The sequence below is a fragment of the Kogia breviceps genome, chromosome 9 (genome assembly GCF_026419965.1).
Source record: "Kogia breviceps isolate mKogBre1 chromosome 9, mKogBre1 haplotype 1, whole genome shotgun sequence".
Lineage (NCBI taxonomy): Eukaryota > Metazoa > Chordata > Mammalia > Artiodactyla > Physeteridae > Kogia > Kogia breviceps.
In genome coordinates, this window is record NC_081318.1 from 46,257,433 (window position 1) to 46,364,535 (window position 107,103).

The following is a 107,103-nucleotide window of genomic DNA, read 5'->3' on the forward strand; positions in this document are numbered from 1 at the left end:
AAAGAGTTCTTAGACTGAATACCAAAAGCATGATCCATACAAGGAAAAACTGATAAACTAGGGAGCATCAAAATTTTAAATGTTTGGGCTTCCCTGGTGGCACAGTGGTTGAGAATCCGCCTGCCGATGCAGGGGACACGGGTTCGTGCCCCGGTCTGGGAAGATCCCACATGCTACGGAGCGGCTGGGCCTGTGAGCCATGGCCGCTGAGCCCGCGCGTCCGGAGCCTGTGCTCTGCAGCAGGAGAGGCCACAACAGTGAGAGGCCCACGTACTACAAAAAAAAAAAAAAATTTTAAATGTTTGTTCTGTGAAAGATCCTATTAAGAGAATGAAAAGAGAAGCTTGGAGTGGGACAAAATATTTGCAAATCACATATCTAACAAAGGGCTATTATCTACAATACATAAAGAACTTTCAAAACTCAACAGTAAAAAAGCAAACAATCCAATTAATAAATGAATGAGACAGAGACATTCCACCCAAGAGGAGACACAGGTGGCACGTAAAAAGATGTTCAACATCATTAGCAAATTAAAACTATAATGATACACTACACACCTATCAGAATGGCTAAAATAAAACATCGTGACAGCACCAAATGCTGATGAAGGTGTTGCGAAACTGGATCACTTAGACATTGCTGTTGGGAATGTAAATGGTCCAGCCACTGTGGAAAAGAGTTTGGCTATTTCTTAAACTAAACATGCAACCACCACATGACCTATCAGTTGCACTCCTGGGCATTTATCCCAGGGAAATGAAAACTTATGTTCACATATAAACCTGTAGTTTAATGTCTATGGCAGCTTTAGTCATAATAGCCAAAAACGGAAAATAATCCAAATGTTGTTCAACATGTGAATGGTTAAACTGTGGTATTACCACAGGGATATACTACTACAGGGAAGTACTACTCAGTAATAAAAAAGAAAGAACTGTTGATACATACAATGCCCTAGAGGAATCTCCAGAGAATTATGCTGAGTGGAAAAAACAATCCCCAAACAAGATCACAAAATCCCAATGCATACCATGTGCTTCCATTTATATAACGTTCTTGAAATGACATATAGAAATGGGGAACAGATTAGTGATTGTCAGGGGTTAAGGAAGGAGTGATATGATATAACAGGGCAACATGAGGGATCATTGTAGTGGTGGAAATGTTCTGTATTTTGACTGTATCAATGCCTACAGCCTGGTTCTGCAAGATTTTACCATGAAGGGAAATTGGGTTAAGGGTATAAGGGTCTCTGCATTATTTCTTTCAGCTGCATGTGAATTTACAATTATCCCAAATAAAAAGTTTAATTAAAAACAAAAATAACCATGTATGAATTTTTTAAGTGATGGAATCAGCAGAGAATAGGAGACTATTAAAAATGACCAAGAAAATTAGAAATAGAACCAAAACACTCTTAGAAAATATATTATTGTTGAAATTAAGAACTTAAATGGATGGTGTATTGGTTTCCTGTTGCTGCTGTAATGAGTTACCACAAATTTAGTGGCTTAAAACCACACAAATTTATTATCTTACGGTTCTGGAGGTCAGTAGTCTAAAGTGAGTCTCACTGGGCTAAAATCAAAGTGTTAGCAGGACTGCATTACTTCTGGAGACTCTACTGGAGAAACCATTTCCTTGCTTTTTCCAGCTTCTAGAAGCCACCCTCATTTCTTGGCTCATAGCCCCATTCCTCCATCTTCGAAACCAGCAACATCAGGCCAAATCCTTCTCAGGCTACTATCTCTTTAGTTCTCCTTCTTCTGCCTCCCTGTTCCATTTATAAGAACCCTTGTGATTACATCGGGCCCATACCAATAGTCCATGATTGTCTTCCCATCTCAAGGTCAGCTGATTTGCACCCTTAATTCCACCAGCTACTTTAATTCTCCTTTGTCATATTCACAGGTTCCAGGTGTAGGGACTATTCCGCCTAACACAGATGGGTAACACAGTGGGGTTCGAATAGCCACAAAATAATTGATTAATGGAAAGACAACTGAAGAAGTTGTTCAGAATGCAGCCAGAGAAACAGGATATGGAAAATATGAGAGTTTAAAAGATATGGAAGATAAAATCCAGAATCCTAGAGAAAAGAAAAATTTTGTCATTTTTCTACCAGAGTTTCATGTAGGGGTATAAACTGGAGGAATTGGTATCTTTAGCATCTCTATATTGGGGCTTACAAGTTTGTACAAGGTAGCCCATCAAGTTTATGTTTGCAAAGTTTCACTTTTGAGTTAGGAGCAAACTTTTCTCAGAAGGCAGCCTTTGATGGTAATCTAAATATTCATGAGCATATGTGGTCATATGATTGAATGTACTTTAGTGTGAATGTGACAACTTATTTATAGGATCGTTATGCCTTATGTAGATTCTCCATTTAAAACGTTTAAAAAAACATTTTATTGGGAAAGGTATTAGCATGTTAAAAACTCCCTTACAGGTCTTCACAGCATAATGTATAGACTATAAAATGTACACTGCTAAGAAGAGATTTGAGGACATGAAGAAAAGCTTACATTTTAAAAAGTATAAATCGAAGTATATGCTCTATTGTAAAAGGTTTGATGATTTTGAGCTAGTTTTCACCAGGGAGCACGTGTCACGTTTTAACGCGAGTTTCACCCGAGAGCACGTGTAACGTTTTAACAGGCGTTTCACCATCTTGCTCAGGTGCTGCTGCCTCCGGTTGGCTCTTTTAGGGGGACGGGCCTAGGCTCGCGGAGGCAGAGATCGAGTTGGCGTCTGCTTCGCAATGTGTCACCCCTGCGCGAGCTCTCAGGCCTGCCCGCTCGGCCTAAGCGGTGGCCTGGCGGCTCTGCTGGGGCAGGGACCGCCCCTCCCGGCTGCCCCGGGCCACTTTCTGCACGCCGCCTCTCCCGGCTTCCCGCGCCCGGTCCGGGTGAGCGGCCGCCCCGCCGACCTCGACTCGCTCGCCCGGGCCCGGCCTCGGCTTCTCCGCGCAGGCCGCGGAGGCTCGGGGCGCGGCCACAGGGGCGCGGCCTTCGCTGCGGTCGGGCCAGTTCCCGTTCCCGGCCGGTGCGGCGGCTGCTCCCTCCCTGGCCGTGGTGAAGCTGTGGTCGCCGCGCGCTCCCGGCCCGGCATCCGCCAGTCTCAGTGTTCCCGCTCGCGCCCTCCCGGCGCATCAGGCTCTCGCTCCCTGCGAGGTCTCCACACCTGGTGACCAAGTAAGTCCTAGCGACGGGGGTGGGTGGCGCGGGGCACAAGTTTTCTGGGGTCCTGGGCGCTGCGAGGGAGGAGGAGCAGGGAGGCGTCATCCTGCGAGCGGACGGGATTCAAAGCTGCTCTAGAAGAGCCCCGGGTGGAGCAAGGCGGAGGAACCCGGGAGTTTGTGGCATGCCACGAAAGTTCAGGGGGATGAACTTCAGGGGATGAAGTTCAGGGGAATCGTTTATCCCATGGTGGTCCAGGCAGAGCTTCTCAATCCTGCCTGTACCTTAGAATCACCTGGGGCGTTTGTAAAATTCAGATGCCCAGGCTGGATCTATCAGAATCCCTGGGGGTGGGACCCAGGCCTCTGTATCCCCAGCTGATTCCACTGTGCGTTCAGCATTGAGCAACAATGACCAAAGTATGGCTGCCAAGAGAAGGTGGAAAGGCCGGCAGGGGCCTTGATGGAGTACAGCCTGCAGATGGATCCGGCTGCTCCCAATGTCTTGCGTGACCCTGGGGAGGGGGCAGTGGACCTCCCTCCAGCTTCCTGAAACGCAAAGAAGGGAAATGAGACAAGGCTTGGCACGGTGGCCTGAACAGTGTGTTCAGAACAGATATGCAGCCTCAGATATGCACAGAGTCTTTTGGCATATTGTGAAAAACAGGATTGCCAGATCACGATGCCCCCTTAGTTCTGCTTTCTGGGAAATGCCTCCATTGTTGGCATTTAAAAATAAGTTGCGGGAAGCCAGTAAACCCATGGCCTTGACAACTACTGGGTTTTCTGCTTTAAGGATGAAGCCAGCTGTGTTTGTCCCAGGGTCGGGTTTGTCCCTCCTAAAAGCCCCCTATCTGAGATTTCCCACATTCAGGGAATAGTAACTCTACCTTGGATATTAGGAGTGCACAGGATTTATCCTGTTCTCACCCTGGGGACAGATAGCTCTAATCTCAGCAAGTGGGGCCACTGGACGAGACATAGACTTTTACTGCAGATAAGAAAGGTGGATTTAAAACAAACGACAGGGCTTCCCTGGTGGCGCAGTGGTTGAGAATCCGCCTGCCGATGCAGGAGACACGGGTTCGTGCCCCGGTGCGGGAAGATCCCACATGCCGCGGAGCAACTAAGCCCGTGAGCCATGGCCGCTAGGCCTGTGCGTCCGGAGCCTGTGCTCCGCAACGGGAGAGCCCACAACAGTGAGAGGCCCGCATACCGCAAAAAAATAAATAAATAAATAAAACAAAAATAAAACAAACGACAGCCTAGGAGAAGAGGGGGCTTCCAAAGGGTCTAAAAAGAGTAGATTGTGTTTTTGTGTAATGAAGAAATTTAAGTTCAAGCTTTGCAGCCCATCAAACCTGGGCCCCAATTCAGATTCTGTCACTTCTGTGATGCGTGACCATGGGCATGTTATATGTGATCTCTCTGAACCCCTGTTTTCTTTCTCGTAAAATGGGGATAAAAATAGTAGCTCTGGGGCTTCCCTGGTGGCGCAGTGGTTGAGAGTCCGCCTGCTGATGCAGGGTACATGGGTTCGTGCCCCGGTCTGGGAAGATCCCACATGTCGCAGAGCGGCTGGGCCAGTGAGCCATGGCCGCTGAGCCTGCGCGTCCGGAGCCTGTGCTCCGCAACGGGAGAGGCCACAGCAGTGAGAGGCCCGCGTAGCGCAAAAAATAAATAAATAAAAAATAGTAGCTCTGTCCTGAGGTTAAATGAGGTAGGGTGTATCAAACGCCTGGCACGGCGGGTGGCACATGGTAGCTGCTCCATCAGTGGCAGTTATTAGCCACTGCAGTGGTGATTTGTGTTCAACAATTGTTTATTTAGTACAGCCACGGTGAGGGAGAGTGGCCAGTATTTGCTCCATTCCCCTGTTCTTCTCCTGCCCTGATCAGGGGAGGGCTTTGTAGCTCCTTCCCCCTTGGGCACTGTGTACTTTGCAGCCTGGAATTTCAGGCCACCACCCTCTCCCCCAACAGGGCTTATTAATGGCTCTGGAATACAGTTTTACTCCATGCGATAGGAATGAATTTCTTGGCAAAAGAAAGTGGTCCTTAATCTTGAGACTTCCTCCACCCCACTGCCCCATATATCAAAAAATGGGCTCCCCCAAAGGTGGACTGTTTACAGGGTCTCAGAATTGACATGGGCACACACAGATGACTTTCCTTTTGGCAGCATCCTCAGGCCGTGCCCCGGTTGTACCTGTTTTGCTACTGACTCTTGGCCTAGAGACAGTGAATCCTTCCTAGATGATCAAGAAATCAGGAATTTGGAGAAGGGAGGAGCCACATCCTACAATTGTCAGGGGGTATCCCAGCTGCACCTTTCACATTGGTCCCACTCTGTGTGTCATTTGATCACTTTGATAGTAACAGCAGCACTGTTTATTTTATTTTATTTTATTTTTATTTTATTTTTTTTTATTTTTGCAGTATGCGGGCCTCTCACTGTTGTGGCCTCTCCCGTTGCGGAGCACAGGCTCCGGACGCGCAGGCCTAGCGGCCATGGCTCATGGGCTTAGTTGCTCCACGGCATGTGGGATCTTCCCGGACCAGGGCACGAACCCGTGTCTCCTGCATCGGCAGGCGGATTCTCAACCACTGTGCCACCAGGGAAGCCCTATTTTAGATTAGACGTTAGAAATACTATAGGGCTTCCCTGGTGGCGCAGTGGTTGAGAGTCTGCCTGCCGATGCAGGGGACGCGGGTTCATGCCCTGGTCCGGGAAGATCCCACGTGCCGCGGAGCGGCTGGGCCCGTGAGCCACGGCCGCTGAGCCTGCGTGTCCGGAGCCTGTGCTCCGCAGCGGAAGAGGCCACAACAGTGAGAGGCCCGCATACCGCAAAAACAAAAAAACAAACAAACAAACAAAAAACTATAAACAGTGATGTAATGTAGGTCTAGAGATCAAGTGTTTTTTTTTTTTTTTTTACAGTGCTATCACTAACTTGCCTAATGAGAATATCAAATTCTTGTCTCTTTTTTACCCAAAGAAAAGAGTTCAATGTTTATTCGATATTTAAGACATAAACCTAGGATTTGAGGTTTATATTACCAGTTCCTTCTACAATTCTTCATTTTTGGGGGTTTGAGGCAAGGTGAAATTTAAAAAGGTAAAGTTTATGCTTGTGCTGAATTTTTGTCATGCAGAAGCTGTAGGTATTTTGCAGGTTTCTGGAAGTCCTGTTTCCTTTTATCTTCTGGGCAAAGTCAGTTGAGTTTCATACAAAGGGCTTCCTTTCATCCATCTATAGGGTCCAGAGTTGTTTTGAGGGAAACTCTTTGGTGCATCAAACGCTCAGTGACAGCAAGTGTTTTTTCCAAACTTGACTCTTGTAGTAAGAGGAGACTAATCATTGCCATATCAATTAATTGATGGTTTTTACTCAGTGCTAGGAAGTTTGTCAAAGCAAGACATTCTGGCTTGAATTCTTCTTTTTGTATTTTATCGAGAAACTGCCACAGACCAAACTGGGCAGAGATTTTGTTGCCGAGTTGGCCAAGGCAAGCTCACCACCATCCCCCCTCCCCTTCACCATCCTCCCACCCTCTGGAGCTGAGCCAGTGAGGCCCGGGATGCTGTTACTCTGAGGGGATCTTACCTTGACCCTCAGAAGGGGCACAGTGCCCTAACAAGGGGTCTGCCTCTATAGAACTGTAACCGAAAGTGGGGTCCAACCGCTTGCCATTCAAAAGCCATTAAAGAGGTCAGGTTGGTGGAAAGGAAAGTTTGCTTTATTTTGGGTGCCGGCTACCGGGGGAGAGGGTGGACGCCTGTCCAAAGGCCGACTCCACCCACTGACAGTCAGTGGGCAAGAGCTTTTATAGATGGAGGTAGGGGGCTACATGCAGAAACTGCGCAGTCAGCTCTGACAGGCATCTTGAAATTGGTCACGTGGTGGTCTGACCGGTGTCATCTTGGTTGTTTTAGGTACAGTTAGTCTTCAGTTGCAGGGTCGGTTTGTTCTCATTTCTTTGAGGCCAATTCACAGACTTGTGGCAGCTTATGTCGTGGCTACAGTAAGATCACCATGTAGTTAACTTCTTTCACCAGGTGGGCATTTCAGTATCTACAAGACAGCTCACAGGAGATGGCTCAGAATATTATCTACAGCCCTTGAGGAGGAACTAAAGATCCTTAATCATGCTTAATGACTAAACTACTATTATTTAGTCTTGTTGGACTGTTTTCCTTTGTTTCTGCATTTTTTTCACTTCTTTGATTAAACCAATTCTTTAGCTGAAGTTTTTCCACAGACAAAAGTCAGGCAGAGGACGTGGTAGGGTCCTGCTCCGATTCAGAACCAGCAAGGCAATTTTGTGTTATATTATACTTCATTAAAATCATTTAGAGTACTCTCTAGTAAACTGTCACTTTGGTATTTTTTGGCTGAGTAGTCATTTTCCTTTAAAGAAAACTATAGTTTTCTATGGAACTAATGAATAGGTCAGCATGAGGGTCCAGGTAATTTGCAAAGCACCAGATCAGCACCAGCTTTTGGTAGGTTAATATTTTAATTAATTAATTAATTTATTTATTTTTACTTTTGGCTGTGTTGGGTCTTCGTTGCTGCACGTGGGCTTTCTCTAGTTGCGGCAAGCGGGGGCTACTCTTCGTTGTGGTGTGTGGGCTTCTCATTGCAGTGGCTTCTCCTATTGCAGAGCATGGGCTTAGGAACATGGGCTTCAGTAGTTGTGGCCCTCAGGTTCAGTAGTTGTGGCTCGCGGGCTCTAGAGCGCAAGTTCAGGCTCAGTAGTTGTGGCACACGGGCTTAGCTGCTCCACGGAATGTGGGATCTTCCCGCTCCAGGGCTTGAACCTGTGTCCCCTGTTTTGGCAGACAAATTCTTAACCACTGCACCACCAGGGAAGCCCCTCATGTTTTATTAAAATATCAACCTGGGCCTCCCTTCTAGAAGGAACTTGGTGGAAAGCTAGGCTTTTCTTTGGGAATATCCTAACTCCTTGTGATTCAGGACAGCAGGCCCCTTCATGGAGAGGGCCATTCCTGGACTCCACTTAACAAGGCCAGTGTTTTACATTTAATATGAATTCAGGCATGTTGATGATTTCAAGTGGAGTTACTAGATCTATAACAAATATTAGGCAGGACTTAAATGGAAGAGACCATGGGCTTTGGTGTCAGCTCTGGGATCAAGCCCCTGCTTTGTTCCTTAACTAACTGTGTGACCTCAGCCAAGATAGTTAACCTCTCCAACCCTGTGTCCTCCTCTGTATGAAATAGTTATAGTAATTCTTGCTTTACAGAGTGGTTTTGAGTATTTGATGAGATTGTTGCTGTGAAGTGCTCAGCATACCACCTGGCTTTCAGGAAATGGTAATTATGATGATTGGGTTCAAGTGCTGGTCTTGCCATCTCCTAGTTGTGTGGCTTTGAATAAGCTACTTAACCCTCATGAGCCTCTGTTTTTCTATCTGTAAAAAGGGTATAACTATCGATGCAAAAGGTTTGGCTTGAGGCTTCTTCTTTTTTTTTTTTTTTGCAGTACGCGGGCCTCCCACTTTTGTGGCCTCTCCCGTTGCGGAGCACAGGCTCCGGACGCGCAGGCTCAGCGGCCATGGCTCACGGGCCCAGCCGCTCCGCGGCACGTGGGATCTTCCCGGACCAGGGCACGAACCCGCGTCCCCTGCATCGGCAGGCAGACTCTCAACCACTGCGCCACCAGGGAATCCCTGGCTTGAGGCTTTGATGAAATGAAATAAAGATGCGTCTGATAGCAAACACTTACATAGATTTACAATGTACAACACTGGTCAAAGGGCTTTTGGTTTTTGTTTTGTTTTGGCTTTTTAGCTCACTTAGTCTTCCCAACAACCCTATACTGTAGTTATTGTTTCTCCTATTTTACAGATGAGACAGTTGAGCGTCAATGAGATTATGTAACCAGCCCAAAGTTAACAGATTGTTAGTGCTGTACCCAGGATTTGAAGCAGAAATCCAGGTTCTAACCCCTGAACGGGACTCAGTGAGTGTCCGTCCCTCTCTGCCCACCTCCCCACCCCTATGCTTTCCTCCTGGAATTGACCCATAGATGTGCTTGTGCTCTTTGTAGAGCTGTCCTTCTGGATACAAGGCCCTTCCAAAGAACTGCCTGCCTCTGCCTGCTTATGGAATGACCATGGGAACACCCGCACACTGATTTATAACCTTTAAACCTCAACCATTGCTTACACTGGATGACCTAATATCCACTCGGGGGGGTGGTGGTGATACTGGTATTGACCGACATTATTAGAGTGGATTATGATGTTTATTTTTGGGTAAATGTCATCTCAGTGCACTGAGATTGTTAGCTTGGGTGTAATGAAACACAGGCAGACATTCTGTGTTTCTAAACATATTCTAAAGCATTCACCCAGACAGGTGTGCTGGATGTTTGAGAAAACAGAAACCAGGCCTGGAATTTCCCAGGATGGGACTCAGGTTGATATGACAGTATTTAAATACACCTCATTGAAAATGCAGTGGTCTGTTCCAAGTACATACTACCTTTTTAAGAAAATCCATACTCCTCTCCCTTCTTTACACCCCAGTAGGTTTTATGTCTTTTGGAGCTCTGGCAATCTTCCAAGAGGCCTGGGCCAGTGGAACTCAGAGCCCAGAAAAGGGAATTCTCCATTAAGTGAATTGTGGATGCTTTAGCATTTCTGATAATGAGCTGGCAATTGTTTTTCTGGCTTTCCCATGGGTATGAAGTGCTTTGCTTGCTCCCCAGCCTGGTGTTGAAAGCTGTTAGAGAGCATTTGTAGTTCCTGGTTCCTCCTGGCTCTTTGGGGCTTCAATTCTTCAACACACTGATTCAACAAATATTATCAGAGACCTTGCTGGTGCCAGGAATCTCCCAAGTTTTGGGGATACAGCAAGGAGTGAATCCAGGGGCTCAGCACCTGGCCAAATGGAATTTGCTGGCTACTGGAAGAGGAAGGGGTGGTGCACAGAAATACATAGTTATAAATGGGTTAAGTGCTGTGAGTGAAAATAACAGTACGTATGTCATGAGACAGATTATCAGAGCTGTACTAGGATTAGGGGAGTCTGGGAGCTGCTTCTCCAAGAATGAGCCTTTTCAACTAGTTCTTGGGGATGAGGAAGGGTTAAAGCATGCCAGATGCAGGGAACAGCATGTTTGAAGGCTCAGAGGTGGAAAGAACAGGGTGTATTGAGGAAGTTACAGTGAGGAAGGCCAAGCAGAGCCTCCTGGGCTGGGAAGGATTTGGAAATTTATTGCAAAGGACAGTGGGAGGCTTTGAGGAGTTCCCACCGCTGCCTTTTCTCAATGTTAGTAATCTACAAGAAAAAGATAATTAACAACCCCTACTTATTAAGCTTTATAAACCTTGACTTAACGTGAGACAATTATGGAGGCAGAAATTATGGTTTTCAATTTCTAATGAAGGAGCTGAAGCTCAGAGCAGAGAAAAGATGGCAGAACCAGGACACGGAGCCTGGTCTGCCTTGCCCACAGCACCAGCTCCGTGGTTTTCGGGAGCGGATGTGTGTAAGTGCGTGCGGGCCAGCAAGGCGCCAGCATCCTTCAGCAGGAGCCTCGGTGGGTGCACACAGGTGGAGTCCAGTCCTTCCTGGCTCCTTGGAAGCAGGAACACAAGGGCCCAAAGAGCAGAGGCAGGCTGGCAGCGTGCGTGTCAGAGTCTGCGGATAAAAATTCTGGGAACCCACTGGCCAAGGGAAGGGGCTTTGGACAGTTTTTCATGCTTGTCTGTTTTTCTCTGGCTTTAGCCCCAAAGCCCTGAAAGAGGTGCTTTCCCCACTTTGTTCATCTACCAGGGAATTTGCATCCACTTTAAAAACCAGGGTGTTTAGAAAAAAAAACTCTTTGTTTGGACTTTCGGATCACAGGAGAAGCCTCTTGCTGTGGAACGTCTGCATTACCCCCTTTCTCCTCACTCCTGTGAAGCTGTCGTGAGGTCACAGAGTGAGAGGCCTGGCAGGTCAGGTGTATCTTGGCTGGCGGGGAGGGCCTGCTCCCTAAGATAGGCCCTCGCTGGGTGGGGCCCCAGGGCATGCCGCCTCTGGGAAGAACTTGGCATCTTCTCAGTCTCTCGATGGTCCTCAGGAGTCCCCTCCTACACATCCTAGGTACCATCTGGCCGAGCTCCAGGTAGGTTTGTGTCCCAGACAATAAAAGTCTCCTGCTAAGCATTTTGGCCAGCGGATCAGCCAAGTGTTTATTTGTTCAAGGCCAGGTCTCAATTCAAGCCTCTGCGGTGACTAAAGTATTTTGTTCTTGTAAATTGCCTTTCATTTGAGAAGCTCCAGACACTTTCTGTGTCCGTCCTCAATGCCACCTCCAGACGTCCTCTGGCTTCCGAACCTGCCCCTTCTGTAGAACTTTCTTCTTCGTAAGCACTTAAACTCTTAAATAGAGTTCCAGATCAGGGTTTCTGATTCAAGGCTCTGTTGTCTTCTGTTGGCTCTTTTTATTAAGGTATTTTTCTTCACTGGGCCCTCAGAGATGAATACCAGGGTGTCTTTGGAACTTTGTTTTTCAAAGCCTGGGTAACACCGGGAAAATGTCAGACAACAATTGTATATCAGCCCCATGAGGCACAATGGAGGACATTGATTATGTACCAAGAGAATGTATAGACTATGCTCTGCAAATTGAGAGCTGGGCTTTGGTTCAACTTTTCAAGGCAGCTGTTAACAGAAAAGTCTTAGAACAATAGAAAATATTGGTGCCTGCAAATCTGAATTTATCTACTAGTGAACTTGGCCAATGACACTCCCTATGTGAGCCCGTGAATTCTGGAAATCCACATATTCGTTCAGTGAGCATTAATGAAGCTCCCGTTATAAGCAGTGTGCTGTGCTAGATTCACTCATTCAACATTTTTTAATCTAGCATCCTCTCTGTGCTGGGGATACGGGGACTAACCAGATGGACACCATCCCTCATAGGCAAATGCTGGGCCTCAGAGATGAACCAGACAGAAGCTGCAGCCTACACCACCCTCTCCTTGGTCATGATAAATGCTTGCAGTACGACCAGTGCGTGCTAAGTGTCACCTAAGTATTAACTCATTGAATCCTCACACCGATCCTAGGAAGTAGGTGCTGTTGTTATCTGCATGTTATAGATAAGAAAGCTGAAGCACAGAAGGGTGGTGTATTTCTCCAAATCACACAGCTGGTGACTGGAACCAGGTAGCCTGGTTTTAGAGTCTTGGCCCTTCACTGCCACTGTCTATTGATGTGGAGAAAGAGTTCAGGAGAAGAGGAAAGTGAACTACCACATCCTGTGAGAGTGGTGGGGTTAAGGTACCGTGGGAATGCCCAGTGGGGAGAGAGGGACTGAGGGGAGGAACATGGTGAGGTGGGGCCCCTGCCCATCTGACAGGAGCCAGTCCCTGCTGGAGGGATGGCTGAGACTCAGCTGCTGCGGGGGCTACCCTAACCAGAAGTAAATAAAAGAGCATTTGCCTCAGTGCCAAGAGACCTGGGACCCAGCTCTAGTTGATCCAGACAAGTCTTGGCCTTGCCTAGGGCCTCAGTTTCCTCATCTCTAAAATGGGGGTGTTGGACCGTGCTCTGTTCCACTTCAGAAGTCCGCGGTTCCAGCCAAGAAGGGAGGGGCTGGCTCTGCGCACTCTCTGAACGGGGTTTCTTGACCAGAGGAGACACTGGGCTCCGAGGATGTGGAGTCAGACATTTTGAGTTCCCAGAAGGCCTGAAAGCATATCTGCGTTCCGTCAGCCTCCATCCCTGAGTGCTCACATCCTGTCTGCATTCCTGCGCTTGTAGTAGGCGAGGTGGCAGAGTCTGTATCTGGAGTTCAAACTATGTGGTGCTTTCGCAAGAGAAAAAAAGGAGACGGAGAGAGGGAGAGAGAGGAGATATTGAGAGGACAGACTGCCTTTTCGATCTGCTTTGAAATTCTGAGGGATTATGTGCTTTCAGATACTTGAAGTAAATGAATGTTAATGGAACTTAAAAGCTTCAAATGACTGTGGCCTCATCCGCCTGCTAAATTTTTTCCGGAGGGGGCTGTTAGTAGTTTTCTGGTATGGCAGAGGCATACAGGACTGGGCTTGTTTTCCAGGTTAAGAAATTGAAACCAAAACAAGAAAAATGAATAACCACCCCCTCCCAAACCCCAAAACCTGAGAGAGACAGGGTTCCATGAAGACCCATTAAAGAATGGCAAATTGAGTTTGTCTAGTTTCTGAAGCCTGGAAGCAAAATTGAGCTGATGTTTTGTGGCTTACGCAGCAGGGAGAGTAGGACCCTGTTTGAGGTGACCCATTGTGTGTGATCTCTGTGCAGTTCTATCAATATTGTATAAAACGTGCGTGGTCTTAGCTTCCTGTTCAATTGCTGATGGGAGGTGTTGGTCCACCCCCCTCACTGTTGGGCAACTTGAAGCAGGGTGGAGGCTTCCTGTCCACGTGATCAATGTCAGCAAACACAGTATAATTGTCTTCCTCACTGTAAGACTGGGCTGAGGAGGCCGTGAGTCCTCTTCACCAAAATGAACCTTATTCCAGAGAGAAGTCATTTCCTCGAGGAGCAGCCAGATGTGTTCGACGACGTATGTGTTCAGGTTGCGCAGGGGTTTATGATCAGGTTGGCAGAGCCTATTTTTGTTGGCATTTTGCAACCTGAGGAATGTCATCCCTGAGGTAGGCAGGTACCTATTTGAGGTAGGCAGGGAGGGATGGCTTTATTTTACATTACCTTAAATCTAAATTCAGTAAGTAAATAGCAATGATCAATTCCTATTGTCCAGGACTGAGGTAGACAGAATGTTTTAGAAGTCCATATCGTGCGTGGCAGATGTGGCTCTGCCAGAGATGGTATTTGCTGGATAGACTTTAGCCATAGGATGTGGTTTTAGCAGAAGGGAAGGGAGAATCTAAAATGGTTTCCTTGGTAACAGTACCCACTTAGGTGGGGAGGAGATAGTGGGTGGAAAGTGTGAGGTACCTTTGGCATCATGCATCAGAGTGAAAACATCACTCGAGGTCAGAACGTTACACAGAAGGCAGTTGAGCCCATATTATTTGAAAGTGTTCAGAAGCTTGCGTTACATGAAAGGAAATACAAGACAAAGGAAATGAAGAGACCTTTGGGAATTATGGAGCATTTTTTCAGTGTGGTATTGCCAAAGCTCCTAAGGTTTTAAAAAAAAGTCTACTTGGGGCTTCCCTGGTGGCGCAGTGGTTGAGAGTCCGCCTGCCGATGCAGGGGACACGGGTTCGTGCCCCGGTCCGGGAGGATCCCGCGTGCCGCGGAGCGGCTGGGCCCATGAGCCATGGCCGCTGAGCCTGCGCGTCCGGAACCTGTGCTCCGCAACGGGAGAGGCCACAACAGTGAGAGGCCTGCGTACAGAAAAAAAAAAAAAAAAAAGTCTACTTGAAAGTCAGTTCTATTGACTCTTTTGCTCCATTCCGTTTTTGTAGGGCTTGATTTTTCACCTTATATCCCTTATTTCAAACCAGGTTTAGTGGCAATACCATGAGTTGACAGACTCCTACTAAACTGAAGACAAAATAAAACTGTTCCCACCCACACACCCATCAGCTTGACTATGATATTTCACCAAATCAGGAGGAGTGTTCCATTTATTGACAGGCGCACAGAAAGAGTCATACCATTTCATCAGAGTTTGTTTGATTTTAATGGATTGTCGTTTAGTTTAATGGGGACTGAGCGTTTTTTCCTAGGAGGGTGAGCTGAAACTCAAAGTTCCCTGACTGAGAATGTTGCATTGAGCTGCCTCAAGGTTTCCTAAGATGCCCTGATGAATAAAAAGGCTTATTTAAAGTTTAAGTAACTTTGAGTATATGTTCTTCTTATAAAAAATTAAAACAGTATGAATAAAAGTACTATACCAGTCCTGGTGCCCTTCCTTCCCTGTCTGGAAGTAATCTCTCTTCTCATAAAGTATGTCTTCTTCCGGATATTTTTCTTTGCATCTACGTTCATAGATGTATACTTGTAGAAAATGTATACTGTTTTGCGCGTCTGTAGGGCAGACAATATGGGCAAATTATATGTGGTGTTACACTGTTTCCAAAACTTGCATTTTTCAAATGACGATATGTCTTGAAGATCTTTCTGTCGGTACATGGAGCTCCACCACATTCTTTTTCATCACTGATCATGTCTCTTTAGCTTGTATGGTTCCTACTGGGTGATTCTGATAGAAGTGGTGGTGGTGGTGGGCTGGGCTGAGGTTCTGATGTGGGACAAGAAGCTGGGTGCAGTAATGTGGTGGGGACCTAGGACCACAACGAGCAGACTTGGCCACCTCAGTACAAATGATGAGAATGTGTGGCTTACCCTTGTGCCTTTTTTTTCCCCCTTTAAATAAATTAGCATTTTCTTGTATAGATTACTTCTAAGTCTGAGGTAGGTAGGAAATGAGGCTTCATTTTAATTTAACTCTTAATTCTAAAGTCGGTTTTACAGTATCTGGAAAAAAAGATTGTAGTGGCTGTATCTTTACAGTGAGTAGTCCTTTCATGTCATGAGTCTCTGTCCTGTAGAAACTGCTGTCGTGTGAAGGCAGTGAGAGGCTGTGGCAAGCATTCCAGCCCTCCTGCTCTGCCTTCCACTGGCTGTCTGGCCTTTGACAGCTCATTTCACCCCTCTGGGTCTCAGTTTCTTAATGTGCTAAATGTTTTTCTTGTCCAGTGTTATAGTATCCGTCAGGCTAGGCTAGGTTGTGCTGCAGTAACAGATAATTCCAAAATCTCAGCAGCTCAAACAACAAAGGTTTGTTTCTTGTTCACACTCTGTGCCCATCACAAGTTAGCGAGGTGGATGGAGCGGCTACCAGCTAGAATGTTGCTGGTCCTAGTGCCAGAGGAAAAGGAGAGTCGCATGCTGACGAGTGATGCACCAATGCTGAGTAACTCGCTCTACTGATGCTCACATGTCATGAGTCAAAGCAGGTAACTTCAGTAACATGTAATCCTACCTGGTACCTGGGAGGAGAATCCAAACTATGTGATGAGCAGCATGCTTTTCTCACGATGTTGTTTGTCAAGAAAGGGTTGGGAAAGTCTGTGAAAACTGTCCTGTGGTCAGTAAAGTCATATCCCAGAAGCTAATCCTTTCTGTATATGTAAGATCATCAACCTTTTCCTGGGGCCTCCAAGGTTCCAGAGAACAGCATGCTGTATGGGGATCACATTTTCAGAAATGACCAGAGCTGGGGGAGGGAGCAGTCAGGAAGGGATCAGAGGCTGATGGCCCTGAGCCAGATTCCATAGCACCTGGACACCAGCAAGGCTGGCCTTGATTTTGCTTATGTTTGTATTTGTTTCCAGCCTGTACGAAGAAAAAGTCGGCAGCAGAAATGCTTGTAGAATGTCCTGAGTACATGGAGCTCATTGTTTAAAGAACTCTGGGCTGTCACCCTACGTTAGCATTTTCCACACTGTTAAAGAATGTTTTAAGGACCAAGGCTGAGATCTGTTAGGAATCTTATCGCTGGTATTGCAATGCCGATTTGCAGAAAGCTGTGTCGTTTATTTTGAAATATATATATATGTGTGTGTGTGTATATATATAAAAGAGTGAATGATGACTCCCAACAATTGGGTGTGTAAGAAAAGAATGCAATCACAAGGCCAGTGAGGATGTTGGGAAATGATTTTCTTGAGGTTTCTGTTCTCCATCTAGCTTCCACACCCCCTTCAGTTGGGATGGAGGCCAAATTATCTGCTCAACCTGGGAGTCAACATTCATATCCACTCTGTGGGCAGGGTGACCTCTGCAACCTCTGTGCTTGGGCTCCGCTGGATGATTTTGCACAGAACAAAGCTGCTGCTGAATGGACGTGTTTGCCAGTAACTTCAGGGAACATTGAGGTGATTTCTGTTTGGGGTTTATTCTAATGATGCATGGGATGGAAAGGCACACCTGGGTGGCTGTGGAGACCATGGTGCTGAGCAGTGGGCAGTCTTTAGCCCTTAGCTTGTGTGCTGTGAGTTATCAGGGCTCGGCATCTCTCTCTGGGTGTCTCGGATCCAAACCCTCTAAGAGATAGAGGCTCTCTCCGCTTCTCTCTGACACCTTTTACTACAGAGGGCTCCAGCGGGGCCAAGGAAGCCTTTGGGGGAGCTACAGACAGCCTTGGCTCTCTGTGATCATTTCTCAGTCACTCTTATAGTCCCTTGTTCTGTGTCCATCCGCCCGGCTGTGTTGTAACCTCTGTGGGTGTTGGGACCTGCTTACCCTCCGTGTGCCTCAGTTTCCTCATTGTAAATGGGTGGTAACAGTGACCTCTGCCAGAGAACAGAGAAGGTTATGCAAGGTGATAATTAGTATTCACTGTATGCCAGCCCTGGTCTAGGCACTTCGTGACCATGAACTCAACCCTACAGCAACACTTGGAGGTAGGGACTGTCAGAGACTTGGAGGAGACTGAGGCACAGAGAGGACAGCTGACTTGCCGATGAGCCAGTGGAGTCACGTCTGAACTCAGCCCGCTGGCTCCAGAGACCGCTTTGAATCGTTATGTTATCCGGCCTCCTGCAGTGAGTGGAAGGTGTTAGGTCAACACTGGGCCCCCAGTGAAGCGCTCACTCAGTTTTAGCAGTGACTGTCAGGGCTCTGCTGGGGCCCCGAGCAGCACAGGCTTGATACTGGGTTTCCAGGGAAGGATGCCCGAAGCTCTGGATCCCAGAGCATCCTGACCCCTGCCTACCCACTGAAGCCCTTCTTCAGGCCTGTCCGTGTCCACGGATAGCATGCCGTTGTGTGCCTGGCAGCTGGTGGAGGCTGCAGAGCATGGTGTCCAGATTTGCCCTGGCAGTTCAGGCAGGCAGGGCCAAACCGAGAAAGGGGGCTACCATTTGGCATCAATTTTTTTTTTTTTTTTGCGGTACGCGGGCATCTCACTGTTGTGGCCTCTCCCGTTGCGGAGCACAGGCTCCGGACGCGCAGGCTCACCGGCCATGGCTCACGGGTCCAGCCGCTCCGCGGTATGTGGGATCTTCCCGGACCGGGGCATGAACCCGCGCCCCCTGCATCGGCAGGCAGACTCTCAACCACTGCGCCACCAGGGAAGCCCTTGGCATCAATTTTGATCCTCTGTTTGGCACATGGAATTTCTCAGGAACGAGGCTTTAAAGCAGCAAAGAGTGGCAGGTGGTTCTTACTCTATAAAATAAAAACCAGGGAAAGCAAAGCATCTGTCAGAAACCAGCTACTGCAGCTCAAAAGAGGGCCTTCGCGGTTACAAAGAAACATGAGATAATGGTAGAGGTACACCACATACATATAGTGTGATGCCAAACGTGCAAAAAAGATCAGTATAGGTATAACATCGTAGAGAAAAGCAGAAAGGGAAAATACTCCAAAATGTTAACAGTGGGTGATGGGTGAGTTTTGTTTCTCTCAACTTTTTTTTTTGCATTTCCAAATTTTCCACAGTGAGCAGGTGGAAATGCACAATATAAATAATATGACTTAAGTTTTTGTTTTCCTGTTCTAATACATGCATATAAGGCTATATATTTCTGACTTTTTAAATTGTATCCCACAAATTTTGTATGTTGTAATTTCATTATTATGCAATTCAAAATCTTTTCTAATTTCCACTTTTATTTCTTCTTTGACCTATGGTTTGGGGATTTTTCTAGGTATTTTAAAATTTTTTATTTCTAGCTTTATTCCACTGTGGTCAGAGAACATTTTCTGAGTGATTTCAGTTCTTTAAAATTTGTTAAGAACTTGCTTTGTGGCCCAGTATATTGGTCAACTTTATAGACACTCCACATGCACTCTAAATGCTGGGCGTTCTGTTGCTGTTGGCTTCAGTGTTCTATAGATGTCAGTCTAGACATTTTGTTCACATTCTCCATATTCTTTCACTTTTTGCTCTATTCTTTCAGTTATTCTGAGAAATGTATTACAGTCCCTCACTGTTTGAAAATCCTCACTGATTGTGGGTTTATATATTCCTCCTTAGTATGTTTGTCAATTTTTGCTTTATATATTTTGAAAATAAGTTACTACGTGCATACAAACTAATGTTTCTGTAACAACCTTTAAAAGTAATTATCATTATGAAATGTTCCTTTACCTCTAATAACATTTCTTTCCTTAAATTCTACTTTAATTTTAATATAGCTCTACCAGCTCCCTTTTGGTTAGTTTATACCTAGTATATCATGTCCCACTTGGGGGAATGAGTAAGTGAATGAATTAATTAAACCCTGTCATTTTATTTAAGGTGTATCTTTTTTTTGTGTGTGTGTGGGGGTACGCTGTGCCTCTCACTGTTGTGGCCTCTCCTGTTGCGGAGCACAGGCTCTGGACGCGCAGGCTCAGCGGCCATGGCTCACGGGCCCAGCTGCCCCACTGCATGTGGGACCTTCCCAGACCGGGGCATGAACCCGTGTCCCCTGCATCGGCAGGCGGACTCTCAACCACTGCGCCACCAGGGAAGCCCAAGGTGTATCTTTTAAAGCAGCATATAGTTTTTTTCTCAAGTCTGCCAACCTGTGTTGTATAATTGGTATATTTAGTCCATTTATATTTAATTGAATTACTAACATTTGGATTTATATATGTTGTCTAGTTTTTATTAGTCTCACCACTTTTGCATTCTGTTTTCCCCTCTCCCTGCCTTCTTTTAGAGTTAAGCATATTTATTATTACATTACTTCCTTCTATTGTCTTGTATTCTCTTACTATTTTTATTAATAGCAATTTTAGAGATTAAGACCTGGATCCTTGAATTATTACTATCTAATATAAAGTAATACTTTTGCCTATTACCAGAAAATGCTTTGAATTTAGAACACTTTAACTCCATTTACTCCCTTCCACCTTTTTGTGTTATTACTGTTTAAATATTTTTGTTTTTTTAGTTGAGGTATAGTTGATGTACAACATTATGTTTCTTGTGTACAACATAGTGATTCATGATTTTTAAAGGTTATATTCCATTTATATTATAAGATATTGGCCATATTCCCTGTGTTACACTATATATACTTGTAGCTTATTTATTTTATACATAATAGTTTGTACCTTTTAATCCCCTACCCCTATCTTGCCCCTCTCCTTTTCCTCTCTCCCTGCTGATAACCAATAGTTTGTTCTCTATATCTGTGAGTCTGTTTCTTTTTTGTTAAATTTACTAATTTGTTCTATTTTTTAGATTCCACATATAAGTTGTATTATACATTGTCTTTCTCTGTCTGACTTATTTCACTTGGCACAATACCCTGCAAGTCCATCTGTGTTGCTGCAAATGGCAAAATTTCATTCTTTTTTATGGCTGAGTAGTATTCCTCTGTGTGTGTGTGTGTGTGTGTGTGTGTGTGTGTGTGTGTATCTCACAACTTTATCCATTCATCTGTTGATGGATACTTATGTTGCTTCATATCTTGCCAATTGTAAACAATGCTGCTATGCACATTGGGGTGCATGTATCTTTTTTTAAAAAATTTTATTTATTTATTTATTTTTGGCTGTATGGGGCCTTTGTTTCTGTGCGTGGGCTTTCTCTAGTTGCGGCAAGCAGGGGCCACTCTTCATCGCGGTGCACAGGCCTCTCACTATCTCGGCCTCTCGTTGCGGAGCACAGGCTCTAGACGCGCGGGCTCAGTAGTTGTGGCTCACGGTCCCAGTTGCTCTGTGGCATGTGGGATCTTCCCACACCAGGGCTTGAACCCGTGTCCCCTGCATTGGCAGGCAGATTCACAACCACTGCGCCACCAGGAAAGCCCCATGTATCTTTTTGAATTATTGTTTTCATGGGTTTTTTCCCGAATAAATACCCAGGAGTGGAATTACTGGGTCGTATGGTAGTTTTATTTTTAGTTTTCTGAGAAACCTCCATACTGTTTTTCATAGTGGCTGCACCAGTTTACACTCCCACCAACAGTGTACAAGGGTTCCATTTCAGCACATCCTTGCCAACATTTGTTATTTGTGTTCTTTGTGATGATAGCCATTCTGACACGTGTGAGGTGATATCTCTTTGAGGTTTTAATTTTCATTTCTCTGATGATTAATGATGTTGAGCATCTTTTCACATGCCTGTTGGCCATCTGTATGTCTTCATTGGAATGTCTTTTCAAGTCTTCTGCTCATTTTTTAAATGGGTGGTTTGGAGTATTTTGTTTTTGTTTTCTTTTTTTTGGCTGCACTGTATGGCTTGTGGGATCTTAGTTCCCTGACCAGGGATCAAACCCATACCTTCTGCAGTGGAAGCGTGGGGTCTTAACCAGGGGACACCAGGGAGGTCTAGGTTGTTTGGGTTTTGTTGTTGCGTTGTATAAGCTGTTTATATATTTTGAATATTAACACCTCATCTGTTATATCATTTGTAAATGTTTTCTCCAATTCAGTAAGGTGTCTTTTTGTTTTGTTGATGGTTTCTTTTGCTGTGCAAAAGCTTTTAAGTTTAATTATGTCCTATTTGTTTGTTTATGCTTTTATTTCCTTTGCTTTAGGAGACAGATTCAAAAAAATATTGCTATGATTTATGTCAAAGAGTATTCCATCTATGTTTTCTCCTAGGAGTTTTATGGTTTCTGGTCTTACATTTAGGTCTTTAATCCATTTTGAGTTTATATTTGTATATGGTGTTAGAGAATGTTCTAATTTTATTCTTTTATGTGTGGCTGTCCAGTTTTCCCAGCACTACTTATTGAAGAGACTGTCTTTTCTCCATTGTATATTCTTGCCTCCTGTGTCATAAAATAATTGACCATAAGTGTGTGGGTTTATTTCTAGGCTCTCTATTCTGTTCCATTGATCTATGTGCCTTTTTGTGCCAGTACCATACTCTTGATTACTGTAGCTTTGTTGTATAGTCTGAAGTCAGGAAACATGATTCCTTCTGTTCTTATTCAAGATTGTTTTGGCTATTCAAGATCTTTTGTTTTTCCATACAAATTTTAGAATTGAGTGTTCTAGTTCCATGAAATATGGCATCGATATTTTTCTTTTTTTAATTGAAGTATAGGTGATTTACAATATTGTGTTAATTACTGCTGTACAGCAAAGTGATTCAGTTATACGTATATATACATTCTTAATATTCTTTTCCATTATGGGTTATCATAGGATATCAAATATGGTTCTCTGTGCTATATAGTAGGACCTTGTTGTTTATCCATTCTATATATAAAAGCTTACATCTGCTAGTCCCAAATTCCCAATCCATCCCTATCCCCCCACTTGGCAACTACCAGTCTGTTCTTTATGTCATTGATTCTGTTTGTTTCATAGATAGGTTCATTTGTGTCATATTTTAGATTCCACATATAAGTGAATTCATATGGTATTTGTCTTTCTTTTTCTCCCTTCACTTAGTTTGATAATCTCTAGTTGCATCGATGTTGCTGCAAATGGCATTATTTCATTCTTTTTTATGGCTCAGTAGTATTCCATTGCATATATATACCGCATCTTCTTTATCCATTCATCTGTCAATGGACATTTAGGTTGTTTCCCTGTCTTGGCTATTGTGAATAGTACTGCTATGAACATAGGGGTGCATGTATCTTTTTGAATTATAGTTTTGTCTGGACATATGTCCAGAAGTGGGATTGCTGGATCATATGGTAGTTCTATTTTTAGTTTTCTGAGGAATCTCCATACTGTTTTCCACAGTGGCTGCACCAACTTACATTCCCACCAACAGAGTAGGAGGGTTCCCTTTTCTCCACACCTTCTTCAGCAGTAGACTTTTGATGATGGCCATTCTGACCAGTGTGGGGAGGTAGCTCATTGTGGTTTTGATTTGCATTTCTCTAATAATTAGCAATGTTGAGCATCTTTTCATGTGCCTATTGGTCATCTGTATTTCTTCTTCGGAGAAATGTCTCTTTAGGTCTTCTGCCCATTTTTTGATTGGGTTGTTTGTTTTTGTTGTTGTATGAGCTGTTTGTATGTTTTGGAAACTAAGCTCTTGTCTGTCGCATCGTTTGCAAATATTTTCTCCCATTCTATAGGTTGTCTTTTCATTTTTTTTTTTTAGTAAATTTATTTCATGTATTTATTTTTGGCTGCATTGGGTCTTTGTTGCTGCGCGTGGGCTTTTCTCTAGTTGCGGTGAGTGGGGGCTACTCTTCATTGCAGTGCGTGGACTTCTTATTGAGGTGGCTTCTCTTGTTGTGGAGCATGGGCTCTAGGCACGTGGGCTCAGTAGTTGTGGCGTGCAGGCTCAGTAGTTGTGGCACATGGGCATAGTTGCTCTGTGGCATGTGGGATCTTCCCGGACCAGGGCTCAAAACGTGTGTCCCCTGCATTGGCAGGCAGATTCTCAACCACTGTGCCACCAGGGAAGCCCTGTCTTTTCTTTTTGTTTATGGTTTCCTTTGCTGTGCAAAAGCTTGTAAGTTTGATTAGGTCCCATTTGTTTATTTTTGTTTTTATTTCTATTGCCTTGGGACACTGACCTAAGAAAACATTGGTACAGTCTATGTTAGAGAATGTTTTGCCTATGTTTTCTGCTAGGAGTTTTATGGTATCATGTCTTATGTTTAAGTCTTTAAGCCATTTTGAGTTTACTTTTGTGTATGGTGAGAGGTTGTGTTCTAAATTCCTTGAGTTACGTGCGGCTGTCCAATTTCCCAACACCACTTGCCGAAGAGACCATCTTTTTCCCATTGTATATGCTTGCCTCCTTTGTCAAAGGTTAATGTCTAAGGTTAATTGACCATAGGTGTTTGGGTTTATTTCTGGACTCTGTTCTGTTCCATGGATCCATATGTCTGTTTTTGTGCCAATACTATGCTTTTTTTGGTTACTATAGCTTTGTTGTATTGTCTGAAGTCTCGGATGTTTATGCCTTCTGCTTTGTTCTTTTGTTTCAGGATTGCTTTGGCAATTTTGGGTCTTTTATGGTTCCATATGAATTTTAGGATTATTTGTTCTAGTTCTGCGAAAAATGTCATGGGTAATTTGATACGGACTGCATTAAATCTGTAGATTGCTTTGGGTAGTATGGCCATTTTAACAATATTCTTCCAATCCAAGAGCATGGAATATCTTTTTCATTTCTTTGAATCATCTTGAATTTCCTTTATTAATGTTTTATAGTTCTCAGCATATGTCTTCCTCCTTGGTGAGGTTTATTCCTAAATAATTTATTTTTGGAGTTGCAATTTTAAAAGATATTGCTTTTTTACATTCCCTTTCTGATATTTCATTATTGGTGTAAAGAAATGCAACCGATTTCCATATGTTAATCTTGTATCCTGCTACCTTGCTGAATTCGTTTATCAGTCCTAGTAGTTTTTGTGTGGAGTCTTTAGGGTTTTGTATATATGGTATCATATCATCTACATATAATGACAGTTTTACCTCTTCCCTTCCAATCTGGATACGTTTTATTTCTTTTTTCTGTATGATTGATGTAGCTAGGACTTCCAATACTATGTTGAATAGAAGAGGTGACAGTGGGTATCCTTGTCTTCTTCCAGATTTTGGTGGGAAAGTTTTCAGCTTTTCATCATTTATACTGGCTGTGGATTTGTCATGAATAGCTTTTACTATCTTGAGGTATGTTCCCTTTATACCCACTTTGGTAAGAGTTTTTTTCCTGAGTGGATGTTGGATTTTGTCAAATGCTTTTTCTGCATGTATTGAGATGAGCATGTGGTTTTTGCCTTTTCCTTTTGTTTATGTGGTGTATCATATTGATTGATTTGCATACATTGAACCATCCTTGTGAACTTGGGATGAATCCCACTTGGTCGTGGTATTTGATTTTTTTTTTTTTATGTGTGGTTGGATTCAGTTTGCTAATATTTTGTTGAGAATTTTTGCATCTATATTCTTCAGAGATATTGACCTGTAATTTTCTGTTTTGCTGGTATCTTTGTCTGGTTTTGGTATCCCAGGGTGATGGTGGCTTCATAGAATATCCTTGGGAGTATTCCCTCCTCTTCAGTTTTTTGGAAGAGTTTGAGAAGGATTGGTGTAAGTTCTTCTTTGTATATTTGCTAGAATTCACCTGTGAAGCCATCTGGTCCTGGACTTTTGTTTGTAGGGAGTTTTAAAATTTCAGATTGTGTTTACTTCTAGTGATTGGTCTCTTCAAATTATCTGTTTCTTCTTGATTAAATTTTGGTGGGCTGTATGTTTCTAGAAACTTGTTCATTTCTTCTGGGTTGTTGAATTTGTTGGCATATAACTGTTCATAATATTCCCTTATGGTTTTTTGTATTTCTTTGGTATCAGTTGTTATGTCTCTTTTTCTTATTTTGTTTATTTGGGTTCTCTATCTTTTCTTCTTGGTGAGCCTGGCCAGAGGTTTGTCAATCTTGTTTATCCTTTCAAAGAACCAGCTCTTGGTTTTATTGTTTTTTAATCTCTATTTTATTTTCCTCTCTAATCTTTATCATTTCCTTCCTTCTGCTGACTTTAGGTTTTGTTTGCTCTTGTTTTTTAAATTCTTTTAAGTGGTAGGTTAGGTTGTTTATTGTAGATTTTTCTTATTTTTTAAGAAAGGCCTGTATCACTATGAACTTCTCTCTAAGAACTGCTTTTGCTGCATCCCATAGATTTTGTATGGTTGTATTTTCATTGTCATTTGTCTCAAGGTATTTTAAAATTTCCTCTTTCATTTCATTGTTGACCCATTGGTTGTTTAGTGCCATGTTGTTTAGTCTCCATGTAATCATTTATTTTTTCTCATTTCTTTTTCTGTGGTTAATTTCTAGTTTCATGCCATTGTGGTCAGAAAAGATGCTTGAGATAATTTCTATACTCTTAAAATGTTGAGGCTTGTTTCGAGCCCTAGTATGTGGTCAGCCCTAGAGAATATTCCATGAGCACTTGAAAAGAATGTATTCTGTTTTTTTGGAGGTATGTCCTGAAAATATCAATTAAGTCTAACTGTTCTATTGTATCATTTAGGATCTCTGTTGCCTTATTGACTCTCTGTCTGGAAGACCTGTCCATTGATGTGGGTGGGGTGTTAAAGTCTCCTACTATTATTGTATTCCCGTCAATTTCTCCCATTATGTCTGTTAGTATTTATTTTATGCATTTGGGTGCTCCTATATTAGGTGCATATATGTTGACAAATGTAAAATCCTCTTCTTGCATTGATCCTTTTATCATTATATAGTGTCCTTCTTTATCTTTCTTTATAGCCTTTGTTTTAAAGTCTATTTAGTCTCATGAGTATTGTGATCCCCACCTTTTCATGATATATCTTTTTCCACCCCCTCACTTTCAATCTATGTGTGTCCTTTGCCCTAAAGTGCATCTCTTGTAGGCAGCATATTTTAGGCTCTTATGTTTTTATCCAATCTGCCACTCTGTGTCTTTTGATTGGAGCATTTAGTCCATTGACATTTGAGGTAATTATTGATAGATATGTATTTATTGCCATTTTTAAACCTTGTTTTCCCATTGATTTTATATGTTATCTTTGTCCCTTTTTCTTTTTGTTTTTCCTTTTGGGGTTTGATGACTTTATTTTGTATTATACTTACATTCTCTTCTTTTTGGCTTTTGTGAATCTATTGTATGTTTTTGATGTGTGGTTACCCTGTTTTTCAAGTATGTTAACCTATTCCTATATCTACTTGCCTTAGACTGGTAGTCATATAGGCTCAAACACATTCTAGGAAAAAAAAAATCTACATTTTCTTACTCCCCTCCCCCACATTTTATGGTTTTGATGTCCTCTTTTACAGCTTCATTCTTGTCCTTTTGCTGTTCATTGTTGTTATCATCACTTTCACAGAAACTTTTTAATCTGTACTGGCTTATTTAAGTGATTTATTTTCCAATTGTGATTTTTTTCTTTCCTATAGGTTCATACTTTTTTTCTTTCTAGAGAAGACCTTTCAATATATCCTTTAGAATACGTTCAGTATTGCTGTATTCTGTTAGTTTTTGCTTGTCTGAGAAATTCTTTATCTCTCCTTCTATTCTAAATGATAATATTGCTGGGTAGAGTATCCTAGGTGGCAGATTTTTCCCTTTTAGTATTTTGAATATATCTTGCCACTCCCTTCTGGCCTGCAGTGTTTCTGTAGAGAAATCAGCTGATAGCCTTATGGGCATTACCTTGTAATTAACTCTTTGTTTTTTCTTGCTGCCTTTAGAATCCTCTCTTTACCTTTTGCCATTTTTATTATGTCTTGGTGTAGGTCTGTTTGGGTTTATCTTGTTTGGGACCCTCTGTGCTTCCTGTACCTGGATATGTTTCGAAAGTTTTCAGCCATAATTCTTCAGATACATTTTCGATCCCCTTTTCTCTTTCTTCTCCTTTTGGAATCCCTATTATGTGTATGTTTTATATTATCCCATAGGTCTCTTATATTGCTTTCATTGTTTTAATTTGGCTTTCTGTCTGATATCCTGATTGGGTGATTTCCATTATCCTGTCTTCCAGGTCACTTATTTGTTTTTCTGCATTATTCATTCTGCTATTCTATGCTATTCTGCTATTCTATGCCTTTAGCTCAGCTTTTGTCTCTGCAAATGAATTTTCTTTTTTGGCCACGCTGTGCGGCTTGTGGGATCCCAGTTCCCACAGGGATTGAACCAGCCCTCAGCAGTGAAAGTGCCAAGCCCTAACCACTGGGATGCCAGGGAATTCCCTGCAAATGAGTTTTATATTTTTTGGTTCCTCTTTATAGTTTCTAGTTCCTTTTTACAGTACTCTGCATTTCCGTTGATAGTGTTTCTTAATTCCTTCAGTATTTTCATTATCTCCTTTTTGAAATCAGTGTCTACTAGTCTGGAGAGGTGTGCTTCACTGCTTGTTCTTTCAGGGGAATGCTGTTGGTCTTTTACCTGGGAGTGGTTCCTCAGCTTCATTTTACTTATTTCTCTTACTCTGTGAGTTTAGGAGAAACGATTATCTGGTGTGGTCTTGGAAAGCTGTTTATATGTGGGGGTGTCCCTGTGTAATTTGTGTGGGTTAATATATTTGGTGTCAGGACTGTTTTTAGTATGGATGCCTGTCACTTCTTTCTTCAGTGTGTGTTGGTTGTTCTCCCCTTGATAAGGGGTGTGCAGGTGTTGTGGCTGGTGCCCAGCCCTGGGGTTCTTGGCAGTGGTGGCGGCTCAGGTGCACCCCCAGAGCACATGATGGGGACAAAGGTGGTGGCTCATGACCACTCCTGGGGTCCAGGAGGGAGGCGACAGTGGTTCCCAACCACTCCTGGAGTCTGCAAAGGGGTGGTGGTGGCTCACGACTGCTTCTGCAGCCTGGGCAGGCAGTGTTCTGCCCTCTGTGAGCATGTGCACGGGGTAAAAGGCTACAGTCTGGGTCCTGCCCCTCCCCTCATGCACTCCCCAAACAGTGGTGACTGGTCTCTAAGTTGGCTCAAACTTCCTCCGTGTACACCCCCAGCCATGGTTGCACTGGATTCCAGCCCCCTGAGGCCATCTTCACACGGTGAACCCAGTGCTCTCCCCAGTTCTGATCTCTGAAGCCCAAATTCCAGCACCCAGCCCCCGCCTGTACTGGCGGATACATGTCTCAGGCTGGGAAGCGCAGGGCAGTGTAGGGTGGCAGCACTGACCATCTGTGCAGTTCTCCCTCTGCTCTGGCTGCTGCAAACCAGCAGCACTCTCCTACAAGGCTCTGAAGCTCCCTTTCTGTCCCAGCAGCTCTCCCCACTGGTGAGGGGGCTTCCCAGGGTGCAGGGACCTTTCCTCTTTCACAGCTTCCTCCCAGGAGCACAGGTGCTGTCATGAGACCTTTCTTGATTTTTATCTTTTCTATTTCCTACCTGGTTACATAGAAATTTTCTTGCCCTTTCAGCAATCTGAGGTATTCTGTCAGTATTCAGTAGACATTCTGTGAGAATCATTCCACAGGTAGATGTATTTTTGATGTATTTGTGGGAGAAGGTGAGCTTCATATCCTACTACTCTGCCATCTTGATCCTATGCTCTGCCATTGGTATTCTGATAGGGATTGCATTGAATCTGTAGATTGCCTTGGGTAGTATGGTCATTTTTAACAATAATAATTCTCCCAATTCATGACCATGGAATACCTTTTTTTTTTTTTTTTTAAGACATTCACTTAAAAAATTTTTATTTATTTATTTATTTTTGGCTGCGTTGGGTCTTCATTGTTGTGTGTGCGCTTTCTCTAGTTGCAGCGAGCGGGGGCTACCCTTCGTTGCAGTGCACAGGCTTCTCATTGTGATGGCTTCTCTTGTTGCAGAGCACGGGCTCTAGGCGCGTAGGCTTCAGTAGTTATGGCACATGGGCTCAGTAGTTGTGGCTTGTGGGCTCTAGACCTCAGGCTCAGTAGTTGTGGCACATGGGCTTAGTTGCTCTGTGGCATGTGGGATCTTCCTGGACCAGGGCTTGAACCCATGTCCCCTGCATTGGCAGACAGATTCTTAAGCACTGTGCCACCAGGGAAGCCCCAACCATGGTATATCTGTATGTTTGTATCATCTTCAGTCTTTTAAATCAGTGTCCTATGGTTTTCCGAGTACCGGTCTTTTACCTCCTTAGGTAGGTTTATTCCTAGGTATTTTATTCTTTTTCATGCAGTGCTAAATGGGATTGTTTCCTTAACTTCTCTTTCTGTTAGTTTGTTATTAGTGTATAGAAATGCAACAGATTTCTGTATTTTAATTTTGTATGCTGCAACTTTACTGAGTTCATTGATGAGCTCTAGTAGTTTTTTGGTGGCATCTTTAGGATGTTCTATGTATAGTCATGTCATCTGCAAGCAGTGACCGTTTTACTTCTTTCCCAATTTGGATACCTTTTATTTCTTTTTCTAGTCTGATTGCTGTCTCTAGGACTTCAATACTATGTTGTATAAAAGTGGCAGGAGTTGGTATCCTTGTCTTCTTCCTAATCTTAGTGTAAATGCTTTCAGATTTTCACCATTGAGTATGATGTTAGCTGTGGACTTGTCATATATGGCCTTTATTATGTTGAAGTATGTTCCCTCTCTGCCCTCTTTCTGGAGAGTTTTTATTGTAAACAATATTGAATTTTGTCAAAAGCTTTTTCTGAGTCTGTTGAGATGATCATATGGTTTTTATTCTTCAATTTGTTAATATGGTGTAGCACATTGATTGATTTGCAGATATTGAAAAATCCTTGCATCCCTGGGATAAATCCCACTTGATCATGGTGTATGATTTTTTTAAGAGTTGTTGGATATGATTTGTTAATATTTTGTTGAGGATTTTTGTGTCTGTTAATCGGTGATATTGGCCTGTAACTTTCTTTTGTGTGATATCTTTGTCTGGTTTTGCTATCAGGGTGATGCTGGCCTTGTAGAGTGAGTTCAGAAGCATTCCTTCCTATGTAATATTTTGGAATAGTTTGAGTATAGGTGTTAACTTTTCTTTAAATGCTTGGTACAATGCACCTGTGAAGCCATCTGGTCCTGGACTTTTGTTGGAGTATTTTTTTAAAATTACTGATTCAATTTCATTATTGGCAATTGGTCTGTTCATATTTTCTATTCCTGGTTCAGTCTTGGGAGATGGCACATTTCTAGGAATTTGTCCATTTTTTTCTAGATTACCCATTTTATTAGCATATAGTTCTCAGTATTCCCTTATGATCCTTTGTATCTCTGTTGTGTTGGTTGTAATTTCTTTTTCATTCCTGATTGTATTGATTGGGCCTCTCTCTCTCTCTGTCTTTTTCGATGAGTCTGGCTAAAGGTTTATTAGTTTCGTTTATCTTTTCAAAGAGCCAGCTCTAAGTTTCATTGATCTTTTCTGTTGTTCTTTTAGTCTCTATTTCATTTATTTCTGCGCTAACCTTTATGATTTCTTTCCTTCTACTAACTTCAGATTTTGTTTGTTCTTTATTTAGCTCCCTGAGGTATAAAGTTAGGTTGTTTATTTGAGATTTTTCTTGTTTCCTGAGGTAAGCTTGTATCGCTATAAACTTCTCTCTTAGTACTGTTTTTGCTGTGTCCCATAGATTTTTGGATCATTGTGTTTTTGTTTTCATTTGTCACCAAGTATTTTTGGATTTCCTCTTTGATTACTTTGGTGATCCACTGGTTGTGTAGTAGCATATTGTTTAGCCTCCAAGTGTTTGTGGGTTTTGCAGTTTTTTTCTTGTAGTTGATTTCTAGTCTCATAGCATTGTGGTGGGAAAAGATGCTTGATATGATTTCAGTCTTCTTAAATTTACTGGTTTTTTTTGTGGCCTCACATGTGATCTGTCCTGGAGAATGTTCCATGTGTACTTGAAAAGTATTCTTCTGCTTTTGGATGGAATGCCCTATATATATCTATTAAGTCCACCTGGTTTAATATGCCATTTAATGCCAGTGTTTTCTTATTGGTTTTCTGTCTGGATGACCTGTCCATTGATGTAAGTGGGGCGTTAAAAGTCCCCTACTATTATTGTGCTATTCTCAGTTTCTCCCTTTATGTCTTTTAATATTTACTTTATGTGTTTATGTGCTCCTATGTTGGGTGTATATATATTTACAATTGTTATATTGTCTTGGATTGATTCCTTGATCATTAGGTAATGTCCTTCTTTGTCTCTTATAACAGTCTTTATTTTTATTATTATTATTTTTTGCGGTACGTGGGCCTCTCACCTCTGTGGCACCTTCTGTTGCGGAGCACAGGCTCCGGACGTGCAGGCTCAGCGGCCATGGCTCATGGGCCCAGCTGCTCCGCAGCATGTGGGATCTTCCTGGACCGGGGCACAAACCCGTGTCCCCTGCATTGGCAGGCGGACTCTCAACCACTGCACCACCAGGGAAGCCCAACAGTCTTTATTTTAAAGTCTATTTTGTCTGATATAAGTATTGCTACCTTGGCTTTCTTTTGCCTTCCATTTGCATGGAATACCCTTTTCCATCCCCTCACTTTCATTCTGTGTGTGTCTCTAGATCTGAAGTGAGTCTCTTGTAGGCAACATATATAGGGGTGTTTTTTTGTTTCCATTCAGCCACTCTGTGTCTTGATTGGAGCATTTGTTCCATTTACATTTAAAGTAATTTTTGATATTGTGTTCTTATTGCCACTCTGTTAATTGGGGATTGTATTTTAGGTCATTTTGTTCATTTCTTCTTTTGTTCTCTTGTGATTTGAAGACTATCTTTAGTATTGTTTGGATTCCTTTTTCTTTTTAGTGTGTATATCTAATTTAGATTTTTGTTTTGTGGTTACTGTGAGGTTTATATATAGCAATCTATATATATACATGATTGTTTTAAGTTGCTGATCTCTTAACAAATTCACTTTAACAACCCTGTGTTTGTACTCTCCTCCCCTCATGATTACTGTTTTGGATATCATGTTTTACATTTAATTGTTCTGTGTATCCCTTAACTGCTTATGGTTGATATAAGCAATTTTACTACTTTTGTCTTTTAACCTTCCTACTAGTTTTGTGTGTGGATGATTTCCTACCTTTACTATATGTTTGTCTTGTTTTTTTCTTTAATAGATCTTTATTGGAGTATAATTGCTTCACAATACTGTGTTAGTTTCTGTTGCACAACAAAGCAAATCAGCCATATGCATACACATGTCCCCATATCCCCTCCCTTTTGAGCCTCCCTCCCATCCTCCCTATCCCACCGCTCTAGGTCATCGGTAAAGCACTGAGCCAATCTCCCTGTGCTATGCTGCTACTTCCCACCAGCCAACTATTTTACATTCAGTAGTGTATATATTGTCAATGCTACTCTCACTTCACCCCAGCTTCACCCTCCCACCCCATATCCTCAAGTCCATTCTCTATGTCTGCCTCTTTATTCCTGCCCTGCAACTACGTTCATCAGTACCATTTTTTTTAGATTCCATATATATGCGTTAGCATATGGTATTTGTTTCTCTCTTTCTGACTTACTTCTTTGTATGACAGACTCTAGGTCCATCCACCTCACTACAAATAACTCAATTTCATTTCTTTTTATGGCTGAGTTTTATTCCATTGTATACATGTGCCAGATCTTCTTTATCCATTCGTCTGTCGATGGACATTTAGGTTGGTTCTATGTCCTGGCTACTGTAAATAGTGCTGCAATGAACATTGTGGTACGTGACTCTTATTTTTTTTTTGCAGTACTCGAGCCTCTCACTGTTGTGGCCTCTCCCGTTGTGGAGCACAGGCTCCGGACGCACCTGCTCAGTGGCCATGGCTCACGGGCCCAACCGCTCCGCAGCATGTGGGACCTTCCCGGACTGGGGCACGAACCCGTGTCCCCTGCATCGGCAGGCGGACTCTCAACCACTGCGCCACCAGGGAAGCCCCATGTCTCTTTTTGAATTTTGCTTTTCTCAGGGTGTATGCCCAGTAGTGGGATTGCTAGTTCATACAGTAGTTCTATTTTTGGTTTTTTAAGGAACCTCCATACTGTTTTCCATAGTGGTTTTATCAATTTACATTCCCATCAACAGTGCAGGAGGGTTCCCTTTTCACCACACCTTTCCAGCATTTATTGTTTCTAGATTTTTTGATAATGGCCATTCTGACCGGTGTGAGGTGATAAGGCATTGTACTTTTGATTTGCATATCTCTAATAATTAGTGATGTTGAGCATCTTTTCATGTATATGTTGGTCTTTACTGATGAGATTTTTTTTCCTTTCATGATTTTCTTGTTGCTAATTGTGTCCTTTTCATTTTTGCTTAGGGCAGTTCCTTTAACATTTCTTGTTAAGCTGGATTGGAGGTGCTGAACTCTTTTAAAAGCTTTTGCTTGTCTGTAAAGCTTTTGATCTCCCCATGAAATCTGAATGAGAGTCTTTCTGGGTAGAGTATTCTTGGTTGTAGGTTTTCCCCTTTCATCACTTTATATTGTGCAACTCTCTTCTGCCCTGCAGAGTTTCTGCTGAAAAGTCAGCTGATAGCCTTATGGGAGTTCCCTTTTACATAACATGTTGCTTTTCCATTGCTGTTTTTAATATTCTCTCATTATCTTTAATTTTGCCATTTTAATTACAGTGCATGTTGGTGTATTCACCTTTGGGTTGATCCTGTTTGGGACTCTGTACTTCCTGGACATGGATGTCTGTTTCCTTTCCTAGGTTAGGGAAGTTTTCAATTAGTATGCCTTCAATTATGTTCTCAGCCCCTTTCTCTCTCCCTTCTCCTTTTGGGACCCCTATAATGCAAATATGTTGTGTTTGATATTTTCCCAGAGGTCTCTTAAAACGGTCCTCATTTTTTTTCATTCTTTTTTCTCTCTAGCATCAGTGATTTCCTCTACTGTCTTCCAGCTTGCTGATCCATTCCTCTGTATTGTTTAGTCTATTGTTGGTTCTTCTAGTTTATTTTTTGTTTGTTATTCTTCATGTCTGTTTGGTTGTTCTTTAGATTTTCTAACTCTTCGTTAAAAGCTTCTAACTTCTAATTCTGTGCATCCGTTCTTCCGAGTTCTTTGATCATCTTTATGATCATTACCTTGAACTCATTCTCAGGTAGATTGCCTATGTCCACTTCACTTAGTTCTTTTTCTGGGGTTTTATCTGTAAAAAAAATGTTTTTAAATTTTATTTATTCATTTATTTAATTTTTGGCTGCATTGGGTCTTCGCTGCTGCACGCGGGGCTTTCTCTAGTTGCAGTGAGTGGGGGCTACTCTTTGTTGTGGGGCGCAGCCTTCTCATTGTGGTGGCTTCTCCTGTTGCAGAGCACAGGCTCTAGGCGTGTGGGCTTCAGTAGTTGTGGCTCGCAGGCTCTAGAGCGCAGGCTCAGTAGTTGTGGCACACGGGCTTAGTTGCTCCACGGCATGTGGGATCTTCCCGGACCAGGGCTCGAACCTGTGTCCCATGCATTGGCAGCCGGATTCTTAACCACTGCACCACCAGGGAAGCTCCCTGGGGTTTTATCTTGATTCTTCATTTGGAACATGTTATTCTGCTGCCTCATTTTGCCTAAGTTGCTGTTTTGTTTTTTATTTATGTGTCTGGTAGGTTGGTTACATTTCCCAGCCTTGAAGAATAAGCCTTTTGTAGACAACCTATGCATCTCAGGACACTTCCCTTTCCTCACCAGAACTATATGCTCTAAGGCTTCCCACATGAGGGCTGCGTGGATCTTTCTGTTGTGGTGGGCTGACTATGTGTACGGTCTGGTAAGCTTGGTTGGCCCTTGGTCTCTTTGGTTGCCATTTCCTGCCTTGTGCAGAGGCTGTTGGCTGCTGGTTTGTGGGACTGGGTCATGAGGTGGCTGACTGCAGAACTCCAGGGGACTATACTAGTGCTGGGTTACTGGTGGGTTGAGTCAGGGTCCAGGAGACCCTGGGGGCTGTTGCTCACCCACTGGTGGGTGAAGCCAGGTCCTGGGGCTAGTACTGGCCTACTGGTAGGCAGAGCTGGGTCCTGGGGTCTGGTTGCAGAGCCCAAGGGTCCCAGAGCATGTGTCAGACCACTGGTGGGTGGGGCCAGTTCCTGACAAAGCTGGCTGCAGGACCTGGGGTGTCTGGAAGCTTGTGTTGTCCTGCTAGTGGGAGGGTCCTGGGCACAACTGGTCCGAGGGTAGGGTATGGGCAACTAGTGAATGGGGAGGTCTGCAGACTGCAGGACAGTGGTTTTCTTGCAACTGCTGTCTGCCCCCTGGTGGGTGGGGCTGGTGCCCTGGGGATTCTGGTGCTGGTTCCTGACCACTGTTGGGTGGAGCTGGGTCCCAGGGTCTCTGGCTGGAGGGTCCTGGTGGTCTTGGTTCTAGTGCCTGTGTACTGGTGCGTGGAGCCGGGTCCTGGGTCCTCTGGTGGGCAGGGCTGTGTCCAGAGGCAGCTGTGGATCAAAGGGTCTTAAAGCAGCCTCTCTGTTGGTGGGTGGGGATGTGTCCATGCCCTGTTAGTTGCTTGGCCTGAGGTGTCCCAGCACTGGTGCCCCAAGTGGGGCTGGGGCCTGGGGCTAATAAGCTAGAGGGAGGATTCCAAAATGGTGCTTGGCCAGCACCAGTGTCCACATGGTAGAAAGAGCTCCCCAAAATGGGTTTTGCCAGTTTCTATGTCCCCACGGTGAGCTGTAGTTGCCTCCTGCCTCTCCAGGAGACTCGCTAGGAATAGCAGGTAGGTTTGAACCAGCCTCCAGTCAAGTTACTGCTTCTGCCCTGGGTTCCAGAGGATGTGAGATTTTATATCTGTCCTTTCAGTATGAAGTCTCTATTTCCCCCAGCCCTCTGGGACTCTCGGAAGTAAGCCCCACTGAACTTCAAAGCCAGATGTTCTGGGTGCTCATCTTCCTGGTGCAGGACCCCTGGGCTGGGAGCCTGACATGCGGCTTGGACCTCTCACTCCTTTGGAAGAACCTGTGCGGTCATAATTATTCTGCTGTTTGTGGATTGCCCAGCTAGGGATATGGGACTTGACTATATGGCAGCTCTGCCCCTCCTCCCTACCTCTCTGTGCTTCCTTTTTTATATCTTTAGTTGTATAAGAAATTTTCTGGCAGGTTCCAGTCATTTTCATCAATGGTTGTTCTGCAAATAGTTGTGATTTTGGTGTACCATAGGAGGAGGTGAGCTCAGGGTCTTTCTAGTCTGCCATCTTGCAAGTCTCCCTTGTTTAAATGTTAATTCTACATATATTTTAGACCCCACAAGATAGTAATGTTTTGTTCAGTCAATATACATTTATACTTACCCACATATTAAAACTTTCTGTTGCTCTCATTTTGTTTTAGTTTGGGATCATTTTTCTTCTACCTAAAAAACTCTTCAGTACTTATTTTAATGCAGCTATGCTGGCCACAATGTCTCTCAGTTTTTGTTTACCTGGAAATGTATTCTGCCTTTACATAATACTTCAGTGAAGTTTTTTTTTTTCCATACAGTAACATTCAGAGATTTTATGTGTACAAGTTGATGACTTTTGACAAATCATATGTATATATATGTGTATGTGTGTATGCATAATATACATAATACACATATGTTGTGTATGCATGTACCACACTTACACATGTGATATGCATATATACACATATTTATGCACAGTGATACATATATTCACGTGACATATGCAAGATAAAGAACATTTCTATCACCCCAGCAATTTCTCTTATTCCTCTATGCAGTCAAGTTCTCCTTTACTCCTATCCCCCTACCCAGGAAACCACTGCTCTGATCTAGATCAGATTTCTAGAATCATATGAATGGAATCATATACTACATGCTTTTTTTGCGGTACACGGGCCTCCCACTGCTGTGGCCTCTCCCGCTGCGGAGCACAGGCTCCGGACGCGCAGGCTCAGCGGCCACGGCTCACGGGCCCAGCCCCTCCGCGGCATGCGGGATCCTCCCGGACCGGGGCACAAACCCGTATCCCCTGCATCGGCAGGTGGACTTTCAACCACTGTGCCACCAGGGAAGCCCTATATGCTTTTTTGAGTCTTGTTTCTCTCAGCATAACATCTTTGATACTCATTCATATCATATTAGTATTTCATTAATATTTATTTTAAAATTTATTTTAAATTATTTTTGGCTGTGTTGGGTCATTGTTGCTGCATGCGGGCTTTCTCTAGTTGTGGCGAGCCGGGGTTACTCTTCCTTGCGGTGCGTGGGCTTCTCATTGCGGTGGCTTCTCGTTGTGGAGCACGGGCTCTAGGCACACGGGCTTCAGTAGTTGTGGCACGTGGGCTCAGTAGTTGTGGCACATGGCCTTAGTTGCTCTGCGGCATGTGGAATCTTCCCGGATCAGGGCTCGAGCCTGTGTCCCCTGCATTGGCAGGTGGATTCTTAAGCACTGTGCCACCAGGAAGTCTCTCATATTTACTTTTGAATAGCACTCTACTGTATGAATGCACCCCGATCTGCTGATCCACCCACCTGTAGTTGCCCTCTCTGGGAACAACAAGCTACCTTATCAGAGCTGGCAGTGGAAGCCCCTTGTTTAAAAAAAAAAAAAAAAAAAAAAATTGTCCAAACCTCTGAACCGTTTCAGAAGGCAGAGTTCTAGAATGAGAAGTTACTAAATCGAAACTTTTCACAGGCTTCTTGATAAATACGTCAGATGGCTTTCTGGAAGTTTTCCATCAGTTTACATTCCCAGTGTGAAAGTTCCTGTCTCACCATGCGATCAATAGCATTTTTGTATCTTATTTTCTGATATTTTCAAGCATGCAAAATTGAATCTAATCACTGAAAGGAATTTCTCTTCATTCTAAACCACTAGGTCCTATACTTATTTTCTCCCTGAGTTTACAGAATTATCAGTGACCTTACTTCTTTAACCCCCATCTCACTGACTTTCTGAGAAACTAATCTGAAAAGCCAATTCAGAGTCGTTTCTGGCATCAGTATTTCTGGTAAACAGATGCCCATGAACTGAGTTTCTCTGCAGCATTCCATGATGTTGATTTGGTCTACCCTTGGATTCTGTTTACCAGGGCAGGATCAGCTTTCTTTGTTTCCTTTCCCATCATCCATGCCTTGTTAAGTTCCTGCTGAATTGAGCAAACTCTGAAAATCTGATTAAATCTCAAACCAGAGCTCTGGATGTTACAAAACAACAGCCTCCTTGCCAGCTGGCTGACATGTAATTCATTGCTTTGGTTAGGTGGCCATAGATCAGGGTATTTTCCTTAAGTTTCTGCCTCTGATGGTAAGAGGTAGTGATGTCTGTGGGTGATACTACGGGAAAGGGCCGGGAAGACACGTCACTGGTCTTGTGGGAATCACAGGCTTGGAAGAGGCAGAAGCCAGGAGTGAAATGGGACTCACAGTGAGGAAGGATGAGGATTGGGAGCAAAGGAGTGAAGGCCATTGTGTAACACCCATTCCAAGCCTTGGTAAGAATGAAGCCATAGGACGGAAAAACCCTGAATCACCAAGGGGGAAGGCAATTCCCTTGCCAGTTCTCTCAGATTTACCATGATCTCAGAGAGAAAGTCTCAGTCTTGTGCTACTGTGTCTTTAATACCTCTCAAATGCTTCTAAGAGAAAACAGGCCTCAGACCAAGAACCTCTCCAGGCAACACTGTTGAGCTGGAGTACAATAGCATGGTTTTGTTTCTAGCGAATTTATTTTTGTATTACTTTCTATTTATTGCAAATGATTTTTTTGTTTTCAATGGTAATATAAATTTTCCTTTAAAATTAGTCTGAGTTGTAAAGTCAAGTCAATTTAAAGTAAAAAGTTAAGCAAATAACTTTGCTTATGGGACTCATTTATGGCCAAAATAGTGACTATGGTGCCTGAATGACTGAGATTTGGAAAACACTGTCCCAAAGGAAGAAGGTAAAGAGAGTACTCTGAGATCCTACAGCTCTGGATTTAAAAATTATTCTTTCTCCAATTTCATTCATTCATTCATTCATTCATTTATTTGTTCACCATTCAGCACAAGTGGGTTTTTTTTTTAATATAAATTTATTTATTTACTTATTTTTGGCTGTGTTGGGTCTTCATTGCTGTGCGTGGGCTTTCTCTAGTTGCCGCGAGCGGGGGCTGCTCTTCGTTGCAGCACGCAGGCTTCTCATTGCGTTGGCTTCTCTTGTTGCGGAGCACGGGCTCTAGGCACGCGGGCTTCAGTAGTTGTGGCTCGCAGGCTCAGTAGTTGTGGCGCATAGGCTGAGTTGCTCCACGGCATGTGGGATCTTCCCGGACCAGGGCTCAAACCCGTGTCCCCTGCATTGGCAGGCAGATTCTTAACCACTGCGCCACCAGGGAAGCCCTAAGAGTGTTTTCAAAGAAACTTTTCTCTCTTTTTTTTTCTTTTTGACTTTGCAGATTGCAGAAAGAAATTTGAAATTGAAGATTTAAAGAGAGAATGTTGTTTTAAAATATTCTCACTTTCTTCAAAGAACACATGACAAAAACTTAGAAAGGTATTCTTAACCAGGAATTTAAATATACATTTAACATTATCAACTGGTATCCCTTAAGGGAACTAATTTTCTAAAGCTATGGATTCTTAAGTGGGTCATAGAATTGACAACAATAGAAAAAGCTGAATTAGAGTCAAATCAATCAGCATACTTTTAGTGCAGTAGTAGCTAATCACTCATTTTCATCCCTTTAAATTCCATTTGGTAAGACTCTCTTGCCTTTCTGTTGTTTATTTTTTTTTATTTATTTATTTTTGGCTGCGTTGGGTCTCCGTTGCTGCACGCAGGCTTTTCTCTAGTTGTGGCGAGCGGGCTTCTCATTACGGTGGTTTCTCCTGTTGCGGAGCATGGGCTCTAGGCGTTCGGGCTTCAGTAGTTGTGGCACACAGCCTCAGTAGTTGTGGCACATGGGCCCTGGAGCACGCAGGCTTTAGTAGTTGTGGTGCATGGGCTCAGTAGTTGTGGCTCGTGGGCTCTAGAGCGCAGGCTCAGTATTTGTGGTGCACGGGCTTAGTTGCTCCGCAGCATGTGGGATCTTCCCTGACCAGGGCTTGAACCCATGTCCCCTGCATTGGCCAGTGGATTCTTAACCACTGCGCCACCAGGGAAGTCCCTTTCTGTTGTTTAGAATGTTAGAATGTACTGTCTTTTGCTCAATCAGTCAGGTTATGAAAGGAAGGTTACTGTGTGGGGTCGCACTGAGAATCTCTATAAGGCTTGCATTTGGCAACTTGATAGGTAAAAGAAGAAAAAATGCAAGTGTGTCAAAGATCAGGAGACTAGTATGTGACTTGGTGGAAAAAAATGTGAGAACCACTAGACCTGAATGTTAACATATGTGGGCTCATGAAACATACATGTTTAGAGGTCTATGAATTTTTTTTTTGAGTTCTACAAAAAAACATTAAACTCTCTCTCTAGAGTGTGTGCATTTTAGACAGAGGACTAAGTGGCCAGTTCAAGGCCTTTCTACTTCCAAGCGTGTGATCCATTTATATCCACAGGATGACTGGAGAATTAAGTGGCTGAGAGATCTTAGTCTAAAAGAAAGAAATGGGTACAATTCTGGGGTAGTGCAGAGAAACTCAAGGTATTTTTTTAATACCCAAATAAAAGAGCTTGGGCCCCTGTCCCTACCGAGACAGGAAGTTCAGCATATGCATGAGGTTTTCAAGGATTTCCAGGGAGACATTGTCTCCTGGTCATCTATTCCTTGGAATTGTCAACTCTCCCTCTCATCTTCCTTCTGTCCTCCTTCACTCCATAATGGCCATTGCTGCTCCTTCATTCCCTAAGGTGCTTGTATGTAGCCCACTTGGCTGGAGATATAAGGAGAGCTGGGGCAGGGGTGTGGGGAGAGCTCCGGTGCAGGCAGTAATGACTGACACATCGCTGTCCCCAGGCTCCCGGGCTCTGGCTACCACAGGAGACTTCATGCCAGCTCACTCTCTCCCACCAACCTCATAGTTCCTCTGCTCCCAATTCTGGGTGCTGTCCCCTCATGGGGCATGTGGAAACTTCTAATTCCAGTTACCTAATTTGGAAAATATACCTTTGCACCCCTATCCCAATCTAGGACTGAGACACACTAAAATATAATAATTAAGTTTTGCTAAACAATAGTGTTGTCTACCTCTGGTCATCTACCCTAGTGTACAAGCAGGAGCAATTAAATTATGATTTTTACTTGATTACGTCTCAGATCAATGTCTTAAGTATGACTCCTTCCTGTTCTAAATAGAGAAATTGCAGGACCGAAGAAAAGGGGAGGGCTCTTTGCCATGGCTTTGGTTTTGTTGGTGACTTCCTTTGTTTCTTCAGGGTTTGCGCTGAGAGGCTGGCCTTGTATCCCGATTGCCCTTCTGCCAGGAAGGCACATGCAGCCAAAAATGAATTTGGGAGAAGCAGCCACTTGCTCCTGTAACCATGGAAAAGCAGGGCCGCAGTGAGATGGAAATAATCCCGCCAGAGTCTCACTCCTACATCAAATTGTTGAAAGTCAACCGGGAGCATCTGGTCACTCACGTCCGCAACACTCAGTGTCTGCTGGACAACTTGCTACAGAATGACTACTTCTCCGCCGAAGACGTGGAGATCGTGTGTGCCTGCCCCACGCAGCCCGACAAGGTGCTGGTGACAGGGGTGCCAGCCTTGGTGGCCAGACAGGGCTTCTCCCCGCTGACCTGGGTGAAGAGCTTTGGGAGTTCGGTACATTGGGTGGAATTTCCTGTCGGGGCTACCTACCACGCAGAAATGCTCGAGTTACCAGCTTATCCCGCAATCACGCGTTTTCACTTCCGTGTTCCTGAAACACAGCGAACTCTTCTGACCTCTCCATTCTCCTTGCTGTGCGTATTGGTTCTCAAACAACTTGTTTTCCAGTTCACTTTAAATGAGTGAATTCTTTAAAAAGAAAACGAGCATGAAACACTAGCAATGCCGCCCATTCCGTGCCCTTAAACTCTGGAGAGCTGCTCACTGCTGGGAACGGCTCTGAGAATTCCTCCGCTTGAGGAACCGGCTGCATCCCAGCCTGGGTCCACGGCAAAGACTCTTCCACACTCCACTGTGGGAAGTCTTCACAGCCCTTAGTTTCACTTTAGCTTTGTGTCATCTTCTGAAAAAATAGAATGGCAAGATGAAAACCTTCTTGGGGAGAGGAGTGACAGAATTCATTTGTAACATGAGCCTGTTGGGCTTGGAAGAGACCAGAAGGGTTTCTGGGAAAAGCACAGTAGAACACTGGGGTGGTTTTTTCCCCTGAATTTTTAATAAGACAAAAAGCTTTTGTAAGGTACACCTCACACGGGGGTCTGCTGTCCCCTCGCAGTGTGGCCCAGCGCCCATCTCATTATGCCTAATGGGTGACTTTCTCCCCCTCAGCACTCATTCCCAGAGAGCAATAGCGGTAGCTTAAGAGAGAAAAGGAGAAAAGAAGGGAAAGGGAAATTCCAGGGGATCGCTCGGCTCTAGTTGTGAGTCTGACCCTTTTATTTTTAGGCTCCTGGAAGCCTCTGGTTTCCTAGAGCTGTGAGGTTTGTTTCTTGCTCAGGTGGTCCATTTTACAGATCCTGGGCATTTGGCGTGTAACATCTCATACCAGCTGGGTGGACCGTCAAGCTCGAGGCTGTAGTAAGAGCTCAGAGCCCTGCATGGGAGCCTCTCCAGGCTCCCGGGGGGGAGGGGCAGACACCCCTAGTGCTGGCTCACACCTTACTGCTTGTGCCATGCTAGGTCCGCAAAATTCTGGACCTGGTGCAGAGCAAGGGCGAGGAGGTGTCCGAGTTCTTCCTCTATGTGCTACAGCGACTCACAGACGCTTACGTGGACCTCAGGCCTTGGCTGTCGGAGATCAGCTTCTCCCCTTCCCAGCTCATTCAGAGCAAAGCTGTTGTCAACACGGATCCAGGTATGAGCCAGCCCCCGGGGAGACCGCAGCCACCAAGCAAGCAAGGCCCCCGGGGATTGAAAATGCTATCTGTGTGGGTCCATCAGGAGATAAAGGCGGGGTCCACCTTGACCAGCCCTGCCTTCCACCTCAGGCAGCAGGCTCGGCTGCTGTGTTCCTTTTAGAAAGGAGAGCTGGTCCCTGTCACCCTAGTGCAGCCCAGGGAACTGTGACTGAACTGACCACAGATAGCTGGTCTGATTTATGTAGGGAGCCATGGAAGTGTAGGAATGACCTCTGTTCTGACCTCTTTCTGACTTCCTTTTCTGACATATCTAGACATTTTAGTGGTTGTACAAATTCAAGTTTGCATTTTTTTTCCTTCTTGAAGATCTTTCCAAATTTGATTCCAGGCAAAGAATTCTTCTATCACCCCTGACTGCCAGTCCTTATTTCCAAAGCACCATGGGTCCCCTTTAGTTAAATGATTCGTTCAACAGGTATTTATGATGTACTCAGCATGTGCCAGGGCTGGGTGTGCTGGATGCCAGGGGTACAGTAGGGAGCAGACCCAGCTATGGTTCCTGCCCTCAGGGACCTCAGAGGTTGATGCAGGAGACTGGCAGTAAATAATGACACAAATGTGTAATTGCAAATGGTGATAAGGACAACAGCAGTTCAAGGTGCTGAGAGAGCACCACACTGGGACCACAGTCTGGTCTGGGGACCAGGCAATCATCTCTCCGTGCCTGTGGTCTCTCCACTTCCAGACAGCTGTTGGCAGCATACCAGCACAGAGCTTCCAAACTCTGAGTTTTCAAGAATCCAGTTTGGGGCTTCCCTGGTGGCGCAGTGGTTGAGAGTCCGCCTGCCGATGCAGGGGACACGGGTTCGTGCCCCGGTCCAGGAGGATCCCACATGCCGCGGAGCAGCTGGGCCCATGAGCCATGGCCGCTAAGCCTGAGCGTCCGGAGCCTGTGCTCCGCGACGGGAGAGGCCACAACAGTGAGAGGCCCGCGTACTGAAAAGGGAAAGAAAAAAAAAAAAGAATCCAGTTTGACCTTGAAAACAGAAACAAAGGACAATGTCCCAGAGTGTCAGGTGTGTATTTAGTGGAAAGCAGACCAAGAGACAGAGTGTCAGGGACAAGCTCTTGGTTCTGCAGTTACCAGCGAGCTACTGCTAGCTTCTTACTGTTCCTGCCCACCTCACTTTGTTACCTTCCCCAAGAGAAAGGGCAAATAGTCCTGTGATGAAGAGTTCTTGCAGAAGACTTCTCCACTGGCTCCTTTACCCAGCTACTGTAACAGCTTTGAAAGTATAATTCACTCTACAAGAAGCCAGATGTGCAAGACTACATATTGTATGAATCCATTTATATGAATGTCCAGAAAAGGCAAATTTATAGAAACGGAAAGCAGATCAGCAGTTTCCTAGGGCCAGGGGTGGGGCAGAGATTGTCTGCAAATTGCACTTATGAGGCACTTATGATGGAGAGTGTACCCCTGGATTTTAGTGATGTTTGCGTTAACTCTGTAAATTTACTAAAAATCATTGACAACAATACCTGTTGTAAAACTGGTGAATTTATAGTCTGTAAATCTTGCCTGACTAAAACTGTAAAAAAATAGAACTCACTTCACAAATTTTAAGCTGACAACCAAGTGGGACTAAGTTGATGGGAAAGGGTTGTAGATGAATCTGGAACTGTGCAAGTGTGTCCAATTTTTGTTAATTATCATTAAGACCCAAAAACTATTTAAAAAGAATTTTGGAACACCCTTTTTTTTTTGTCTGGAGTAAGCTCATCTTGTAGCTCGTTTCTGCTGAGAGCATGACACTTACGTCAGTATGTTACCCCATGTCAGCATATTAACCCATGTACTTCCCGCGTGGGGCATGTGCCGAGCATCAGTGATCCCCAGGCCTCAGCTTTGGAACCAGGGCCGCTGTCCCCTGTGTAGGGTAAGGAGGCTGGTTTTCACTTTAGTTTTGCTCACTCAGTTATGGTGAGGCACAGCCCCTTTGTAGTCCATATTAACGTCAACTGTTGTATCTTATCGCAAGAAGTTTTGGCATTAGGTTTCATGAGACTATTTGTTGTTTTAAGAGCAGTGTCATAAGCACAAGAAAGCTTAGGGCGATTTCTTCCTCAACGATACAAGTTTCAGTGGGGACTGGCTTGTGCTGTTTGAGCAGGACCCTGGGGTTGGGCTGGGGCAGCAGGGCCATGTGGCCTGGCCGTCGGATTTGAGGGGGCTTCAGTTTTTAGATGGAGTTCAGTGACAACTTGCGCAGAGGAGTAGGGAGCCTGTCTCTGACACTGGTCCCAGTCGAATTCTGTACCCGTTGGCTGGCCAAATCTGAGGTCACACAAGAGGGGTGGAGGCCCAAGGGCCGCACGCAGATCCTGGAGCGCTGGCTCTTTGTATTTGAGGAGTCCTCGCACTTAGCCTGAGTGTCCAGGCTGCGGGTTTGTTTTCCTGTGTGCTTGCTCCTCCGCCCGAGACCTCCCTATTTGGTGCCCTTTCCACCTGTGTCTCTCTCTCCCCATCTACTTCCATCTCTCACCTGGCGCCACTCTCCCTGCAGTGAGCAGATACAGCCAGAAGCTGCGACAGCAACTGGGCCGCGACTCCAAGTTCATCCTGTGCTACGCCCAGAAGGAGGAGCTGCTGCTGGAGGAGATGTACACGGACACCGTCGTGGAACTGGTCGACTTCGGCAACGAGAGCCTGGGCAGCCTGGGTAGCCTGGCCTGCCTCCTGGACCCCGTCACGGGCGTCCTCAACGAGCAGGGCGAGACCATCTTCATCTCTGGCGACGCGGGTGTGGGCAAGTCCATGCTGCTGCAGCGGCTGCAGAGCCTCTGGGCCGCGGGCCAGCTGGACGCTGAGCTCAGGTTCTTCTTCCACTTCCGCTGCCGCACCTTCAGCTGCTTCAAGGAGAGCGCCTCGCTGTGCCTGCGGGACCTGCTCTTCAAGCACTACTGCTACCCCGAGCAGGACCCCGAGGAGGTGTTCGCCTTCCTGCTGCGCTTCCCGCACACGGCCCTCTTCACCTTCGACGGCCTGGACGAGCTCCACTCGGACTTTGACCTGAGCAGCGAGCCCGACACCTCCTCCCCCTGGGAGCCCGCCCACCCCCTGGTCCTGCTGGCCAACCTCCTCAGCGGGAAGCTGCTCAAGGGGGCGCGCAAGCTGCTCACGGCCCGCACGGGCGTCGAGATCCCGCGGCATCTCCTCTGGAAGAAGGTGCTCCTGCGCGGCTTCTCCCCCAGCCACCTGCGCGCCTACGCTGGGAGGATGTTCCCCGAGCGCTCCGTGCGCCAGCGCCTGCTGGATCAGCTGGAAGCCAACGCCAACCTCTTCAGCCTGTGCGCCGTGCCCCTCTTCTGCTGGATCATCTTCCGGTGCTTCCAGCACTTCTACGACACCTTCGACGGCTTCCTGCAGCTGCCCGACCGCACGGTGACGCTCACCGACGTCTTCCTGCTGGTCACCGAGGTCCACCTGAACAGGACGCAGCCCACCAGCCTGATGCAGCGGAACACGCGGAGCCAGACGGAGACCTTCCGCGCCAGCCGGGGCACCCTGCGCTCGCTGGGCCAGGTGGCTCACCGGGGCATGGAGAAGAGCTTCTTTGTCTTCAGCCAGGAGGAGGTGCAGGCGTCCGAGGTGCAGGAAGGGGGCCTGCAGCTGGGTTTCCTGCGGGCCGTGCCGGAACTGGGCCTCGGAGGGGGGGAACAGCAGTCCTATGAGTTTTTCCACCTCACCCTCCAGGCCTTCTTTGCTGCCTTTTTTCTGGTGGTGGACGACAAGGTGGGCACTCGGGAGCTGCTCCGCTTCTTCCAGGAGTGGACTCCTCACGGGGAGGCAGCAGCTGCGTCCTGCTATCCCCACTTCCTACCCATCCAGTGCCTGGGGGGCCGCGGCCTGGCCCGGGAAGACCCCTTTAAGAACAAGGATCACTTTCATTTCACCAACCTCTTCCTGTGCGGACTGCTGTCCAAAGGCAAACAGGAACTCCTGCGGCACCTGGTGCCTGCCACCGCCCTGCGGAGAAAGCGCAGGGCCCTGTGGGCTTACCTGTTCGCCAGCCTGCGCTCTTACCTGAAGCACCTGCCCCGAGTTCACTCTGGGAGCTTCAGCCAGGTGCAGGCCATGCCCACCTTCATCTGGATGCTGCGCTGCATCTACGAGACGCAGAGCGAGAAGGTGGGGCAGCTGGCGGCCAGGGGCATCTGCGCCAACTACCTCAAGCTGACCTTCTGCAACGCCTGCTCGGCCGACTGCAGCGCCCTCTCCTTCGTCCTGCACCACTTCCCCAAGCAGCTGGCGCTCGACCTGGACAACAACAACCTCAACGACTATGGTGTGCGGGAACTGCAGCCCTGCTTCAGCCGCCTCACCGTCATCAGGTGAGACCTCCGGGTTCCGGGAGCAGCCGGCGGGGCCGGGGCTCAGGGGACACCGGGACTAGCACTGTGGAGCGGCATCTCCTGGAACTCATGACCGGGGGTCTAGGAACATCCGGAGCTTCTCTGTCTCAGGGTGGCAGAGGGTAACGAGCAGAGCTTCGAAGTCAGGTGGACCTGGATGGGCCCCAGCTGGGTGTCCTTGAGCCAAGTTGCTTAACCTCTTTGAACTGCAGCGTCCTCATCTGGAAAAAGGAGATTCCCATATCCTAACAATTACAGTAATAACAATCAGCATTTATTGAGAATGGGTGAAGTGCATTAAAAATATCACCTGGTTTAATCCTTTTAACGATGCTATCGGGTAGGTACCGTTATCATCTCCATTTCGGCAAACGAGGAAGCAGAGGCACAGAGAAGTTAAGTGGCTCAAGGTCACACAGGTGGGCCATGGTGGAGCCAGAATCGTAAAGAACCTTTTGAGATTCATGTGAGGCTCAGAGATAGCCCGTGAAATGTTTCTGGCACGTGAAAGCTTGATGATGGCAGAAGAAGCAGACTTTGTGCTTATTGGCGTTAGTTAACTTCCACGAAAAAAGTGGGCAGCCCTGAGCTGCCAGGGGATCTCAGTTAAAGAATGCTGACTCTTGATTAGTTTCCTGTTTGATGGTTTAGAGGAAAGAAAAGCCAGTCTCCTTTCTTCTATTAGCATTTTCTGTATTAAATACACCTTGTAAATCCCTATGGGGGTTTCAGTTCTCCACTACTTGGCTCATGCATTTCTGAAGAGCAGGTGGGATTTGGAACTGATTCCAGGTACCTGTTACACAAGCGCCAGAGCATACATTGTGGGGGGATGGGTGGGATGTAGGGAGCCCAAACCTGCCCTGGCCTGGGCATTGGAAAGCCTGGAATCTATTCTCTGAGCTCTCAGCCAGCGACTCTCTGTAGCCTCAGACAGCCTCACACTCAGTGCCTCCCTGTGACCATTTCATAAGATGGAAGCTCTGCACCAGTATGGTGGTCCCCAGGTTTGCCTCCAAACCAGTACAAGGGAAGGCAGGAAGAAATGGGCAACCCTAAGCAAGCGTTTTGAGCTCCCTGAGGGCATCAGTGAGGATTCGTTTTGGCTGTTAGAGAAAACTCACAATACTGGTGACTTAGATAAGTTACAGACTTGTCTCTCATGCAAAAATCTAAAGGAGGGCAGTTCCGGGCCGCTGTGAGGTCTCCATGACCATCAAGAGCCCAGGCTCTCTTCTGCTTACTGCTCTGCTGTCCTCGGTACCTGACTACTATATCTTGGCCTAAAATGGCTGCTCACGGTCCAGCCATTCAGTTGACACTCTAGTCACCAGGAAGAAGGAAGGGCAAAGGACACACCCCATTCTTTTTTTTAAAATTAATTTTATGGTGGTACAGTTGATTTACAGTGTTGTGTTAATTTCTGCTGTGCAGCAAAGTGATTCAGTTATACATACATATTCTTTTTCATATTCTTTTCCATTATGGTTTATCACAGGATATTGACTATAGTTCCTTGTGCTATACAGTAGGACCTTGTTGTTTATCCATTCTATATATAATAGTTTGCATCTGTTAATCCCAAACTCCCAGTCCATCCCTACCTTCCCCACCCTTGGCAGCCACAAGTCTGTTCTCTATGTCTGTGAGTCTGTTTCTGTTTCGTAGATAAGTTCATTTCTGTCATATTTTAGATTCCACATATAAGTGATGTTATATGGTATCTGAGTTTCTCTTTCTTACTTCACTTAGTATCACAATCTCTAGGTCCATCCACATTGCTGCAAATGGCGTTATTTCATTCTTCTCTATGGCTGAGTAGTATTCCATTGTGTATATGTACCACATTTTTTTTTATATTGGAGTATAGTTAACAATGTTAGTTTCAGGTGTACAGCAAAGTGATTCAGTTATATATATACATGTGTCTATTTTTTTCAAATTCTTTCCCCATTTAGGTTATTACAGCATATTGAGCAGAGTTCCCTGTGCTATACAGGAGGTCCTTGTTTGTTATCTGTTTTAAATATGGTAGTGTGTATATGTCAATCCCAAACTCCCAATTCCCAGGTCTGTTTCTCTTTTGTAAGTAAGTTCATTTGTATGTTTTTATTTAGATTCTGCATGGAAGTGATATCATATGATATTTGTCTTTCTCTTTCTGACTTACTTCACTTAGTACGATAATCTCTAGGTTCATCCATGTTGCTGCAAATGGCATTATTTTATTTTTTATGGCTGAGTAGTATTCCATTGTATATATGTACCACATCTTCTTTATCTGTTCATCTGTTGATGGACATTTATGCTGTTTCCATGTCTTGACTATTGTGACTAGTGCTGCTGTGAACATAGGGGCACATGTATCTTTTTGAGTTATAGTTTAGGACACACCCCATTCTTTTAAGAAGACTTCTCAGCTATTGCTAATGAGACTTCTGCTTAGATCTCACTGGGCAGAACCTAAGCACATGTGGCCAGCTAAAACAATGAGGGATTCTCTTTCTAAGTACCCATAGATATTGGGATTGACTAGTTGGCTCTGCCACCCTGGGATAGCCATGCAATGTATGTACACACTGTGCCCCAGCACCAAGGTGGTTACCGTGAGTGGAGGGGTTCAGAATGTCTGATGTGATCGTTGTGATTGGCCTAAAAATGAAGCTTTTACCTCTTCAGCCTTTTACTTATCACAGAGGACAGTGTGTAATAAGTGGCCCAGTTTGGCCCACGGCTTGTGTTTAGAGATAAAGTTTTATTGGAATACAGTCACACTCATATATTTATATATGGGCTGCTTCACTCTGCAGAGCTGAGTGGTTGCAATGGAGACCAGATGGCCTGCAGAGCTTAAAAATTTGTTATCTGACCCTTTACAGAAAAAAATTGCTGAGCTCTGGTCTGTTCCTTCACCCACCCCTGACCCTCGCCTCATCCCTCACGCTCCTCCATCTCTGAGCCTTACTCTGTCCCTCAGACTCACCTAAATAAAGGGGTGGAGAATTGAGAAGATCAGGGTAGTTTGTAGAGAGTACTTGGTAGTAAAAAAAAAAAAAAAAAAAAAAAAAAATTGTTTTGCATTTTAGCCAAATCAAAATATCCTGCTAGTATAGGGCTTTCAAAGAGCAATCCCAGTACATGCTGGGCCTTGTCCAGGAGATATCCATCATCCTGAGGCCCTCTTTTCCTGCTCCCTCTTGAAGCCTGGCCTGCTGAAGCAGCATGTGCATTAAAGAGGAGTGGGAGAGGGTGGACCTCTCACACTCTCCCTGACCTGCCTCATCCAGCAGTTTCTCCCTTGCCATTGAACTTCCCGCACAGAACCACAGTTCAGGAGCTGTCCCCCTCGATTGACCTTTTCAGGTGGCAAGTCAGGTTTCACACGTGTATTTCCAGATGGAAAGGCTCTTGGCATTTTGGGTGGCACAGTTCTCTTGGGGACTGTCCTGCCTTTGGCAGGACCCCTAACATTTCTGACCGCGCTTGCAAGATGGTGGAGCGTCCACTCCCCCAGCCTTACGACCACTAAATGCAGCTCTACACATTTCCAAATCCCACAGCCCCCCGCTGTGCAGTGAGAGCCACATTGACACACAGGCCACTGGCAAATGCAGGATATCAGAGGTGGCTGTCCACACGTGTGCTTCAGGTGTCCCTCGTTGCCCTTGTGTTGAATCAGGGCTGTGCTGTAGCCTTGCCAATGGACTGGTTCTCATGGGTCTCTCAGCCCCGTGAAGACCAGGCTCTGTAGGGGGGCCGTGTGACTGGCTGCTATGGCCATTCTCTCGGGGGGACATCTATAGCTGGGAAGATTCCAGGACCTATAGACTTCTGGATCCTTGTGGAATTAATGCTCTTTCACAGTGAGTAGCCGCTCCGATTTTTAACTTCCTTTGCTGTTTTTTTCAGACTCAGTGTGAACCAGATCACCGACAGTGGGGTGAAGGTGCTATGTGAAGAGCTGACCAAATACAAAATTCTGACATTTTTAGGGTATGTATTTCTCAAGAACGCTGCGACAGCTATATAGTAAGAATACAGAGCAGCAGGAAGTTGCCATTCCTATGGATCACTGGATGGTCGAGACTGATGGCCCCAGGGTACCAGGAAGAGCACTGAACTGGAAGCGAGGAGTCCTGGGTCCTGCTTTTGGCTTGGCTAGCAGCCCACTCTTTGAGCAAGTCAGGAAATCTCACTGAGCCTCAGCCTTCTCACCCCCCTTATATAATTGGGATCCTGATAAAGTCAAATAGTTTTACAGGTGGTGATTGAGCGTTGTAATGACAGAATTCCTGGGGATATGTTTTAGTGACCTGAGAATACTGTTTGTGTGGTAGATTTCACTATGGCGGGTCCATGATCTGTCATCCAGAACCCTTGGGGCAAGACACGAATCAGAAATTAGTGCCCATGCTACCTAGCAGTGACATGACCAGTGAGATCTAGGGCCGTACCCCATCTTCAGATATTTTAACATTTCTGCAGCAAAAGGTATAAACGTTCAAACTAGCTGGGGTAAAGACCATGAACAGCTCCACATCAGTTGCCAGAATAGTTACGAAGAAGTTTGGGTTTTCAGAGCCTTTGGGGTTTTGGAGTTTGACAGGAGAGACTGGGGGCCACAGCCCCGCCAGCCCCACGGCTGCTGTTGACTCTCTGAGCTGGAGCCAGCCCGTCAGCTTCCTTGGGCCTCAGTTTTCTCAGCTGTCAGATGAGGACACTGAAGGCCTGAATCCCTGGTTGCCTTTTGGCTCTGGAGTTCTGCGTGACTGTGGAACACCGGAAACCTGTCTGCTTACCACTTTCAACTCCTGTCTGCCTTACTGTTGAATTGGTGTCAAGTGGTAAAGTGACGAAAAGGTAGACACTGAGTTGGTTCTAATGCTTAGAAACTTTTATCCCTCAAGTTGCCAATCATGGTCTTAATCTGAAAATGCCCCTCAACTGCCATTTATCGAGCACTTACCTGCAAGGGCTTGGGATGATCTCATACAGTCCTCATGACAACACTGCGAGGGTGGCGTGATTCTTACCCCTGTATTACACATGGAGAAACCGAGGCACAGAGAAGCTCGGTACCTTGCCCCAGGTCACAATGCTAGGGAAAGTGGCAGAGTTGGCCTTGAACCCAGCCTGAGACCCCACAGCCCCAAACTCGGGCCTCCACATGCCCTTCCTTTCTCCTTTTGACCTAGACTTTATAAATCAGCAGACAGCACCCACTCACTTTAAAAAAATGGGGTCCTAAATTCTCACGGCCATGCTTTCTCTCAAAGCTTATACAACAACCAAATCACCGATGTCGGAGCCAGGTACATCGCCAGAATCCTGGATGAGTGCACGGGCCTCACGCACCTGAAGTAAGTAGCGTGGGCACAGCGAGTGGGGTCTTCAGTAGCTTCTCTTGGTCACCCCTCATTGTTCAAGCAAAGAAGAAATGGCACCCTAGAGCTGCCTTCTGCTTGCCCCAGGGCCAAATCGGGTCAAATCAGGACACCTGTGTGTAGAAGGTGAGCTGTGGGTGAGGCTCGGTGCTTGGAAGGGCCCCCTACCATGGGTTCGGGGAGAGTGTGGCATTTTGATTTCATTAACTCCTAACGGGAAGAAAGGCCGCAACTATCACCCTTTCCGGAGATTGGTTTCCCCTGAGGAAGTCCCTCATTGTCTTAGTCCATTCTGGCTTCTGTAACGAAATACCATAAAACATAAATCTCTGGTGCATATAAACACCAGAGATTTATTTCTGACAGTTCCGGAGGCTGGGGAATCTAGGATCAAGGCGCCAGCAGATTAGGTGCCTGGTGAGGGCCCAATTCCTTGCTCTTAGATGGTGCCTTCTCACTGTGTCCTCACGTGGTGGTGGAAAAAGGGGAAAGGGAGCTTTCCTGGACTTCACTCATAAGTCACTAATCCCATTTGTGAGGGCTGTGATGAGTGACTTTATCACTTCCCAAAGGTTCCACCTCCTAGCACCATCACTTAGGGGTTAGGATTTCAACACATGGATTCTGGTAGGGGTTGGGGGAGACAAACCTTCAGGCCATAACACTGCAGATGAGAGCCTGATCCCTGGCTGTGTCACAGGAATATCCTGCCAAAGGTGTCAGAGCACCAGCCTTGGAGGAGCCTGGTGATGGTAACCTACCTCTTGACCATTTGCAGTTGAAGTGGGAACCTTCTGGTCTGCTGATGGAAACGAGTGATATTCGGAGGTCATTTAAAGAACCTCTGGGGGAACTTGGGTCCCTGACTCTCTGTGGAGATTGTGACCACCTGGAGAGGAATCCCGACTGGCTTTCCTCAGGGCTTCGGGCCCCTCCCTGAGAGGACGCCCAGGGATGGCTGCTGTGGGTCCCAGGAGAAAGACCACCCCTCCTAGGAGGGGCCAGAGGGGCTCTGTGCCAAGGACGAGGGTGGCTGATGCTGGAGTCCCCTCACAGCTGTAGCTGACGTGTGCACGACTCTCTCTGCAGACTGGGAAAAAACAAAATAACAAGCGAAGGAGGAAAGTGTCTCGCCCTGGCTGTGAAGAACAGCAAATCCATCTTTGAAGTTGGGTGAGTAGAGACGGATGCACACGGGTGTGCGTATACAGCCTGCTCTGTGTACAGGAGTGCCTGCTGGTCTTTTCGTACATCCATCTAGCCGAAGGACCGCTGGTGCAAGCTGTGGGGCAGAGGCTGCAGAGAGCCTCCATCACAGGTGCCCTGGTGGCTGGGCCTCACTGGCTCCTGTGTGGGAAGTCCCAGGATTGACTGCTACTTGAATCGCATGGACTTTATTTAATTCATGCAAAAGGCAGTACTTATCACCGCCAGCAAATGGAGGGAGCTAGCAAATGGAGTTTTAGCCCTATGTGGTAAATTTCCTCAGGCAGGTGTGCTTCATTTTAAGATTATATAGTCTCTGGAGGTTTTTAAAAAATTTTTATTTTATATTGGAGTATAGTTGATTAATAACGTTGTGTTACTTTCAGATGTAGAGCAAAGTGATTCAGGTATACATGTATCTATTCTTTTTCAAATTCTTTTCCCATTTAGGTTATTACCACATACTGAGCAGACTTCCTTGTGCTATACAGGAGGTCCTTATTAGCAGACTTCCTTGTGCTTTACAGTAGGTCCTTATTAGTTATCTATTTAAACATAGTAGTGTGTATTTGTCAATCCCACACTCCCCATTTATCCCTCCCCTGCCCCCCACCTTTCTCCTTTGGTAACTGTAAGTTTGTTTTCTAAGTCTGTGAGTCTGTTTCTATTTTGTAAATAAGTTCACTTGTATCAGTTTTTTTTTTTTAGATTCTGCATGTGATATCATATGATATTTGTCTTTCTCTGATTTACTTCACTTAGTATGATAATCTCCAGGTCCATCCATGTTGCTGCAAATGGCATTATTTCATCCCTTTTAATGGCTGAGTAATATTCCACTGTATATATGTACCACATCTTCTTTATCCATTCTTCTGTCTTTGGACATTTAGGTTGCTTCTATTTCTTGGCTATTGTAAATAGTGCTGCAGTGAACATTAGGGTGCATGTATCCTTTCGAATTATGGTTTTCTCTGGATATATGCCCAGGAGTGGGGTTGCTGGATCATATGGTAGCTCTATTTTTAATTTTTTTAAGGAACCTCCGTACTGTTCTCCACAGCGGCTGTACCAGTTTACATTGCCATCAACAGTGTAGGAGGGTTCCCTTTTCTCCACACCTTCATCATTTATTGTTTGTAGACTTTTTTTTTTTTTTTTTTTTTTGTGGTACACGGGCCTCTCACTGCTGTGGCCTCTCCCATTGCAGAGCACAGGCTCCGGACGTGCAGGCTCAGCAGCCACGGCTCACGGGCCCAGCCACTCCATGGCATGTGGGATCTTCCTGGACCAGGGCACGAACCCGTGTCCCCTGCATCGGCAGGTGGACTCTCAACCACTGTGCCACCAGGGAAGCCCTGTTTGTAGACATTTTGATGATGGCCATTCTGACTGGTGTGAGGTGACATCTCATTGCAGTTTTGATTTGCATTTCTCTAATAATTAGTGATGTTGGGTATCTTTTCATGTGCCTCTTGGCCATGTGTTTGTCTTCTTTGGAGAAATGTCTGTTTAGGTCTTCTGCCCATTTTTTGATTGAGTTGTCTGTTTTTTTGATATTGAGCTGCATGCGCCATTTGTAGATTTTGGAGATTAATCTCTTGTCAGTTGCATCGTTTGTAAATATTTTCTCCCATTCTGTGGGTTGTCTTTTTGTTTATAGTTTCCTTTGCTGTGCAAAAGCTTTTGAGTTTAATTAGGTCCCATTTGGGTTTCTTTTTGTTTTCATTTCCATTACTCTAGGAGATGGGTAGAAGAAAATATTAATGTGATTTATGTCAAAGAATGGTCTTCCTGTGTTTTCCTCTAAGAGTTTTATAGCACCAGGTCTTACATTTAGGTCTTTAATCCATTTTGAGTTTATTTTTGTGTATGGGGTTTAAAGAATGTTCTAATTTCATTCTTTTACATATAGCTGTCCAGTTTTTCCAGCACCATTTATTGAAGAGACTGTCTTTCCCCCATTGTATAGTCATGCCTTCTTTGTCGTAGATTAATTGACCATAGGAGCATGGGTTTCTGGGCTTTCTATCCTGTTCCATTGATCTATATTTCTGTTTTTGTGCCAGTACCATACTGTTTTGATGGCTGTAGCTTTGTAGTATAGTGTGAAGTCAGGGAGCCTAATTCCCCCAGCTCCGTTTTTCTTAAGATTGCTTTGGCTAGTCAGGGTCTTTTGTGTTTCCATACAGATTTTAAGATTTTTTGTTCTAGTTCTGTGAAAAATGCCATTGGTAATTTGATGAGGATTGCACTGAATCTGTAGATTGCCTTGGCTACCCAAGTCGTTTTGACAATATTGATTCTTCCAATCCAAGAACATGGTATATCTTTCCATCTGTTTGTGTCATCTTTGATTTCTTTCATCAGCATCTTATAGTTTTCAGAGTACAGGTCTTTTGTCTTCTTAGGTAGGTTTATTCCTTGGTATTTTATTCTTTTTGATGCGATGAGAAACGGGATTGTTTCTTGAATTTCTCTTTCTGATCTTTCATTGTTAGTGTACAGAAATGCAACCAATTCCTGTGTATTAATTTTGTAACCTGCAACTTTACCAAATTCATTGATGAGCTCTAGTAGTTTTCTGGTAGAATCCTTAGGATTTTCTGTGTATAGTATCATATCATCTGCAAACAGTGACAGTTTAACTTCTTTTCCAATTTGGATTCCTTTTATTTATGTTTTTCTTCTCTGATTGCCATAGCTAGGACTTCCAAAACTATGTTGAATAAAAGTGGTGAGAGTGGACATCCTTGTCTTGTTCCTGATCTTAGAGGAAATGCTTTCAGCTTTTCACTGTTGACCATGATGTTAGCTGTAGGTTTGTCATATAGGGCCTTTATTATGTTGAGGTATGTTCCCTCTATGCCCACTTTCTGGAGAGTTTTTATCATAAATTGGTGTTGAATTTTGTCAAAAGCTGTTCCTGCATCTATTGAGATGATCATATGGTTTTTATTCTTCAGTTTGTTGATGTGGTGTATCACACAGATTGATTTGTGGATATTGAAAAAGCCTTGCATCCCTGGGATAAATCCCACTTGATCATGGTGTATGATCCTTTTAATGTATTGCTAGTATTTTGTTGAGGATTTTTGCATCTATGTTCATCAGTGATACTGGACTATAATTTTCTTTTTTGTGTGGTAATTTTGTCTGGTTTTGGTATCAGGGTGATGGTGCCCTCATAGAATGAGTTTGGGAGTTTTCCTCCCTCTGCAATTTTTTGGAAGAGTTTGAGAAGGATAGGTGTTAGCTTTTCCCTAAATGTTTGGTAGAATTCTCCTGTGAAGCCACCAGGTCCTGGCCTTTTGTTTGTTGGGAGTTTTAAAAATCACAGTTTCAATTTCAGTGCTTGCGATTGGTCTGTTCATATGTTCTATTTCTTCCTGGTTTGGTCTAGGGAGATTGTACGTTTTTCTAAGAATTTGTCCAATTCTTCCAGGCTGTCCATTTTATTTGCATATAGTTGCTTGTAGTAGTCTCTTATGATCCTTTGTATTTCTGTGGTGTTTGTTGTAACTTTTCCTTTTTCATTTCTAATTTTATTGATTGGAGTCCTCACCCTTTTTTCTTGATGAGTCTGGCTTAAAGGTTTATCAATTTTATCTTTTCAAAGAACCAGCTTTTAGTTTCATTGATCTTTACTACTGTTTTGTTTCTATTTCATTTGTTTCTGTGCTGATCTTTATGATTTCTTTTCTGCTACTAACTTTAGGTTTTGTTTGTTCTTCTGTCTCTGTGCTTTAGGTGTAAGGTTAGGTTGTTTATTTGAGATTTTTCTTGTTTCCTGAGGTAAGATTGTATAGCTATAAACTTCCCTCTTAGAACTGCTTTTGCTGCATTCCATAGGTTTTGGATTGTTGTGCTTTTCATTTTTTAAAATTTCCTCTTTGATTTCTTCAGCGATCCACTGGTTGTTTAGTAGGATATTGTTTAGCCTCCATGTGTTTGTGTTTTTTAGTTTTTTTCTTGTAGTTGATTTCTAATCTCATAGCATTGTGGTCGGAAAAGACGCTTGATATGATTTCACTTTTCTTAAATTTACCAAGGCTCACTTTGTGGCCCAGCATGTGGTCAGTCCTAGAGAATGTTCCATTTGCACTTGAACAATGTGTATTCTGCTGCTTTTGGATGGAATGCTCTATAAATATCAAGTAAGTCCAATAGGTCTAATGTGTCATTTAAGGCTTGTGTTTCTTTACTGATTTTCTGTCTGGATGATCTGTCCATTGATGAAAGTGGTGGGGTGTTAAAGTCCTCCACCATTACTGTGTTACTGTTGATATCTCCCTTTATGGCTGTTAGTATTTGCCTTATATATTGAGGTGCTCCTATGTTGGATGCATATATATTTACAGTTGTTATATCTTCTTCTTGGATTGATCCTGTGATCATTATGTATTGTCCTTCTTTGTCTCTTGTAATAGTCTTTTTTTTTAATAGTCTTTATTTTAAAGTCTATTTTGTCTGATATGAGTATTGCTACTCCAGCTTTCTTTTGATTTCCATTTGCATAGAATACCTTCTTCCATCCCCTCAGTTTCAGTCTGTGTGGGTCCCTAGGTCTGAAGTGGACCTGTTGTAGACAGCATATATACGGGTCTTGTTTTTGTATCCATTCAGCCAATCTGTGTCTTTTGGTTGGTGCATTTAATCCATTTACATTCAAGGTAATTATCAATATGTATGTTCCTATTGCCATTTTCTTAATCATTTTGGGTTTGTTTTTGAAGGTCTTTTTTCTTCCCTTCCTCTTTTATTCTCTTCTCTTGTGATTTGATGACTATCTTTAGAGTTGTGTTCAGGTTGCTTTTTCTTTTGTGTGTGTGTATCTATTGTAGTTTTTGGGTTTGCTGTTCCCATGAGGTTTTTCTGTATTTTTAAATTTTAAAATTTTATTTATTTATTTTAATACAGCAGGTTCTTCCCCCCCCCCACCTCAACAGACATTTGATTGCCAGTTAACTTTATTTATTGGGAATATACATATCAAGTATATAAAACTGAGTTTAACAAGCAATTACAAGGGAAATACTTTGTACAACTACCACCCAAATCAGTAACCCCCAAAACCCCAAATATGCACACCCCCTTTACAACTTCACTGTCATCTTTGTCTGTAGGCAGCATCTAGTTGGGTTTTGCCTTTTTATCTAAACTGACGGTCTCTTTTTAATTGGTATGTTTAGATTATTCACATTTAATGTGATTATTGATTGGATTAAAATCTGCCACTTTTCCAGCTCTTTTCTGTTTGGTCCAAACTTTTCTTTGTTTCTTTTTTCTTCTTTTTCTTGCATTAATGGGGATTTTTTTTTAATGGTTCCATTTTATTTCCACTATCGATTTATTACTTATACCTCTAAAATTTTAGGTCTTCTGCCCATTTTTGGATTGCATTGTTTCTTTAATATTGAGCTTCATGAGCTGTTTATTTATTTTGGAGATTAATCCTTTGTCCGTTGATTCATTTGCAAATATTTTCTCCCATTCTGAGGGTTGTCTTTTCATCTTGTTTATGGTTTCCTTTGCTGTGCAAAACCTTTTAAGCTTCATTAGGTCCCATTTGTTTTTATTTCCATTACTCTAGGAGGTGGATCAAAAAAGATCTTGCTGTGTCTTTTACATGTAGCTGTCCAGTTTTCCCAGCACCACTTATTGAAGAGACTGTCTTTTCTCCATTGTATATCTTTGCCTCCTTTGTCATAGATTAGTTGACCATAGGTGCATGGGTTTATCTCTGGGCTTTCTATCTTGTTCCATTGATCTATGTTTCTGTTTTTGTTCCAGTACCATACTGTCTTGATTACTGTAGCTTTGTAATATAATCTGAAGTCAGGGAGTCTGATTCCTCCAGCTCCGTTTTTTCCCCTCAAGACTGCTTTGGCTATTTGGGGTCTTTTGTGTCTCCATACAAATGTTAAGATGATTTGTTCTAGTTCTGTAAAAAATGCCATTGGTAATTTAATAGGGATTGCATTGAATCTGTAGATTGCTTTGGATAGTATAGTCATTTTCACAATATTGATTCTTCCAATCCAAGAACAAGGTATATCTCTCCATCTGTTGGTATCATGTTTAATTTCTTTCATCAGTGTCTTATAGTTTTCCGCATACAGGTCTTTTGTCTCCCTAGGTAGGTTTATTCCTAGTATACAGCAGGTTCTTATTAGTCATCAATTTTATACACATCAGTGTATACATGTCAATCCCAATCACCCAATTCATCACACCACAACCACCACCCCCCGCCACTTTCCCCCCTTGGTGTCCATGCATTTGTTCTCTACATCTGTGTCTCTATTTCTGCCTCCCATGAGGTTTTGATATGGCAGTCTATATATGTACAAGGTTGTTTTTAAGTTGCTCGTTTCTTTCCCACCTAGAGGAGTTCCTTTCACATTTGTTGCCAAGTTGGTCTGGTGGTACTAAACTCTCTTAGCTTTTACTTGTCTGTAAAGCTTTTGATTAATCTGAATGAGATCCTTGCCAGGTTGAGTAATGTTCGCTGTAGGTTCTTCCCTTTCATCACTTTAAATATATCATGTCACTCCCTTCTGGCCTGAAGAGTTTCTGGTTAGAAATCAGCTGACACCCTTATGGGAGTTCCCTTGTATGTTGTCATTTTTCCCTTGTTGCTTTTAATATTTTTTATTTCTTTAATTTTTGTGAATTTGATTACTATGTGTCTTGGGGTGTTCCTCCTTGGGTTTATCCTGTCTGGGACTCTCTGCGCCTCCTGGACTTGGGTGACTGTTTCTTTTCCCACGTTAGGGAAGTTTTCAGCTATTATCTCTTCACATATTTTCTCAGGTCCTTTCTCTCTTCTCCTTCTGGGACCCCTATAATGCAAATGTTGGTGCATTTAATGTAGTCCCAGAGGTCTTTTAAGACTGTTTTCATTACTTTTCATTCTTTTTTCTTTATTCTGTTCCATGGCAGTGAGTGCCACCATTCTGGCTTCCAGCTCACTTATCTGTTCTTCTGCCTCACTTATCCCACTATTGATTCCTTCTACTGTATTTTTTATTTGTTATTTTATTGTTTGTCTGTTTGTTCTTTAGTTCTTCTAGGTCTTTGTTAAACATTTCCTGTATCTTCTCAATCTGTGCCTCCATTCTTTTTCTGAGATCTTGGATCATCTTTCTTATCATTACTCTAAATTCTTTCCTGGGTAGATTGCCTATCTCCACTTCACTTAGTTGTTCTTCTGAGGTTTTATCTTGTTCCTTCATCTGGGAAATATTCCTCTGCTGTCTCATTTTGTCCAACTTTCTGTGATTGCAGTTTCCGTTCCACAGTCTGCAGGGTTGTAGTTCTTGTTGCTTCTGCTGTCTGCCCCCTGGTGGATGAGGCTGGTCTAAGAGGCTTGTGCAGGCTTCCTGGTGGGAGGGACTGGTTCCTGCCCACTGGTGGGTGGAGCTGGGTCTTGTCGCTCTGATGCACAGGGCTGTGTCAGGGGGTGTGCTCAGCGGGCAGTTGTGTGGTCAGGAAAATTTTAAGCAGCCTGTCTGCTGATGGGCGGGGCTGTGTTCCCACTTGGTTGTCCTGTGGTGACCCAGCACTGGAGCCTACATGCTATTGGGTGGGGCCAGGTGTTGGTGAAAATATGGTAGCCCCCAGGAGGGCTCACACCAATGAGTACTCCCAAGAACTACCGCCACCAGTGTCTTTGTCCCCACAGTGAGCTACAGCCGCCCCCTGCCCTTGCAGGAAACCCTCCAACACCAGCATATAGGTCTGACCTAGGCTCTTAGGAGAGGCCACTGCTTTTTTCCCCTGGGTCCTGGTGTGCACAAGACCTTGTGTGTGCCCTCCAAGAGTGGAGTTTTTGTTTCCCCCAGTCCTGTGGAATTCCTGTGATCAAATCCCACTGGCCTTCAAAGGCAAATTCTCTGGGGCTCTTCCTCCTTCCATTGCCAGACCCCTAGGCTGGGGAGCCTAGAACTTTCACTCCTGTGGGAGAACTTCTGTGATAGTTTTCCAGTTTGTGGGTTGCCCACTTGGTGGGTATGGGATTTGATTTTATCATGATTGCACCCCTCAAACTGTCTCGTTGTGGGTTCTTCTTTGTCTTTGGATGTAGGACATCTTGTTTGGTAGGTTCCAGCATTTTTTCATCAATGGTTGTTCATCATTTAGTTGTAATTTTGGTGTTTTCGTAAAAAGAGGTGAGCTCACATCCTTCTACTCTGCCACCTTGTCTCTGGAGGCTTTTTTAATTCAATTTTTTATTGAAAATACACATAACATAAAAGTTACCATCTTAACCTTTTAAGTATACAGTTCAGTGGCCATTAAGTATATTCATATAGTTGTGCAACCATCACCATCATCCATCTCCAGAACTTTATCTTGCAAAAAACAGAAACTCATTCTCCCCTCCCCTCCCCTCAGCCCTGGCAACCACCTTTCTATAGTATCCTCTGTTCCTGTGAATTTGACTACTGTAGGGAGTCATATAAGTGGAGTCATACAGTATTTGTCTTCTTTTGTGACTGGCTTACTTTACTTAGCATGATGTCCTCAAGGTTTATCCATGTTGTAGCATGTGTCAGATTTTCCTTCCTTTTTAAGGCAGTGTAATAGACCATTCTATATATATATACCACAGTTGTTTATCCATTCATCTGTCAATGGACACTTGGATTGTTTCTACCTTTTAGCTCTTGTGAAGAATGCTGCTGTGTACATGGGTGTACATATATCTCTTTGAGACCCTCCTTTAAATCCTTTTGGGTATATACCCAGAAGTGGAATTGCTGGATCACATTGTAATTCTATTTTTAATTTTTTGAGGAACCACCATATTGTTTTGTGCAGCAGCTATACCATTTTACATTCTACTAACAATGCACAGGGGTTCCAATTTCTCCACATCTTTACCAACAACTTGTTATTTTCTGGTGTTTTGATAGTAACCATCCATATGGGTGTGAGGTGATATTTCATTATGGTTTTGATTCAGGAGAGTATAGCTTTTCATAGAGTTATAATTTCTTCTCTGATTCTAAAAGAAACAGATAATTTTATTTGTAAACTATGAAAAATATGAACAGTATAATGGAGATCATCTTCTCAGAAATAATTATTGTCAACACTTGAGGTCAGGTAAGCTTTCTTGCTCTCATGCAGTGTATGTTCTCTCTATACTATTTTTTAAAATATGGTAGATGTCAAACTATCTGTACAGAATTTTATTCTACCTTTTTTCACTTAATCTCATGTCATGAGTAATTTTCCACTTTATTAAAAGTTTGATACCGTGCAGTTGTATCTAGTACATACACTTTTTATGCAAAATGCTGAAAACTCTCATTCTGGGGTTTTAGAAGCCATACCAGCAGGGATATCAGCAGGCCACTTGCCTGGTGAGAGCATGTAGCTGAGGCAGCCCCAGTTCTGTGGTGGGCCTGGCAGACTTGCTTTCTGTAGACAGTGACCCTCAGCCTTTTAGGAATAGCTGACTCTTTTTATAGGCTCAGCACTGTTTGGAGTGCTTCGCATATATTAACTCACTTAATCCTCACAACAACTCTATGAGGAAATGCTCTTCTTATTCCTGCTTTATAGATGAGGAGACTAAGACCTCAGAGACTACGCATTACCCAAGCACGCCCAGGTGGTGGGGGGCAGGGCCAGGATGGGAGCCCAACGTCTTACCATGCAGACCCTCGATTTAGCCAGATCCTCTAAGGCTTTCTACTGTCGGGGAGAGAATACGGCTCGTCATTGCACCTCCCCACCAAAACTGCAGCAATCTGAACAGCATGGTTTGGTCACCTCCTCTTTACATACCAGGGAAATGGCTGATAAGTTTTCTCAGTGTGCTTTCTGATCTTTGCTTCATGCAAGACCGACTATGTCTTCAAGAATGTCCGGCACCCCTGCACAGGGTCAAATGGATATTGGGAGTCTGGCACCGCTACAGGCCTTCCTTTCAAGCTGCCACCGACCTGTATATCCTGCGGGTGATATTTCAGGGATAGTTGTGAGCTTAGGCTCTGACCGACAGCTCTCCAAAAGCTCAGGGGTGAGACTTGGTTTCTAATTGTGCAGCTGTCTGATTTGACTTCTGTTCACAAGCCTTCTACTGCTTTTTTTCCTCCCGAGCAGCTCACTAAGGGGCTGGTGGGAGGGATTCATCTCCAGGCCACAGCTCCTGGGATGGAGCAGAAACATCTGCCTGTCGGGTATACACGCCATGGCCATGAGCAGAAAATAAGGGATGAGCATGAGGTAACTTTCCCTGTCTTGCCTCTGCCCTCAGGATGTGGGGCAATCAGATCGGTGATGAAGGAGCGAGGGCCTTCGCAGAGGCTCTGAGGAACCACCCGAGCTTGACTAACTTGAGGTAACTGCTGCCTTCTGGTACCTGCTGTCTTCAGGGCCAACCCGGTCACTCTGTGTTCCTCTTGTCTTACCAGAGGAGGAGCCAGGGGAAAGAGGGTGGTTGGCATTCCTAACAGGGAAGGTATTTGTGCGTGTGGTTTTTCTTTTTCTTTTTGAAAACGTTTTTATCGACATAGAAGAGGCATACAGTTAAGTATATTATGCTTAAGTTTTCAGCTCCGTGATGTGACATGTGCACACACCAGTCAGATAAAGACTAGACACTGCCAGCCCCTGTGCAGTCTTCCCGTGCCCCTTGGGGGTTGGGGAGGAATTCTTCAGTCCAGATGAAACTGAAAGAGACACTGGGCTGCAGATTCCTGCCCCTTCCTCATTTCTCGGGATGGTGCTAGGACAAGAGGGGACCCTTCACCTCTGTAAACAGACTTGGTCCTCCCTGGCCCTCCTTTAGGCCTCTGGCCAAATCTCTGAGACTCGGGGGTCTCCTGGTTGCCCATGTCCTTCCTGTCACTGACAAAGGGTTTCATAGGGTGGGGGCAGTAGCCGAGTTCCTTCCTTACAAGAACAGAGGAAACTTCTCCAGGCCTCACTGACAGGCGCCTGTAAGGTGTCAGCCTCCGAAGCAGAGCTCATCAGGCCTCCTCAGCCCGTGTGACCAGGTCTTGCCATGTTCCATTTCCTGTCTGGCCTCTCCTCGAGCAGTCTGGTGATTGTCCTCGTCCTGGGCTCTGGAGCAGCAAAGGCTGAGTGGCTGCTTGTGAGGCCGGCACTTAAGGTTTCCTGCCTCAAGTCAGCCCAGGCAGGAACCACCTCCAGGTGGAGTCTTGCCAGCTGTTTTAGCTGCTGAAACCAAAGCCAAATGTATACGTGTTTTTTAATAACCTACCCCAATTGTTTTTCCTTCCTAGTCTTGCATTCAATGGCATTTCTACAGAAGGAGGAAAGAGCCTCGCGTGGGCCCTGCAGCAGAATGCGTCTCTGAGAATATTCTGGTAATAACCAGAGTCATTTTGAACGGTTGGGTCTCGGGGAGTTTTCCAAAGACTGTGCACAGCCCGGAATCTTAACTGAAAGACTGCCTCTCCATTGTAAAGGCTCTAGGCCTTTCCTCAAAGGAAGGTTTATAATTTCATTTCCTCCTAGAGAAGAAAATAGCCATTCCCAGAAGCACAAACAAGTACAGAATGGGTGGAAATGGGTCCCAGGAACATGAGTTTGAGATCTTAGCCTTCTTTGCCCACCCTAGGCCTCAGGAAAACCAGGAGGCTAGCTATTCTGTCAGGGTATCCTCGGAACACCCTCAGATATGCCTTGAGGAGTCCAACTTTCATGCACTTGTCTCAAAGTTTTCTCCCTTCTTCCTCCTAATCTGCCCCCCACCCACCCTGGGTAGCCTCCTCTGTCCCCAGGTAGTCACATCAGGACTTGGCCTTCATGCTTCAGCTCACCGGTCACGGGAAGCCCACAGCCCTCGCGCCCTCTCTGCACTCCAGGGCCACTAGTTAACTGTATGTTACCTTCTGAAAGTGATGCTTTTTTTCTTTCTTTCGGTTGTTCCTTTTTTTGGTCATTTACCGTATTTTTATTTATTTACTTGCCTGTAGCACAAATAGCTTCCAGGAAAGGAAGTTATATTACATGTCTCTGTATCCTCCTCATGAGATATGGGCTAAATTAGTTAATGAAAATGTCATCATTATGAGAATTCAGATACTGGCCAGTAAGTGCATTTTTCTTTTCCCCTCAAAAAATCTTTAAAAGATTTTGAAAAGTAATACATGCTTTTTTGAAAAAAATATAAGACACTGAAGTTGGGAAAGTAGGAAGTGAAAGAACCTCCTCCCTCATGCTTTCTAAATATAATCTTTTATTTATAGCATTTGAATGTATATTCAAATAAATATCACTTTTCTTATGAAACTGAATAGCATTTAGCAAGTGACTAAAAAAAAATATCTCAACCAGATATTGTACATATTTGACATGTTCTTTTATGTCAGGGTTTCTCAATCTCAACACTGTTGACATTTTGGTCCAAATAATTCTGTGAGAGGCTGTCCTGTGCATTGTAAGATGTTTAGCAGAATCCCTGGCCTCTACCCATTAGATACCAATCGTAACCCCTAATTATGACAGTCGAAATTGTCTCCAGACATTGGCAAGTGTCCCCTGGAGGGGAAGTCACCCCAGTTGAGAACCACAGGTCTACGTGGATAATAATGTCAATCCCCCAAATCTCTTGAGTACCCACTGTACATCACACATTGTTCTCAGCCTTTTCCATGTATTAACTCATTCTCACAACTGTGTTATGAGGGCTGTACCATTACTGTTCACATTTGCTGGTGAGAAAACTCAGGCCCAGAGAAGTTCAACCACGTGCTGTGGTCGCCCTGCTAGTAAGCCATTGGCAGCCGGCATGTCTGGCTCAGAGCATCTTGAGCCCCATGCTTTTCTGCCTCTTTCTTCATCCTACCTCATTCTCTCTAAAGGTTGCACAGTGTCCCTTGAATGTACACTCACAATGTATTTTGCTGGCTGCCTCTACTGATACTGAAATTTGTTCACATCTTACATTATGACTGAAAAGACTGCAACCAATACTGCATGTATAGAACCTGTGTGTAATGTCTTTGCACGCCATAAGGTGGATTTCTAGACGTCGAATTGTTGGCCCAAAGTGAAACACATTTAAAATGTGGATAGACACTACCAAATTGCCCTTCAAGGAATGATTTTTAAAATGTTCTTTATATTCCTTTCTCCTTCCTTATTTATTCTTTCATCCACTGGCACAACAGGGTTTAATCCTCTTTACAACCAGGAGCTTCTAGCTCTCTCTGCTTTATCCAGACCACTTCCTGCTTTTATGAACAACGGAGAGACTTCCTGAACTTTCAGTCACAGAACTCGGGTCCTTCATAACTGGCTTTGGAGCAAAGTGATGAACACATTTTAACACGCAGTTGGCAGGTCTTCATCTGACTGAGTTTAGTAACACACTGTCGTGGTGTTCAAGGGATCTTATCGACTGGAGGAGACCTGAGAAGCAGGCACTGGCCCCTTGCTTTCTGTGGGCCCGTCTTCTGAGAGATCTGAGGGCTCAGCAAGGATGGGGAGGGAGTATGGGCTCCCCCCGCAGCAGCAGGGCTAAGAAGTAGGAGCTTGGACGAAGGGTTTGCACTAGAAATGAACCTCCATTTATTGTCTGCGGGGCTCAGAGGCTGGCTTGGAGCCTGGCTGTTTGCTGGGTTCTCAGCAAGTGATTAGCAGCATAAGCTGGAGACGCGGGGGCTGGGATCCTGCTTCTGCGAACTCAGTGGAGAGTGGGTGCCAGGTAGGGCTGCCCTGTGTCGACACTTCCTTTCTTTTCCAGGCTCACCAAAAATGAACTTGATGATGAAGTGGCAGAGAGCTTGGCAGAGATGTTGAAAGTCAACCAGACGTTGAAACATTTATGGTAATTCAGATTTCAACACTGTGCTTTTTAAAAAAATATATTTTTTGAGATTCACATATCATAAAGTCACGCTTTTGAAGTGTACAGTTCAGTGGGTTTTAGCATATTTATAAGGTTGTGCAACCATCACCACTATCGAATTCTAGAATATTTTACAAAACTACCTACCTCCCCTACCTGCCAGAAACCTGTATACGTTAAGTAATCACTCCCCATCCTTCTCCTCCCTTAGTCCCTGGCACCTGCTAATCTACTTCCAGTCTCTATGGATTTGCCTGTTCTGGGCATTTCATAGAAATACAGTCATACAATATATGACCTTTTGTTTCTGTGTTATTTCACTAGTGTAAGTTTTCAAGGTTCATCTACATTGTAGCATATATCAGTACTCCATTGCTTTTTATGGCTGAATAGATATTCCATTGTATGCACAGTCCATGTTTTGTTTGTCCATTCTTCAGTTGGTGGACGTTTGGGTTGTTTCTACTTTATGTCTATTATGAATAATGCTACTGTGAACATTCACGCACGTGTTTGTATGTGAACATATGTTTTCATTTCTCTTGGCTATATACTTAGGAATAGAATTGCTGGGTCATATGGTCACTCTTTAAATGCCAAACTGTCTTTCAAAGTGGTTGTGCTATTTACATTTCCACCAGTCATGTATGAAGGTCCCCATTTCTCCACGTCCTCACCAGCACTTGCTATTGTCTATCTTTTTGGGTAATGCCATCCTAGTGGGTGTGAAGTGGTATCTCATCATGGTTTTTTTTTTTTTTAACATCTTTATTGGAGTATAATTGCTTTACAATGGTGTGTTAGTTTCTGCTTTACAGCAAAGTGAATGAGTTATACATATACATATATCCCCGTATCTCCTCCCTCTTGTGTCTCCCTCATCATGGTTTTGATCTGCATTTTCCTGACTGCTAACAGTGTTGGATGTCTTTTCATGTGCATATTGGCCATTTGTGTATCTTCTTTAGAAAACTGTCTCCACATCCTTTGTCCATTTGTAAATTGGGTTATATGCCTTTTTATTGCTGAGTTGTTAGAGTTCTTTATATATTCTGGGTGCTAGACATTTACTAGATACACGATTTGCAAATATTTCATCTCTTTCTGTGAGGTTTTTCACTTTCTTGAGAGTGACCTTTGAAGCACCAAAGTATTTAATTTTGATAAAGTCCTATTTATCTATTTTTTGTTTAGTTGCTTATGCTTTAGGCATCTTAGGAAGAAATCATTGGCTAATCCAAGGTCACAAAGATTTCCTTTAAGTGTTATAGTTTTGCTCTTACATTTAGGTCTTTGATCCCCTTGGAGTTCATTTCTGTGTATGGTATGAGGTGTTAGGGGTCCAGCTTCATTTTACTGCATGTAGATATCCAGTTGTCCCACCACCGGGTGTTGAAGTCTTTCCATTTTGAATGGTCCCGACACTTTTGTCAAAAATCAGTTGACCATACACGTGTGAGTTTATTTCTGGACCTTCTATTCTAGTTCATCGAGCCATATGTTTATCATCATGCCAAGACCACACTGTCCTGATTATTGTGACTTTGTAATAAGTTTTGAAACCAGGAAATGTGAGTCTTCCAACTTTGTTCTTTCTCAATATTGTTTTGACTATTCTGGGTCCCTGGCATTTCCATGGGAATTTTAGATCACCATGTCACTTTCTGTAAAAACAAAAAAAACCAGAGTGTGCTATTTTTACATCTGTTTTTTTTTGTTTTATTCCTTTTCTTTCTGACCTGTAGACTTTCTTTTATGCCCTTCCCTAGGTGTCAGGCCAGCCCCTCCACGAGAACAGAGCTAGAACAGGGCTAGAGAGTGAGTCTTAGCTCTTTGTGCCAGCACAGACTACACTGGCTGCAGTGAAGGTAGCCAGTGGGCATATGTGCCTGAGCACTGCCAGGCTTTTTACTTCTCCTCCTACCCAGCCTCTTGCCAGGTCTAGGCTTCAGGCAGCTCACCCTCCCCCCAGCAAGGTGTAGGTGGTGCCAGTGGTTGCACCCGTGGAAGGGGTGATTAGGAAACAGCAGAATTTAACTGAATGCAGAACTCAGTACCCACTTCGAGGTTCTATTTTTGCTCCTTTTGCAAAAATGTCCAAGTCACACTGTGGTTGGTGCTTACCAGAAGGTCTCACCTCTGCCACTCAGCCCAGGGGGCCCCAGTCTTTGAGAGGTGTGGCAGGGATCCCTGGGTCCTGGCTGCAGCACAGTCACCGAGTCCTGTGTGCTTGGGCAGGAATTGTGACAAGAGCTGCTTCCCCTGGGCGCCATGGTAGAAATGATGAGAACTAGTTCATACACATCCTCCTATTGAAACCTCACACACCCAGGGTAGTGGGGTTCTCTTATAGTTATTCCCATTTTATAGATCAGGCAGCTGAGGAATAGAAAGCTTAAGTTTATTTCTTCAAGGATCTGCAGCTGAGAAGTGGGGAGTGGGTGTATGTATATGAGGAGAGATTTTAACCACCATGCTATACTGCCTCCTTAAGGGACTGGCTTAATTTCTATAATCTCATTAGTCACAGTAAGATACGTCATTATCTTCCTGGTGCACAGCTACCTTCTTGGATCAGTGCTCAGAATGTCTGAAGGTCAAGTTCAGTAGTAGCCTTATGCTACAAATAGCTGGGGGGGGGTGAGGAGTGACCCTGTGATGAAGCACAGACATATCACTGACTTGTGCTGCTCTTTCCTGGGTGGGTTAGAAGCATGGCTTCCCAGGGGAACAATTTGGGAATTGCCCGGGCTTCCCGGCTATATCTGAAATCTTTGCTTCATTGGAATCAATGCCACCCAACATAATGGGGTACACTCTTAGAGGCCCCATTACTGATGCTTTTCCACTGGGACCCACGAGTAGCAGCAGAACTGTTCTTCCTCCCTCCCTCTCAGATGTTGGAGAGGACACGGTACCATCTTGGAAGCCTTTGTTTCCCCCAAAGAAGAGAAGGTCCAGCTCTTTAAAAAAAATACTTAACTTTAAAAACGGCCTTGTCTTTCTCCAGCCATCTGGAAGGAGACATCATACTGCCTGTTCCCCAGATGTGTTCCTTAGAATTTGTTGTTCAGACTGGTAGTCTCCAAACATTTTTGATTGGGCACCCCTGCAGTGAAAAATGTCAAGCACACATGCATACATATAGGTTCATGTATTAAATTACCTACATATGAATATACAGATATATTATGCTCACTATAAAAATACACAGAAAAGTTAAACATTTAAAAAATTTTTACTTAAGTATAGTTGATTTACAGTGTTGTATTTAATTTCTGCTGTACAGGAAAGTAACTCAGTTATACATATATATATTCTTTTCCATTATGGTTTATCACAGGATTTTGAATACAGTCCCCTGTGCTATACAGTAGGACCTTGTTGTTTACCTATATATAATAATTTGCATCTGCTAATCCCAGACTCCCAAACCTTCCCTCCCCCTTGGCAACCACTAGTCGGTTCTATTTGTGAGTCTGTTTTTCGTAGATGTGTTCCTTTGTGTCGTATTTCAGATTTCACATATAAGTGATATCATATGGTATTTGTCTATCTCTTAATGACTTAATTTGCTTAGTATGATAATGTCTAGGTCCATCCATGTTGCTGCAAATGGCATGATTTCATTCTTTTTTATGGCTAATAATCCATTGTATATATATATATACCATATCTTCTTTATCCATTCATCTGTTGATGGACATTTAGGTTGCTTCCATGTCTTGGCTATTGTAAATAGTGCTGCTGTGAATACTGGGGTGCACATATCCTTTTGAATTATGGTTTTCTCTGGATATATGCCCAGGAGTGGGATTGCTGGATCATATGGTAGCTCTGTTTTTAGTTTTTTAAGGAATCTCCATACTGTTCTCCATAGTGGCTGTACTAATTTACATTCCCACCGACAGTGTAGGAGGGTTCCCTTTTCTCCACACCCTCTCCAGCGTTTATTGTTTGTAGACATTTTGATGATGGTCATTCTGACTGGTGTGAGGTGATACCTCATTGTTGTTTTAATTTGCATTTCTCTAATTATTAGCGATGATGAGCATCTTTTCATGTGCCTATTGGCCATCTGTATGTCTTTATTTGGAGAAATGTCTATTTAGGTCTTCTGCCCGTCAGAAAAGTTAAACACTTTTAAAGCATGTTCTTTATTCTCATGGATCTGATCGACACAATCTCAGCAAGATTGAAAGTTAAGGGGACTCAGTTCTTCCCCTGACCCTGTCTCTTATCCCATCATATCCTTCCCAATCCCTAATGAAGTGGGCATATTTAATCCAGTATTACTTGACACAAAAGATATATTCTTCTTTCAGGCTTATCCAGAACCAGATTACAGCCAAGGGGATCGCCCAGTTGGCAGATGCATTACAGAAGAACACTGGCATAATGGAGATTTGGTAAGACCGAGCTACCACTTGTAATGATAACAACAACGATTACTTCCTCAGCACCATTTACTATGTGCCATGCACAATGCAGGGCAATGTCCATTTATTTCCTGTCTTTCCAACAATCTGTAATGTAGGTATTATTGTCTCCATTTCACAGATGTAGAAACTGAGGCTCAGACCAAGGTCACACCTAAGAGGAGAAGCTGGAATTCAGCCCAGACTACGACTCCATAGTCAGGGCTCTCCTCCTCAGCCCCCCTTGTCCTGCCTACTGTCCTGGGTTGCACGGGGGCAGACAGACTGGGAAAGGAATTCCCACTGAAAGTTAATCACTCTGGGACTCATGAGCCTGAGCGATGGCCATGCTGGCCCAGAGTTTGAAGCATGTTCTTTTCCTTCTCTGGGCTTCCAGGCTGTATTTGAGCTGACTGTACTCTTTTTTCACTTCCTGTTTCTGTTATGCTAGCAGAAGGAAGGCATGGGGTCTGCTTTGCTGCAATGTTGAGCCCCATTTCATTTCTTGTGCCTCCTACAGGACACACAGCCCCGAGGTAGGACTGGGCCTGTAGCATATTCGGGGGTGGGGGAGTGTGTGTGTCCCATTAGTGACAATGGTTACACCACTGGGTTAAGTGCTAGGGAAACAGCAGTTAACTGGACAGAAAGGTCCCTGACTGCCTCAGAGTACTGATGTAACCGAGCTGAGAACAGAGGGCCCTGTGTCCCTGAATCCAGACCCCCAGGTGCTCTGGAATTTGCTGTCTACCCCAGGCCTGGCCTGAGACAGCCCAGCAGAGTGTGAGGCTCAGACCTGCATGGGAACCATGACACAAAGCCGGGGCCCCGTGAGGACAAAGACCGCAGGAGTTCATGCTACCACTGTGGGCCCTGAGAGCCACAGAGCAGCCTCACTGTGAGCCAAACCCTCAGCTCAGGGGGTAGTTGCTCATTAACTACAGTCCTTTCTTCATGACTGGGGAGAAGAATTTCACAGCCAAAAACAATAGATCAAGGTACAGCTACCTCCCTGACCTTGGCTCCCAGAACAGCATTTTTTAAATTTCGCTTTAGAATTTGTTAGTGGATCATAAAATTGGTTTGGTGAGTTGCAACCAGCATTATTTTAAAAATGAAACAGAGACAGAATACCAGAATGCTCTGTGCCTAGTAAGAAATATTCTTTCATAACCTCATTTCAGAGGTGGGTGTGTACGTACACACAGATGCTGGTTCACAATGTAAAATGTTCTTGTTTGAGGTCACAGTCAGAAAAACATTTGAAAACACTGTCCTAGAGAAGAGAGCCCAGGTCCAAGCAGACCGATGGAGAGGCTGTGGCATGTGCGCCTTTGAGGCCAAAGCCCGCTCCTCAGCCCTCAAAGGCACTGGAGAGCCAGTGGGATTTTAGTTAATCTCCAACCACCCTCAGCCTGTGATCCTTTACTAGAACCACCCCATTTCCTGCTGACTCTGTTGTTTGAGGACAGCAGGCAGAGGAGGGGAGGCCAGGCTGCAGGACAGTCTGTGGACTACAGCTGGCTTCCACCCTTCTCAGGGGCTGGTTAGGACGGTTGTAAGGATAGGCAGCTGCTTTAAGTCCGTCAAGCTTGAAATGGGCCTTTGTCACCTACCAACAGACAACTGCTGTTCCCACACAAGGAACTATTTGTGTAGGACCAGGTGTTGATCTTCAAGGCATGCTCTGCAGAGCCTGAAAGAGGCATTGGTGTCAGGGAGGACTCGGAAAGAGGACAAGGAGGAGGGCTCGGGTGCTGGCCCAGGAGTATCTTCACTTCAGTCCCTGGCTCATCCCAGGTGTCTGACTCCCTGGGACTGGGCTCTGAGGGTACTGGCTGTGTTGGCCCTGTCCAGGGGTTGAGCCAGCAGGGGAGTGGAGATGAGGGAGCAGCTCTGCCTGGGGCCACACTGGCACAGATGACCTTGGTCCGTCTCTTTGGACTCATTATCTGTACTGACATTTCTGCCTTGTCCCTGTCTGAAAAGGACTTGAGGTCTGAAGTCCCTCAGTCTTCAAAGACAGAAGTTAGCAGTGTTCAATGACCTGGTATTGTAAATTATAGCATTTACCACACTCTGTTATAATAGCTTCCTGTGAGGCTGTCTCCTCTAGACTGTAGCTCCTTGAGGGTAGGGCCTGTGTCATGGTCACTGCTGAGTCCCCAGGGAAAGCACCACATCTTCATTTGTTGAGCAACGAAGTGCTTGTGTGCCAGGCACTATGCTGGTACCAAGAATCCAGTGGTGAACAAAATGGACCTGCCCTCATGGGTGTACCCTCTAGCGAGGAAGACACAGTTAAGAAAACAAATCATTCAAGTAATTATTTAATTACAATCATGATGAGTGCTAGAAAGGGGAAAGCTAAGAAGGGAACCTAATACAGATGAGGTTTCAGGGAAGGTCTCCCTAAGGAAGTGGCATTTAAACTGAGCCATGAAGGATGATTAGGAGTTCATCAGCTGAAAGTGTTCCAGGTGGGGAAATAGCACATGCAAAGGCTCTGAGACGGGAAAAAAACATGGTGCCCTTGAAGAACAGCAAGAAACAGATGGGCCTATGGTTCAGACAGTGTGAAAGAGGGAGCAACAGGAGGCAGAGGAGACAGGCGGAGGCTAGACCATAAAATATCTGTGGGTCATGTTACATATTCTGGTCTTTATCCTAAAAGCAATGGAAAGTCATTGAACAGTTTGAAGCAAAGAGGGATGTGATCAGATGTGCATTGTAAAAAAAACCACTCTTGCTCCTCTAGGAAAGAGGATTGGAGGAGGCCAGAGGCCATGTAAAGGGACAGTCAGTAGGACACTGCAGTGAGCCAGAGAAGAGCTAATGGGTGCTCAGATCAGGACGGTGGTGCTGAACATATGGAGAGGTTCCAGGGAGCCCATTCTAGGGGTATTTAGGGAATAAAAGAGAACTCTGTGATAGACAGAATATGAAGATGAGGACGAAGGTTGACCCCCAGGTTACTAACTTGCACAACTGGATGTAGAGTTGTACCATTCATGGAGCTAGGGAACCCTGGGGAGATGTGCCCACTTTGAGGTACAAGGGAGGCGTCCAGATGAAGGTGTCAAGTAGGTAAGCAGCTCCACAGTGGAGGGGTCTGGCCCAGCTCAATGACATATGAATGAGGCCAGGGATAGATGAGGTTCTTCTGGGGAAAAGGGCCAGGCCCCAAGCCTGGAGGAAATCCATTATTTGGAGGTCACAGGGAGGAGGATATAAAAAAGGAGACAGAGATGGAGTGGCCAGATGTAGGAAAGAAACCAGAGAGCATAATATCAAACAAAGGGAAGGTGGTGTTTCAAGGAGGAAGGAGAGGGCAGGACAGCCAAATGCCTGTGAGGGTCAGGAAAGACAAGGTCTAAAAACTGTCATTTAAATTCAGGTTTATAGAGGCTATTGGTTACCTTAGTGAGACCCAGTCCATAGAGTGATGGCAGCTGGAAAGGATTAATAGGAAAATATCAAACAAGTCATCAAGATGGCAGGGTAAGAGGACGTGGAGCTTACCTCCCCAACAAACACATCAAAAATACATCTACATGTGGAACATGTAGTCTTGTGGAAAACGAACTGGAAACTGGCAGGAGAACTCCTATACAACCAAGGCTGCAAGAAAGATTCCCATGTAGTCACATAGAATGGGGAAAAAAAAGCATCAGGTCAGGACAGAGCCCATGGGAGGGGACTAAGAGGAAAACAGAACAGACAGGTGGATACTTGCCCTGGGGAGTGAGCGGGCTGAACCACAGACTGGGTGTCCCAGTCCTGGGAGTCCTACACAGAGGAGACAAGCCCCACTGGCTGCTTGAAGAACTGCTAGGACAGACAGAAAGGCTGGAGGAGCCTAGACTTCAGTTGTGAGGAGTGCATAGGTGCTTGCTTACCACAAGACAGGGCAAAGTGAGGTCTGCCCTAGAATGGTGGTGACACCACACTCTTTAGTCCCACTCATTCCACACCACAGCTTGGCACTAGACCTAGGGCAGCCAGGTCCTGGGAGAAGACTTGATCTAGAGATGCAGAGGTGGCCCAGGAACCTAGGGGGTTGGTCCAGGTAGGGCGGCAGCAGCCAGTGTTAACACTTACTAAAACAGTACTACAGAAGCAGCCCAGATGTCTGATGGCAGCATAGCTGCTTCAACTCCCACAGCCCTAATGCTATGACCCCCAGTGCTAGCTGAGCAAATGCTCCAGCCCCACCCACTCCACAACACAACCTTGCACTAGATCTGGGATGACCACAATGGGGGAATGACATGACCTTGGGCTGCATCTGAGCAGAGCTGCAGCTGCCTACACAGGTGGTGCCATTGGACCTCTGTAAGTGCACAAACCGCAGTTCAGGGAGAAGGAAAAACATACAACTAAAGGGAACAGAGCCAGCTTGAGCCTGACCCTCAGGGCATCCACTCCAGCAACTTAGGAGCAGCCCGCTGCCCTGTGTGACGGCCACTGAGCACACCCTTTGCAGGCTCTAGCTCTTTCAATTCTAGCCACAGCCCCATCAAGGTGATAGTGGCCAGCACATCTTGAAGAAGACATGACTGGCATCGACATCAAAACCTGTCCTCACACCAAACACTGGGCACACAAGTCTACACAGGGACACTCCCACAAAAAAACACCCCTTCAAGACCACAATAGGTAACTGTTTCACCTAAATGCATTGAGACAGAGAAAGTAAATAAAATGAAAAAGCAGAGGAACCATTCCCAATTGAAAGAGCAAGAGAACCCCCCTGAAAAAGTAATGAAACAGAGGTGACAATGAGTTCAAAAAGTTGGTAATAAAAATGCTAACTGAATGAAGAAAGAGTTGATCTAAGCACAGATCATTTTAACAAAAACTATAAAAAATAATTCCACTTGAGATACAAAGCACCATAAAAGCAATGAATAACAGACTAAATGACATAGAAGGACACATAAATGATCTGGAAGATTAAAAGAAAATTATCAACTCAGTACAGCACACAGAAAGAAAATGAAAAAAAATGAAAGCAACATATGAGATCTAAGGGATAATATAAAATGTGCCAACATCTGCATTATAGGGGTCCCAGAAGGAGAGGAGAGAAGGGAATCAAAAATGTATTTGAAGAAATTATGGCTGAAAACTTCCCAAACCTAAAGAAGGAAACAAATATCCAGGTACAGGAAGCACAGAGGGTCCCAAACAAGATGAACCCAAACAGACCCACACCAAGACATATCATAATTAAAAGGGCAAAAGTTAGAATTCTAAAGGTAGCAAGTGTAAAACAGGGTCATATACAAGGAAACCCCCCCCCCCATAAGGCTATCATCTGATTTCTCTGCAGAAATCTTGCAGGCTAGAAGGAGTGGCATGATATATTCAAAGTTCTGAAAGGGAAAAACCTGCAACCTAGGATACTCAACCCAGCAAGATTATCAAGGAGAGAAGATTATATAAGGAGAGAAGAATTTCTCAGACAAGCAAAAAACTGAAAGAATTCAGTAATACTAAGCCTACCTTGAAAGAAATGTTGAAGAGTCTTCTCTAAATGGAAAAGAAGAATCTATAGGAAAGGGAAAATAACAATAGGAAAGACAAATCTATATTGAGGATTGAAGATCACTTAAACCAGTATGTGGTTTAAAAAAAGATGGAATTCAATAATGATGTTTTGTCATGTCAAACTGTGAACATAAATTTGTACTGTACAGTCCTCTTGTGTACAATAAACAGTAAAGGGATAAGCAGGGAGATATAAAATATGACATCAGGAGTAAAACATGTAGATCTTTTAGAATGTGTTTGAACTTAAATGATTATCAGTTTAAAGCAAATAGATATAATTATGGCTCAACATATATGAACTCCATGGTAATCACAAATCAAAAGCCTACAATAGATACACAAAAACCAAAAAGAAAGGAACTCAAGTATACTATAAAGAAATGCATCAAACCACAATAGGAGAGACAAGAAGAAGAAATGGACAAACTGGAAAACAAGGAATAAAATGACAATAAGTACATACTGATCAATAATAATCTTAAATGTCAGTGGACTAAATGCTTCCATCAAAAGATAAGGGGTGGCTTACTGGATAAAAGCAAGACCCTTCAATATGCTGCCTACAAGAGACTCATTTCAGGGCAAAACTTGTGTTCAGAGTGAAAGTGAGGAGATGGGGAGCAATACTCATGTTAGACAAAATAGGCTAAAACAAAGACAAAGAAGGGCATTATAGAATGATAAAGGAATCAGTACAAGAAGAGGATATTACACTCATTAACATATACACCCAATACAGGAGCACCTAAATATATAAAGCAAATACCAACAGACATAAAGGGAGAAATTGACAATAATACAATAATGGTGGGGTACTTTAACACCCTATGGGCAGATCATGCAGATAGAAAAGCAATAAGGCAGTAGAGGTCCTAAATGACACAGCAGACCAGTTGGACTTAACTGATATCTACAGGACACTACAGCCAAAAAATCAGAATACACATTCTCTTCAAGTACCTATGGAACATTCTCTAGGATAGATCACATACTAGGTCACAAGCCTCAGCAAACCTGAGGATAGTAATTATATCAAGCATTTTTCCTAACCACAACAGTATGAAACTAGAAATCAACTACAGAAAGAAAAATGGGAGAACAACAAACATGTGGAGACTAAACAATATGCTACTAAAAAACCAATGGGTCAATGATGAAGTCAAAGAGGAAATCAGAAAATACCTCAAGACCAATTGAAAACACAATTTTCCAAAATCTCCGGGATGCAGCAAAAGCACTTCTAAGAGGAAAGTTCATAGTGATACAGACCTTCCTCAGAGAATAAGAAAAATCTCAAACAACCTAACATACCACCTAAGGGAATTAGAAAAAGAACAAACAAAGCCCAAAGTCAGCAGAAGGAAGGAAATAATAAAGATTGGAGAGGAAATAAAAGATTTTTTTAAAAAAAGTAGAAAAGATCAATGAAACCAAGAGCTGGTCTTTTGAAAAGAGAAACAAAATTGATAAACCTTCAGCCAGGCTCACCAAGAGGAAAAGAGAGAGGACCCAAATAAAATAAGAAATGAAAGGAGAAATAACAACTGATACCACAGAGATACAGAAAATCCTAAGAGAATACTATGAACATTTATATGCTAACAAATTAGACAATGTAGAAGAAATGGACAAATTTCTAGAAACATATAGCCTACCAAGACTGAGTCAAGGAGAAACAGGCAATTTTAACAGACTGATCATTAGAAGTGAAGTGAAATTGAATCTAATAAAAACAAACCAAACCAAACAAAACTCTCAGCAAACAAAAGTCCAGGACCAGACAAGCTTCACAGAGGAATTCTAGTAAACATATAAAGAACTTATACCTATTTCTTAAACTATTTCCAAAAATTGAAGAGGAGGGAACACTCCCAAATTCATTCTAGGAGGTCACTATTACCCTGATATCAAAACCAGATGACACTACAAAAAAGAAAACTACAGTCCAATATTTTTGATATAAATGCAACAATCCTCAACAAAATATTAGCAAACTAAATCCAACAATACATAAAAAGGATCATACACCATGATAAACTGAATTTATTCCAGGACACAAGGATGGGTCAACATACGCAAATCAGTGATACACCACATTAACGAAAGGAAAGACAAAAAAAAAACAAACACATGATCATCTCAATAGACACAGGAAAAGCACTTGACAAGATTCAACATCCATTCATGATAAAAACTCTCATCAAAGTGGGTGAACATATTTAAACATCATAAAGGTCATTAATGACAAACCCACAGCCAGTATAATACTCAATGGTGAAAAGCTGAAAGCCTTTCTGCTAAATTCATGAACAAGACAAAGATGTCCACTCTCACCACTTTGATTTAAAATAGCATTGGAAGTCCTAGACACATCAGTCAGACAAGAAAAAGAAATAAAAGGTATCCAAATTGAAAGGGAAAAGGTAAAATTGTCACTATTTGCAGATGACATGATATTATATAGAAAACCCTAAAGTCTCCCCACAAATAATAATATGAATTCAGCAAGGTGGAAGTATACAAGATTAATATATAGAAATTGGTTGTGTTTCTGTAACACTAATGATGAAATATTAGAGAAAGTTTTAGAAATCTCATTTAAAATCATGTCAGAAAAATAGAATACCTAGCAATAAACTTAACCAAGGAGGTGAAAGACCTATACTCTATAGAACACTGATTATGGAAATTGAAGGTGATTCAAACAAATGGAAAGATATCCCATGCTCTTGGATTGGAAGAATAAATATTATTAAAATGGCCATACTGCCCAAAGCAATCTACAGATTTAATGCAATCCCTGTAAAAATACCCATGATATTTTTCACAAAACTAGAACAAATAATCCTAAAATTTATATGGAACCACAATAGACCCTGAATTGCCAAAGCAATCCTGAGGAAAAAGAACAAATTTGGAGGTATAACCCTCCTGGACTTCAGACTATACTACAAAGCCACAGTAATCAAAACAGCATGGAATCAGCACAAAAACAGACACATAGATCACTGGAACAGAATACAGAACCCAGAAATAAACCCATGCACCTATAGTAAATTAATCTACAACAAAAGAGGTAAGAATATACAGTACAATGGAGAAAAGACAATGTCTTCAGCAAGTGATGCTGATAAAACTGGTCAGCTACATGTAAAACAATGAGATGAGAACATTCCCTCACATCATATACAAAAATAAACTCAAAATGGTTTAGAGACCTAAATGTAAGATTGGAAACCATAAAGTTCCTAGAAGAGAACATAGGGGGAACACTCTTTAACATCAATCATAGCAAAATTTTTTCTTGGGTCAGTCTCCTAAGGCAAAAGGAATAAAAGCAAAAATAAACAAATGGGACTTAATTAAACTTAAAAGCTTTTGCACCATAAAGGAAACCATCGAAAAATGAAAAGACAACCTACATAATGGGAGAAAATATTTGCAAATGATTCAATCAACAAGGGGTTAATGTCCAGAATATACAAACAGCTCATACAATTTAACATAAAAAAAAGCCCAATTAAAAAATGGGTAGACAATCTGAATAGACATTTTACCAGAAAAGACTTACAGATGGCCAACAGGCACATGAAAAGGTGCTCAACATCGCTAATTATTAGAAAATGCAAATCAAAACCACAATGAGGTATCACTTCACACCTGTTAGAATAGCTATCATCAAAAAGTTACAAATAATGCTGGAGAGGATATAGGAAAAAGGGAACCCTTGTACACTGTTGGTGGGAATGTAAATTGGTGCAGCCACTATGGAAAACAGAATGGAGGTTCCTGAAAAAAACTAACAATAGAACTACCATATGATCTAGCAATTCCACTCTTGGGTGTATATCCACAAAAAACTACCACACCAATTTGAAAAGATATATGCACCTCAGTGTTCAAAGCAGCACTATTTACAATAGCCAAGACACGGAAGCAACCCAGGTGCCCATCAACAGATGATTGGATTAATATGTGATACACACACACACACACACACACACACAATGGAATATTACTGAGCCATAAAAAAGAATGAAATACTACAATTTACAGCAACGTGGATGGATCTAGAGAAAATTATGCTAAGTGAAATAAGTCAAAGGAAGAAAGACAAATACTATATATCAGTTATATGTGGAATCTAAAAATAATACAAATGCTTGTATATGCAAAACAGAAATAGACTCACAGATATAGAAAAGTAAACTTGTACTTACCAACAGGGAGAGGGACAAATCAGGGGTATGGGATTAACAGATACAAATTACTATATATAAAATAGACAAGAAGAATATCCTGTATAGCACAGGGAATTTATACCTATTATCTTGTAATAACCTATAACAGAATATTATCTGCAGAAATACTGAATCACCATGCTATACACCTGAAATTAACACAATACTATAAATCAACTATACTTCAATTTTAAAAAAGGAAAAAGTAAAAACAAGTGTTGGACAGATTCCGTTCCTTAATTTCAGGGTTGTGTGAAGCGCAAGAGTGTGTTAGGAACACATAATGGGAAGGAGCATACAGTAGATTCTCACACTTACTTGTGTTCTTTTTCTCCAACAGCTTAAATGGAAACTTGATAAAACCAGAGGAGGCCAAAGTCTTTGAAGGCGAGAACCGGATTGTCTGTTTCTGAGGGGATATTTTCCTGTGGGTGGGTCTTGGCCCTGGGGGTGACTCTCTGCAGTTGCCTGTCTTGGATTTCTGAAACATCCAGTGTCTGCCGAGGTGGAACTTCCAGGATTCCTGCCTTCGTGGTGCAAAACGAGCTCCGTGCGGGCACTCTGATTGGCAGAGTCCCTGAGTAGCTGTTACAATTCTGCAGGAAAAGTATGAGCCATTTTAGTGACTGTAAACATACTCTGAAGAGATGTTAATGCATGATTATTTTAATCTGAAATTAGAGGAATGAGACTTTGAGTTCATAGAAACGCCTGCCCAAAGACCAGCGAGAGTGAGTCGGTCACTGCCGCATTCAATGAAGAGTTGGGGACATGGTGCAAAGTTGGTGCCATGTTTCTTGGGGAAAAGGTGCTCAACGAACAAAAGTGTTTTACCTGCAATGTTCTCTTCCTCCTCAGTACTTCCCCATGTGTTGATATTATTCCCACTTCACAGCTGTGGATACTGAGGAGGGGGTACAGTGTGGGGATCCGACTCATCCAAGGTTCTGTAGGGACTTGGTGCCAAAGGAAGGACCCCGCCATGGGCTTACGTCTTAGTCCTGGAGTCTCACCGTCTGCTGACAAAGATCGCGGGATGTCCTCCTCTTAGCCAGTCTGAGGGACAGGACGATGCCTTCGTAACGCTGAGGCTCCACTCAAGGCTTTCATGGGTGGGGGCTGACCTTCGGAAGACTGATGCTGTGGGCAGAGGTTCTCTGTCCCAGGAAGAAGAATCAGCGCCGTCCTCCAGAAGGAATAAGGCCTGGCTTGCCCATGTGGCCCTGGCATCCAACCAGGAGCTTCTCTCTCTCTCTTGCCCTTTTGAGGAAGGGAAGTCTCTTCCTGCCCCCGAGCAGTTGTGCGAGTGACTTGAGTTGGAGGCAAGGCAAGCCGCTGAGAACCCAGCGAGCACGTCAGACCCCTGCCACCGTGATGGGCACCTGGTGGATGCTAAATGGGGGAAAGGGGGAGGTATCACCAGAGAGCTTGTTCTTTTGCCAATTCATTTGTTAGTAAAATACTGAAAACACTCTTTTCTAACTGCGTGAGTCTGGGATTTTAAAAAGGGACTCGGCCTGGCAAGCACGCTGTGACCCCTTCAGAGGCACTTACTGCATGGGGTGGGGCCCTAGGGTGATGTGCTATGAGGACAGCCTGATGAGGGAAGGCAAGAGGCATCCTCAGTGTGATCCTTCGCAGGCCTCTCGACCCACCAAGGGACGGAAAAAAGCAGAGGAAGCATCTGAGGCCTCTCCATTTGACCACCCAATCCACACAGGTGGCTTCTCAGAGGGAATAACCTGAGTCCCCAATGGCTGGGGCCGGGGTACGCTGGCACAGCTGAACCTCACACCCCTCAGCACCGTGCCATGATGGGCCCTGGCAGGCCGGGTTTGACGTCCACTATCTTCCTCAGCTGTTCACTGCCAAGGGGAGGACAGAGGTGGGCCTGGACCCATTGTGGCAAGAAGCACCGAGCTGACAGGGGCCAAGCAGGAGAGGGGCAGGGGTGAGGGGGCCCGCCAACAGTACCTTGGAGTTCTCAGAAGTCCAGCCTGACTTTATACAGCAGCCCCTGTTAGGAAGGGTACAATTCGGGAAGTCGGTCCTGAAAGTTAGGGGGAAAATCCTGTACAGTCACTCAGCACATGGGGGCCACTCCCCTAAGGCACTGCTTTGGCGGCTCCTACCCACTCTGCCCGCACCCCCAAGAGTTGGGTATTTGCCTAACAGCCCCTGAGGCAGCAACTTTCTACCAGAGATTCTGGGCAGCAGATATGCCCAGAAAGCACAAAGGAATGAGCACTGGTCAAGGGTGCTTCAAACAGACTTCAGGCTTGCCGAGCGAGAGGACCACACTTCTCAGCTGACAAATTCATATATTACTGCTTTTAGAGACTATCAAAATTAAAACTGCTGCCTCTAAGGGAAATTGAATTTGTGTGTTGTTGGCTTAAATTCTAACTTGGAAATACTTTAGTCTTTCAGATGGTGAATGATAGATTTTCTATTTTTCTTATAAAAGTAAAATCAGGCTCCTAATTCACTAAAGTTCTCCATTACCCACAGGTGAGCTTCTGTGCAGAGAAGTGGAGACTTCTCCTAATTAAGAAAAAGATAGCAGAAAATTTGGGGAAATAAAGGAATTCCACACACTTAGGATATGACTCTTTCTTTCCACAGGAACTGTGAGTTGATTTAGGGAGAGAAACTATAGCTCCTGTATTTCAGAACTACATTTATGGCTTGTCCTTGCTGATTTGGAACTTATGAAATAAGCCATGTCAAATCACTGTGGGGCTTTGGGCCACATCTTGAGACTGTCAGAATCTCAATTTCCTCCTTGAAAAATGGGAATCCCAGAGTACTGGCTCCCAGAGTTGTTGTGAGGATTAAATGGGCTGAAGCATGGAAAGCAGCACAATGCCCCGTGCAGGGTCAGTGCTCAATATACAATATTATTAAACCAACGTTTCTCATTTCTGCTCACAATGGCACCCCCTGGTGTCCTCTTCACACTCTTAGGCTTAGGGAACTTCCCAACAAGGTCAAATATGGGACTGGAAGTTCTCAAAGTCAAGTCTAAAAACAGTCAACATCGAGCTTCCTGCAATATCCTGGCTCCGTCAGTGAAAAGCATAGCTGTTAGTTGTCATCATTCTTACCAAAGAGCCCTACCATTTAAGTGTCACTCACTGAACACAGGGAGGCACATCCAGGTCTTCATTGCACAGCAAGAGCGGAGTGGGAGCCGGGACCACTGCAGAAAGCCAGGCCCTCCAGCCTTTGCCAGGTGTCCCTTTCAGCTGCCCAGCTGGGAAGGAGCATTTGACTCATCGGTGTTTTTGTCCACTTCCAGGTGTTACACACATCTATTTCCAGTAACTAATTGCTCACTTACAGGGAAAAAAAAAAATCCTTGCTCTGGAGCTGAAAGGCAGAACCATGACCATTATCCCAGGTCCATAGAGAGGAATTTTAATGAAACTGGAATTAGCTGGTAAGGAGGACAAAGCTCATGTTACCACACAGATGGGCTGGCAGCAGAGCTGCAGGGCCCAGGGGCCATCCCAGCGTGATTCTCACTTAAAACTGAATTAACTGCACCCAAGATCAGCTTACAACTTTTAGAAGCGCTAAGCACTGAAAAGATCACAGGCCCCCGATGATCTGTAATGAAAATTTAAAAAAAAAAAAAAGATTTTAAACAATAGTAAATTATAAAATAAGTTCAAGGATGTTAAATAAGTTTCTGATTTTCCCCAATACTACTTAGGTGCTTTTTTGGGCAAATAACAAATACTGAAATAACTCGAATTTTTTTCCTTGACTTTTTCTCTCTGTCACATTTGTGTTACAAAAGCAGTATCACAATATTAAAGGAAAAGGTTCAAATAATGCTTATAATAACACAATGCTAACACAGCTACTTATTTTTGCATGCTATTTTTCCATATTTTGCCTACTTGGAGACTTTTTTGTTGTGGTAAAATACACGTAATATACAATTTACCATCTTAATCATTTTTAAGTGTACATTTCAGTGGTATAAACACATCCATATGTTGTGTAACCACCACCAATGCCCATCTCCAGAATTACTCTTCTTGTAAAACCAAAATTCTATACTCATTAAACAATAATTCCCCATTTCCCCATCCCCTAAGCCTCTGGCAACCACCCTTCTACTTTCTTTCTCTATGATTTTGACTATCCTAGGTCCCTCATATAAGTGAAGCCATACAGTGTTTGTCTTATGACTGGCTTATTTCACTTAGCATCATGTCCTCAAAGTTCATCCATGTCAGAATTTTTTTTTTCTTTTTTCTTTTTTTTTTTTTTTTGTGGTACACAGGCCTCTCACTGTTGTGGCCTCTCCCGTTGCGGAGGACAGGCTCCAGCCACACAGGCCCAGCGGCCATGGCTCATGGGCCCAGCCACTCCGTGGCATGTGGGATCTTCCCGGACCGGGGCACAAACCCGTGTCCCCTGCATCCGCAGGCGGATTCTCAACCACTGCGCCACCAGGGAAACCCTGTTAATCTTTATAATTATCATTTGTATTCTATTGGTTTGATAATATGTTCAATTATGTCCCAAGCATTAGATAGACATTCAGGTTTCCAGACTGGCTGTGGTGGTCGTGGTGATTCTTACAGACATTTCTATGGAAGTAGAAAGTTCTTTAGGATTATTTCTTTGGAGCAGGATTAGCAAGTCAAAGATTCTTGCTATGAATTTTTTTTTTTTTTCAATCTACGTGAACCCGTCAAGTATAGGAGTCTAATAAATGGTTTGGAAACAGGTGGAAGTTACAGAACAATGTAATGTCTTCTTTGAATAGGAATGAGACTCCCTGCCCTGGACCCTTCACCCTAGACAGTACCCAGGCACTGCCCACACACATAGATGTGTTACAGCCACAGACAGACACTCATAATAACTACAACTGCAGGGAATAATGAGTAACCCATAAATCAGCATGTTTTCAAGTGGCACTGTGAGGATAGTCACTTATAACTGGGTAGGTGTATCTTCAAAATCAGTCTTCCTTGATTTTAAACATTTGTATGTGTGCGTGTGTCTGTGCAAACAAACCCAGTCTGACTGAACCCATTAGCACTGGGTCAAGTGGAAACTGGTTCTTCCCAACAACCCTGTCCAGTAGGGATTATTTCCCAAGTGAGGAAACTGAGAACTAGTGAGTATGGATATGTATCGTTTTACTAATTAGGATGCCTATAAAAATTGGTGGGGTTGGGGGGCTTCCCTGGTGGCACAGTGGTTGAGAGTCCGCCTGCCAATGCAGGGGACGCGGGTTCGTGCCCCGGTCCGGGAAGATCCCACATGCTGGGCCCGTGAGCCGTGGCCGCTGAGCCTGCGCGTCCAGAGCCTGTGCTCCGCAACGGGAGAGGCCACAGCAGTGAGAGGCCCGCGTACCGCAAAAAAAAAAAAAAACTGGTGGGGGTTGGTGAAGCAACACCCTTTAGGAAAGGGATTTTGGGAAATGCAGACGGTTGGACCTGGTAATATCTAAGATTTTGAGCTCACTTAGTTCACCCCTCTTACTCTGCTAGTGCAGACACTGGCATCAGACAGCAAAAGCGACTTGCCCAGGGCCACACGCTGTGTTATCACTACGGCAAGAACCAGAACATAGGCCTTCTGCTGGCCTTATTTTCCCTCTGTTCTGATAGTTTGTGACCTCCAGTTCATTCTCCAACTGACCTTTTTTTCTGCCAAGCCTCTTAAACCTGATCCCAGTCCACTAGGGCAAGTTAAACAAAATGAACTCTCCCCCCAAGGACACAGGTGGGTCTCTTTAGTGTCCCTTTGGGAAGCCTGGTCTTTTTTCCTATATTAATGGTGCTAAAATTTACAGGACTGGAGTCACGTTTACAAGCCTCACTGACTGAGAGTCACAAGGCTAGGAACACCCTGGAGAATGTCAGGTGACACAAGAGTCTGACTTTTCAGAGCCCACACATCTTCTACCCCCCAACCATGGGACTGGACTAAAGGAAGTAGGTGCATTCCGGAGAGCTCGAGAAGGTCTTATTGGGATTATTTTCATCACAAGAGGGCAGCAGGTATCCAGCAATTAGTCCATTATGTAAGTGGCCTAAATGATTCAACTGTGCAGGGGGCCTGATGACTGACCCAATGTTCTACTTGCATAAAAATCCAAAGTACATGGTGTTAAGAGCAACTTCATTGTAAACCCATTCATCCATGACTTCAAAGACTGTTAAGTTAGCAAGAGTTGGCCCCAAGGCATATAAACTGTAGAGTTACAGCAAGTTCTGTGGGTACTGAAGATCTGGGTTCAAATTCCAGTGCTACCAGGAGTTGTGTGACTTTGGACAAGTGACTTAGCTTTTCTGTGCCTGAGCTTACCATCTGTAATAATAGTGCTCCCTGTGCAGGGTTGTTTGATTATGAGAAGTAATTAATGTATGTAAAGCACTTAAAACAGTGCCTGACATGTAGAAGAGCTCCAGAAGTAGCAACAATGGTTATCTAATCAGACCTTTCCCTTCTAGCATGACCTTAATGAGCATCAGGGATCGGGCAAAGGAGGAGACTGTGCTAGGCCATCCTTCCCACACTTAGGAGCCCCTCTGAAACAACACTGCCATTTTCGAACTGAGAGCAAAGTCTAGACTTTTAAGCAGCTGGGAGACCAGAAGCCATTTCCAAGGCCAAATACCTGTGGGGTAAGAACTAACCATTCCCTATACCTGACATTGTCTTCATTTTTATTTGTTAAGGACCTGCATGTCCAGGTCCTATTCAGAAGCAGGGATTAGGAAAGCTAAAAGTCTACTTGCATTTTAATCTGATTTCACAGATGTTAGCGTGTACTCTCTGGCTTTCCACAGTAAAATCCTATGGCTGAAGGTCATTTTTCTTTGATGTCAGCATAGGGTTCTCTGTGTCTTTCTTTTCACTCAACGTTGCTACGGATCCCCGTGCCTGCAGCAGAAATGAATAATGGGAGTCTTGAGAGCTAGCAGGAGAGAAGAGTAGGGGAGGGAGGTAGCTAAGAACAGAACACAACAAAACAAATCGGGAGGGTGGAAGGTGGGTGGTCTAACTACTGGAATCTGAACTCCCACCCAATTCATACCGTCCTATTGCCATGTCCAGGAACTGGCTGTGTGTGTCTGGGGCCATCAGCCTGGCCTCCCGGGGACTCAATCTTTTGGAGCCAGAAGCTCATCACCTACTGAGCAGCTCTGGGGGATGGCCCAGCTGCCCACTGCTGCTTTTAGATCTCCCAGTGGATACTCACTAGACAACATGTGAGATCTTTTTCCTTCTGCTGAGTCAACACACATTTCCGGTTCGTCTTCCCAGGGGGACCCACTGGTGGTCAACAAAATCCTTCCATTTGAATCAACAGGTCCAGTGTTTCTCAACTTTTTTTTTTTTGTTATCGCCCTGTAAGGAGACTTTTAAGACATTTTTACCTAATGCCCTTTGCCACCATGAAATTCGAATACCACAAATATACTGTATTTCTGTTTAGGTACCCTGGCCATGCAGGCCGCTGAATCACTAAGCTCTTTTTTGTCCCCCAAGAACCAATTTTTACCCCCTTAGGGTGATATCCCTCCCGTTGAGAGTCAAACCCTAGATAATTCATCACCCTTGTCAACTCCAAGAACCCCTCTGTCACCCTAAAGGCTGTTTGCCTTTCTACACAATTATTCAGTTTCTAATTCAAGAAATCTTAATAGCTGTACATTTAATATTCTCATGCATTCTTTTCACTCTTTTATCTGTCCTGAAAACAATTTTATTCTATGTAAAACTTTGCTTAGGTTACTTTAAAAAATGCTGTTTGTAAAAGGGGAACAGTCCATCCTTACAGGGACAGTTAGAGTCTGAAGCACTCTGGCACCAGCAGCTTCAGAGATGAATTTCTATGGTGTGTCCACAGCGACCGCCAGCAGGCTTCGGGCAGATCTTGAGGCTGACCAAGTGTGCCTTTGCTGTTATCCCACTTCTCTCTCTCACTTCCTGGTTCCCCCACCTGCACACACTCTCTAAGAAACCCAGGAATATCCAGGATTCCCCCTTCGAAAGAGAACCCAGGCCTCTGCCCACCGCAGGCTGCCGACCTCCCACCTCAGCCCTCCCCACACACCACCACTACACTCAGCTAAATATTAGAACATTACACCAACTCAACTAATTCAGAATAAAATGCAACTAATAGGATTACCTCTGTCAGATGGTTTACATTTCAGAAGAGAAGCTGGCTGATCAAAATACTCTCCAATTAGACACATAAACCCAGAGAAGCCTCAGATCAAATTAATGTTCACGTTCTCTCAGCTGTCTCCCTCACAATCCCAGAACCTGGTTGGCTCTTCTGAAAGGTCTTATCCCTGCAACGTCTTGGCAGAGCTGAGAAAGTCCATCCGTCCATCCAGCCATCTCGCATATAAATACTGAACACCTACTTCATGCCAGGCACTGTGGGGCTGCTAGGAATACGATGGTTAGTGTCAAGTCTGGGATTGTATTTTAGCCCACTCACAAGTTATTTAATAAGTCAGACACTGTTTCATGGATGCTAGCATGAGACCTGAGACTCCTGGGTCAGAGACACAGTACTTTATTATTCACAGAACAACAAATAGCCAATGGTGAATAAAGAGGTTTCAATAAGGAGATTACAGTCAAACTGTTGAATGTTTTTTTTTTTTTTTTTTTTTTTTTGCGGTATGCGGGCCTCTCACTGTTGTGGCCTCTCCCATTGCGGAGCACAGGCTCCGGACGCGCAGGCTCAGCGGCCATGGCTCACGGGCTTAGTTGCTCCACGGCATGTGGGATCTTCCCGGACCAGGGCACGAACCCGTGTCTCCTGCATCGGCAGGCGGATTCTCAACCACTGCGCCACCAGGGAAGCCCTTGAATGTTTTTTTTTAAGTCAAAGTAATAAGGTTAGTCCTGAAAAATGCCCGAGGATTTAGTGACATACAGCTTATGGGTCACCTTAGTAACAGCTGTTTTGTTAAATGGACAGCAGGGAAGCCATTGGAGTGGGCTGAGAAGTAACTGGAAAATAAGAATCTCTTTCAAGAAATATCATGTGAAGCAGAAAAGATAAGACAGTAGCTCAAAGGGGATATGGAATCTAGGGAGGGTTCCCTCGTCCAACTTAGGATGAGAAGGAGCTCAATGTTCATGGAAAAGACGTAATTGGGAGGGAGAGGTGAGTACAGAAGAGAGAAGGAGTAAATGAGAATGCAAGGTTCCTCAGAAGCTGAGGAGGCTGGGATCTCCAGCACAGGTGAGAGACTGACCTTCGTACAGGAAGAAGGGCTGTGCCATTTCAAGAGTAAAAAAGGAGAAGACAGTGCAGACTAGCTGGGCCTGTGAGGTTAGGGGTAAGGTGTTGATGCCACTACCAACATCCAGCGTTAATGCAATATTTTACTGTTAAATAATTATCTCTTCAGGAGGAAATCAGAAAGCAAAAACAGAGTAGAACATATTTATTCTAAACGTGGAAACATTTTTCAGGAGGATTTTTGCACACTTCAATTCCTTTTGTGTTCAGGAAAAAAAAAAAGGTATTAAGTAAGAAGCATTTGAGGAAGGCTCCAGGGCCTATCACCACTGAACAGAAGGAAAGACATGAGGGACACCAAGAGATTATTATTATCATTATGGCAAATTCCTACAGAGGCTGACAATATACCAGACCCTCTTCTAATCGTTTATAGATACTCATTGTTTCTCTACTCCTTAACGAGAACCATGGGAGGAAACTGAGCTACAGAGAGTTTAAAGTTAACTTGCCCAAGGTCACACAATAAGTGAGATGGCAGATATTCCAACAGACAGTCTGGCTCCAGAGTTTGTATGTTTAACCACTTACGCTAAGCTGCGGCTATTCACAAGTACATAATAAAGAGATAACCTGTAGATGAGGAGAGACAAGGGGCCCTGAGTGGGAGAGATGTGAGGGACAATTTGGGGGAGATAACAGAGAGGGAGGAAGAAGAAATGAAAAGAAAAATGAGACACAGAGAACTGGGGAAAGTATTTCCATCCTCCCTCCAAGTTTTATTACAAAAGGTTTCAAACCTACAGAAAACTTGACATAATACAATGAACATTCATATCCTACATGTATTAACAAGTATTAACATGGCACCATATTTAACATTCTACATTTTCCACATATTTTTTCTTTTTGTATAGCATTTGAAAGTTACTATACAACTTTCAAATGAGACTTTATCTCAATATTTTAGCATGCATCTCCTAAGAAAATAGGCAATCTCCTACAAACCTAAGTTTATGATGTATTTGTAAATATTTCATTCTCATATATAGGTCTGAAGAGTAATTAAAAATAAAATTGTCAATTATACCTCAAGAAAGCTGAAATTTAAAAAGAAAAGAGGGCTTCCCTGGTGGCGCAGTGGTTGAGAATCCGCCTGCCGATGCAGGGGACACGGGTTTGTGCCCTGGTCCGGGAAGACCCCACATGCCGTGGAGCGGCTGGGCCCGTGAGCCATGGCGGCTGACCCTGTGCGTCCGGAGCCTGTGCTCCGCAACGGAACAGACCACAACAGTGAGAGGCCCGCATACCACCAAAAAAAAAAAATTAAAATAAAATAAAAAGAAAAGGAAAAAGAAAAAGAAAATCAGTATGACCTCTTATAACCTGGGTTAGGCTCTGAACTAAGGGCTTTTCTAGATAACTTTATCTCATTTAATCCTCATAACAGCCCTAGGAGTTAGGTTGTGGTAATTATTCCCATTTTATAGGTGAAGAAACTGAGGCACCGAGTAGTTAACTTGCTCAGGGTCACACAACAAGCAGAAATGACAGGATGTGAACCTGGGCATTCTGGCTCCAGAACTCAGGCCTCTAACCACCATATCAATAGCACTGTGGAGGTAAAGGCACTGCAGAGTACTTTGCCCGGAGCAGTGGAGGAAAGCATTCTGCCCTTACAGGTGGTTCAGTGTGGCCTAATAAAGGAAAAGTTAAGGAAAGTGAAGAAGTACTGAACTTAGAACTTAATCATTTTCTTACAAGTTACTCTAAATAAGGGTGAATCTAAGTTTAGCCCTTTAAAGATTGTTTTAAAGTATGGATTTGGCTACAAATCCATAGGATCTTGATAAATTGGGTTCATTAAACCTCAGGTAAATTTAGGCCATAAGCTACATAACATAGCTTAACATAACATAACATAAGCTACATAACATCACTGTTATAGTGCCAATGCTGTGAATTTATCATGTATTGGTAAATATTTTACTTTTTATATATAAACCTAAAATGTAACTTTAAAACAAAATCAATATAATTTTTATTAAAACCAACGCCGATATTACAACTTGATTCAGGGGTTATGAAAACAGACTTAAAGCTGCACTCTAGGGCTTCCCTGGTGGCACAGCCGTTAAGAATCCGCCTGCCAATGCAGGGGACACGGGTTCGAGCCCTGGCCCGGGAAGATCTCACATGCCACGGGGCAACTACGCCTGTGTGCCACAACTACTGAGCCTAAGCTCTAGATCCCGCAAGCCACAACTACTGAGCCCACGTGCCACAACTACTGAAGCCCACGTGCCTACAGCCCGTGCTCCTCAACAAGAGAAGCCACAGCAATGAGAAGCCTGTGCACCGCAACGAAGAGTAGCCCCCACTCGTCGCAACTAGAGAAAGCCGATGCAGAGCAACGAAGACCCAACACAGCCAAAAATAAATAGAAAAAAAAACAAAAACTGCACTCTACTGTCAAATATGTGACTGAGCTGTTGTACACATGTGAACGATTTGCCTAATTTGTGCATTAGTACTGTTAGTATATATGGGAGAGTGCTACAGTAAATGCTCCCTAATAAATTACATATCCCTCTACCTCTGTGACTTGCATTGGATAATGGTACACTGGCAAACACACGCAAGTAGAAGCCTGAAAAGTACTTGCAGATCGGGGCTCGCCTGCTCTTGCTGCAGAGAACACTTCCACTACCACGTGAATAACCCCAGGCAAACCTGCTGGAGACACGTGGTCCAGCCAGCAGCCACTCTTATCTCCAGGCACGTGAGTCAGGCAATGCTAGACCAGTCAGCCCCCAGCCGACCCACCTGCTGATTGTAGCTGCACGAACAAGTATAGGCAAGAGCCTAAGTTCCTGATTCACAGAATCGTGAGTTAAGACTGTGGTTTTAAGCCACTAAAATTTCGAGGTGGGCTTCCCTGGTGGCGCAGTGGTTGAGAGTCCGCCTGCCGATGCAGGAGACACGGGTTCGTGCCCTGGTCCGGGAAGATCCCACATGCCGCGGAGCAATTAAGCCCGTGAGCCATGGCCGCTAGGCCTGCGTGTCTGGAGCCTGTGCTCCGCAACGGGAGAGGCCACAACAGTGAGAGGCCCGCATACCGAAAAAAAAAAAAAAAAAAAAAAAAAAAAAAATTTCGAGGTGGTTTGTTACTCAGCAAAGCATAATTGAAATAGTACGTAAAAATTAAGGAAGGCTAACTACTGTAATAAAGAGACCCCTAAATACATAATGGCTTAAATACAACAGAAGTTTATCCCTGCTCATATAAGTAGTTCCAAGGAGATTTGAGATTGGTGGCAGGGGCCTCTGTCAGGGACCCAGGCTGTCGGTTTTTGCCATCGTCAACATGTGGTTTCCAAGGTCACTTTAGGCACCATAAACTAAATAGCAGAAGCAGAGCATAGAGGACAACAAATGGGAAATTTTATTGGGCCTGGCCAAGAAATAGGGCGTAACTCTTCTGTTCACCTTTCATAGGTAGAACTCAACCATGTGGCCAAGCCTAACTGCAGTGAAGGAGTCTAGTCATGTGCCTAGAAATAGGAGGAAACGGTTTGATGAACAACTCACAGCTTGATGCTACAGAACTGTGTTGGCTTTTTAGGAAACAAAAATCATGCCTGTCAGGTCCAGCATGGCAGAGTGGGAAAACAGACTGCGGATTAGAAAGATCTGGGTAGGATTTTGATTCCATACTTATTAACTGTGTAACCTGAGCAAATGACCTAATCCATGTAAATTCTTATTTCTTCCTCGACAAAATAGGGAAATTACCATCCTCAGTGGGTTGCTGTGAGGTTTAAATGTCAAGTACTTGGTAGAGTGTTTGGCACGTGATAGGCATTCAATAAATGGGAGCTGATGGCATTATTACTGTAACTAAATTGAGTAGTGTGAGAAATCAGAGTACGGAGAGAAATAAAGGGTAACATTAAGGTATCTACATAGCAGGAGGATTGTCGTGACAGTTCCAAGTGTAAATCATGAAAGTCTAACAGATCAGTCTTATCACAAAAGGAGGGGATTTATTAGAAGGACAGAAGACAGGGTGTAGCTCTCAACATCAGACAGATCTGCTGAACTGGAACCTTTTCCAGGACTTTGGAGATTAAAACTTCCTTTTTCATGTTATGTAACTTTGCTTCATGCTCTTCAATTACAAATACATCTTTTGCATGTTTCAACAGCCTCCAGAATTGCTTATTTTTTTAATGTGTGATAATGTTATTGTGGTTATAATGAGTCTCTATCTTTTACACATACATATTGAGTACTTAAAGATGAAACTGTATCAAGGTTTTGCTTTAAAATAATGCATTTAAAATACACTTGGGGAAGGAAGGTGGAGAACACACATTGCAGGACTGGCCTTGAGCTGGTAATTGCTGAAGTTAGGAGATGGGTACATGGGAGTTCACTATTCTGTTCTCATTACTTTTGTATACATTTGAAAATTTCCACTAAATAAATAAATGAGGGAAAACAAAAGCCCAAGACCCATCTCATCTTGGCCTAGAGATTCAAGAAGAAAGAGGGATGGACTTGACGGGCCCACCTTACTGTTATACCTGTGATTTTCTGCTTTGGTGAATACTTTATCTAAAGGGGAAACACTGCTATGCTATGCATTATCATCTACCTGGCTACAGTCTTTCTGGATTTTGAGGGATATGCCTAAAATGATGTATAGAAATCAAGACTTGATAGGCCTAGGTGAACTCAACTGCAACCTCTCCTAGACCTACTGATTGCTAGAACACTTCCCCATTCTCCTCACATCCTGTCACCTTAGGAAGAGCAGAGAGCTATTTTGGCAGTGCTTTCCTCAAGCACCATCATGTTTAATGGAGTCTCAGGAGAGAACAGGTTGGAGAAAAAAGCATGAGAACCACAAAAATTATGGATCTACTTTCTAGTGATGGAAACAATAAGCTTTCGGAATAGTCACACTGTGTACTGAGGACATCGAATCGAATCAGAATATCCAGTACATAAAAGATCCTCTGGTCAGCAGCACAAAACAAAAGGAGAAAGAGCCTGAGAACTAGTTACTATTTCTTTCTCATAAGATGTATTTTCTGAAGGAAAAAAAAAAATCACTTTCTCTTTATGACACCCAAGGTGTGCATAGGTTTTGTAATAATGTTCTAGGAAGTGGCTGATCTCATCTGTTACATTGATCACATAAAAAATAAGGACTGGGGGGAAAGATATTGATAACTTTAGAGAAAAAGTCTAGGGATACAGGGAGCAAGAGTTTGTTGGCCACAGTCTAGTACTTGGTCCAAAAGGAAAGAGTGTATTTGGACTATTAAAAAGTTGTATTTTTACAGTTAAAATCATTGCTAATTAGTCTCAAAATCATGTTTTATATCCAAATCAGATTCTTAATTTTCACCAATGTGGCAGATTGTCTTTCCCAAAGATGGATACTACAATATATCCCATTCCACGTGCCTCTTTTGTTGTTGTTGTTCTGTGTAACAGTGACGTTTCTTCTATTGGGTGGTGGGGTCTACGTCTTCTCCCTGTGAACCTAGGAAGACCTCTGTGTCCTCCTCGACCAAGAACATACAGTGGAAGTGACTCTATGTGACTTTGAGACAAGTTCACAAGAAACTCATGCACTTCTGCCTTGCTCTCTTGGGACAACTGCCCTTGGAACCAAGCCACCACACGGTGAGGAAGCCAAGCAGCTACGTGGACATGCTGTGTGTAGGTGCTCCGGCAAACAGCCCCAGCAAACAGCCAACATCAACCACCAAATGTGACTGAGCATTCAGTTGACTCCAGCCCCAACCAGCTGAGAAACTGCCAACACTAGCTAATACTGCATGGAGCAGAGATGAACTGTCTCTGACAATCCTAGTCCAAACTGCAGATCTGTGAATAAAATGATTGTCATTATCTTAAGCCACTAAGAGGTGCTTTATAACTGGAAGGATAAATATGACAAATAAAGTTAGTACAGCTTTTGACTTTTTGTACTTGGTGAAATGTAAGTAAAATGTCAAATGACTATGAATAAAATGTAATATTTTGAAGCAATCAGGAGATATAAATTAGATTTTTATGTAGCAGCATAGATCTCAAAAACACACAGTAAAAAATTAATAATCATTAATTTTCAATAGAAATCACTGAATGATATACAATGAACATTTATTTACATTTTAAGAATGCACTCAAAGCAATCCTATGCATCTTTCAAAGATTCATAAAAATCTATAGAATCTAAACATATAGAAGGTAGATCTGAAGGACACATATAAATAATACGGTATATGTCTTATGCGAGTGGGAATGGGGATAAAGAGAGAAAACATTGTTTTAAAAGAAGAACAACAACAACAAAAAGAGTGTTATGTAATTACTAAACTTAATTCACATTTCCTTCTGGCACACAGCTAAAATCTACTTCCTGGCCTCTTAGGTGTAGCCACATGACTTAACCAATGGAATGTAGGCAGAAGTGATAAATGCTGTCTCCAGGCCAGGCCCCTAGAAAAGGAAACAGAGCCTTGGCTACTAATAGAAAGGCTGCACAGTCCAATCTAAATATAAACAATGGTCACAATATGTCAACAAGGATCAGAAAAGTCAGCTTTGTGAACACAGTGGACTGAGACAGAGCACAACCACTCAGGGAGCATGTCTCAAACAAGAGACAGACGAAGACACTGTGCGCCACAAAAGTATATACACCTCCTGCTTCTGACATGACTTTTTTTTTTTTTGCCAACAGTAACTCTAGCTCTGCTTTAAATGTGCTGCCTCCTAGATAAAGTTACCAAGGTACACAATCACTGAATAGCCCCAAGCTCCTTACAGCACCCAAATCACTACCAGCCTCCACTTTTGTTAACCCTTCTTTGAATCACAAGTCCAAAACCTCTTACAAGGATGCCCCTCAGGTCCTCACCTAGCTAAAGAAACCTCACTATGACCTCAGTTCTGTTCATGGTGGTCTCTGGCTGGTGAGCTTTGACAACAGTGGAGCTTCCTGAGATCTGTATTAGACCCTTCCCTGACACAAACCATGCTTGACTTAGATATAGTGTGGAAATCTCAAACTCCTTGAATCTCCAGTCTCAAGGCCGTCCTTGCCAAGACAACTGCAGCTGAATGTGAGCTCCAAATAATTTGTTGAGCCCTTCAAAGTTAGCCTTATATTTGCTTCTTGGGACTTCTGAATTCTGATCATCTTGTACTGCTCCTTGGTAAAATTCGGCTGCTAAGCATTTAACTCAGCATTCCTATTATCTGCCCAGTTGTGCACTTTCTTTTTTTTTTTCCTTGGAGGATAAAGAAAGGGTGGCTTTATTCTTTGCCAGGCAAAGGGGGGAACACAGCAGGCTAGTGCCTCAAAAACTGTGTCCCCACTTTCTTGACAATTACTCCTCTATAAGAGAAAAGTCTATAGTGAGGGACACAGACCAGATAAATTGTCAGTGAGGCTGGTTCTGATGGCTGCTAAGTTCAGAACATTTCTTCTCATCAGCCCTGCATCCTTAGAACAAACTCTGCCTTGGGTCACTGTATTACTTGAGTCCTTCCTAGCTTCTGGTGGTTGCTGCAATCTTTGGTCTTCCTTAGCTTAATAGCTGCAACCCTCCAATGTCTGCCTCTGTCATTACATGGTCTACTTCCCTCTTCGTGTGTCTCCAAATCTCCCTCTCCTTATAAAGACACCAGCCATTGGATTTCTGGCCCATCCTAACCCAGTATGACCCCCATCTTAACTTCACCCTATTTCCAAATAATCTCACATTCACAGGTACCTTGGGGCTTAGACTTCAACATAACTTTCTGGCAGACAATTCAACCCACAACAGTCACCTTTCAAGATATTTTAAGACTTACCTTCTATAGTTGTGTCTTCCTAGATCTGCTTATTTCTTTTTCTTTTTTAAAACCAGCCCTCAGTTGGCAATCTGGTCCTTGACCAGATTCTGGAGACACGCAGTTGCACAAGCACATAATCAATGCAATAATCCTCATGAGAACTTTTTAGTCTAAGTTTGCACTGCCTTCAGGCCAAATACCTTTTCCTTCATGATACCTGTTACATTGCTAAATCATGTACACACCCTTCCAAGTTGCATAATTTCATCAAGGACAATTAGGTATTGCAATGGTCACTTTGGAGAAATCTGACATGAGCAATGTTGTTCATCTGACAGGCACTTTAGCACAAAAAGGAAACAAAATCCCAACTATCCATGGCCTGTTTCTACATTCCACTTGAAGTGGCATAATGCGGATACTGGTAGACTGCTACATATAAGTTATTTATGCAAATGTAAAATAACTACCTAAAAATTATACAAAGAGATACATTTATTAACACTGTAAATAAATTTAAATGGAATACTAAAAAAATGTTCAAGTAACTCATAAGAAGGTAGGAAAGATCAATGAAAAACAAAAAGAACAAAGAGAATACAAACTAGCAGACTTAAATCCTAACATACAAAAATTACATTAAATGTAAGTAGTCTATACACGATTTAAAAGAAACTGACCCAATAGATAAAGTACTTTTCTATCTACAAGAAAGAGACGAGACAAATTACCAACATCATGAAAGAAAAAATATCACTACAGATTCAGCAGACATTAAAAAGATAATAAGGGAAAACAACTCTATGCCCATAAATTCAACAACTTGGATAAAATCAACAAATTCCTCAAAAGCTACAACTCTCCAAACTGACCCCAAATGAAATAGATAACCTAAATAGTTTTGTAAATACTAAAGAAATTGAATCCACAATATAAAACCTTTTGATAAAGAAGTCTCTGGGCCAGATGGTTTCATTGCTTAACTGTATCAAACACTGAAAGAATACATAACAGCAATTTTATACCATTTCTTCCAGGAAACAGAAGAGAGGAAAGCACTTAAAATTGAGTTTTACACGTTTGCAAGATACAAGATTCACATACAAAAATCAATTGAATTTCTATATACTAGCAACAAACATATCAAAAATGAAATTAAAAACACAAAACCACTTATATTGCTCCACAAAAAAGAGAAATGCTACAGTCTAAATTCAACAAAAGATGCACAGGATTAGCATGAAGGAAATTACAAGACTCTGATGAATATATTTTTAAAGACCTAAATAGAGAAATCTACTGTGTTTATGGATTGAAAAATGACTTAACACATTAAAGATGTCAAGTCTCCCCCAACTGATCTACAGGCTTAATGCAATTTTTATCAAAATCTCAGAAGGATTTTTTTGTAGACATAGAGAAGCTTTCTAAATTTATATGGAAATATTAAAACAAAACAAAACAAAAAATTTCAGAAAGAGGGGGATTTCCCTGGTGGCACAGTGGTTAAGACTCCACGCTCCCAATGCAGGGGGCCCGGATTCAATCCCTGGCTAGGGAACTAGATCCCACATGCATGCCGCAACTAAGAGTTCACGTGCCACAACTAAGGAGCCCATGTGCTGCAACTAAGACCCGGTGCAACTAAATAAATAATTAAAAAATTTATATATATATATAAAAGACAATGTAGTATTCGTAGAAGGACAGAAGAGAAAAGAGTGCCAGAAATAATCCATCAAGTACAGATTTTGACAAAAGGGCAAAAGCAAGTCAAAGGAGAAAAAAATGGCTTTTCAATAAATGGTGTTAGAATAACTGTACATTTTTAGGCTTCAACATAAACCTCACATCTGACATAAAAATTAACTTAAGATGGATCATAGATATAAATGTGAAAAGTGAAATCATGAATCTTTTAAAAGACAACATAGGAAAGAATCTCATGGGTTAGGCACAGTTCTTAGCCATGACACCAAAATCATGATCATAAAAGAAAAATACCAACAAATTGAATTTTATTAATACCAAATCCTTTTGCTATGAGAAAGACCCTGTTAAGAGGATGAAAATACAAGATATGAACTAGGAGATACATTTGTAATTCACAGTTCTCACGTGAGACCTATTTTCATAATATGTAAGGAATTCTCTAAATACAAGAGTAGAAAACAAAAAATTCAATTAGAAACCTACTAGAATGGCATGAAAAAAATCCACAATACCAACTGCTGGCGAGGATATAGAGCAACTGGATCTCTCATACATTGCTGGTGGGAATATGAAATGATACATCTACTTTGGAAAAAAGTTTGGCAGTTTCTTATTAAGTTAAACATAGACTTACCGTAAGAATCAGCAATCATACTCCTGGGTATTTATCCTAGAGAAATGAAAACACAAAAATCTGTCCACACAAAAATCTGTACATGAATGTTTATAGCAGCTTTATTCATAATCTGAACTCTAGAAACAATCAAAATGTCCTACAAAAAGTGAATGGATCAACTGTGGTACATCCATACAATGGAATACTACTCATCAATAAAAAGGAAGGAACTATTGATACCTGCAATACATTGAAAGGATCTCAAGGCTATTATCCTGAGTAAAAAGAGCCAATTTCAAAAGGTTATACACTGTATGATTCCATTTATAGAAATTATAAATTTCCATTTTGAAATGACAAAATTATAGTGAGAAAGAACAGATCAGTGGTTGCCAGTGGTTACAACTATGAAGAAGGTATGATTATAAAAACATTAGCATGAGAGAATTTCTTTGTGGCGATGGGAAAGTTGTGTATCCTGATTGTTGTGGTAGGTATAGGAATCTATATATGTGATAAAATGTCACAGAACTATACATTTTTTAAAAAAGAATGCATGTAAAACTTGGTAAAAATTGAATGTCTGTAGTTAGTTAAAAGCACTGTTCCACTGTCAACTTCTTGTTTTTGATAAGGAACTATGGTTATATAAGGTCTTACCACTGGGCCATCTGAGGAATTCTGGGTGAAGATACACAGGAATTCTCAGTCTTACTTTTTGCAATTCTTTGTAAGTGTAAAATTACTTTAAAATACAGCTAAAAATTGGTAGGAGAGGCTTCTAAATACAGTCCAGATTCTAAAATTTCCCTAAAAGACTCTTTCCCTAGACCAATAAAATGTAAAAAATTAAAAATCTGCCTCACTTGTGGATTCACCTAAACCCTGTTCTGCACTTTCCAGTTTTTTATCTTGCCTTTCTTTTCTCTCCTTTTCCATCTTTGGAATGATCCATAATAATTCAGAGTCCCTTAAACTTGCAACCTCTATATGAAGAAGTCCCTAATATGTCAACTTCTAATCCTGGTTATATTCAGATCATTGTGCCATCATTAAGGACTTCCCAAGTCCTGTCCTGGCCCATATACTCCAAACTTTCTTGACCTCATTCAAGCAGTTCTTTCCATCGATGGGTCCAGGAGATGCAAAAACTTGACACTGTAAACCACTGGAAAATTCTCCCATTCTAGCCCCAAAGAGGAAGAACTAGAAGCCTCTAGGCGATCATAAAGGAGACCCAAGGGAAACTGTAGCATCCAAATCCCAATGATTCCCTTAGCCCAACAAGATGATTATCTCTGACAGAAGGATAGAAACAAACCTTTCAAATGGACGAAGGATAGAAACAAACCTTTCAAATGGACACAGGTTGTACTATAAATCCTACAACTCTTTCTATAAATATAAAATTATACTTTTCAGAATTATATAATTACCAGGTAGTAGGTTAACTTTTCCCATCTCATCTGCCTACAGCTGGCTCCCTCCTCCTCTACCTCTTTTCCCGAGGAATTATTTTTTAAAAATTAATCAAAAAGTTATCTGTTGTTACTCACATATTCATCTAGTCCAGATAAAATTCGAGTAAAATTTTTTAAAGTCTCAAGCTTTACACATATTGCCTTTTCAATTTTTTCTTGCTAAAACTAATATAGGAGAAAAAAGTTAATTGTTAGTTTGAGTAACGGCATCAGATGCTAGGCTATCAGATTCAAAAAGCCGGAAAGTTAAAACTTTTGACATAATATAAATTTTTGGTTTACGGATGCAGAGGTTCATCGTATATCAGAAATAAAGAGTTATACTAGAAAACAGTTCACGTAATATTCCTGATCATATCCCTCTGAACAAATTGGAATGACTTTAGTTTAAAAACAGCTCTCAGTCCTCTCACTGATGTACCATCACATAAAAATCATCTTAGTGCAATGTACTGGTTTGTATAAGACTTGGATTTAATGTTTTTATGATTTGAACTTTTCTATATCGCTTGCATTTTAGATCAAGTTGATTTAGTCATGTGTAATTCTTATTATGCTACAAACCATAAAGACTTAATGTGTACACTTAAATTGCAGTTTCCCAATCCATAGTTACCTTTGTTAATAACTTAGGTTAATATTAAATTGAGCTAAATTAATAAACAATCTTTGGATACCTTGACAATTTCTAAGAAAAAGATACAAAATGCTAGTCACGTAATATGGTTTTAATTTACGCTTGTTTCCTATTTTTAAAATTATAGAATGACTAAAGAGTAAGTGCAGATGCCTTGGAAAATATTTATTTTTGAAAAATCTTAAAATCTATAAAAGATACAAAATGTGCAGCCATGCATGGCGAAAAAAGTTTAAACACTTTTTGGTTTTATGTATTCTAGTTCTGTGTTTGGAGGAAATAAAATGAGTTATTTTGGTTAAGGCAGTAACCAATAAAATGGTTGAGACTATATTATAGTATAGTAACAAAATAATACATCTTATACACATCAGATAATGAATATGGTTTAACCATTTATCACTGAAACTGTTCATTTTACTAAGATGGTAAATTCAATATAATAGGTAATCCCATTTTAAAGCAGAACTAAAACTTTAATTACATGTTTACATATGTCTTAACAAATATTTAGGAAGGCTTTAGAAAGTTGCATTAATGAAAGGCAGACAGAGCCTTCACTATGAATCATTATTTGGGTGATAGAACGTAAGAATCAAATTAAAATTAGAGTTTTCTTTCTGTAAAATGACCCAACATATTTTGTGCCCAGATAGTAATTTCTTCTTAAAGATAAAAATATTGTGAAATCTATGTTTTTAGCATACTCTTAAATAATTTTTTCAAAAAGAAGGAACTTTGTGTTAAAGTTTCTTATAATCATCACTTATTGTTGCTGTTTTTACGTTGTCAACTTGTAAAAGCTGCAGTTAAATACCTCTTACTATGTTTCTATCTTGTCTCCTTGTCAATCTTTATTTTTGTCTTTCCCAATTTAAGAATACTAAAACTTCCAATGTGTCTTTTACACCTCAGGGTTTTTTGAGTATCCTGTAATGGTTACAAGGTAACTTGTGATTTGCTTCTTCACATTATAAAAGGAAGAAAAGTAGAAATAATTTGTTTGGTAATTTGAATTTTAACTAACTTAAAAGTATTTTGAGAGCTCTCTTTAGTTTCCAAAACTAGGACTAAAAGAACAAAAACTTACAAATCATAAGAGAAATTTTAAGTGTTTTAATATCAGAGAAAAATTATCAATACCTTTGAGTCCTGATGAAACAGACCTTTCCAGGAGATCTTAAGCTTGAGTCTTAACAATCCTCTAGGAGCAGATGATCTTCAGATGAAGACGGCCAACCCGAGGTCCTCAGATCAAAGAGATGATGACAAAGTAGACAGTCTCCACCCAACATGGTGGAATAAGATTAATTTCCTGATATCTCAGAATTTCTTCTTTTACTGCTAATCTTGTTACCGTACTTTGGTGCCCCCTAGCCATCACCTAATGTCTTCACAGAATGCTTTTACAATTCTCACTGCTGTATTTTCATTCTCCCACTGTCTCTGCGGTATAAGAAAAGGCAAAACCCCTCGTGTGTTCCTCTCAGTCCAGTTACTGCTCTACATCTGCTTGACTGCTAGATTATTTTCATCCCCAACCTAACCTCACTGACAAAAATTTAAAGTGACAGCTGTTACTTTATATGCATCGGATGGCAGGTCTTTTATGATATTTGAATTTTCCTCACATTTATTAACCCCAACCCTTCAGTCTTATAAAAATTGGAACCTAACCTCAAGTCAACAAAATAATTCTGCTGAAATCATTACTGTACAAACATTATAAGCTCATTAGGAATGGGAACAGATACTGGTGCTATCCTGGTGGCAAAGGTCAGTCTTGTTCTCTTCAGAGACTCTTCAGCCTGATTTGGAAGAATTCTTTGCCTTCACTCAGGGAATCTGTCTGCCTCAAGGGACAAGCAGTTGGATCAAGTCTAATGTGATAAATGTTATTTATATTACCAATATAGTGTACCCCCATCCTTGTTTTCAACCAGCATATCACAGTTTGTGGGATACAGCTAAAGCAGAGCACAAAGGAAATTTTACAGCATTCTATACAAACTCTTTCAGAAAATAAAAGAGGAAGGATCACATTCCAACGTCTTTTAATGAGACTTCCATTACCCTGCAAAGATACTGCAAGAAAAGAAAACTATAGACCAACATCCTTCCTGGCCATAGAAGCAAAAAAAAAAAAAAAAAAAATCCTTAACTAATATTAGCAAGTTGAATTGAGAAATATATTAAAGGTTGGTTCAACATTAAAAAATCAGTGAAATTCATCATATCAGCAGATCAAAGAAGAAAAACCTTATAATCATCTCAAGATGATTAAAAGATGAGAGAAAAAGCACTTGACAAAATTCAGTATCCATTCATGATAAATTGTCTTAGGAAATAGGAAAAGGCAACTTCCTCAATTTTATAAATGGCATCTACAAAACACCTACAGCTAACATAAACTTAGTAGTGAGACTGAAGGCTTTCCCTTTAAGTTCCAGAACAAGCAAGGTTCTCAGCGTTTAGCATTTTCATTCACATCACACTGGAAATCCTAGCCAATGTAATAAAAGGGAAGTAAGGAACAGAGAGAGGAGGGGAAGGAGGGAGGGAGGAACTAGAAAAACTAAAATATTTGGTGGAAAAAAAAGAATAAAGTTGGAAGACTCACACTACCTCATTTCAAGACTTACTACATGCACAAAAACAGAAATACAGATCAATGGAACAGGATAGAAAGCCCAGAGATAAACCCACACACATATGGTCACCTTATCTTTGATAAAGGAGGGAAGGATATACAGTGGAGAAAAGACAGCCTCTTCAATAAGTGGTGCTGGGAAAACTGGACAGCTACCTGTAAAAGTATGAAATTAGAACACTCCCTAACACCACACACAAAAATAAACTCAAAATGGATTAAAGACCTAAATGTAAGGCCAGACACTATCAAACTCTTAGAGGAAAACATAGGCAGAACACTCTATGACATAAATCACAGCAAGATCCTTTTTGACCCACCTCCTAGAGAAATGGAAATAAAAACAAAAATAAACAAATGGGATCTAATGAAACTTAAAAGCTTTTGCACAGCAAAGGATACCATAAACAAGACCAAAAGACAACCCTCAGAATGGGAGAAAATATTTGCAAATGAAGCAACTGACAAAGGATTAATATCCAAAATTTATAAGCAACTCAGGCAGCTC

General features: G+C 43.1%; 1 protein-coding gene and 1 long non-coding RNA gene across 11 annotated transcripts; one reads left to right on the forward strand and one right to left on the reverse strand.

Annotated features, from left to right (window-relative positions):
* Positions 1-2,707: 2,707 nt before the first annotated feature.
* Positions 2,708-83,857, forward strand: NOD1 (nucleotide binding oligomerization domain containing 1). 9 transcript variants are annotated; one of them, XM_067042398.1, is made up of 13 exons: positions 2,711-3,197; positions 41,736-42,041; positions 43,149-43,323; positions 45,895-47,722; positions 51,653-51,736; positions 53,020-53,103; positions 54,217-54,300; positions 64,607-64,690; positions 65,598-65,681; positions 68,066-68,149; positions 72,496-72,579; positions 73,040-73,124; positions 82,726-83,857. In XM_067042398.1, exons 2-13 carry the CDS (start codon positions 41,841-41,843, stop codon positions 82,768-82,770), a joined length of 2,922 nt encoding a protein of 973 aa, XP_066898499.1. In that variant the 5' UTR covers positions 2,711-3,197; positions 41,736-41,840; the 3' UTR covers positions 82,771-83,857. The 9 variants fall into 9 exon arrangements, with proteins under 9 accessions (XP_066898504.1, XP_066898505.1, XP_066898499.1 ...); XM_067042399.1 differs by lacking the exon at positions 2,711-3,197 and adding an exon at positions 9,071-9,173; XM_067042400.1 differs by lacking the exon at positions 2,711-3,197 and adding an exon at positions 39,834-39,914.
* On the reverse strand, positions 68,933-82,981 carry LOC136794845 (uncharacterized). Of its 2 annotated transcripts, XR_010842185.1 has the most exons (4): positions 82,704-82,981; positions 71,154-71,279; positions 70,295-70,549; positions 68,933-69,834 (listed from the first exon to the last, which is right to left on the reverse strand). It is a non-coding gene; the product is annotated as an uncharacterized lncRNA (long non-coding RNA). The 2 variants fall into 2 exon arrangements; XR_010842186.1 differs by having other exon boundaries at positions 69,631-69,834; positions 70,295-71,279; positions 82,704-82,811.
* Positions 83,858-107,103: the final 23,246 nt, after the last annotated feature.

What these genes read in the sequence shown, in the direction of transcription:
- NOD1 (XM_067042398.1), top strand. Translation starts at nt 41,841, where the DNA reads ATGGAAAAGCAGGGCCGCAGTGAGATGGAAATAATCCCGCCAGAGTCT. An exon ending in CCGAGCTTGACTAACTTGAG is followed by an intron (nt 64,691 to 65,597) that starts GTAACTGCTGCC and finishes TTTCCTTCCTAG; the next exon opens with TCTTGCATTCAATGGCATTT. An exon ending in ACAGGACACACAGCCCCGAG is followed by an intron (nt 73,125 to 82,725) that starts GTAGGACTGGGC and finishes TTTCTCCAACAG; the next exon opens with CTTAAATGGAAACTTGATAA.